The sequence below is a fragment of the Panthera onca genome, chromosome C1 (assembly GCF_046562875.1).
Source record: "Panthera onca isolate mPanOnc1 chromosome C1, mPanOnc1 haplotype 2, whole genome shotgun sequence".
NCBI classification, from domain to species: domain Eukaryota; kingdom Metazoa; phylum Chordata; class Mammalia; order Carnivora; family Felidae; genus Panthera; species Panthera onca.
The window spans coordinates 16,897,075-17,041,253 of record NC_138346.1 but is presented as its reverse complement, the minus strand read 5'-3'; positions in this window follow the sequence as shown (position 1 = coordinate 17,041,253).

Sequence of the window (144,179 nt, the reverse complement as noted above, 5' to 3'; positions counted from 1 at the left end):
TTCTTTTATTCATTGCAGACGCTGTAGGTTCATGGGTCTATAATCCAAGAAAAATTAGTTCATTCATCTTTAACCATATACATAGATGTGCCTCTCATATTTTTACCTGCCTACACTAATTCATAACTGTCAATCAACTTTTAAAACCTTGATTGTGTTTAATGATGTTGGTGAGGTTAGCCAGCCACGTTAGAAAATCCTCCTAAAAGTCATCATATTTCCTTCAGTGTCAATGTTGTCCACCTAAATGGAATCTTGTTTCCAAAATTGTATTTCCTTACTTGCTACAGGCAATATGAGGGGCATTGTACTAGTTATGAAAACAACATTCACTTAAATACCACATGAAAGTCTTCAGCCAAAAGAATTGACCGTTTTTAATCTCTAAAGAGTTACGAATTTGTTTAAAGGTTTCTCATCCTTCTTGGCAGTTGTAGTAACTTTGTGTCCTCTTCTAATATGACAGAAAAAATTTGTGCATTTGTAAAATATTCTGAATACTGTTCGAGAGCTCAAACTTGACTACAAGGGACCTACAAATCTACCCCACATGTATGAATTAATGACCACACATTGGAATGGCAACAGATGATCACACATGATCTTTTGTATGTAAATTCATTTTTTTTTTTTGGTTTGAAGTGTTTTAAATTTTGTTTTTTTAGTCCAATAACAAATACAATTGCAAAATTTGAAAATTAAAATGAGTTTTAAAAGTTGTGGAATAAAACATTCTTTTCCTCCTCTTTTTCTAATTTACTTTCCCCACCTTCCAAGTACCCACTGTGACTCATTTCTTGCATATCCCTCCAGACTTTGCTTATGCAAATACAAGCAGATACAAAATAACCATTATGATTTCTGCCTTTTTGACACAAATGGTCCCAAGATCTACACACTCTTGCATGTCCTCCTTCTTATCCTTAGTAAAGAAAATCCTGCCCTGGGGGCACCTGGGTGGCTCAGTTGGTTAGGCATCCTACTTTGGCTCAGGTCATGATCTCGCGGTTTGTGAGCTTGAGTCCCGCATCAGGCTCTGTGCTGACAGCTCAGAGCCTGGAGCCTGCTTTGGATTCTCTCTCTCTCTCTCTCTCAAAAATAAATAAACATTTTTAAAAGTTAAAAAAAATCCTGTGAATATTGCACACACTGCCTGAAAAGGTCCCCTTCCAGATATCTTTAATAAGAATATTATTTAGAAAAGAAGAGAACTGTGAAAGATGAGCACGTAATAAAAGGCAAAGACTGGGGGCACCTTGGTGGCTCAGTCAGTTAAGCATCCGACTTCAGCTCGGGTCATGATCTTAGTTCCCGAGTTCAAGCTCTGCATTGGGCTCTCTGCTGTCAGTGCAGAACCCACCTCAGATCTTCTGTCCCCCTTTTCTCTCTATCCGTCCCCCACTCACGCTCTTTCTGTCTCTCAAAAATAAATACACCTAAAAAAAAATCAGTCACTAAAGTAAAAAAAAAAATCTAATTGCAGGACAGAGGAGAAAAATGGCAACAATGAAGTTTCTCCACCAGCTGCTGACCAGCTTCTGACTAATGCTGAATGAGTCACTGCCCTTAGGTTCATTCATAAAATTAAAGTGGAAACAAGAAGCATAGTTTTAAAAAGTCACTCAACAAATATTGAACAGGCACCTTCCTACTGTGCACCAGCCCATTGCCGAGGAAGACAGCAGTAGACTAGATGGAAAATTCCCTCTCACGGAGCTTCTATTCCAGTGGGAGGAGTTGAGTATTTGAGGTAGGTGGTGAGGGAAGCTTGAATGGAGATGATTCTTTAGCTGGTTCATGAGGAGATAACGTGGGGAGAAAACATACGGTGACAGGAACCGTAAATATTAAGGAAACAAATAAACATGGCAGAAGTGCTTAGGCAACTCTGGGTCTGATAGGGTCTTGTGGTTCATGGCAAGGAGCTGAATTCTTCTTCTTTTTCTTCTTTCTTCTTCTTCTTCTTCTTCTTCTTCTTCTTCTTCTTCTTTCTTCTTCTTTCTTCTTCTTCTTCTTTCTTCTTCTTCTTCTTCTTCTTCTTCTTCTTCTTCTTCTTCCTTCTTCTTCTTCTTTCTTCTTCTTCTTCTTCTTCTTCTTCTTCTTCTTCTTCTTCTTTCTTCTTTCTTCTTCTTCTTCTTCTTCTTCTTCTTCTTCTTCTTCTTCTTCTTTAATGTGACAGAAGGCACATGGAAGTTTTTGAAGAGGGAAACAACATGTGCTTCTTTCCTCTACCATGGTCTTTGTAAGTGAACTCATCATTCTAACACTTTTGGTGATTGATTTCTTGTATGCGGAAGATTTTGAGATAGGAAAAGAAATCTAACCTTCATCCTCTATCTGGTGGGGATCCCTCTGCTTGTTTTATAAAATGCTGTGATCAAATGATATTTGAATCTTGGCATCTGCTATAATCAGTCTTTTTGACTATCAAAGTAACTCTCTTCTTCACACTTTTTATTCAAATTCTAGTTACTTAACCTACAGTGGAATATTAGTTTCAAGAGCAGAATTTAGCGATTCATCACTTACATACAACACCCAGTGCTCATCACAAGTGCCCTCCTTAGTACTCTTCAGTCAGTTAACCCATCCCCTGCCTACCTACCTCCCATCTCCCCTTTAGTTTTTTTAGAGAGGGAAAATTAAGGAGTAAAATTGTGGATAAACATAAATGTTTCATAAGCCCATATCTTATTTCCTACCTTTATCTGTGGTCATAAGAAAGCTCAGTAATATCTCTAAGAATCAAGAGTCTCATTATTGAACAAGATCTCTTTAGAAAGGCTAACTTGTCTTTTTTACTACATATCTCAGCAGAGAAAATATTTCCATGAAATAAAATGTATGTGGTTAAAATTCTTTACTGCTAGGAAAGGATGATTTTCAGTTTGCTGATAAGATATATACCACTGGAACATGCTTATCATGTTGATAACAAAGACTTGCTTTTATCCATATGTCTGGAGTTACAGAGAACATTATAAAATCCAGAGCAAAAGGAACTGGAGGCATAAATTCACCAAGACAGCAAGAGAAAATTCAAGGCATTTCCTAATAATAGGAGGTTTTATGTATCATCTGTAAATTTCTATTAATTCGATAATGATAAAATTCCTTTATGCCGACAGTTTAGTAACTAGAGGCACTAAAATGATTTAGGAATTATATATATGTGCATATATGTTATATATACATATATATGTGTAGATAATATATATTATATATGTATATATTATATGTGTGTATATATATTTATATATAGTCTTATGTGTTGTTCAGAATATAAGATTATATGTTAGGTAGCAGATAAATTGAATATAATGCATCATCCATAGAGCAGCATGATAGTGTAGACAGAGAAGCCAATAATGTTCCTGACATCTGTAAGGCTATATATGTGTTCATTGATTGGAGCCAATATTTACTGAGCATCTCATACGCCTATGCAGAGAGGAGGCACGGGACACAGGGGACAAATAAAGCAACCAAGGTCCCTGACATCACTTCATGTAGGTTACATTCCTGCAAAGCCTTATGCCGTTTATTTTTCATGTGAACTACGCATGCAAATTTGTCCTGTATTTCTTATTCTTCCATCCTTAAAATGAACATATTTTAAAAAACATAGTAGTTATCATTCTTTTTTTTTTAATTTTTTTAACGTTTATTTATTATTGAGAGACAGACACAGAGCGTGAGCAAGGAGGGGTAGAGAGAGAGGGGGAGACACAGAAGCTGAAGCAGGATTCAGGCTCCGAGCTGTCAGCACAGAGCCGGACGCGGGACTTGAACCCGCGAACCGCGAGATCATGACCCGAGCGGAAGTCGGTCGCTTAACCAACTGAGCCACCCAGGCGCCCCTAGTAGTCATCTTTCTATCCAACTCTAGTTAGTGGACATATACATATATATACATATACATATATAAAACACAAGATAATGACTATTTTTATACGAGGGATGAAGAGTGTAAAATTGAATCTCTAAAAACAAGCTCTATGTTCATGGATCTGTTGCAGTTCTAGAATCATATTCAAAAGTTGGGTTGTTATTTATTTATTTTGGTAATATCTTTGCGTTCACTATTCTTTCCTACTGTCACCCTTTACCCAATGGTGGGATAAGAGAGAGGAGATATATAAGCTGTTTTATTTGTTTAAAGAAAAAATACTCATCTCTTCCCATGATGATGAGTTCTCTGGCCTCAGTCTAGATTATCCTATAAACGAGATGGTCAACTGATTCCACCTGCAGAAGATTGATCTCTGGCCTCAATGTCACTTTATCAAAACTTCCCAAACCTTGTTGACTTATAACAGGTGGTAGTCCCAGGTCATCACCGCCCTCAAGCCCATCTCAAGTCCCTGCGAGAAGGGCAGAGTCTCAGAGTCAAATTCCCATGTTCTCTGCTACTTGATGTCATATTGAGGATACATAAAAATATAAGGAAAAAGGCAGGCTGACTTTTCCTCAGAAAAGTTGAAACACCTAAATATATGATACCAACCAGTACTGGCACCATAGACAGTAACCTGACTGGAGGCTTCTCCTACGTGCAAGCTAGAAATGGAATGCATGTCTTAATGCGGAGGCATGTTGTAATTTGAAAACTTTCCCAGATGACCTCCAAATGGGCTGGGGATAATGAAACAGCAATCCTCTGTGGTAATGCGACAAGGTCAGGTATTAACAGGATTGGGAGAACAGGAGAGGAGAAAGCCATTAGAAGCTGCAACTGTGTACTCTATCAAACCATATTCCTGGAATAAAACCGTGAGTATGTAAGTATCGGTAACTATCAACTATGCATATAGAACACTTTTATTCCTCTTCCTGTATCCACACTAGAAAAACACTTCCCTTTCCCATTCATAAAAATATCTCTTAATGCGTTCATATATGTGAGATTTTGCTCTGTAAATCAGAAAAAAGAGGGGAAGTGCCGGCAATGGGGAGTTAGGAGGAGAGAGAAGAGTTTTGGATCTGTCCCTCCTTCTGTCCGGCTGAATCAGTTGGACCCACTACAGTGAAGGAGTGTTAGAGGCCAAAGTTGAGATTTCATGCAAAGCAGGGCATCAGGAAAGCTTCTACAAGGCCTTTGACCAGAGCGAGGAGGGGCATAAACCTCCCCAACCCTACACATATCAGAGTACCTGGAGTTTGGGACGTTTTCTAGGCATCCAGGGACACCGGGGTTACCAGGGGCCATGGCAATAGCCTAAGAGTTGCCTAAGTAGTCTGGACAGAGACGGCCACATGAGAGACTGAGTCAGAGATAGCGCTAAAGCCAAGTTTATGACAACTGCTGCTAACAGACCACCTTGTGGGCTCCTGTGAGGCATTCATTTAAGTGCTCCCCAACATAAGAAAGGCAGCCTTGCATTTGAGGTGTTCTGCAGTCTACTACTAGGGAGATTGACCTGTCAAGCCAGTAGAAATTTGGGGCTAAGAGGTGGCACATAAAGGTGAGTGTCAACTCCCGCAAAGGACTTCGGACCTAATGAACATCTGACTGTCCTTGGAGAATGAACTAAAAACCCACCCAGATCAGATCGTAGGGCAGACCTGAAAAATCACTTGAAAGACTGTAAATAGGTTCTCGGTGAAAATCCCTCTCTTTGCCTCTTCTTCTTTGTTCGGCTCATTGTCCTTTTCCAGCAACAGAATCAATGCATCCTCTCTTACCATTGTCAGATCTCTTCTTCTCTGCTTCCACTACCACATCATCTTCTCTGCTCTGACCCTCTTGCTTCCTCTAATAGGGACCTTCTGAGTATATAACACCCACTTGGATCGTCCGGGGTAATCTCCACGTCTCAAGATTCCTCACTTAATCACATCTGCAAAGTACTCTTTGTCATGTCAGGTGGGATATTCACAGAGCCTAGGGATTAAGACTTCGGTCTTTTTGGTGGCCAATTACTCAGCCTATCGTAAGAGAATGAAAGAAAAGGAAAGAGAAACCCTGGCAGAGCTCCATGAAATCCGATCAACACAACTGGAGGTCCGGTCAGGCCAGTGGTTTGACCCGACCGGAGGAACAAACGCATCAAGCTTCTTTTCCCTCATTGTTAACGTCTTCTAGATCTGATCCGAGCTCACTGGCAATCTCCTATGGATATGAACTTCTCCTACCTGAAGAGAATGCAATGGTCAGGCTGATACCCATATGGGCCACATGTGACAACCACAGTTCTCATTGTGAAACACTGCATTGGCATCTGGGTAGCCACCAGAGCTTCTTAGTTTGGGAATTATTGGTAAATGTAATACCGATCATGCTCATGTATTAAATATCCCTACTCAGGGCCAGGAGCTCTACTAAGCAAGTCCAGTAAAACCGTGGGCTGCAAGTAACGTGTTCTGTGAGTGTTCCACAAGAAGAGCGAACATTTCTAATAAATTTTAACTTGACAAACGAGCGATGTCTTGCAAGACGAGTAGTCATGATGCCAAATGTCACACGATCACAACTGAGCCGAAGGTTCTTGAAATTCACTTTGATATACAAGTGCTTTGGATTACAAGCATGTTTCTGGAACAAATCATGCTTGCAAACCAAGGATTTACCGCATATACCTTTGTTTATTGAATTCTCACAATAACCCTGGAGGTACTCAAATTGTGCTGCAACTATTTTTCTAAAATTCTATTTGCCTACTATCCAAACATTACTCCAGATAATCAAAGTTAAGTCCATTTCCAGCCAGGTCACTGTATGGTCCTTACTGAGATTTCTCCACCTGGAGATACATCTGTTTGGCTCACAAAAGGAGAAAAACCATGCGGTGTTAAAGGTTAAAGGAAACATCACTTCACTAATCAGAAGAGAATTATAGCATGAGAGGGGACTTGGACAGGTTTGTCACTCTAAATAGAGTTAAAACTTAAGACCCCTCGTCTCATTCTTCCTTATTTTAGCATGTTGCCCTCCAACCTGATCTAGATGTAGAATCAGATATCTTCTTTTTCTTGGCAGAACTAAATTTCCCCTAGCTTCAGCATCAAGTTGCCTACCTGTTTGTTTATTTGTTATATGGAAATCTGACTTAGGGTTTCCCACACTGGCTCATGACATTAATTATGGTCACAAGAGTCTGAGACAAACTAGCAAATAAGCAAGTTAAGAGATGAAAAACTGGAGAGAGGTGTGGCGTGACATTTGCCTAAGAGAAAAGAGTTAAGGGAGACATAATATTAGAAAAAAAAAAGTTTGATTAAATTTTGTTAAATTCTCCAATTAATGTTGAAAGCAGTACTGTAAGACAATCCTCAGGGGGAAGAGACCTGAGTAAACTAGACTCGCATTTGACCTCAAACGTTTTTATATTCTCAAAAAAACAGTGTACCAAAAGGTTGTTTTTGTTTTTTTAATGTTGAGAAACATTATCTTGGAAGGATAAAATTATGGAAGGGAAGAGACATGACCTTTGCAGGCAAACAGGCCTGTACCTCATCCTGCCGTTTAAGAGCAAAGTGACTTTTGATGATATTGTAATACGATGCATTGGGACAGAAAGGAGCTACACTCGTCGTGAACACAGCATAGTGTAGAAACTTTTTGAACCACCGTGTCGTGCACCTGAAACTAATGTGCCATTGTATGTCAACTATATGGAAAAAAAAAAAAAAAAAAAAAGGCAACGTGACTTAGAATAAATTTGTTTTTTTATAAAAAGGAGCGAATACTTGCCGGGTCACCCATAGCATAGCTCCAGGGGTCTTCATATTATCTGAGTCAGCGACCTGGGCAGCGCAGAGCCGCATCTGACGTGCAATTCCGATTGTTGATCTCAGCGATGATAGGGTTGAATGTTTTGTACAGAAGAGTTTCTGGTACCAGGTAGATGCTCAGTAAGTTTTAATTGCTTCTCACAACTGTCGAAGAGAAATGAGAAATGCAGGCTTCATGCGGGCAGGAAGCTTTTCCGTTTTGTTCACTCCTTTCGCTCCAGTGTCTACAACATCTATCGGCGTTTGGCATATAGGAAATCAGAACCAGAGATCTTTTTATATTATTGTTTAATGACTTTTTTAAAAGGAGAGCATACATGGTTCTGGAGGAAAATTATCTGCACGTGATGAACAAGATACATTCTGCCTTACTCGATAATACGGTGCATGCCAATATAGGAGAGACAATATATGAAACGTTTCTTGTGATAAATTTGGTCACAGAAGTAATTCTGAAATCACAGGCATGGTTCCTGAGGACTGATTCTTCTCTCTAGACTGGGATCAGCAAACTGTGGTCCACTGCCTGCTTTTTTTACAGCCCAAGAGAGAAGTTTGGTTTGTTTGTTTGTTTGTTGTTTTTTAGTTTTTTTACATTTTGCAATAGTCAAAAAAATCAGAAGAAGAACCATATGTGAAAAATACATGAAATTCAATAATCGGTCGTGATAAGTACGTTTTTATTGGCACACAGCTATACCCACTTGTTTATAAATCATCTGTGTCTGCTTTCATGCCACAGTGGCAAAGTTGAATATTTGGGACAGACACTTTATGGCTCGGAAAGCCTAAAATGTCTATTATTTGGCCTTTTCCACAACAAGTTTGTGGACCCCTGTCCTCGATAACATATTTGCAGTATTAATGAGGGCTTAACAAAAGGACTATGGAGAGCATCTGGACAGCATGTCAGACAGCTGATATCAGTGACAAGAAAGTCAGTATTTCTATCTATAATAGAACTTCTCTAATACCTGCATGATGTTATATACCATATAATATTGGTATCCATAGTAACATAGTAAAATACTATTGAATATAGAACAGACACCAAAAGAAGGAACTGATACTTTGACTCCAAATCGGTGGTCCTTAATATTTTTATTTTCTTACATTTATTTATTTCTGAGAGACAGAGAGAGGCAGAGCACGAGCAGGCAAGGGGCAGAGAGAGAGGGAGACACAGAATCTGAAGCAGCCTCCAGCTCTGATCTGTCAGCACAGAGGCTGAGGCAGGGCTCGAACCCACGAGAACCTTGAGATCATGACCTGAGCTGAAGTCAGACGCTTAACCGACTGAGCCACCCAGGCGCCCCGATGGTTCTTAATATTTTTGTGGTGAGCTCTGTTATGGGCTGAACTGTGTCCTCTAAAATTCATATGTTGGAGCCCTCATATTGCATATCTCAGAATGTTCATGTATTTGCAAATAAGGGCTTTAAAGAAGTAATTAAAAGGGTGTATGTGTGGCTCATTTAGTTGAGCATCCAGACTCGATTTCAGCTCAGGTCATGATCCCAGGGTCACTCAGCATGGAGCCTGCTTGAGATTCTCTGTCTTCCTCATCCCCTCTCCCTTGCTTGTATGGTCTCTCTTTATCTAAAATTAAAAAAAAAAATTAAACATTAAAAAAAAAAATTAGGGGCACCTGCGTGGCTCAGTCAGTTAAGCCTCCAACTTCGGCTCAGGCCATGATCTCCCATCATGGGTTCCAGCCTCACGTTGGGCTCTGTGCTGACATCTCAGAGCCTGGAGACTGCGTCAGATTCTGTGTCTCCCTCTCCCTTTGCTCCTCCTTGACTTGCACTCTCTGCCTCAACTAAAAAATAAATACACATTAATTTTTTTAAATTTTTTAAAAATTAAAGAAAAATAGAGGTAATTAGTTTAAATAGGATCATATGGGTGGATCCTCATCTAACCTGACCGGTTATCCTTATAAGAAGAAATTTGCGGGGTGCCTGGGTGGCTCAGTCGGCTGAGCATCCGACTTCAGCTCAGGTCATGATCTTGCAATTTGTGAGTTTGAGCCCCGCGTCAGGCTCTGTGCTGAAAGCTCGGAGCCTGGAGCCTGCTTCAGATTCTGGGTCTCCCTCTCTCTCTTTGCCCCTGCCCTGCTCACACTGTATCTCTCCCTGTCTCTCAAAAATAAATAAACATAAGAATTTTTTAAAAATTTTAAAAAAGAAGAAGAAATTTGGACATACAAAGATGTCCAAGGTTTCCAAGCACACAGGAAAAAGAGCATGTGAAGAGGCAGCAAGGGACAAACCAAGCAGAGAATGGCAACTGCCAACACCTTGATCTTGGACGTCCAGCCTCCAGCACTGAGACCATATAAATTCCTGTTAAAGCCGCTCAGCCTGTGGTCGTTTTGTCATGGTCCGCGAGGACCATGCATACACTATTATCCCCCACACAAAACGGGGCACGTGACTTTCAGAAGTGGGTTTGCTCTTGAAAACCACATTATTCTTGGGCTCGTCTAGGAAGAACTTTTCCTAGAACGATTCTTTGTTTTTATTATTTGACATTTACCTTACTTACCTTGGGGTTGGAAACTATTTCTTGAACAGACGTTTGTAAGTTCTGGCAAAGGAGGACTGTAGCTTATGAAACTTGCTTGAAAAACGAATTTCTGTTATTCTTTCCTTGAGCAGCCTCAAGAAGTCTGTGCCTGAAGAAGCAGGTGAATGGGTCAGGCCAGTCTAATCAACCCTGAGATCAGTGACAGATGTCTCAGCCAGATCACCCTAACCTTGTATGGCGTTCTTATATGGAGAACTTGGTGGGGGGTTCTTTCTGGTGTTAATGATCGGCCCATCCTGTACTTTCAAAGGATCTTGTCTGTTAAGCTTACTTGGCCAACAAAGAAACAAACAGACGCCTCTCCCTTCTCCCACCCCACCAAGGCTGCCAGCTTTTCCTTAACTCCTTACCTCACCCTGGAAAAGCTGGCAGTTGTCTAGGTCACCTACTAGCCTCAAATAAAATCTACCTAGCTTTTCAGCTAGTTCTTGGACATTCTGATTTGTTTGTTTGCCTTAGCTAAGTTTTCTCATTTGTTCATGATAGAGTAGGCAGTTAGTTAGACACGAGCGGGAGGCAAGGATAGTAATAAATAGGTTACGTGTCAGAAGCCTGGGCGCACAACATCCCGACTTTGTGGCTTCCGGTACCCCTCAATAGCCTGGACCTGCGGCTGCTAAGACCCAGGGGCTGGCAGGCTAAGAGCCACAGTTGCAGAACACGCACTCCCCTCTTCCGCCCGCGTCCCAGGGTAACCTCTAGACTCATTACGGTACATCTGCATTGAGGTTTTAACACAGCCCTGTGGCAGCAGGCTGCCATGAGGGTTCCAGTACAAACCATGGAGGGTCAAAAACTCCCCCTCTCAACCTGTGAGAGGAGTCCCCCATATGTTAGAAGTAGCCACCATTGACGACCTCCCTGTCTAAGATCTAACCACCCCCCCCCCCCCCCCAGACACACTCACAGAAAAGAAATGACTCCCATAGCCTCAGGGGAGTTGCTACCTCTGGGCTTTTCCACCTTGAGAGTGTCCTGTCCTTCATAAATTGCTTTGTGCTTGGTACCTTCCTTTTGGCTGGTTTTCTTGGAGGGTGGATCCTCAAATAAATCTTTCGTGGGGAATCCCAGAACTGAGGCCTCCATTCACCCAACACAGACGTGCCCACCGGTAACATTTACTTACCTTGTTTGTTTTGTAAACTCCCCTAAAAAAAGAGCATGGTGCTCAAACGCCTCCTGTGGCCGGAAGACCCTTCTTTGCCTATCGAAATCTAAGCGTCTCTCACTTACGCTTGGAAACAACTGGTGCTTTCTTCCTGTCTTTAGGCGCCACCACCCCGCCCCCCACTCTTCCTTTTTGATCAATGGTAACCTGGGCTCCTTTGCAAATTTCCACTCCTGAATATTTTATCACTAGCTTTGATCGAAGCTCTTTTGATGTACGTTTTTATAATGTAATCTATCCTTGGCTTATTGTATGTTTTTATCATAATTTGAAAGAAGTCTTTTCACGCAGGGCTTGATGGGAGCCACTCTCTCTACTTCACTGTCAAGTTTTACTTCCCATATGAAGTGCTAGAGGAGATGTTGTCTCCATCCTGAAAAGTCTAATGAGAGAGGGGCTGGCAAATCCTTTCACTACACGATATTTCAATTTAAGCTGCCGCAAACTTCGGGGCGTCTCAAGCTTGGCTAAAAATAACTCAGCATCATTTCTGTGCTGAAGACATTCAAATTGAGGAGGAGTAAAGCCTTCTAGTCAGAGACAGGTAACCTGGAAAGCCAACTGTATGGGCTCCTATCTCAGTTCCCTGGGACTTACCTATATAGCCCTGAGTAAGTTCCTTACATACCCAATGCCTCAGTTTCCTCATCTGTATAATGCGGATTATACACGCGTCCGCCTTGTAAAGTTATGCGCATTATATGAATTAACATAAGGACTAGAAGATAGCCTGGCACAGAGCAAGTCCCATGGAAAGCTTTGCTATGACCAAATCTGACCCGTCTTTTTGCTTATACAGAAGTGCGTAATCGCATCCCTACAGTTGAAAACTGGCATTCTTGCCGTGCTTCTCCATTACCGGAGAGATGGCATTAAAGTTGCTCCCATGGTTCTATATATTCCTGAATCTGGTAGAATCCAAGATAAAACTATTCCGAATTTGACTAAAATGAATTATACAAAAAGGCTCCAGTGTATTTGGATGATCCTGCTCTAGAGCATTCGAATTACATTAAAGTTAGAGAAATCTAGGAAATTGTCTTGCCATTTGGCAATTTTGACAAGACGGATGGCTAGGCTCCATTGCCTGTTGGTGTGAATCAGTTGAAAATTCTTATGTTGTAGTCTTGTGCAATTTAAGATGCCTAATCAATAGGTTTATGGATCTCTGAGGGGGGATTATATTCATCAAGCAACGTTTTGAAAAGGTGACAAGAAGGAGTAGTAAACTTTAAATAACATGGTTCCCCAGCTGCATTAATTAGGTGGCTGTGAGCAATGTATTCCTCTTCTTTGTGATTTATTCCTCCTAGAGTGGTGAATATATATATACACACATATATATATGTGTGTATATATATATATATGTATATATATACACACATATATATATGTATATATATATACACACATATATATGTGTGTATATATATACATATATATATATATACACACACACATATATATGTGTGTATATGTATATATATATACACACATACACACACACACACACACACACACACACACACAAGACTGGTTCCTCAGTATTCACAAATATTTTCTAGATAACTCAAAAGGAAAACAAACCCTGAATGAAGCATTCAGAAACAATGAAAAGAACATTTAAAATGAACATTTAAAATGAATGCAGAGGATTTCTGAACTCATAGTGAACTCATCATCTAACTACTTTTAAGGATTTTTAAGACTAGGTCAAATTTCACACTTGAAACAGAAGCCCAAAATATTTCCATTATATTATTAAACTTTTTATATTTTATATTCTTTAAGCTGTCTTCATGGTTCCACCATGCAACTGAAAAGAAAAATTCAATTCTAAGGAGACATACTTGTTTGTTATGACCTTGTTTGAACAATTACGTCATGAAGTGAAGCAATTGTTTGCGTGTTGGTTTGAAACGGGTGAGAAGGAAAAAGTAGAATTGTGGTCAAGTTCAGGTGCATTTGTCAGGAGACAGATTGGGTTTGGATGGCACCTCCACCTACTAATAAAAACCCTTAGGCTAGTTACTCAACCTCTCTTTTAAGACTCAGTTTCCTTATCTATAAAAAAAGAATTACAATACCTCCCTCACAGTGTTTTTGTAATGATAAAATGAGTGATCTATACAGCAAGCATTCTTACCACCACCAGTGGCCCAAGGCAAGTGCTTAGTAAGAATAGTTGGCAAGGACTCAGTCCTCAGCCTGCAACACCCTAGTATCCGATAAGTATCTCCTTAAGAATCCAGTTTATTCCAGAAATCTTTAATCAGATTTTAGTTTTTGTCTCCTTTGGAAGGAGTTTACTTGCTTGAGCAAAACATGAAGCTCTAGGCAGAAACCCTGTAAGTCCCTTTTATGAATCAGTTTGACATCTTGAACTAAAGTGTCAAATGAAAAGGTTGTCACCTAGATATGGTGACATAATTCCTAAACTGATGTCAGGCAATTTTGTATGTTGACTGGGGTTATGGAGATGTAGGCTAGCACTAGGTGGTGGAGAGGGCCTATGAGATCGCTCCTCTGTAAGCTCCCTTGTTCATCCAGCCCTATTCTAGGTACAATCGGAAATCCAAAATAAGGTGACTGTCTTTCTCCAAGAAATTTCAAACAAGATTGAAATTGCAAGATAAACAATTACAAGATAATATGAATGCACATAATCGTGAATAGAATGCTCTACAAAAAAAAGAGGGGGAAAACCAAACTAGAATTCTATTACCATAACTGAATTGAGTCATTATGAACTGCATTGTCTGAGCAGGTGTGGATGAAGAGGGCCGGGTCCCCTGTGATTGTTGGCCTGGAGTGGAAACACATTAGGAGCTAAGGGAGAAGACATAACCATTGTCAGAAAGGACCACGAAAGGAAGGATGGGAAGAAGGCACAGAATTAACCCAAGACCAGAGCATTTGCTTGGAGGGAAGTTAAGAGACAAGAACCAAAACACTACGTGGTATACAGTAGGTGTCAAGGGCAAACTCCAATGTGTCCTTGGAGACACATCGCCCAAGTTCCTTCAGGTATGTGTCCTTCAGTTTATACCCAAATGACCTAAACCTCCCCATGCCTCGGTTCCATAAGACACAAGACAGAGAGGATAGGCATAACACACAGTTAGCACCCAATAATATTGGCCACTACTGACTAGTAATTGTTCTGTGTTTGTACATAGAACAACTATTTGCTACTCAGAACACGGCTATTAGGTACTATATTAGGTACTATTAGGTACACAGCTATTTCGTCCCCATTTTAAGGCTCAGAAAATTGAGGCAAAAGAGATAAAGCAGTTTGCCAAGATGATATAGCTACTAAACACTGGGTTTCAAATATGACCCAACGCCTATCTGATTTTGCAAACCATTTCTTCCCATTATGCCATCCTGCGGAAGCCCATCAAGGTACGTAAACCAGAGCTGGCTTAGAGAAGGTATCAGCAGTTCCAACATGGTCCCAAGCTAGGCTAGTGGATTCACAGCGTCAGCGTCACCCGGGAATTTGCTGGAAATGAAAATTTTCTGGCCCCACCCTGTACCTACTACAGAACCTGAAATTCTGGGGCTGTGACCAGCAGTCCATCAACCTGCGATGTAACAAACTGTCCAGGTGATCCCTGATGCACACTGAATCTGAGAACCAGTGCCCCGGACTAAGTTCTATAGTTTAGAAAAGATCAAGAAGATAATAAGACAGAGGATGTTTTTACACCCCTTTGTGAAGAATTAAACGGAATAAGTTAGCTAAAAAAGAATGACTGTGGCAATGACTATGGACTTTGACCGATGGACTTCATGCTCCCCCCAACCAATCAACCAAACTGGTTAATAGCCACTAAATAAAAATATCATATGAGCTAGAACTTGGGGGACGAAGTTACAGAACCACACAGATCATCTAAAAAAATACGTGGAATAAAACTACAAATACTCATCAAGGAAAAAAAAAAAGCTTTGCACTGACTGTCATGCCCGCTGTCTGTTCCCATCTATCATCTAGTCTCAGCTTCTGCCACTCTCTGGCTTGGTTGTACACTGGGTAATATTTAGCAGTAAATCAATTGCCACCTTCCTGATTGTTTCAAGTGTCACTGTCCTTCCCTGCAATGCCAACTTCCCTTCTTTATCCAGCTGACTGCTGCTATCATGCCAGCCTTCTCTAGGCATCATGACCTGAAGAAATGACAACCCCCGCCCCCAAACACACACACACACACACACACACATACATCTCTCTTCACTCTGACCAACGGGAGAGTCCAATGGTTCTGCCTGAGAGCCCTGAAGTTCAACTTCCTAGGTACAAAGCCTGGCTCCATCAATCACTTGCTTGAGCAGCAGTTTATTTAACTTCTTCTTTTTTCAAAAGTATTCATTTGTTTTATATTTATTTGTTTGTGCATTTTTGCTTCTTTGTGCCACAGTCTCCTCATCTATAAAGCAAAGATGGAAATTGAGATGTATTCAAAATATTCATATGATGCCTATGCTTCTTGTAAAGCCAACGGCAGTATGGTAATTCATGTCTTTGTGCCTGGCACACAGTCTAAAAAAAATAGCACGCATGCACACGCACACACACACATATGCACACACTTATTGAATCTAAACCGGTATAAATGCCCATCTCAACAGTGGACTCCTTCCCGAAAGTATCAAATGTTTTCTTTTGTGCCATGGACCTCTTCAACAGTCTGGTAAACACCATGAGGTCCTTCTCAGAAGAGTGTTTTCAAATGCATGAAATGAAATGTGTTTAGGATTGATGATAAAAATTCCAATTATACTGAAATGCAGTCATCAAAATATGTACAAAATAAATTTGTGACATAATAATATTGTGCATCCTTCTTATTAAATCTCAAAATCCAGCAACAGATCTAACTACTGTGATTTCAGAGAAGTGACAAAATGTACATTGTATGGCAAGGTATCACAACAACTATAATGCAATATGAAAATATGAGTGCCCCTGTAAAAAACCCACAGGCACTGCTGAGACCCTGGTGGCATTTTGCTTTGATTGATCACTGAATAAATGCTAAGTGTCCACTAGGGTAGTGAAATACATATGCAGTGTTTTGTTTTCTAATTTCCCAGATTCTCTTAAACCCAGATTAAAGTCCACAAATTTGAAGTCTGATTTATAAAAAACCCATGAAGTCTACTCAGAGAGACTACAAGAGTAAATATATGAAACTATTGATCAGATCTTTCTTATCCTTAAAGTTTTACAGGCAAAATCAGCCCTCATAGGAGGGATGGGTAAGGGAGGATCAGTAGGTCGAGTTGGCCAAATAGCTTGTGATGCTTCAGAAACAAAATGGCCTCTCCTGGTCTTTCCTAACGCTTTCCTTCAAACACGGTCCAATTTGGAAACCTCCTATTTAATGGCTTAATTATTGTCTTCAGAACACATAAATATGATGCTTTGGTGTTTGTTAGAGAAGAAATATGTCCCAGTTACAATGTTGGCACCCTGTCGAAGTATGAGGCAATTTGCACCGGAGAAAGCTTTTTGGGCTGGGGCCAGGAATCTTGATAATGCTCCCTTTTATCAGAGTGAATCCTGGGCCATCACCCTGCTAATATGTTCAACCTCTTTAATTCAAATTCTGCCTTTTTAATGAAATACAAAAACCAAATAGGATTCCAAAACCTCAATTGCGATCTTTTAGATGTCATTAATGAGCATTATTTTTGTGTTGGAAAAGGACCCGGGCAAGGTGAGAGGGGCATGCAGTAACTATACCAATTTTATGTCTCAAATGCCCATAACTACGTCTTCGACGGAGAATGGACATTCATCTGGATAATTCTAAACTTATATTTTTCTTTAGATGGTTGAAATGAGACTCGTGTGTTTACTTGAACAAACATGGTAACAGGGTGTGAAAAAAGCAGAAGACTTTGATGAGTCCCCTTTTCATGGATGACTTTGAACAAGTTTGTTTGCACACATCTGTAAAACAGGGCGGTGCAACATTCCTCACTGAGATGTTGGGAGGGTGAAATTGGATTTTTGGTAAATACAAAGCACCATGAGAAGAGTAGTTCCTATGACTGGGACAACCATAGTATTTCCTCGTTTTCCCTTAGTTGAAACAAAACTATTTGTATGTGATGGCAAAAAATATGTAACGCATGTAGGGTAAATAGAAATCATTTAGAGGAAATGAAATGAGCACCTTTGAGAAAATTACTATCTCTTTGATGGACTGGGAATCACAACCAGAAAAAGAAGCATTTATATAAGGAGTATTTAAATTGCTAATATCTAAAGTTATTTGTTTAGATGCCAGTATGAAAATGGTGATGATCCCAAGACAATACCACACTCCATGAAGACTGGCATAGATACTCTCAACCATCTACTAAACCAGAACAGATTGTCAAGTGTAAAGTTTTACAAGACGTGTTTTGTGTTTGAGGATTGGTATCATATGCTTGGTGAAAAGAAGGAAAGCTATTCTAACTTAGCTGCTGGGATTTTTTTTTTTTTTTCCCAAACATCTAAAATATCAACCGAATTGGGCCATTGTTTAGAGAGTATTATTAAGGTCAGTTTTCTCAATCTGCCCAGACTGTAAGATCCATGGAGCAGTGCAGAGAAAATGCTCCACCAAGATTGTGTATTTACAAAATATATGGCTCATGAAATCCTGGACTAAAACAGAAAGAAGGGAAAGGAGGTTTTCACCCCCAAAGGGCAAAACGCAGAAACTTGCCCTTAATGATATTAGAAATCATAGCAAAGACATCTCTATTGCAATGTCATTGTACTTTCAACATGCCATTCATTAACTTTGCACCGTACGTAATGTTTCGCCCTCTTACTTCTGACCAATAAGAACAGTTCCGTGATTAGTTTTGCGGTGTCGTTTGTCTCATGGAGTTTTTCCTTTTCTTTTTTTTTTTTTTTTTTTTTTTTTTCCAACGTGTTTTATTTACTTGTGGGACAGAGAGAGACAGAGCACGAATGGGGGAGGGGCAGAGAGAGAGGGAGACACAGAATCGGAAACAGGCTCCAGGCTCCGAGCCGTCAGCCCAGAGCCCGACGCGGGGCTCGAACTCACGGACCGCGAGATCGTGACCTGGCTGAAGTCGGACGCTTAACCGACTGCGCCACCCAGGCGCCCCGAGTTTTTCCTTTTCTTATTCAAAAGAGTGGGGGCATTTACGAATAAACAGTGACAAGCTTAGTAACACTTAGAGACGTGAGAGGTTTATAAGCCGACATAAGAGACCTAAGTGGCATTCGTATCGCCGTACGACTTCAAAAGTCCTCTTTTCCGTCATGTAGTATCACTAAAACTTGGAATAAAAATATGTAATGACAATTCCATACAGATTTTGTCCCAGAAATTACAAATTTGGATTGTACTTATGCACTGTGAATGTCTGAGGTTATGGCACACAATTATTTTTAAGTGAGCAAACTTTCTAGGCTTTAAAAGGGAACTCTGCTGTCTAAAGTTGATGCATTTTTCAAGGAAATGAGGGCTCACTTCAAAAGAAGAGTTTGAGGCAGGCAGGCATTTAAAAAAAAAAAAATTAGGTTGTTTCCCCACTGAAATGTGGTCCGATTTCTCTGAGCTCATCTTCAGGGCCAAGTCACGTGGCCAGAAGCTGGATGTGGGGCTTTTGCTGACCCAGGTGGACCTTATTTTTACAGTCTCACATCCAGTTTTCTGCCTGTCATCACGGGGACTTAATGTCAGGAACGGACAGGTTTCAAATATTGATGGGGAAACGCTGGTGGATTCAGAAACTTGGAACTAGCCCAAAATATTCAAATCTCGCAAATCTGTAAAACCAGCCGGGAAAACAGGCTGTTTTGTGAAGTGTCCGCAGCCTCCTATTTTCACCTGGGATTTAAGGAAAAAAAAAAAAGAAAAAGAGAAAAACCAGCACAGGAGAAAACTGCCCTTTTGATATTTTCACTCTTGAATTCTTTGAAGTCGCAGCACATGGCTTTAGAGCCTAGTTCAGAATAGGTAACGCGCTTCGGCAAGAGACGGTCAGTTTCTTCAAGTGTATTTGGCGCTTAAAAATTTACGTGAGAGTATTTTTTATTCATTTTGTTTTCCTTAATGTTTTTTTCCTGTATTCTTCTACATCCACGCTGTTCAAGAGAGAATATGAAATCCACTCTGTACCTCCCGCACGTTTTTCTCTCCGATGGGTTGAGGGAGGAAAAGAAAAAGTTACAACTGGGCTGGCTCTGGGTATAAATAGTGTGTGTGTGGGCTCTCGCCCAAGGATCTCGCCGAGAAGGGTGATAAAATTTCCTTAATTATTCCATGCTAACCGATTGCCTCCCACCCACCCCCCCCCCCTTTTTTTTTAACTTACGCTGCAGAACAGCTGAATGCACGAGAAAACGAGCATCCCATACCGTGGAAGTTCTACATCGCACGCGTGTGTGTTTAAGATACAGGCCCAGAACCCAGGTGCTGTGTGCCTGCTTGAAATTCTCATGCTGAACGGAAAGCAGATTTCAGGATTTGAATAACTTCATTTAGCCAATAAAAGAATAAATCATTCCGCGACAGCTATTTTTTTTTTTTTTTTTCCTTGACGTGCCTTTGGATTAGAAACGCAGTCCATCTCGGAGAAGCACTTATGCAAATGCTCGCGGGAGCGGTGTGGCTGATCGCATTAGAGCCGCGGGGGAGTCGATCACCTGTGTGGCGGTGATGAAAAGATCAGGGAGTTTTCACGCTGAGATGAAATGATGCATCGCCCCGTATCATGTCATCAGCAAATGTCACTTTAATAGGACTACAAATCATCGTGACATCAACAACCTCAAACAAATCTTCGGGATATTTAAAGACGCTGATGCTTCCCTGGAGGCCAATGAAAGATGTCACAAACAAAAGAAAACAGAAACAAACAAACAAACAAACAAACAAAAAAAACCGAAAAGGATGACCCAGGGGGAAAGTGTCAGCATCTACCTAAGAGAATTGCCCCCCCCCCCCCTCCTTTGAGGCTGTACACGAACTTCTATGGCCAGAGGACAATTGATGCTGTGGCTTTTATGAGATCGTGGATGATTGATTCCCCAACAACTTCACAAACAAATCTTGACCTGTGTGCCAGAGGCACGGAGAGCAGTGGTGCATATTTTTTCTTAATTTTTTAAATGTTTATTTCTTTTTGAGAGACAGAGAGAGAGAGAGAGAGAGAGAGAGAGCATGAATGGAGGAGAGGCAGAGAGAGGGAGACACAGAATCCGAAGCAGGCTTCAGGCTCTGACCTGTCAGCACAGAGCCTGATGCGGGGCTGGAACCCACAAACGGTGAGATCACCACCTGAGCCAAAGCTGGACGCTTAACTGACTGAGCCACCCAGTCACCCCAAGATTTATTTTTAATAGCAGGATAGATAGTCAGGGGAAAAAATTATAGGTCCTGTTCATCCCCCGCTATCCCTGGAATCAGAAAGAAAGAAATAGCTGTAGGCAGTGAAGAATACTGCCGGGAATAGTTATCAGACTACCTAGACTTCTATAATGCTTAAGAATCAAATCTGGCATTTTCTCTTATTGCAATCACTGAAAAATGTCTGTGGTGCCACTCAATCTTTTCTTGGTCACTATATCCCATGATCCTTCCAGGAAAAAAAAAAAAAAAAAGAAACAAGACAGACTTCAGATTTTTTTCTTAACCCAAGTCAACCAACAGACATCAAATGAGAACTCAGGATTGTTCTAGAATGCTATGGTAACTCTATAGCTGTGGGTTCTTTTTTAAAGGTCCACCCCCTATAGTTCTGCATAAAGAAAAAATGAAGACATGCAATAGCGTACATTTAAAACATTACAGTAGTATTTTAGATGTGCTCTTATCACTTTATTTCAAATTACCAGAGACTTAGACGAGAAAGAGGAAAGGAAGTAATAGAGTAGGAAATCAATTTGATGTGTCCTTTGGGTGCCCTTTAGAAAAGTATATTTAGGGCAGCCTTGGAAACACTTATTGCCTGAGGAAGCCATCCTGGTGCCTTATTAAAAGTACAGAAGAGGCAAATATGAAGCTGCGGATGCAGTGATTAGAACAACAGAAAACTTTTCGGAAAGCCGGAAAAAGAGCTCTTGGAAATGTGCTCTGAGATTTAAGCTGAGTTGCCCTGGATGGAAGTTCAGTTGGCAGGATACTAACGATGGCCACGGACATAATCCACCTACGAATATTCTGAGGCTTGCATCTTTGGAGAGTCCCAGGACACAAAAGTGTTTATGATGCATTCTGTCTACAGATGAGGGTCTGTGGTCACACTCTCAGCAGCTCTGAGTGCAGAGTTGTTTCAGATTTTAAAAAGACAACTGCATGTAAAATGGCAGATTACTTTAAGCCAAAATTGGCAGAGGCTTAGGAAGGAATGAAAATAGTTTATTTTTTCTACTGCTGTGGATTCTCCAACTTACCTCACTTGGCAGCCTAAATCATTGGCATTTACACTCCCAAAATAAAATATTTTCCCACAATTACAAGTGGCATATCCATTATACTCTCCCATATATTCTTCATTGAGAAAACACCAAATGCTCCCCTTTACCTATCATTTATTTTAAAATGTACAAGTCTCTAGGGGAAAACCTTTCGGCTTATCTCCTGTCTTCTCTTTCAGAATGACTTAGTTACTTTAGGGACATCTGGGTGGGTCAGTCAGTTACGCGTCAGACTCTTGATTTCAGCTCGGGTCATGAGCTCACGGTTCGTGAGTTCGAACTCCACGTCAGGATCCACGCCGACAGTGCAGAGCCTGCTTGTGATTCTCTTTCCCTCTCTCTCTCTCTCCCTCTTTCTCTCTCTGCCCCTCCCTCGCTCATGCACAAGCTCTCTCTCTCCACCCCCTCGCAAAATAAACTTAAAAAAAGCCAAAATGACTTGGCTAATTTAGTAGCTAAAGTCAGACGCTTTCCCCCATTGATGAAGACCGAGATCATAGGGGGAATAATAGCATAGTTTGATTACCTTTTCTTTTTGGTTTTTTTTTTAATTAATATTTATTTATTTATTTTTGATATATATAGAGTGAGAACGTGCACACAAGAATGGGGGAGGGGCAGAGAGATAGGGGGGTAGAGGGTCTGAAGCGGGCTCTGTGCTGACAGCCCAGAGCCGGATGTGAGGCTCGAACTCACAAATCATTTGATCATGACCTGAGCTGAAGTTGGACGCTTAACCTACTGAACCACCCAGGTGCCCCAAGCTTTATATTAATATATCTGGAGCATTCCCTCCTTAATTCTTCCACTCTAAAATTATTTATTTGAAGTACGTCTACATGCCAGCTCTCGGGCTGGCACTGACAGAGCTTGAGAACAGGCACCATTTCCACCGTAGTTCATGTGCTAGAAGGATACAGTCCTGCCTCCTTTTCAGCCATGTAACCTCATGCTAATTACCGTTTAAAACCTGTGTGCCTGAGTGGATGTCAGGCGGAGAATAAGAGTGTCCCCAGGACAGAACTGAGAGGCTAATCGATACCCAAATGGCATTCAACTGATGAGAGTCACTATCATCAAAGATCATTAAATGCTGAATCGTCTGAACGAGGTGTTTTCTAGGAGGAAAAGGAGATGGAAAAGTGGAAAGTTGTCCCGAAGACATTTTTTTTTTTAATGTTTGTTTATTTTTGAGAGAGAGAGAGGAGGGGTAGAGAGAGGGGGGAACAGAGGATCTGAAGTGGGCTCCGTGCTGACATGAGCGAACCCTGATGCAGGGCTCAAACATATAAATTGGGAGACCATAACCCGAGCTGAAATTGGACACTTAACTAACTGAGCCACCCAGGCACCCCTGTCCTGAAGACATTTTTAGTCTCCCAGAGGGCTCAGGACCCAAAGATAGACGTGGAAGATGTGACGGTGGCACCTGCATAGACAGAAACTTCCCGGTGACAGCAACATCGGATAAGGTGTGCACAAGTCTATTAAACATCTCTGATGAATAATTTTGCCCGTTATTGGGCGGGAAGTGCACAGAGCTGCCTCTTAGAACTAAAGGAAACGGCCCAAAGAATTGAGATATGATCTGAATGCCATCAAAATCAGGCTCTGGAATTACATTCTTGTTAAGGATTGTGCAGCTTAGAAAAATCTAATAAAACATCTGACAAAAGCAATAGATTCGGGCTGACAGCGTGGCCTGGAGGCATGTGTTCCCACTGAGTAGGAAGTTAAGATGTCACAAAGTCCTCGGCCCTTTCCTTCACTTTAGCCTGAAAGAATTGGTCATGAAGTGGAACAAAGGCATCATCGAATTTAAATGTTAAATAGATACATATGGAACGGCAGGGGTTTAAAAAAAAAAATTAGCGGGGGCAGACCGAGGGCAGGGGGGAGGCACCTGGGGTGGCTCAGTGGGTCAAGCACAGGTCATGATCTCACGGTTCATGGGTTCGAGCCTGCGTTAGGCTCTGTGCTGACAGCTCAGAGCCTGGAACCTGCTTCAGATTCTGTGTCTCCCTCTCTCTTTCTGCCCCTCCCCCACTCACACTATGTCTCTCTCACTCTCTCTCAAAAGTAAACATTAAAAAAAAAATCCTTTTAATTTTTTTTGACTCATTTGACATGAAACCCACAATCAAGAAACTAACACTCCACAAAGTGTATTAAGGCACTTGACGCCAGCTGTATTTTTACGTACGTGCAGAGTAAAATCTTGCAGAAGCTTTTATTTAATCCCCACATTAATGAGACTCCAAATGTTTCCCAATGCGATGAGTGAGGGATTCATTTTGCGGTCTCCCTCCCGGGCCCTCCTTTCCGTCTCTATCACAATACTGTCCACAACTTCAGGCCCACAGCACTCTCAAAAACCTGCTCACATGTGTATGAATCTTACTGTCAGAATCTTCATTTTTACTAAAGTAAAATGGTCTTCGTGGGTTCGTTTACTTCGCGCAGGTTCATGCTAAGAAGCCAAGTACCGGGGTAGAAGGCGAGAATCTCATGGACAGGTTAGGGATGAGAAGTTTCTAGAAGTTGCTCAGTAGGCAAAGTTATGGTTGTAGGGTCAACCCAAACTCTTCCTCGGAGATCAACCGCACGTGTGTGCACGGCTGTCCAGACTCTCTCTGCCCCGATGGCCCATCGAGCAGGTCAGAGAAAACATTTCACCTTTGACATTGCAGGAGAAAAGGAAGGAGAAGGCCAATTCTTAACACGTAGGTAGGGGAGGCCCATTTCCTGCCCAGTTGTCGATCTTCTTCTTTCGATAGATTCTATTGACTATAGATAAGGAAACGTTTCAACAAAGAAGGCGAAATGGAGTAGACGACGTCCCGAACCTACCATTTTCCTCTGCTCCACCAACATGTATTTGATTCTGTTTTAGTATAGCCAGATGACGTGTGACCCCAATGCCTCATGCAAGTTCAGAGCACCTTTGTTTCAGTACAGACTGCACTTGTGATACATGCTGTACCCCTCATGACCACACAGTCCTGACCACGCTTCCTCTCCGGCGTCTCCCATACAGGACCTGCTTTTCATTCTCAGCGTGCGACGCTTTACAACTTCACAACTGGGTGGCCTCTACAGGTCCTGACAGTTTCTTGGTCCCCTGCACACATTCACAGCCCCGCACAACCATCCATCTTCTCGGTACCACGCACACGCTTAGGAAGCAGGGAGCACGTTCCTAAATACTGCTTTGTTTTTTTCAATTTTTTAAAATGTGTATTTAGTTTTGAGAGGGGGTGGCGGGGCAGAGAGAGAGGGAGACACAGAACCTGAAGAAGGCTCCAGGCTCCCAGCCGTCAGCACAGAGCCCAGCATGGGGCTGGGACACATGAACCACGAGATCATGACCTAAGCTGAAGTCAGATGCTTAACCGACTGAGCCACCCACATGCCCCCTCAATACTGCTTTTTATCTTCTTACTCCCTTCTCAAAAAACTTCCATGACTCTCACCTATGGATTTAATAAAATCCAAATCTTAGCTAAACAACTGAGATCCATCCTTACCTGTTCCTCTTCTTTATACAAATCTTGTTTTCCTTCCACTTTGGTCAGCTCAGCATTTCTGGACCAGCATCGTGCTCCCCCACCCTGGGTCATTTGAATTGTCACCACTTTCTCTATGTGAAATTCACTCTCTACAACGTGAGTTAACAACATTGACATCCAGTCTACAGCAGACCGAGCAGAGTACTTTGTCGGGGGTATCACTCTTCCTGTAGTTTTCTGAGAGTCACTTTGGATGTGCAAAATGTTCTTCACAAAAGTTATAAAAATACCATTACTATTATTCAGAACCTGATTCAAGGATACTTTGCGGAGTTCCACTCTTCCCTGATTTTTAGACTGGTTGAGGTCTTTGCTTGTTTGTTTTCTATTGTTTTGTTTTTAATGAATGTTAAACATTAGGCTGAAAAAAAAAAACAGAACGTGGTAGAAAAAATACCTAGTAACTCCACTACTCACAAATCGTTACATAGTTACCCTTCGATCACCCGCTAGGAGAGTGGAGAACAATTAAGGGGTGGTCCCCCTGAGTCTTTGCCGATAGACCCAATACCTCTTCTATAGAGAATGGCAGAGGAGGCTTGGAATTATTATGGCCAAGGAGGAATCAAGAAGAAGCCAGGATAGAAAAACAGAAATCCTATCAATGGGAAGGCCATGCTGCAAGATGGTTATGTGGTACTCTTAAAGAGTAGAACTCATGCCACATTTCACAAACCAAAGGGAGCCCATTGTGAGTAATGAGTCAAGTTTATCAGTGAGGCAGATTGGATTCTGATTTGACGGGCAGCCAATGCATGAAAAAGCATTTCTAAACAAGTAGGAGTGGAGAAAGAAGGTAGTACTGAATCCTTCCATTCACGGATTCGTTTCTGAAGACCCTATAATACAATAAAGACTAAAATAGGCACAGTTCCTGCTGTGGATCTTAAGGATCTAGAATGACCTGGGCCCCATTGACAAAAACCTTGCCAACGAGAGAAGAGGTATTTGGTTCTGAGGCATCTTTATTACTACAATGTAATATTTTCTACTAATTGATCCACACTATCCCCTCTATCTATCCCTTAATGTTCGTGTAATACACCCCCAGATGAAATGTGTAGGGTGTTTGTGAAAGGGCGGGCCTACGCCGGCCTACTCCATCTTGTTCTGCGTCCTCCCCCTTGAGTGACTATGTCCCCGACATGACCCCTTTTCCGGGAAAATCGCAGAAACCTCCAACCGCGCCTCCTCCCCTTGCGTAACCTCCCGCTCACCCGTTCAAACTTCCTGATCAAAACACGCCCAGCGACCTGCGTAACAGGACTCCGACCCTTCCCCAGCCAATCGGCCGAGGCCACGACCCTTCCCCAGCCAATCGGCCGAGGCCACGACCCTTCCCCAGCCAATCGGCTGAGGCCACAGCCATTACCTCACCAACTGCCCCTAGACCCCTATAAAACCTTTGTGCTTTTGAAACTCGCTCTCTCTCCCTGGTATCTCACCGCTGCGTCCGTGCAGGTAGGGGATTGAGCTCGAGCTAGCTCGAATAAAGGCTCTTTTGCTTTTGCATCGGACTCGGCTCCCTGGTGGTCTTTGGGGATCACGAATTCCGGGCATAACATTTGGAAAACAAATAAGAGTGAAAAAGTGGTTGGTTTCACATCCAGTTTTTCTCGAGTAAGAGCATATTCAGTGAAGATGCATCTTTATAGTACTGTTTTTTGCACTTTCCATGAAACAGAAATAATTCTAAAAAGCTTTGCAAACTTTGATAGATCATCTTAATAGACTTATTTAAATAAATACATATATATATATAAATACATATGTATGTATATGTGTACACACAGACAGACACAAACACACACGAATCCACACACACATACAAAGGCAGGCATAATGGCTATTACGCACACAGCTGGCATAGTCTTCAAGGGGAAAAAAGAACTATTCAAAATATGTTCATCTTAGGTCGATTTCTGTTCAGATGCACTCTTCTTGTTTCATTACCTTTTGCGACCACTGTATTTAATAAACATTTCGAACAAAGGTAACATTTAATGACAACAAGATAGCGGGACAGTAGGCACTCCCATATACTGCTGGTAGAAAAGTGAAAACTTTGTGGACAACAGCTTGGCAGGGGAAACCAAAAATCTCTAAAACGCCATCTAAGCCATTAATTCCGTGGCTAGATATTTATCAAGAGTTTATCGACATACAAAGATGTATAGGGATACTCATTACAATGTGGTCCACAGTAGAAAAAAATACCTAGACACCATCTACTTACAATAAAGTACACTATCATGGTCATAAAGGCATTTATTTTGTATAGCTACTCAAAGTGAAGGCATAAATGTGTATTTACTGGCATGATAAGATGTGCATGATACATTGTTAAGTGAAAAGGAGATTCTAAGCAAGGTAATCATAGCTAATATTTACAGATGCTTGCTACAGAAAGGCATGTGTCCTCACACCTTATATGTAGCCACTCATTGCAAACTCATTGGTATTACCCCCTGGTTTATCGGTAAGGAACAAAGCCTAGAGACTGAAAGTAATTGCCAACAGCTAAGTGACAGATGTGACTTGTACAACTTAGACACCCCAGCTATAGAGACCACATTCTTAACTTTTCCCACATAATACCTATCTTTGTATGAATATATATAGGATTTTGCTGTATTAATATATGTGTGTGTGTGTATGCAGTAACATATATATGCATATATATATGTATATGCAGAAAATAAAATATAGAATGAGTTCTGTCAAGATTTAACGTGGTTATCCTTAAATGACTGGAATTTTTTGTTTAGCTATGTTTTCTTTAGCAAACCATATATTTCTTGCACACATCTTCAAGAGGGGGAAAATGGCAAGGACTGCAAATATATTCTGCTCAGCTGTAGCGGGGGTGTACCCCATGGGATAGGAGCTGTCTTCCTGACCCCGCTGACAGGCACAGCGAATGGAAAGCTCCCAATGGCCACAAATAGTGCACGGCATGGAAAAGCCGCATGTGGATAATTGAAAGTTGAATAAATTCTATGTTTTCATCTTCTAGAAAAGTGAGGCACCTTGGAATATTGCATTGTTCTTTCTGGCCACCGAATTATTGCTCCTTACAAAATGCTAAGTGGTCCCTGCAAGAGCCAATGTGGCATCCCAGAGTGCCTGACTCATTTTTTTTAATGTTTATTTATTTATTTTTGAGAGACAGGGTAAGGGAGAAAGAGAAGGAAGGGCAGAGAGAGAGGGAGACAGAGAATCCGAAGTAGGCTCTGCACTGTCAGCACAGAGACCCCAACATGGGGCTCAAACTCACCAACTGTGAGACCATGACCTCAGCCGAAACAAAAGGCCAGGTGCTTAACCAACTGAGCCACCTAGGTGCTCCCGAATGTGTCCCACTCATTTAACCAGGGTTCCAGGCAGCTTTAGAAGCTGCTGGTGGTCATGGCGGCTCTTTCCAGGTTCAACCAAAAGTAAGAATATTTATTTGTAATTTACACATTAGAGACTGCAAAACACCTTGTCATGATTTAGATTGTTTTTTTTTTTTTTCCAAATTTAACCAATACAGTTTGTTCGACACCATTTCTTTATCCAATACCTTTAAGGAATGCTCAAGACAAGTGAGAAAAACATAATTTTTACGTTCATCAGCTCTGGATGGAATTAAACCATGCTTACTGCATGTCTCAGCAAGGAACTCTTTCCCATCTCCTGGTAATATACACCAATAGTAACTTCCAGTTTTATTAAAGGAATACAATTTTTTTGCTTTTCTGGTTATCTCCAATAAGTGAAACTTGAAAATCTCTACTATGGCAGAGTGAACATCTAACATAGATTTCCTTCCTTCCCTTCCTTCTTCCCTCCCTTGTTGCCTTCTCCCTCTCCCTGTTCCTTTCCTCCTTCTCCTCCTCCTCCTCCTCCTCCTCCTCTCCCTCTTCCTCCCCCTCCTCTTCCCCTTCCACTTCCCCCTCCTCCTTCCTCTTCTTCCTCCTCCTTCTCCTCCTTCTCTTTCTCCTCCTCCTCCTTCTTCCTCTTCTCTTTCCCTCTCCCTCTCCCTCGTCTTCTTTCCTGTCTTCTTTCATCCTTTCTTATTAACTAACTCTGCTTCAGTTTTCATGCTGTCTTACAAGAACTGTCCTACAAGTAGATTACACAATCTGAGCACAGCTCTCTTTGAGTGAATCTGTAATCCTACACATGCTTTCAGGAAAAGCTACATTTTCAGGGACTGAAACCTTAGCCACCACTACACGCTGCTCTTGTCTGAGCTCTGCGATTGCTTCGTTATTTCTCCCCTGAGGATTCAATGGATTTGGTTCAAGCACCATTGAACGTGATGCTGTATTAATTGCCCTGGAGGGTAGCGAGGCCTTTGAACTGTGGCTGTGAGGGATATTTTGCTGTAAGACATGTGTCAGCACTTGGCTGGTTAACTTTGGGGCTGGACTGTGCAGCATGCTGGGACTAGGGATCTGGAAAACTACTTTGCATCCTAATCTTACATCTGTTTTCCATCATGTGGTGAGATTGACTAGCCATTCTAACAGGGAAGCATCGTTTTGGAATAGCCAGACTCTAAGTACAAATATTGTACTGTCAAAGATTATTAAGAATTTTCCATCATTTTTTCAAGTTCTCCCAAATAGCTGGCACACATAGGTGAATGGGTGATGCAATGGATTAATTGCCTGACCTTCCACCCCAAGAGGAATTGTCTGTGTGTAAGTTATGTTTCAGCATTATGACATTACAATTTACACTGAAGATGATGCCTTGGCTTTCAACGAAAATCAAACCTCCTTTCTCATTGGCCCAAGTTTGAACCCATTCTAAGCTCCACATGCCATTCAGAGCTTATTCGTACTTGGTTTAAATGCAGTTACATCTCAAATGAAATCAACACCTCTCTTTCAAAGGACACAGACTGGCTGATTCACCTGGCACAGTTTCTTCTTCCTTCCAGCCTTCCTGAGTAGTTACTGCCATGTGCATTGCTACGTATGGAGCCGACTAAGAAAGTTAACGATTGCAGAGTGACTCGATGGTTATAATCCCAGGATGTTGTCGTAGAGGTGTAATCACATCCCTAGACTTCTGAATAGCAGATCAGTTTTGTTTCCTCTGGATGCTACAGCCTCTCAAAACAGCGTGGGTCACCCCTGCTTGTCTCATTGGCTCTTAAGTGTCCAGGGGATACACTTCATAAATGCATATCGTGTAGCTAAAAAGAACAGGGCAAATGCTAAAATTCTATGGAAATGTCCATTTTAAGCGTCATTGGTTCTCAAAGTTCCGTGATGAAAGATGAATGTAAAAACAACCAGGGATAGTTTCCCACATGCCTCTTGAGCAGCTGAGCCCCTAAACTGTCTGCCCATCTCCTGCTTTGTGGAGAGTGTAGAAGGTTGCAGATGGCAGGGCCTGCTAAGAATGTTTCCATAGTGCATGCAAGAGAAGAAAAGTGACTGTGTCAGGATACCTCAAGTAGTGTATTGCGCTATGCTTTTTTTTTTTTTTTTTTAATTCTTACGTTTTGTTTTTAACTGATTGGTTAACTGGTTGAGTTGTGGAAATGCCTCCATATTCATGGCTGCAAAAGAGCTGACAGAGTGCGTGGAAAACTGTGCTGCTTTCCCTTATTATTATTATCATTATTATTATTGTTATTCTTTTGATTCCAGGTTTGACTGAGCAAACTTTGCAATCTTGGATCATGTTCTGAAGGGCTGCATATGCTCAAGACGATTCTAGAAGACACAGTGATGGAGAAGAGTCCAGTGGATGGTTTTTAAGACTTTGAGACACCAAGTGGGCCAAGGTCTTCAGAGACTGTGGTCTGTGGCTCATCTTTCTCTGACTTTTGGGAGGTCCTTCTCCTCAATTTTGGGAAAAAGGTCTTATTTGTTTGGTATTAGTAGTTTGCTACTGCCACTGTCATCATGGACACATGCCTCCTTAAAGGGCATGCACTCTTTTACTCAACTATTTATTGAGCTCTTTCTCATACATGTATGTATGGCATAAAATAGCTTAGTTCTATAGATATGATCATCCTATAAAAGGAATGGTGATCGGGGCGCCTGGGTGGCCCAGTCGGTTGAACGGCCGACTTCGGCTCAGGTCTTGATCTCACGTTCCTTGAGTTCGAGCCCGCGTCAGGCTCTGTGCTGACAGCTCAGAGCCTGGAGCCTGTTTCAGATTCTGTGTCTCCCTCTCTCTGACCCTCCCCCGTTCATGCTCTGTCTCTCTCTGTCTCAAAAATTAATAAGCGTTAAAAAAGAATTAAAAAAAAAAAGGAATCGTGATCTAATCATAATACACACTTGTGTCCAATTTGTAAAATGAGACTGAAAATGTTGAGAGAAATTGCAGCGAGTGCAGGTGAAACTATTTTGTAGTTTTAAAGCACTTAATGATGCAAACTATCATTCCAAAGTAGAAAGAATTATTGAAAGAAGAATTGGAAATCTGACAAAGGGCTCAGGTTGACAACGATAGTCAGTAATCACAGGGTAGCCAGTAAATTTCCAATCTGTGTTTTAGGATGTTGCCTTGTAAACACTATCTTGGCTTCATGGGGAAAAAAAAATCATAAATTTGATTTCTGGCTCTACCATGTCCTGGGGCAAGTCATTTAACCCCTCGGAGCCAAAGTGTCTTTGTCTGAATATGTGAACAAGTTTCCCGTGTCCTGTGTATTATTGTAGGCATTACACGATAGCATGTTTATAAAAGGCCCATCAATAATAGACACTCAATAGCCAGTTTCAATCATTCTTATTATAATTCTTGTGATCACTATCACTGTTCCATTGCCATTGTTATATGTTACTGTTATATCCAAACACCATTACTTCTAGCCATAACTTCTTTTTAGAAATAAAGAGCAGAGTCTACATTATGGCTAGATTTATGATGATTAAACTACTCACTTTCTATTTTAAGCAAGTGTGATTTCTTATGGAAACTTAAAAGCTTCTATAAAGGAAAAAAATATGTACATCATGGAATGTCTGACAGATAATTCTGCTTTTACAAAACATTTAAGTGCAAAGTACTAGAAATATTTTAAAATATTTGAAAGACTAACATTTAGCATACTGTTCAGCTTTTCTTACCCCTTCAGATGGTATTTCATTATTTTGTCACATAATATTTGTAGTCTGGAGTTGCAAGTATATAAAGATGGCAATGAATTCAGGGGACAAATTAAATACATGCTAAGTCAAATACAAATTTTCATGTTAAATATATAAAAACACATATTAAATTAAATATATATATGTCATATATATGGAGAGGAGGAAACATATGTATTTAATTTTATGTGTATTTTTAAAAACCATTTTACATAAGGGCGCCTGGGTGGCTCAGTCAGTTCAGCGTCCGACTTTGGCTCAGGTCATGATCTCACAGTTCGTGGGTTCGAGCCCCGCATCAGGCTCTGTGCTGACAGCTCAGAGCCTGGACCCTGCTTCAGATTCTGTGTCTCCCTCTCTCTCTCTGCCCCTCCTCTGCTCACACTTTGTTTCTCTCTGCCTCTCAAAAAATGAATAAATGTTAAAAAATATATTTTTACATGTATTTAGCAGGTAATTTGTAACATAATGTGTTGTGTATATGTATATGTATATGTATATGTATATGTATATGTATATGTATATATACACTTTTGTTCTGGTTGAAGTTTCATATACAGTCATAGAAGGGTACCTATATAATTAAGAGTAAATGAGTTTTCCATCTACTTTTCACTAGAGTGCAACAGTAAGGATAAATCTGTGATAAATAAGGTAAAGTAACAATTTTTAAAAGGTAAGTGTTTTGGAAAGGTAACAATTTTTAAAAATCAGTTTTGTGTACAAAAGAAATAAAAAAAAAACTTTATTAGCAAAAAGAATTGGAAAACTTGAAGGATCAATAATAGAGTCATGTAAGCCAACCATGGTGTAACCTAAAATGCTTATGCATACTTCTCTTTATCATACAAAAAAAACCCATATTTTATTATTGTAATGCACATTTATTTTTCCATGATCAGGTCAGCTGACAGCAGAAGTAACTCTAGAGCCAACCCAGGAGGATCTGTTAACAGAAGTCTGTGGATTGAAAGATGCTTTACGTTAGTAGAGACCAGCGGTCCTGGTCCAAAGCTGCCCCCTGTGACCTGGGAACACATCCCATCATTCATCCTCATTAACAAAGTTTTACTCAATATTTTGATAATTCTTCACTTCATGGAATACTTTTTTATATATTTCCCTATGGATTATTTCATCTAATTCGCACAGCCAATTTACACAGAAGAAACAAGACTCAGAGAAGTTAATGAGTTTCCCAAGACAATGGTGGCAATTTTCAAATTCAAGGATCCTTTCTTTTATACTACACTGCCTCTGAGATGGACCCAGATCAACTTTTATTTACCCTATTCCTTACCCACAAAAAAAAAAAGAAAAGAAAAGAAAGAAAAGAAAAGAAAAGAAAAGAAAAAAGAAAAAGGCACAATAATGGTAAGCTTTTATGGTTGTATTATAAGAATCGTAAGTATTGTAAGAACAGTAACTTACAGTGGGTAGGTGGATTTTTGTTTGTTTGTTTTTTGTTTTTTACTCTTTGTAAAGCATATGCCACTGTGTCTGGTTCATAATAGGTGCTACAAAAGTGTTTTTGAAACAAAAGTGAATAGAGATTTTTTTCTTGAGTAAAAGAATGACACTGTTCATTTCACAATTCAAAATAAATTGATGTAAAATTTAAGACAGTAGTATCCCATAACTTCTTAAAGAAGAACATGGAAAAATGTTTTATATGCCTGACTGCCCACACCCACACTGAGAACCAGATGTTCTTTATGGAAAAAAGGTAGCACCAAATTCCAAGTGGGTAATAATTCTAGAAATTATATGTATCGACTTAGCTGACATCTTACTAGTAAGCTTTACTGGCTCTTCTAGGATGTCTGACTTGGCTCTAGTTTGCCACCTCCTCCACGGTCCAGCCCTGTCTTCACTGTCCCTGACCTTCCCAGGAATACACTAGAACCAGCGTATCTGAAAAGACTTTTGCCAGATCTCCCAGAAAGCAAGGGTCAGTAGACTGTTTTCATTCCACACCTGTCTCAGGTATGGTCACCAAGAGAGTACACATAAATATGGTGATCCAGCCAAATGATGCTTGTGGAAAGTATATGGTGCATTCCTATATCTTTTATCATATCCTCTTGCAGACAGAGAACATCACTATTCTCTTCTTATGTCTCTGAAAAGATATATATCCATATATCCATGGCCACTTATAGCTCATCCAGCTGTCAAACTCTGGGTCAGATCTCATCCCTCCTTAGAACTTTAGCATGGAGTAGCAAAAAGGATCCAGTTTTAATTCTTGGTTCTACCGTTTACTGCCTGTGTGACCTTGGGCAAATCCTTTCTTACTCTAATTGTGAATCTCTTCATCTGTAAAATGGAAAATACTTAGAATTTGTGTAAGGATTACTAAAAGGAGATATAAAACACATGCCAGAAGTTTAATAAATGGCATTTAAAAATTACAATTCAAGGGAAAATTGACCTTTCTAGCTCTTCAGAGTCTATCTAACATTTATTTTTAGCATTCCTTGTTTCACAGTGCAGTGGTTTAAAAAATATGTCCACAAATTCTCTGACCTTCCTTTCATCAAGACATTGAGCTAACCCCTTTCCCCTTGAATGTGGGCTGAGTATGAACTAGCCTTGGTGACTTGTCTCTAGTGAATAGAATGGAGTGGACGTGACACTCTTTGATTTCCAAAGCCAAGTCATAAACCCTGTGGAGCCTCTTCCTGGCTGTCTCTGTCATGATGCTTGTGCTTGGCATGCAGCCACCATGTGGGGGAGGAAACCCACGTGACACGGAAGGGCTCTCGTGGAAGGGAACTAAAACTCCCAACCTTCAGCCCCTTCTGCACTCCTAGCTAACAGTCACCACCAACTCGCCCACGGTTGAGCAGCTCCACTGGATACTGAGTGGAGCAGAGATCAGTCTTCTCTGCCAAATCCTACTCAAATTGTAACTTCATGGGCAAAATCAATGATGTGCATTGTTTAAAACCACTAAGTTTTGAGATGGTTTGTAACGCCACACTAGATAAGAGGAGCCATACTTGTATTCAATGACGCGTTCCATGAGTCCCCATCTTACACTAGATGTGAAAATCTCCTCGGAGAATTTAAACATCTGCATAAAAAACCCCTCAGAGCTTAATAGATACGTTCTTCTTATTAATTAATTGATTTGGGTATACTCACATGACTAAGGGAATGGCTTTTCACTTTGTTTGTTTGAATTGAATAGGTATTTATGGCTAGAAAAATAGGGCATTAGAGCAAAAGCGTTATTTTGCAATTTTCTCCTTTGATATTCTTATTTTAAAGTTGAGGTGATCAAAACAACTCTTAAGAAGCTGTTACTTAAACTGAAAGTTACATTTTACAAGATAGAAATTGCTTGTCAGTCTGAAATATTTGGAAGAAAAAAGTGTACAGTATGGAAGTTTAAATAGGTAGATGTGACATTATCCCTATGACAAGAACTGTCTTTTTCACATACCTACCTTCATTGTTCACCACTGATTATATGACAAATTGGTATCCAGAGGTTTTAAATGAAGAACAAAATATAACCCTTTGAATGGATCAGTTCTGAGATCTGAAATATGAGTACAGTCCCCTGAGTTTGGTTTTTGAGAGTCTCAGAAATCCTACATTCTTCAATAAAGTAGGAGCTGGGAGGAAGTGAGAGCTATTCAACTCTCAGAAATTTCTTAATCACCTCCTTCACCTTCAGGGAAAAAAGTAAAAATAGAAATTCTATTTCTTGTGTAAAATTATAATGAAAATATGAAGTAAGCTGTGTAAGAGGACTCATGTAAGAATATAGTGGCCCAGTGGTTTCCCAAGGGTAGTTGGTAGGAGTAAGAAGGAGCCCAGAATAGAAATGCTGTTTATGCCATTGAGAAAAGTTACTATTCAGCTGTGACAGCCTCACAAGCCTGTCAATGGCTGCAGGGAGAGAAAGATGTTCCAGTGGTCCTAAGAAGCTTTTGTCTCTTCCTAAAACCCTGAGCCAAGTTTTTGAGTCATATTTTGTGGAGTATAACTAATTAAGGCTCATAAGAGGGAGACAGCAATCTAGTTAACTCAGGCAAAAGCAGAACTTGGTCTTGATTTACCCTGGTGACTATTCTTGACTATATAATTCAGTGGGGGTAAAATTGACTCTAGATTATCATTTTTTGTAGAAATGTAGGGGCAAGTTGATATTAATTATACCAAGGCTGTTTCTTTGTATGGACAAAAACATTTCCTTATTGGAGGTCATCTATCAAAATCCTCTCATAGGTCTGTACTTTGGGACCTTGATTCCACTGTTGGTGCGTAGGTCCTTAAATATCTACGACTGTGGGATGGGGGGGGGAATGGAGGGTAGAGAGTACATAAATGTCCATACAAAAATGGACTTGACTGCAAATGTGTTTTGGCATAGAAGATGTTTACTTGTCTTTTCTTGCCACAACCAAAGAAGAGCTATGCTTTTTCCCCCCACAAATATATCTCTTTTTTTAACTTTATCGAAGTATACTTAATCTACAAAAAGTTGAATATATTTAATTACATATCTTGATGAATGTGGACATACGCATATACTATGATACCTTCTTGACAAGCAAAGTTATAAATATATCCATCACCTCCAAGAGATTTTATGTATCTCCTTACTTTTCTTGTTTGTCTGTTATGCTTTGGTTTGTTTCTGCGGTAAGAACACTTAGCATGAGATCAATCTTCTTAACAAGTTCTTGAGTGTACAACATCACGCTATTAACTATAGGCTCTATGTTTTATAACAGATTTCTAGAACTTACCTTGTATAACTGTAACTTTGCCCACATTGACCAACTCCCCACTTCCCCTTCCTCCCATGCCTTGGCAACACCATTCTATTCTCTGCTTCTATGAATTTGACTATTTTAAATACCTCATATAAGTGGAACCATGCAGTATTTGTTCTTCTGTGATGGACTTATTTCACTCAGCATGAGGTCTCCCAAGGCCATCCATTTGTCATGAATGGCAGGATTTCCTCCTTTTTTAAGACTGAGTAATATTCCACTATTCAGCTGTACCATATTTTCTTATCCATTCATTTGTTGATCAACATTTGGGTTGTTTGCAAATCTCGGCTGTTACGAATAAGGTTGCAATCGATGTGAGAGTGCACATAATCTCTTCAAGATGAATATATTTTTATGTTAAATTCTACTCTAGGAAGTTGAAAGAACATATATATAGAGAGATATGCAGACTTAGAAACAAATAATAATAAATTAATTCTACATAACAGCCATGACTATCCACTGACACCATGATTATTCAGTACCCTACAAGAGCTGAAGTTAATGATGGATATTACCAATCCGGAACTCTTTGTGCTTTTTCTTTTTTTTTTTTTTTTTTTTTTTTTTATTTATTTTTGGGACAGAGAGAGACAGAGCATGAACGGGGGAGGGGCAGAGAGAGAGGGAGACACAGAATCGGAAACAGGCTCCAGGCTCCGAGCCATCAGCCCAGAGCCTGACGCGGGGCTCGAACTCACGGACCGCGAGATCGTGACCTGGCTGAAGTCGGACGCTTAACCGACTGCGCCACCCAGGCGCCCCTCTTTGTGCTTTTTCAAGTTAGACAAACTTGTGCTGAAGCTAGTTTTTAAAGAAAAAGAAACTAGTTACACGTGTCCAATCCCGACTGTCAAACAATACATTTATACTAAATTCAGAACTGTACTTTGGCAAACCATTTACAAAGACAGCTTATTGGAGGGACACTTAACACGTCAATTGCAGAATAAATCCGGCAGATGAAATATGAGGCCTCTGCCTAATTCTGTCTTATGAAGTTGCCTTGTTATAGATTTTTTTTTAAGCATTCTTGGGATTTTCAGACCTTGAATTGATTTCCATGTTGATACTTAATCTGATTAAGTTTAAACCATCTGTCTATAAACATTTGGTAATTTTTCTCTCTAGCTTTAGAAAAATCAGATATATGAGAAAAATGTAATAAACCAACTTGTCATGATTTCATTATATTGTGGTATTTTAGGATCATGTATTGCTTATGGGAATTTAACCCATTTTCACAATTTTATATATATCTATATAGAGACATATATATGTGATTTGACCCTTATATAACATATATATATTGTAGGACATATATATGATGTGCGCGCGCACACACACACACACACACACACACACACAAACCATATATAGTATTTTCTGACTCCATGTAATAAAATGAACCCAGTTTGCTATTCCGTTTTGTGGAAACAATATGAACTTTTATTGAAGTTTAGCTCATGAATACTTTAAAAATTTTCCATAAAAGTTTTTCTTTAGGGACAATGCTTATATATTAGAATTCTAGAACCAATGAGGCCAAATTTAATTTTAAGTTACATTTATATTTCCTTTTCCTCACGTGTAAACATGATTTTATTTATTTTGTATAAAATACCATATAGATTGATGAGTATGGATATTAAAAGATTTTAAATGCATTCTCATTATTCAAAAGAAGTAATTCTAAGATAGTGAGCATTTTCAAGTTTTTATTTTAAAATGTGTCCATATCCTTCTCTAAAGAAGACATCCGGATGGCCAACAGGCACATGAAAAGATGTTCAACGTCGCTCCTCATCAGGGAAATACAAATCAAAACCACACTCAGATATCACCTCACGCCAGTCAGAGTGGCCAAAATGAACAAATCAGGATACTATAGATGCTGGAGAGGATGTGGAGAAACGGGAACCCTCTTGCACTGTTGGTGGGAATGCAAATTGGTGCAGCTGCTCTGGAAAGCAGTGTGGAGGTTCCTCAGAAAATTAAAAATAGACCTACCCTATGACCCAGCAATAGCACTGCTAGGAATTTACCCAAGGGATACAGGAGTACTGATGCATAGGGGCACTTGTACCCCAATGTTTATAGCAGCACTCTCCACAATAGCCAAATTATGGAAAGAGCCTAAATGTCCATCAACTGATGAATGGATAAAGAAATTGTGGTTTATATACACAATGGAATACTACGTGGCAATGAGAAAGAATGAAATATGGCCTTTTGTAGCAACGTGGATGGAACTGGAGAGTGTGATGCTAAGTGAAATAAGCCATACAGAGAAAGACAGATACCATATGGTTTCACTCTTATGTGGATCCTGAGAAACTTAACAGAAACCCATGGGGGAGGGGAAGGAAAAAAAAAAAAAAAGAGGTTAGAGTGGGAGAGAGCCAAAGCATAAGAGACTGTTAAAAACTGAGAACAAACTGAGGGTTGATGGGGGGTGGGAGGGAGGGGAGGGTGGGGGATGGGTATTGAGGAGGGCACCTTTTGGGGTGAGCACTGGGTGTTGTATGGAAACCAATTTGACAATAAATTTCATATATTGGAAAAAAAAAGAAAATTAAAAGCACCAACTAAAAAAGAAAAAAATAAAATAAAATAAAATGTGTCCATATTAAAATATGTGTTTTTAAATTTTCTTATAAGTTCGTTTTATTCAATGTTTATATGACTGAGGAAATGATGCCAAAAAGGTTTTAAAAATAGCCAATGATATATTTTTGAGTGTGTTTGTGGACATAGGTGTGCATATAAATAATTATTTCTGTATCTAATTAGAAATATTTCAACTTAAGGCTGAACGTGGGATGAATTATTTTCTTTTCCTTTATAATCTGGCTCCTGCTGAGGTCAGTTTAGTGGGTTATCAAATGCCTTCTGGGTGGATATTGCTAGCTCCTTCTTGGCCTAGAAAAAGTCATGGATTTAAAATTGGGTTTAAACTGGTAGGAGTCTTTGATAATGGATAGGTTTAGTGTTTCCTAGGAAGTATAGAAGGAAAAGAGATTATTCTTAAATACACTTTGAAAAGTAACAACCTGCAGGCTAAAAAGAGTCATAAAATGAAAAACATTGCCACTCAACTGAGTGAAAATTACTTCACTCTTCTCTAACAATGTTATTTGTATTTACCCTCATATTAGAAGGAAAAAATAACTACCACCTTCTGCACCAATAATGCATCTTAAGTAATTCCAGTTTTTAAATGGTATTAACACCCACACAGAATTCATACCTCTATTTGTGAACAAACATTTACAAGGATCATTACTCAGAAGCCATTTGAAATATGAAAGGATAAGTAAAAATAACACCCTCAATTTGTATATTTCAGTAATTGTACATGACTTTTTTTTCATATTCACATTGCTGTGTTTCTTTGCCAACCTACAGTACCAAGCACTGAAAAAAGAAATTATTATTTCCAGTCTATTTGCATAGTTTACTGGTTTGACCTCAAAAGTTGTGCCTAGCTTAACTGATACTTAAAATAAATCTCTTTCTCCAAAGAGAGAGAGAGAGAGAGAGAGAGAGAGAGAGAGAGAGAGAGAATGGAAAATTACTCATAAGAAAAGGAGAATATGACCAAGAGCTTTATTATCTGATTGGGATGTCTATAAATCTCTAACCTCAGCTTTGTGATCTCCTCTACTTAGCTATTATTTTATTTATCTCCTGAAACTTTCCCCTGGGTTTACATTGGAGATTCCATATTTGTTATATTTCCCTGCAATCCGACCCTATATCCCTATCCCTCAACCAGAGCAGGTGGCCTTTCTTCCTGCTTTTCTGGACAGTGCTCAACAGTGGACTGTCTTCTCCACTGGCACACCACGTATGTCCATCCTTGTTTTAAATCTCCAGTCTCTCTGGAAGACTCCTCCTCTTCCTGCCCATTGCTAATCCCTGAACCTGTGTTCTCTTCTCTTGCTGGTCTTGTCTCATTTCCATTTCTTGCTGCTTATTTTGTACATACTCAGATCCACATAATTGTGAAAATAAAACCTTTCCTTCTGTCCTACTCCCTTTTCAATTGGTTATTTTTTTTTTTCCTAACTCCCTGCGCACTGGCTAGCTATTTGACAAATACATCTATCTCTTCTGTCTGCTACCTGCACGTCTTCAAATGTCCACTTGTCTTTTAACGACTGAAATGTGGCTTCAGTCCCTCTCATTCTACCGAAGATCACCAAATGACTTGAAGTCACCAAATGTAGCCACGATATTCCTCAGGCCTGATTTTCTTACCCTTGCTTGGACATCAAACACTGAGGAAGACCAGCCACCCGTCTTCCAAAACGCATCTACTCCTCCCATAGTACAGATTTATATCTAGGAAGAAGCTGCCTGACGCTTGCATTTTACATTTAGCTGCGGCTGGTTCCTACCAATGGAATATAAGCAGAAGGACATAAATCACTTTCAGATCAAGGGCTTTTCCAAGGAACTTCTCTCCCCCTCTCTCTCAGCACAGCAAGGTCCTATGAAAGCTGGTGCCATGAGATAGAAGGAGCCTTGTTCCCTGACTCACCCAGGAACCAAGGCCACCCATCCTGGACTATAATGTGAGCAAGAAACAAGCTATTGTGTTCAGCCACTGAAAGATCTGAGTTTATTTGTAACCAGGCACAGCCTATCATAACTGATGCAGAGGCTGAAGGCCAGTGTCTTCTCTGTCAAGCACTTTCCTCCTGGGATTTTATGACATGCACTTCCGGGCTCTTCCCCTGCTCTCTGATACTCCTTCCGGATCCCCTCTGATTATGCCTCTTCTAATTCCCGCCCCACAAATGAGCGGGTTCTTGCGTCAAGGTTTTTTTCTTTTTATCACTACACTGTCTTCCTCAGCGTTCTCTTTCGTGTCCCCCTGCCGACACCTCTGACGACCACCTCTATGATCGTGACTCCAAAATCCATATTCCTAGGCTGCAGTGTCACATTTTTGTAGCCCTGCCTTATTGGTTATTGGTTATTAGTTTATTAGTTACTTTGGTTGCTTGAACAAGATAGACAGATAGACAGATGGGGTTAAATAATAATCTTGGGAAATGTTGGAATCAGTGGTGGTGAATAAAACTACCAAATTGCATTAAAGCAGCTTTATGCTTTCATTCAACAAATATCTGCTGTGCATTTGCTCTAAGCCAGATACTGTGTTTGCACTAGTCATATAAGGATGTGAGGTTTAGTGACTTTCCTAAAGAAACTTAACCATTGGTAGGAAGGACTAACAAGCACATTCAGAAAGTGCTAAAGACTGTGTTAGAAACATGAAAGGTAGTGAAAGTTGTCAGGAAGATTGCCATGGAAGCTCAGAAAGATACATCTAGGCCAATAATATGGGAATAAACAAAATTCCAAAAGGGCCATGCTGAATTCAATTTCCCTTTCCTAACTGTTGTATGATAAAAAATAAAAGTAATATATAGAATATTTGCAAAATTCAGCAGGTCTAAGAGAAAACGCAAGTCAAATGTAACCTCAACAACCACAGATAATTACTATAAACATTTGATATATTTCCATTGTCTATGATTATACATATAGAGAGTATAAATAAACTTGAGATCCTACTACATACACTGTATTATAACCTTTTTCACTTTGCAATATATCTTAAATATTACCAACACCACTGAATTCTTCGAAAATCTTCTTATTGATGGCTGTATAATATTCCACCATATGGGCTGTATTGGTCAGCCTTGATGATTTTATGTCATAGAAACTAACTCTGGCCAATTTAAGGAGAGAGAAATTTACTAAGAGGACACTGAGCATCTCGTAAAATCACCAAGAAGCCTAGAGATACCGGCTCATAAAATGGCATGAACAATGGAAGAAATAGAACGAGTCTGGGGAGGACATTACTGCTTCTGCCTCTGGATGCTGCAGCTGCCAACCCATCACTATAGCCACTACTTCCCTAGAAACTGGATGTTGCTTATAGCACTTTTACCTCTACCCAGAAAGCATTTTCTACTTTCCCTGTTTCTTTATGTAACTGTTTCTTAACTCAAATTCCAGAGGGAATGAATCTTACTGGCTGAGCCCAAGTCAAAGAGAAGCCGGGTAAATGAGTGTTCTGGGCTCAGTCATGTGCCTCCAAAATTCATATGTTGAAGTTCTAAATGCAGTTATCTCATAGTGTAACTGAATTTGAAGAAAGGGTCTTTAAAGAAGCAAACTAAAACAAGATTGTTACGGTGAGCCCTCATCCGATATGACCTATAAACAAGGGAAATTTGGGGTGCGTAAGTGGCTTAGTCGGTTGAGTCTCTGACTCTTGATTTTGGCTGAGGTCATGATCTCAGGGTCGTGGGATCAAGCTTTGCATTGGGCTCCATGCTGAGCATGGAGACTGCTTAAGATTCTCTCTCTCTCTCTCTCTCTCTCTCTCTCTCTGCCCCTCTCCCCTGATCATGCTCTCTCTCTAAAATACAAAGGAAATAAGATAATAAAATGAAATAAAGGAAATTTGGACACAAATAGGTACCGATGAAAGACAATGTGAACACTCAGGGAGAAGACCATCTACAAGCTAAGGAAAGATACCTTAGAAGAAACCAACCCTATTCACACTTTGATGTCAGATTTCTAGCCTCCAGAATGCTGAGAACATAAATTGCTGTTGCTTAAGCCACACTGGGAGATTCTCCAAACATAGGATGGCAATTCAAATACTGGAAAACTGAAAGGAATATAATAACAACACTGCATGGATACGCCATGTTATACTTTACTAATGTCTTGTTAACATATGTTTAGACTATTTTTCCATTTTTAATGAATTCCAAGAAGGAGAAGATTTTGATACACAAATTGTCTGAAGAAAGTTATATCTACTTACAGTCTCATGACTTGTGTTTAAAAGTTGTCTGTTACCCAAATACCCTTATTAGCACAGAATATTATCATAGATGACACATACCTTATATGCACGTCTTTGATGTGCTGATATTGACCAGTGGGGATATCTACCTGTCACTGATTACGAATAGCCCTTCTGTCCACTCACATACTGTGCACATTTTGGATTGTTCATCAGCTTTATACTGATATGAAAATGACATCTGTATGTTAAACTTATTTTTTTTTGTTTTTCATATTAATATAAAATAAAATGTCTTTTCATGTAAAAAGAAGTGTGCCCTTAGTTCTAGTTCTAGCCCAAGGTATCAGGAGTTTCCTTTAGGGAAACTTTATCAAAGTTCCTGCACTTTTATATTTGACAAAGACTATACTTAAATAATCTACACTTTCCTTCACTTCTGAAATGCCACCTACAGTACATTCCTCCACGACAACTTTGGAAAGTAATGGAGGCACTAACTCACTGCCATAGGCAGAATGGATTTAGGTTTGAAAACAGAGAAGCCACTTGTCTCTACGTTAACCAGTGGCAGCTTCTGTCCCTGTAGGAGTTTCTCTTTCATCTCTTCCACGTAAGAGTTCATTAAGATCGCACAAAACATCTGGCGTTAGTGAATACAAACAGATAATTTACTAATTAGAATTACTTTTTAAGAGTAGTTATCTCTTCACACTGCAAAAGAGAATCACCATGCACAGCTTTTAAAAATACCAAGGTCAAGGGCACCTGGGTGGCTCAGTTGGCTAAGTGTCCGACTTCAGCTTGGGCCATGATCTCATGGTCCATGAGTTTGAGCCCCATGTTGGGCTCTGTGCTGACAGCTCGGAGCCTGGAGCCTGCTTCGGATTCTGTGTCTCCCTCTCTCTCTCTGCCCCTCCCCCATTCACGCTCTGTCTCTCTCTGTCTCACAAAGAATGAATAAATGTCAAAAGAAAAATTTTTTTTAAAACCAATGTCAGAGCCCTACCTCCAAAGATAGGGATTTAATTGTTGGAGGTGGGGCTCAAGCATCATTTTTTTTTAACCTTCTCAAGTAATTTTTATATTTGGTCAACATTGAGAATCATTGTTATAAAACAATTTGAGGGGATAAAAAATAAAGAGTTAACTTTAGAAATAATGAAAAATTGTAATCATATCTCTTCTAAATAAGTAGAGACATAGACTATGTTCATGGATAAAAATATCATTCTCAAATGATATTAATTCTCCCCAAACTGACATATAGACTCAATGTCATCCTAATCAAAAGCTGAGCAGAATTGTTGATAAAACTTGACAAGCACATCCTGAGAGTTTTATGGGAGAGAAAAGGGTTCAAAATAGCCACAGTGCTCATTAGCCTGGGAAATTCCTCTCCTCCTTCAAATATCCACACTAACGATCAACTGTAATAATGAATATGGTATAGCAAATCATCACACTGAATATCTTAAACTTATAAATAAATGTTACATATCAATAATATCTCAATAAAGCTGGAGAAAATAAAATGATATAGTGTTGGGCAGGGGAAGACAATTGGCAAATAAAATAAAGAATACAGAAAGGAAACAACGCATAAATAAAACAATGATATATAAATAGAAGTGTCATGATAGATTGCTAGGGATAAAACCCTAAAATCTTATATCTATATGAAAAAGTTGAAAAAAAGATTAATAAAACATATCCATATCATATAATAAACAAAAATTAATTCCAGATGATGAAAGACATAAAAATCAGACAAATTTTAACAGTGTTAGAAGAAAATGCAGGTGACTATTTTATAAGGCTACATTAAGAAACCATTTCTTAAATAAGACTTTAAAAAGTGCTAAACTGAGGCACCTGGTAGCTCAGTAGGTTGGGCATCTGACTTCCGCTCAGGTCACGATCTCCAGGTTCACGAGTTGGAGCCTCACCTCAGGCTCTGTGCTGACAGGTCAGAGCCTGGAGCCTGCTTCGGATTCTGTGTCTCCCTCTCTCTCTCTGCCCCTCCCCTGCTCATGCTCTCTCTTTCTCTCTCTCTCTCAGAAATAAACATTAATAAATTTTTTAAATAAATAAAATAAATAAAAAGTGCTAATCATAAAAGCAAAGTTAATAAGTTGATCATTTTCTAAAGTAGACAGCATACTTAAAAAATTGACAAAAAGCATGAACAAGTATTTCCAGAAAGGGGAATTCATATAGTGAGAAATGTGAAAAGATGTTTAATCTTATTAGTAATCTGGAAAATGTGTACCAAGATTAAAATCAGAAGTCATGTTTGATTAGCACATATCAAGATATCTAAAGATTCCAAGTTTTGGATGTCTTATACTTGTTGATGAAAGTGTAAATTTGTTAACCCCTTGGATGGCAGTATAGCATGATATATATATTTTTCTTATCTTATGACTGCAATTTTATTCCTTGATATAGACCAAAGAGAAATCTTTCTACATGCGCTTTGGGAAACATATACAAGATTATTTATTTAAAAAGGGTTTATAGTATAAGAATCCTGGAAACACTTCAAAATTGCCTGTTAATGGTAAAATATACAAAGAAATTGTGACATAGTCACACAACAGAGTGACATATTCACAGAACAGTGTACCTTAAAAAGTAGTTACTTGCTACAACGTGCATAAATTGCAGTGATTACGTTGGCTAAAAAGCACAAGTCCCATGAGGCTACAGAAAGCATGATCTTTTTAATAAAGCTCAAAACAGACAACATAAACAATATGCTGTTAGGCACACGAATCTAGATCATCAGACTACATATAAAAAAGAAGGGAATGACCGAACACAACTGTGAGGTTCGTAGTTACTTCCCCTGAGGAAGTAGAGAGACAATATTTGGGTTGATGTAAGATATTGGTTATCTTTTAGTTTGGGGAGGGGGGGGGTTAGGGTGCCCATTGCTATCGAAACAAATTACATAAACCGATAAGAAAGCTATGCAATGATGATTAATTATGCACCAACGATTATGATTAACCCAATACTGTGGACCTACCTAAATTAAGAAAAACATTTGCCAATGGATTAATTAAGATGTTAATGACAACTGAGAGGATCTTCAAACCTTTGGCAGTTTTCTTTGTCTACTTGCTGAGATTAAGAATGGCAGTCAGTGTCGATGCAAGTGTATTTGTTGAAAGGAGAATGTATTTACATATTGCTTGAAGCATCATTTAAGATGGTTTTGGTTGAAAGTAACGGAATATGCAAGTACGATGTGTTGACAAACACGAGGGATGTGGAACTTTTGTGGCAATTTTAAGACTCAGGCTCTGTTTAGCAGGATTTTTCCTCCATGTCTCTGCAATTCTTTCAGCATTATCTTTCTCCTTTTGTTTAGCTAGCGGCATGTAAGGAAAAAATGTTTTGTTGCCACAATGTCCCTTCCCTGACACTTCTTTTGAACCTTTACTCAGTTTTCCTGAATCTGCCCCCCACCCACTCATTTCAACATTTACAATCAAGCCATAAGCCTCATGGTGGCATCCTCCCCCCACCATGATCGTTCACCCCTTCCGGTTAACCTAGTTGCATTCAAATGAACCAACAAGTGTGTTTTCCACATGCCCAAAACCATACCACCCTTAACTCCCAGGAAAGACTGCAGTCCACAGGTTTTTTGGTTCTCTCTGCCTGCATTCAGCAGGAGAAACCCCAGTTCAAGGTTTTAGGAACCCTCTGTTTGGCTCTCTGAGTGTCCTGTGCCTCCTTTTTCTAGAACTTATGAGTATAAATCAATCTCTTTCACTTCCATATTCCTTCCCACACTGATGTTCCATGTCCGTGCCAGATCGATCATAAAATAATTAAATGACCTAATTACTCCTTACAAAATGGCTGGTTTTATGTTCAGATACGCTTTTTTCAGTTTCAAGGCTGGCCTCCACCCCCAAAGCCACCCAAAAGAAAGAGTCCCCAAGCCATAAACCAAAGTCCCCAGTGGAAAATGCCCTACGCAAACTCTGCTGTATATGACCATGCTTGTGCAAATCCCTACGGTCGATGGAAGGGAATCATACTGATTTGCTTAGATTAATCCTTTGAGTCAAGGGTTGGATGAAAGATATCATGCCCATGCACTATAAACAGCTGGGGATATATTAAGAAGGAGGGAAGGAGAAATATATGCCAGGAGAGAAACCAAAGTATCTGTTGCACTTCATTAGAAATCCCTTGGAAATGAACTATTTTTAAATGTGCCAAATAAAGGGGTGCCTGGTTGGCTCAGTCAGTAGAGTATGTGACTCTTGATCTCAAGGTTTTAAGTTCAAGCTTTACATTGGGTGTAGAGATTGCTCAAAAAAAAAAAAGGATATGTATATACGTAGTATATGTATATGTATACATATAAAAGTATACATATATATGTCCATACATATGTACATATATATATATATATATATATATATATATATATATACATAAAAGCAAGTAAAAACATTTATAACACAAATTCCTCATATGTGGTATCATACTCTTCATTCTTTAGGGATCCTTTCCTTAGCAATTTCTTGTAATCCTGATTATTGGCTCTCTTTTTTTTATTTAATATTCTGAGGCAATGAACTTGAGTATCAGAACCAGCATTTCAAGCCAGCAAAGTAATAATTATGCAATTTACTTTCACTAGCCAAATGTGATGGAATTCAAAGAGCCTCTCTTACTTAAGATGCTTTAATAACACTAATTTTTTAAACCATAAAACTAAGTACACGGTGTTTAAAGAGACAATTCATTAGCCTTACAGATGAGTTAGTAATAAAAAGCTGCTCGGCAAATGGGAAAGGAAACAAATCTAATATACTCACATTCCAGATTTCAGTGGAATTTTTCCCATCACAAATTATTTCCCGTTAGTCGATCCTCGCAAATTAATGTTTTCTAACCGCTTTATACTTGGACAAATTATTTCTTTGTACTTAAATAACCACACTTACAAATGCCATCTTCATGAAGCATGATGGTCTAACATCAGGTAATTAATGCAGCAATCTGCGGGTACCATTTTGTCGTAAGTGGTCGTTGTTCAGGGTTAACTCTTGCTGCTTTGACATCGCAAAATGATAGTGTACCACTTTTCAAAGTGTGTTTTTATGAAAATACACAGGCAATGGTAGTAGAAATGAAATGTCAGCAGACTCAAAAAGCTCTGTGCAAACATTTCAGTGCTATTATTCTGTATTATCACACCACATTTCATAGCCAGTATGGGAGGCAGAATAATAGCCCCCAAAGATGCCCATGACTTAATCTCCGGAACCTATGAACGTGTTAACCTTACATGGCAAAAGGGATTTTAGGTATAATTTAAGGACCTTGACATGAGAAGGTTATCTGGATTATCAAGAAGGGCCCAATGTAATCTCATGGATCCTTAAAAACAGAGAATCTTGGGGCACCTGGGTGGCTCAGTTGGTTAACCGTCCGACGTCAACTCAGGTCATGATCCTGCGGTTCGTGAGTTCGAGCCCCGTATCGGGCTCTGTGCTGACAGCTCAAAGCCTGGAGCCTGCTTTGGATTCTGTGTCTCCCTCTTGCTCTGCTCCTCCCCCACTCATGCTCTGTCTCTCTCTCTCTCTCTCAAAAATAAACATCTAAAAAAATTAAAAAAAACAAAACCTAACAGAGAATCTTGCCTGACTGATTGGGATCAGAAGGTGGGATCTCTCCAGAAGAAAGATGAAAGGGATAAACCTTGCTGGCTTCGAAGGTGGAGGAAGGGGTCCTTCAGACAAGCAATGTGGGCAGCTTCTAGAAGCTGGCAAAGGAAAGGAAACCGATTTTTCTCTAGAGCTTCCAGAAGGAACGCAGCACTGCCAACAGCTTGATTTTACCCAGGGAGACCCATGCCAGACTTCTGACCCCCAAAACTGTAAGATGATAAATATGTGTCCTTTTAAGCCACTCATTTTGTGGTGATCTGTTTCTGTGGCAATGCAAAATGAATACAGCCAACCAATACCACAGTATCTGAAGTATATTCAAACTTTTTATAAAAAGTTTATTTATTTGAGGAAGAGAGAAAGAGCACATGAACAGGGAAGGGGAAGAGAGAGAGGGAGGATGAGAGACTCCCAAGCAGGCTCCACACTGTCAGCGCGGAGTCCGATGTGGGGCTCGAACTCACAAACCGTGAGATCATGACCCGAGCGGAAACCAAGAGTCAGACGCTTAACCGCCCGAGACTCCCAGGTGCCCCTATTCCAACTTTTAAAATACATTAAAATTACTTCCCATTAAAGTGAAGCTTTACACACTTATCGCGACATATGTTTTGTATTCCTTCTCTCCATTCCTGGTTCTTTAGTTAGAAAAGAGATGGGATCCCCTTTTATGAGATGTACTCTTTTGGAGTATTCTTTATTTCTCAATATAATGAAATTAATCATAATTAAGTAAGTTTGAAACGTTCTTCCTATAGGTCCTCCTGAGGTTGTCTATAGCATGTGATTCAGTTTTATCACGATCCATTTTGGAGTATACGCTCCCCACCCCCCCACCCCCGCCCGAGGTAAAAGAGACTTCTAAGAAGTCCAAGAAACATCAGCCAGCAGGCAAAGGTGAACCGCAGTCCTGGCCCGTACCCTTTACTGATTTTCCATAGGATGGAAAGAACAGCCCTAACATCACAGCTACATTAGTCTGTGGAAGCTGCTCCAACCAGATGATGTAAAGTGACCTTCCGCACGGAGATTTCTGTTGACACGAGGTACTGCCTGAGTTGAGGCTGATGTTGACCACGATACCCGATGTGTGTGCCCTGTTGTCGCCATCCCTTACGGAAGGCTGCACTCCATCACCTCGGCTCCTACTTCATTTCTGCATTGCCCACCTCGCCCGCAAGCTTTCCCCACAGTGATGTCTGTGCCCAGCCTTGCCCTAGTCACACCCTGTTTGTTGTTTCCAAACTGCTGAGATTTCCTTCTAGGGCGCAGGTGTTTTGCACACATCTGTAGCCTAATGTAGCCCAAGGATGTGCATAGCTGTTTTCAGGAGCCCATTTACTGTGGGGTAACGTGCAATTCTAGCACCTTCCAGACGGAAGGCAGCTTTTGTATAGTTCTATTCTGTAAGAACCGGGGCTTCTTTCTTACACAGAATGACACAGTGGTTGACATACAAACGTATGCATATTTAGGTTCATATCCTACCGGACTGCAACCGGAAGCCAAACACACAGAGACCACAAGCAAGTCCTTATAGGTCTTGCTCTGGAGAGAGAGGAAATGCATACTGAGGCTACTCTGGCAGCCTGGCAATCACTTTTATCAGGATAGAAGCAATAGCCCTGCTGAAGTATGATTCCGTTCGGAAACAACTGCAAATTTTCCGCAGTCACAAATAACCTTGCCAGATTTTTCTGGTTACATAAATAATACGGTACCCTTGCAAATAACTAGCGCAACATATAAAGTTAGAAGATAACCTGTTTCGTTTTTGTTTTTGTTTTTAAATCACAGAATCTCATCCCTGAGATCAGCACAGCTTGCTGATTGCATACTGTCTGATGCCCAGGCACGTGCAATTTCACACAAAAGAGTCAATGAGCTATCAGGATCACTGTTTTTGTTATGGAGACCTTTTAATTTTTAAACTCAGTCTTTTGTTATTGTTTTGGCTTCCTACTTCCTCTCCCCTTCTGATTTTTACCAGTCTCCATTAAGAGGTAGTCCTATACATGTATGTCTGTATGTTTGCATATCTACGTGTGTGTACGTGTGTGCCTATGTGTGTGTTTCTTCATTTTTTTTTTCCTGCTAAAAGTGGGGATTTAGAAAAGGTAGGGCATTTACTTTAGAGACTACTTCCATAAGTTTTCAAAATGCAAAGTTCAGCCAGATATCTAGTATTGAGGGAGGGGAGTTTTCCTGCCTAGAGAAAGGTGATTTGGAAAAGAGTGGCTTTCAACGAGTGAGGAAACAGGTGTCCTCAGGCCTGAAAATGTCATGGTATCCCAAGTCCCAGCAGGATTGCATGACAAGGAAGCTAAGGCCAATGAGCACTTCCTCATGACAGGGACAGCTGGAGGACTAGGACGGCTCTTGGCTTGTATTTTACACTGTCACCCATATTGAGTTGTGCTGTGAGCCCCCTTTACCGCCTGCAATCCTCAGTGAAAATTCAGTACACTGTGAGTGGCCATGTGATGTCAGGGGAAAGAAGGACCAAGGATCCTACATAATAGGGAAAGTTGGAAAAACAAGCGAGGGAGGACCAAGGCGGGACCGCATCCAAAAATGCCATGGAGGCAGGAAATCTGAGCAAACGGTGACTAACAGAAACAGCCTCAGAGAATCCTTAGCCGTTTTGGAAAAGGAGAGGCACTGATGAACAGGAGACGAGTATGGAATTTGAAAACTAAGCGAAAAAGGCCCCGTCTCCAAGCACAGTCACATGGGGGTTCCAGCTTCAATGTATCAATTTTGGAGGGAAGACATTCGGTCTGTCACACTAGAGCTCAAGTTTTACTTTTATGCCCTGTCCTGTAATATTTGGGCTATGATTTATAGCAGCATATTGTTCAAAGAGATACAAAGCGGGGTTCTAATGATCTCACTTACAGTGTGGACGTTGCATTCCTGTTTCTCGATGGGAAATAGATAATTTCATAATGACGCAGAAATCAAGCAGATAAATAACATAATTCCAGTTTGGGCCATATAGTATTGGAATAAATAGGTGTATGGGTGATACATGAAAGGCCGTATGCGAGTTCTTAGGCAAAATCATAATTACTATTAAAAGCCTCACCTCTGGGGGCACTTGGGTAGCCCAGTCGGTTGAGTGTCCAACTCTTGATTTCAGCTCAGGTCACGATCTCACTCTTTGTGAGCTCAAGCCCCACATGGGGCTCTATATATTATGGTGTGGAGCCAGCTTGGGATTCGCTCTCCGACCCTCCCCCACGTGCTCGTGCTCTCTCTCAAAATAAATAAATACACTTACAAGAAAACAAAACAACAAAACAAAACAAAACAAATGTCACCTCTATATCCCAAACCAAGCATTTCAATATTAAAACTGTACCTGAAAAATGGTTTAAAAGATTGAGCCTATGTTAATCTACTGGTGTAGCAAAGAAACCAACCATCCGCAAACACTACACCGGGGAGTTTTCACTTTTGGTTCTGCTGACATTAATAGAAGTCTCCTCCTCCTGCTTTTTTTTTTTTTTTTTAAATGAATGAAGGCCCCTCCAGCTCCAGGGCAGCTTTGAAGTTACATTTCCTCTTAGAAGTACAGACTTCATCCAGAGATTTCTCCCTAAATCCTCTTAGACGATATGGTGCTCAGAGCTTTTGTTCTACATAGTCATTCCCTGATGGGATGAGGGAACTCAGGCCCCGGCAACTTGGCTGGGTGGTTAAAGCCCCTCCTGGTGCAATTAGACACCACCAGGGGTTGCAGGAAAATGAGGAGAAAAGAGTCCCCCTCCTCTGAGAAGGAGTCATTTTTACCAGCCGTATCCTCCTTTGAAAGCGTCACAACAACATACACTAGTGTGTGTTATGTATACAGCTTTATTTTTCCCCTTTGAGTAGCACTGGCCACCTCAAAGGACTCTTCTAGAATAATAAACATTGCAAATTGTTCTCATCATCTCTGAGCTTCTTTAAATATTGAGTGCGCCTTTTATTTCACTATTTAAAATAAGAATTGATTTGGTATTTCAAAGCCTTATGAGCACTTTCTACAAAGGTCTTGCCTGTTATATTTTTGTTTTATGAACTTTTAAGATCTCTAGACAATTCCAGAGTCTTCGAGTTACGTTCTTCAGCGTGACTTTGGCTATTGCCCAAAGAAAGACTAAATCATTAAATATCGGCCTGAGAGGGCCAAATGTTACAGACAGGCAGTTTCAAGGAGTATTTCTAATCTGATACAAAATAGTGGCATCGATCCTTGTATAATTTGTTCTCCGAGGGTAAAGCAAAACTCTACGTGCCTTTTCGATACCCTTAAAGAAATAAATAAAATACCTTATAATCCTAATTGGGAATGCCAAGGATTTGATGACGTTTCTAACTCCAGATGCTGTTTTCTCCTGTTAATAATGTGTGGTCCTACCACGACTAGGGTAGAGAAGTGACCAAACTTAAAGATATCCTGAGACCATAAGATGTAGAATGGAAATGAGCCAGAGCCTGGAACCCCGCCGTCTGCCAGAAACTCCATGGCTGCTCTTTGGAGAACCAGCCTTTGCCCTATAAAGTGGAGAATCATTCCCCAGAATGAGTTCTGCTTTGACTGAACCTCCTTTTGAGCATTTCAGCAATTATCGCACCTCATGTAATAAGTTTTTGGCTTAAAGTCATTCCAGGTCACCTTGGGTCTGCTGCATACTTGGAAAGACAAGTCATACCAAAAGAATCTTTAGATCACCGCGAAGGTTTTTTGAGGTAGGGTACGTCATCCCTGGGGATGGACCAAATATTTATTGGGCACTCCTGAAAGCTGCTTTTCTTCCATTTAGGATACATGAGAGGTCCAAACGGGTTCTGCTGTGCTTGACCATCATGTAGCCGAAAAGACAGTATTGAAAAGCAGGTAAATAACGAAGGGACAGATCACAGGGGATTTTTAGAGCAATGAAAGTATCTGTATTATGCCCACAATAGTGGATCTAGATTGTAGGAGAGGAGATTCATTTTCCTCTGTACTCCTGGTTTCTACCTGAGGCCCTGCAAATTAGACTGGCAAAAGACAAATTAAAAGGGGAAACAACAAACAGAAGTTGATTAACGCATACATCGTGCGTACACATAGGAGAACTCAGTCTTGAGTAACTAACTCAAAGTTAGAACTTGGGGAGAAGAGGCAAAGAAAGTTTTTAAGGCTTCAAAGGACAGCAAACTGTGGGAAGGTGAATATGTGAGGAAACTAACAGAGATAAAGGCTGGTTAGTAAGATTCCTTCCGTAGATCCGTGGGGTGTCCAATGAGGGTCTAGAATTATCTTCTGTAATTGAGATCAGGCTGCACTTCCTGGTTCCTGTGGTTCCATCTGCTCTGTCTGTGTTCCCAACACAGACCTCCCCAAACCTTTGAAATTTCCTACAAGATAGAAATGTCTTTTGATAGTGATAATGAGGCCTGTCTTGAGTACACTTGAGTTCATTCTAATGTGATCACTTAGGGTAGGACCCCCTAGATAGCTTCAAAAATGGGACTGGAAACCAGAAAGAGCCAATTATAACAGGGTTGGAACTTTTAACAGCTCCCCTCCCAAGTCTCTGGGGAAAGGAGTGGGGCTAGACATTGAGTTATACAAACTCTTGAACAATGAGACTGAGAGAGCTTTCAGGTCGGTGAGCACATCAAAATGCCAGGACGGGGGCGCACTCAGAGGGCCTCGACACCCTGTGCCACACCACACCCCTCTATCTTGCCCTATGCACCTTTTCCATTTGGCTCTTCCAGAGCTGCACCCTTGTCACAAGCCAGTAAATGTCAATTAAGGGTTTTCCTGAGTTCTGCGTGCTATTCTGGCAAACTATCAAATCTGAGGAGGAAATAGTGGGAGCATGTGACTCATCGCAGTGATACAAGCGGCCCTGATCTCATGACTGGCATCTGCAGTGTAGGCAGCCTTGTGGAACTGAGCCCTTTCACGTGCGGGACTGAGGCGAACTCCAAGCATATAGTGTCAGGATAGCCCTGAGCTGTAGGACACCCATTTGGTGTCAGAAGATTTGAGATTCTCACAGCAGGCTCGATAAAGTCAAACTTCACATATGCATTAAATGCAACGCTGATCTCACTCTATTTAGTTTTACAGCGTCAAAGATGTACAGATGAGAAAGGCTTCTCCTGTCCTATGAACTCCCCTAAATCAAGATGAAGAGTAAACTACAAACCAATGTGGTCACACCCATGTGTGTAAGAGGCAATCAGACAAGTATTCTGTCTTTACTGAATCCAGCCTAGCTTTTCTCAAACGATTCTCTTTCAAAGACTATAGATAGATTGCCCAGTTGTCTTACTGGTAACTAAAAGGACACTCAGGCCACGGTCTCAACATCTCTGCAGGTTTGTTTTGTTTTCTTTTCTTTTCTTTTGCAGTAGTCGGCTCCTAAGAATAGCTTATATGCAAAGTAGTCTTCCTTCATAAGCACTTTCGTGTCCATTATTTCGTGTGATCTCACTTAATTACTACCAGTCTGGCTCCTGCATTTTGAATGTCATCAGTCAAATGCAGACCTCTAGGTGGAACGCAAAAAGGAATTCATTTCTCTTTCCAGTGTTACATTGTCTGGGTAGCACAGATATTCACACGAACCAGATGGGTGGTCCCATTCATTCCTCCGATCTTCTGCTGTACCCTTGCAAAATTGTAATTTAAGAGGCACACTGCACAACTGCACAGCTTCAGAACAGCGCCACAGAACATATTTCAAGCTCTATTTCTTCCTAGATTTTTTTTGCCCAAAGCAGAATGCAAATTTTCCTTAGTACTTCCTCTATTTATGACTCAAAAATATATTCAGAAAGATCTCTGCAGATGACCAATGATGAAAGCCATTATTACCATAGATGGTTGAGGTAAAGAAGAAAGGAAATGTTCTTGATGATTCTAAAAACTTCAAAAGGGAGGAAAGAAAGGGACAGTCATTTTTAGACTATTGGAGAATAAAACAGCATGCTTCTAGGACTAATTCAGCAAAAATGAAATTTAAATAAAGCGAGACCTTAAAAACCTTCACATACAAAGGAAATCATTGCTAAATGTCTCCCTCATACTGAGAACCACTAATAATAGAGGTTTCCTGAGATGAGGAAAACATTAGTGAGAGGTATCATCAAGCTGTAGAATCTATTCCATCAGATAAACAAAGCAAAGTGCTATAAACTGGGTCTGGGATCTCTGAAATCCTTATTCTTCTTCAAGTGAGCAAACCTCACCCCGCCAGCCTCAGGGGTCTCGCTACCAAATCCTTTGTGTCTTGGGGCTCCCACAAATTTATTTATCTGACAACAAATCAGGCAAAGTAGCAAACAAGCTACATACACAGCAGAACCTCAGATTGCGAGGAGCTTTTTCTGCAAGCATTCCGCAGACGAGCACACGTTTATGATAAATTTTAACTTGATAAACAAGCGATGTCTTGAAATGCGAGTAGTACGTGGCCCCGAACGTCACATGATCCCAACTGAGCCAAGAGTTCTTGAAATTTGCTTCGATATACAAGTGCTTTGGATTATCAGCATGTTTCAGCTTGTAACGAATTACGTTCACAAACCAAGGTTTTACTGAAGTATCAGTGGAAATTTGCCGAAATCATTCAGAATGTATGTATTAGGAAAAAAAAACAAAAAAACAAAACTTAAATTTTGTGAATCAAATTCATTAATATTCCTCTGCATTGAAACAAATTCTCCAGCTCAACAGCCATGAAAAGGCTGTAGAAGCTTAAAGAAAAGAAGCCACTTGGGCCTCAGAGATCTGAATAGACTTCTCTTCTGAATGACGGTGGAAAAGTCCTGTTCTTGGAGTCCTTCAGGGTTCAAATCCCAGCTCTGTCACTCGTAGTCTAAAACACCTGATAACTGAATTCCATGTAGGAAATGAAATGAGATAACACTAGTTTATAAAGTACTAATCAATTGAACAGTATTAATACCAAGGGAAGGGAAAAGAATAGGGGTTCATCCAGCCATGTACAGAAACTGGCCACCTGTCGAAGACAGTTTGGGCTGCTGAAAGAGAACGCCATAGGCAAAGCAGCTTCTAAACAACAGAAATTTATTTCTCACTGTTCTGGAGGCTTGGAAGACCAAGGTCAAGGTGCCACAGACCCCGTGCCTGGTGAGAGCCTACTTCTTGGCTTATAGGCAGCTATCTCCTGGAGCCCTCCTCACTGATAAGAGGGGATGAGATAACCCTCTCAGGTCTCCATTACAAGGGCACTAATCCCATTCATGAGAGCTCCACCCACGTGACCTCATCACCTCCCCAAAGCCCCTTCTCCTACAACCATCGCGTCGAGACTGAGAATTTCAACATATGAATGTGGGGGGACCCAAACACTCAGTTCGTATGATGTTGAACATCCATTCATTCACACATGCACCAAACATCTACCGAGTGCCTACTATATGTCAGGTACGGTGCTAGGGAGCAGGATGTACAAAAATAAACACAGCAGAATCCTTGTCTGCAAGGCACTCACTCTCTAATAGAGCATTAATGTCATAAGGCAAGTTTTTTTCAGAATTTCTTCTATGGGGTGTTAAGGGGTACTCTGCCTAAAAGTTTGGAAAATATTACATTACAAATCGTAGCTGGTTGATGTGCCAGGCTCTATTCTATGTTTTGTATGTATTAATTGTTTTAATCTTCAGGCCATTTAAGGAATGAACATAGCTGTTATTATTATCCTGGTTTTATAAACAAGCAGACAGGGGCACCTGGGTGGCCCAGTCAGTTGGGTGTCCGACTTTGGCTCAGGTCATGATCTCACAGCTTGTGAGTTCAAGCCCTGCCTCGGGCTCTGTGCTGACAGCTCAGAGTCTGGAGCCTGCTTTGGATTCTGTGTCTCCTTCTCGCTGCCCCTTCCCCGTTCACGCTCTGTCCCTCTCTGTCTCTCAAGAATAAGTAATAATAAAAAAAAATTAAAAAAAAAAAATATATATATACACAAACAAGGACCAATGATTTGAAGGAAGTATCTGGAGAAAATAAATGGAACCAATGAAAAATGAAGAATGAAATGTTATTTCTAATTCTACTTCACTGTATTTAAGAGCCACGCTGAACCCATAGCTTATTTCATTCATTTTGAGAAAGTTTAAATCTCAAGACACTCCCTAAACCATCCAGGCTCTGTGCCCAAGTAGGATACTGTCACTTCTAACAGGTTTGGGACCAGAGATGGTAAACAGGACCCTGCGAAACAGAAGCTCCAGGCAGGATTGTCACCATCACAGAGATCTGGGTCATTATTGAGCCATAACTTAGAGGAGGCAAAGAAATCTGACAAGGCTTTTTCCTAACAAGATCAAAGAGATTATGACAGATTGTGAAAATACAGCCTTATTTTCCAAGTTGTTAATTTGTCTTCTCGCTGCTTCCCAGACAAGCAGCTTATGAAGGGCCCTTTCATAGAGGAAGTTTAACAAGTGGTTGACGACGTCCCCTCTGCTGAATGGTTTAACCTCAAGGAGCAAACGAGGCTTTATGGATTTGCAAGTGACATGGTGCAAAGGGGAAAAGGAAGGTTCTGTATTTATTTGGAACCTGAGTTTTTAGCACCACAGTCATAGCTGTGGGCTTCTTACGTGTAAGGTAGAATAGAACACGGGGAATTGGGTGTCACATACACTCAGCATGCAGCCCAGTGAATAATGCCTCGATCTGAGCATACTTTATCCTCCCAAATATAATGTCCTTAAAAATATTCAATGACAAAATGGTCAGATTGTTTATTACCTGGAACAGACTTAAGCAGCTCCTTTTGTGCCTTATACATTCTTACTACGCCTCTTAATAATTCTACATTTCACAATAGTGCACTGTATTAACATAGTCTTTTTTCTGTGCATCAGTTTAACAGAGGGCAAGTTTGAGAAGTTTTGTTTTGTTTTGTTTTCCAGAAAATATTCTAAATGCATTAGCTAGCTCCAACCAAGAATCATAGATCCACAATAGTAATTAATATTCATAGGTTCTGGTACTGTTTACAAAATAGAGATGTGAGGAGGTTAATGATGTTGATGGCAGGCAGATGAGAGGCCTCCTGCCTGATGAGTCTATTCTCTCAAAGGAATATGAGGCAAGGTCATTAACAGGTAGAACAGGGACAGATGAGGTGCCCATCTGAGAAATGCGACCAGAAGTGTAAAGTAAAAGGAAAAAAAAAAAAAAAATCAGCAAGGGTGCTTGTGTGTTTTTCTGTGAACATTCGGCTCAGATAACAAGCATAAAGTAAGCAGGAATTTTTTAACCAGAGGAGGGGCTTTTCCACATGCATATGCAGGAGGAAGGTAAGTGGGAGAAAGTTAGGTATTTGCAGGGGAGTGGTGTTGTGTAGACGATAGAATCTGGTTTGGTTAAAAAGACGGAGACATGGGATCAGATGGCGAGAGTGAGGCATTGGTGGGTTTCATGGACAGGGGGTCTTACAAGGTCAAGGGTATGACCATGAGAGTCCATGGCTTAAGCTGATGGAGTACTGAACCTTTGACCTTTCACATAAATTACCTCCACTTCTCACGAGGCCAAAGGAAAATTATTAGTCCCATACTACAGATGAAGAAGATGAAACTCAGAGAATTTCAATGTTGTGTACAAGATCACAGGGTAAACAACCGCAGAAGCCAGGACTGGAACCCCCGACTTCCAGCTGCAAAGTCTGAACTCTTAACCCAGTGGCAACGATTTTTTTTCTAAGAAGGTATTTCATGGCATCCCTACTATCCATTTCACTGGTCTCAAAAAGAATGCCTTCCTTGAGAGGAGTCATAAAAAGCAAAAGCAAAAGAATAATGGATGAATAAAAGTTTGGGTGGCAGGGCAGCACAAGACCAAAATTGTATCTCTTTGTACATATGGGGAAAGAAAAGTTAGAGACCCCAAGACTTAAAAAATATTTTCAGTGAACCATCAGAGGGAGTCTAGGGTTCAAGGGTATAGTCTCCTACAAATTAGCAGTAAAGCAGAACAAAGCCAGGGTACAGATGCTTATTAATAGAGCACAGTTCTTGCCACATGGAACTCTCAGTTTAGGGGCCTGAGTTTCAAACGGCTTCTGTTCCTTAAGGTTATCAGGCATCCTTGAGAATGCACAGGGCGAGGGGTGCCTGGGTGGCTCAGTCGTCGTGGCTCTTGACTCAAGACTCAGATCTTGATCTCAGGGTCGTGAGTTTCAAGCACAGCATTTGGTTCCATGTAGGGCTTGGAGCCTACTTAAAAAAAAAAAAAAGAAAAAAAAAACGCACATGACAGGCATATGACCAGAAGCATGGTCGTTCCTGCCTGTCGAAAGAGATAATAGCTATGCTGAAGAAGGGATTTCACTGAAGGAAAACAAGGTCTATTTCCATTTAATGTCTCCTGGGAAGCAAGAAAATTTCAGGTAAACAATTTCTATGTAGATTGTGAATCTTGCCCAACTAGACAGATCCTGGCAAATAAATACAACAACAGATAGAGCACACAAATAAACCAGCAAAGCTTTACAATCCATTCGATGCGGTTTTTTTATGGATGCAAAGTTTTATTTATTTATCCCCTGCCTTCTTTTTCAGTGGGTGTCGCGAGGTATAAGAACTCTTACTGTAAATATGAAAAAATATATATAAATAAGGCTGCAAAACCAGAACGACGGAAAGTGTACGTATGAGTAGAAAATAAAGATAAGTGGGAAAAAAGGAAGGACAAATATACAGGCTAAGGGGTCTCCTTCATTGAGGTAACTGATCTGAAGAAGTGTTTTAACTTCAACTTCCTGGCAGTCAGTGTTGGGGGTGGTGATGGCCAACTAGGCAATGCCTTTAGTAACTAATATTTATTCTTTAAAACAGAGTTTTCTCATCTCTGAGCTCAAAGTTCTCCCCTTTGGGGTTCTTTCTTTAATTCCTCGTAACACAGGTGCAAACCCCAGATCAGCCCTCAGCTGGCACCTAGACTGACCTTACCAGAGGGCCAATGCCAGACCCGAAAGGAAATCTGGGACGGTAAAGTGCCCTTGCTCAACAGCTGCCCTGGGAGTGGTTCTGTCTGGTTGATCCCATAATTATCTCTGTTTTGTTTTTGTTGTTTATCAGTGTGGTTGGTGGTTACTCAGTTTGTGCGCCACCTTTCCCAATACCTGGATCATCTGGTTTTGGGGTCACCATCCTGATATGTACATGGCCCTGGATTATACACAGATGCCGGGGTTAGAGCCCTACATGTATCCACAGGTACTCCCTTCCGTCTCCTTGTAAGTCCTTCTTATACAGTGCCCCCAGTACAGCCCTGATGAAGGTTCAATGTCTTCTCCTCTGACCCGTACGATTAAAACTGAGCGGATTTCAAACATACCCTCTCTCCCACGCTGAATCTAAAAACCAGTGACAGACCTCCAGATTAACAACATCAAAAGAGGCTTGGCAAAGGACCAAGGTCCTCAACAGAAATAAGTGAAACATGATAAAAGACGTAGGCAATGCCCCTGCCTTTCTTTCCTCCTAAATCAGAGGCCATGCATTGTTGCTGTGTTATTAAATATATTGATCTTATTTGTGTTGTCTATGACACGGGCAGGTAGAAGACATTCGCAGTCAAATCTGGCATACTGCCCAGCAGAACATTTAGTCCACAGGCACAATGTGTATTACGGATGATGAAAATGTAAGAAGGGTGAAAATAATTTGGAAACTCTTCAGAGGAAATCAACAAAGATGGCTATTAAACAGTTGAAAAGTGATCTACACTTAAGGAAACGTTCATAGAACTAGGCTATTTAGCCCGCAGAAGAGGCAGTTAAGTGCAGCATAATAATAAATCCACACTTGCGTGCTATCTGTTATACACAAGATCACGAACAGCTATTTTCCCACCTCAACCGATTACAGAACAAGGAGGAAAGCACCTAAGTGGCAAATCAGAAGTTTCAGCTCTAGGCAAGCAGACATTTCCTTTGAAAATCAAAGTTTTAATAACCAGATTTGGTTTTCATGGAAGAAAAATTGCAATTTCTCTTCTAGATTTTTTTAATAGGACAGCAGCCACCCATCTCCCAAACAGCTCCTTTCTAAAACAAAAATGCTCATTGTTCACCAGCTGTGATATCCTTTCACATTTTTTTAATGCTTATTCGCCCTTGAGAGACAGAGCAAGAGCAGGGTAGGGGCAGAGAGAGAGAGAGAGAGGGAGACACAGAATCCGAGACAGGCTTCAAGCCCTGAGCTGTCAGCACAGAGCCCGACCCAGGGCTCAAACTCACAGACCATAGATCATGACCTGAGCCCAAGTTGGACGCTTAACCAACGGAGACACCCAGGCACCCCATTTCATCCTTTTTTCTATTTTACACATATAAGCATTTAATTTTTTATAATTTTTTTTTTTTTTTTACTTTTTTTAAGAGAGAGAGAAAGAGAGAGAGGGGAGGGGAGGGGCAGAGAGAGAGGGAGACAGAAGATCGGAAGCAGGCTCTGCACAGCACGCCCTGATGTGGGGCTCGAACTCACGAACCATGAGATCATGACCCGAGCCATCACCAAGAGCTGGTGCTTAACCAACTGAACCACCCAGGTGCCTCTGAATTTAATTTTCTATCAGGCACCTGACCGGAACAGCAGGAGCTCTGTGTATTTGATTTTGTGCCTGAAAACCGTTGTCCAGGCCAACTCCAGGACTTCACAGAAGTGACAGTGTCCAGGAGGAGTACCTCATATCTAGTCTTTTCAGCAGCCTGCTTAAAATTTCCAAATTATCTATTTCCAAGTCGTAAATGTGCTAGCACCCGGAAACTGAACCTCCCCTGAACCCATGTGATTTCTTACGGTTGTTACAGATAGATTTGGTTACTAATTTTTAATGGAGCAGGGACACATTGTGTCACAGAATATAAACAATTTCTCGTCCTGCATAAATCACTCTTCCTCTGTTCCTCAGAGTAGCCCTTGCAATAGCTGGTAACTGAGGACGGCTGTTTACTTTAGACTTTGCTCTCAAGTAGATAAGAATTGTCAAGCCGAGGAAATATACATGTACGTGTACATATGTATGTATGCGTATCTGTGTGTGTGTGTCTCTTATAAGGGGACATCTCAGACATAAGGCATAAAATCTCCATGATTTAGGCTTCATTTCAGTACTTGAGGATATAAACAGGTCCATTTGGTTGGATTTAGCTTTGCTCAATTAAAGCTGAATTTATGTAATACCATTAAGCATCGGTATTGACATTTGGTGGCATTCAAGATGTTATTTACACTCGGTGTGCTGAACGTCCGTGAAAATGTTTGCATTAGGTTCAAGCCTCCGGCTTCCTGTTTGTTGAGGTTCACCTAACATAGTTTAGCCCCATAAAGATTCCTGAAAGAGGCTCTTCATGCTAAAGCAACTCCATAGAAAGCCATGCATGTGCAGCACAGAATATATCAGCCATCTGTCCAGAATATGTATCCATATGCTTCCTAGCACATTTGTCCAATCAGACTTGAGCACAAATATTCATACTCATGTTGGAGAAAGCAATTCCCACCTCTGCCCCCATCAGATATATTAACCTTAGGCAGCTTTCTCTTTTAGTGTTTCCCCATATATTATTTTATTTAATGTTCTCTATGACCTCAGAGATAAGTATGGTTAGCCCCATTTTGTAAGGAAATTGAGGCTAAGGGTGACTGAGACTTGCCCCAGTAAATGGTAAAGCTTCTGAACTCCCAGTAAAGGAAACAATATGCCATAGTTACCTAATGTGGGGTGGGAGGAATATATGTATATGTGTGTATGTACCTAGATGTATGTGTGTATGTATGTGTCTATCTATAGCTATATGTCTCTATATCTATCTATCCATCTATCTATCTATCTATCTATCATCTACCTACCTACAAACCATAAGGTTAGCAAATATCTCTCTTTGCCTGAATAGTTTAGAATTTAAAAAATACATTTACTAAAAACACCAGGGTCTAATTACATGATACTTTGAAGTCTTTAGAAAAAAGACAAATAAATCGCAAATATTATTAGACTCAACTTTACAGATGTCAGAGGGGCTTGCTCTGTAACTTTACTGGCACAAAAAAAAAAAAAAAAAAAAAAAAAGAAAAGAAAAGAAAAGAAAGAAAAAGAAACACAAAGAGAGAGAAAGAGAGTTGATTTTCTTTACCCCAAACTTCACACATCATTGTCACATTCTAAATATTTATTGAATTAGATCTGCACATCTTGTCCTCTACTGTTATGCTGCTCAGGTACTGGCCAGGGAAAACTGGAAAACTCCTGTGTTGGTCCTTTCTTTGGCTTCAGACACTGAAGGCTTCTGCTCTAGAATGCCAATGTATTATCTGACAGTGATTAAACAGTTAGTGCGGATTAACATCTTAGCACAAGCCAACTTAAAATGTAACTAGCCAAACACAGGGCGGGGATTCAAGAAACAGCAAGGTCAGATAGATACATTTTTGCATGATAACTGGAAAGGTCGCCCGCAAGGGGGTCCAAAGCTTTTTCAAGACTTGTCCACAAGGCCTGGAGCCAAAATGGTTACCAGACAATAAAATTGCAGTGACACCGATCAGGAGTCAAGAGGGTCCATAATAAACAGATGTCATTCAAACATGAATCAAAGGGCTAAAGAGGAGAGTATTACATTTAGATTTTTAACAGTCATGTTGCTAAATACCCAAGTTTTATTATGCAATTTTTAAAGAATTGAACCTGAACTACTCCACTTATATAATTAGTCGCATCCGGCTCCTTTCACTTATGCAGCATGATTTAAATCAGTTTGCCAGCATGATTCCTAGAAGGAACTCATGAAAGAATCCCAGTGAGGGCACGTGCTTGCCTATACCTACCTGCCATGTCTACTGATTCAAATGGACTAGATAAATATGTAAAAATGCTCCCCAGATTATAACTTCCAGGAGTCCAGGGTTTGGGTGAGATGAGGGACACTGGAATCCGGAATTGTACCGTTCATTATGGCGGCCGCTAGGCACATGGAGCTATTTAATGTAAATTTAAGTTAAATTAGATACTGGTTCCTCAGCCTCGCCAGCCACTTCTCAGCTGCCTGGTAGCCAAATGTAGTTGTGGGCTACCTTATTGGAAAGCACAGATCTAGACCATTTCTTCATTATAGGTTGCTCCACTGGACAGCGCTGGATCTAGAGAGAAAGGCGTGATATTTCTCTAAAGTTGGGCTCTAAGATTGTTATCTTAGGAGGCAGAGGGCAACTTGGATAAGACAGACAGATAAAGGGTGGAATTGGACACTATTTACCCACGAAAAATGAAGGAAATCCTAGCAACTACAGCGGCATGGATGGACCCGGAGGGTATTACGCATAGTTAAATAATCAGACGAAGACAAATACTGTATGTTCTTACTTACATGGGTAATCAAAAAAAAAAAAGTCGTAGAAACAGAAAAAAGATTACTGGTTGCCATAGGCAAAGGGTAGAGAGGGGGCGAATTGGGTGAAGACGGTCAGAGAGCTACAAACTTACAAGTGAAATAAGTTTACAGACACGCCACAGAGCATGATGACTACGGTTTTGTAGATTTGGAAGTTGCTACGAGAATAGCTCTTACAAACCCTCACCAAAAGGAAAGCAAAAAGGTAACTGTGTGAGACACACATGTCTCAGATACACATGCTCGCCCGGTTTCAAAGAGTGTTTAAGGAAACTGACCAGGTCCAAGGCAGACTGGACAGAAACCTGAGCATCGTCAGTAACAAATTGCTTTGTCTCTGTTGGCAGGCAGCCACATGAGAACATGCCCTTGCGGCTTCAGCCTGTGGTTCCAGAAACACTTCCCCCTCTGACTGTCTACATCCACGAGGCACCAGAGCCCTCCGAAACGTTTGGTGCTTCTGTACTCTTCTCCAGTCTCATAGCCCTGCCCTCACTCATGTTCTTTTATTTCTTGTGTAAGAGTCTCCTACTCGGTTTCCTTACTCAGTTCTCTCTCAGAGGGACCTCTCATCCTGCTCACAAAATCTCTTTTGAAAACGTACCTCTGATGACAGTTTTCTCCATAGCAAGGAATTATTATCCCTACTGTCCTAAAATTCCAGTGTTCTGGTCTCTTTTCTTTTGATGTCCACATTTCTATAAAAATAAACAAAACACATGTTCTTCTTATATGTCACTGCCTAAAGTTCTGCAACATCCCCAATACCGCTGGGAATTCCCAGATGTGAATACACATCTTGACAGCCACTTGCTATCTGTCCCTTGTTCTCCTCAGTCCCGCAAGTGTCCTCTCTTGCCCCCTTTTGATATCTGCTAAGTGCCTCTCTAGGCCATTGTCCCATTGTCACTTCTAGTACCACCTTGCCTCAAGCAAGAACAAAGTCCTTTACTTAATTCTGAAAACACCATTAATCCAAACTTACAACCAGGTTTAACGCTTTACTGTTCTTTAGAGGCTCTAAGGATCACGCCAGAAAGTAGCAATGCAGGAAAGGCGAATTTAGAGCCCTACTTCAGTTATTACCCTCTTAAAATCCACAACCAGGCCTGGTCTGCAAATGCCCTGCTGGCTCTCTCTAATGTGAGGCCACTCTATGGCAGCTCGGTACTGCTTGGATCCAAATTCCTGTTCCTTTGCTCTTCTCTGCCCAAGTCCCAGAAAGCCCAGGGCCTGCCTCAAACCCCACAAGCAACAGCTCAATTAGTATTCCGATCCCAATAAAACACTTCATTCCTCTATTCTGCAGAACCGCTCAACTCCTTTCTACCTGACCTCTTGGGACTAGATTCTAGGACTGGTTTTAATAGAGATAAAAATTCCCAAATTTGAGGGGCACCTGGGTGGCTCGGTCGGTTAAGCGTCCAACTTCGGCTCAGGTCACTATCTCACTGTCCGTGAGTTCGAGCCCCATGTCCGGCTCTGTGCTGACTGCTCAGAGCCTGGAGCCTATTTCAGATTCTGTGTCTCCCTCTCTCTCTGCCCCTCCCCTGTTCATGCTCTGTCTCTCTCTGTCTCAAAAATAAATAAACGTTAAAAAAAATTTTTTTTTTAAATTCCCAAATTTGAAAATACTTGACTCCCCCCAAAATGAATTGTGTTTCCATTCCTTGAACACACACACACACACACACAAAAATACTCTAAACTGATGCCCATATTTCGTGGTCATAATTACTATTATTATTGTCATTATTCAGGTATCCAAGGCTTACCTTCATCCTTATCTCCCGCAAGGTAACAAATGCCTGCCTAGATAACTCACTTACAAACTGCTCTGTACAGATAACTCATTTTCCCCAACAGAAGAGGTTCTCACCACGAAACCCTTGCCCCAGAGCAAAAGTTTGCAAGCTACAGCCCACGAGCCAAATCTTACCATTGCCTGTTTTGCATGGTCCCAGAAGCTAACAATCCTTTTTGCATTTTTAAATGGTCAAGGGGAGAAAATGTCAAAAGATAACTGATATTATGGGGCATGTAAAATTATATGCAATCAAATTTCAGTGTCCATAAATGAAGCATTGTTGGAACACAGCCATGCTTATTCCCTTATGTATTATCCATGGTGCTTTGGAGCCACAATGGCAGTGTTGAGAAGTTGCTACAGGGACCAGATGATCCACAAAGTGAAAAGTATTTCCTATCTGGCTCTTTCTGGAAAACATTCGCTGACTCCGCGCTAAAAATTTCCTTCTTAGAATACCATTCTTCATGTTTCCTTTGCCCGTGATGAGGTTTATAATTAGCAAGACCCAGCTGTAATACACCTTCATGGGTTTTTTCCCTGTTACTCAAGCCTAGACTAGGAAGTCCTCTCAAAGTTAAGAGCACTCGAGAGCACATAATAATTCCTCAATAAACATTCATGAAATGAATAAATTAGTCTTTCATTTCCCGTAACAACTATACTATTCTGAGGGGTATTGGCAGTATTATATGCAGCTTTGATGACAGTGTCTAAACAAAGTTTTTTCCTTGGGGCGCCTGGGTGGCTCAGTCGGTTAAGCGTCCGACTTCAGCTCGGGTCACGATCTCGCGGTCCATGAGTTCAGGCCCCGCGTCGGGCTCTGGGCTGATGGCTCGGAGCCTGGAGCCTGCTTCGGATTCTGTGTCTCCCTCTCTCTCTGCCCCTTCCCCGTTCATGCTCTGTCTCTCTCTGTCTCAAAAATAAATAAAATGTTAAAAAAAAATTAAAAAAAAATGTTTTCTCCACTGAAAGCATTTAAGACTAATATCTATTAAATGAAATGTAACTACCAAAACAGTAATAATAGTAACATTTTACTGAGGGTTTACAATGTGTCTGGCACGATGCTGAGTGGTTTTAGTCTAAGTCACATAACAACCCCATGAGTGCGGTGAGTATATGCCCATTATATAGATAGGGGGATTCGATCACTTGCCCAAGTTACGGAGCCAGTAAACAACAAGAGAGAAATTTGAATGCAGTCACATTAGGGGGACTGTAAGCCAAAATCGTGGAAGTCTTTCCAACAGAAAGCAGAAAGTTCATACTTGCACCTGTAGACCAGGGTTCTCAAAGTTGGGTCCAGGAACCCCTCTTGTCACCGACCTTTGTTCACGAGGTCAAAATTACTTTCAGAACAATATTAAAATTTTATTTACCTTTTCCATTTGCACACCCTCACAAGTTCACAGTGGAGTTTTCCAGAGGCTACCTGACACATGACATCACAGCAGATGGAAGATATGAGATCCCAGCTGTCTTCTGTTAAACCAGACATTAAAGAAGTTTGCAAAAACGTAAATCACCACCACTCTTCTTGCTAATGGTTTGTTTGTTTGCTCGTTTTGAAAAATATAGTCATTTTTCATTATTTCTGTCAATATGTCAAAGTTTAATTTTTAAACCAATCAATCAATGTTTTTAAATTTCTGTTTCAACTTCAAACATGATAAATATTTATGAATATAACCCACAAAAACAAAAGATCTTTGAGGCTCCCAAGGGTTTTTATTTTTATTTATTTTAGAGAGAAAGAGGGAGCGCATGTGCCCTAGTGAGAGTGGGGGAGGGGCAGCGAGCGAGAACGTAAAGCAGGTTCCACACTCAGTGTGAAGCCTGACTCAAGGCTCAATCTCACGATGGTGAAATCATGACCTGAGCGGAAACCAAGAGTCAGATCCTTAACAGACTGAGCCACCCAGGCCCCCCTAGGTCCTCCATGATTTCTAAGAAAGTGAAGTGGTCTTAAGTCCAAACAGATTTGAGCATTCCTAAGGAGGTAATAGGGAGCCTTTGAAATCCTTTGAGTAGAGTTGTGACATGGCCGAGATCAGCAGAACCATATACGCAATGGCAATCGACCACAGATGCATGAGTGAGTCCAGCTGGACCGAGAAGAACCATTTAACCAGCCTGTAGGCTCATGGACAGTAGTGAATGATCAATTTCAAGCCACTGCATTTTTATATGGATTGTGATATATCAATAGTTAATGATACAAAGGGTAACCATGAGAGTCAATGAAGAGTCAATGAGAGTCAATGAAGACACAGGAACCACTGTATCCTTGGGTCTTCGTAAGGTGTTTTCTCCATCCCTGGTCTTTGTCTGGTCTCCTTGCCATTCAAGCACTGCCTTGGGCACAGTTACTGCACTGGGAACCTCCAGCCTCGCCTGGGCACTCTCTTCCCCGTGCCAGTCCCTGGGGATCTTTTCTCCAGAATCACAAAGCCACTACTAATAAACTGGATCAGAGATCGTCTGTTTTCTCTGCCAGAGTTTAGTTGGGTGAGGTGGGTTCTAGGATCCCAAAGCGGACTCTTGTATCCATGTTCCCTCCGAAGCAACATAAATTATGATGTGTAAACCCATAGTGGTGTCAGAATGTGTCTTTGATGCAGTGTGGGTTGGCCGAGCTCTCGTGAGCTGATCAAAGAACCAGAGTGATACAGACCCTTCTCATTTTGATCAGCCCACCAGCCCTGCTACCCTGAAGTACAGGGAAGTCATTCGGGGACTGCCTATAGTGACTTCCTAAGTTTCTGAAACCAAAAGCCATGAAATCTGACCTAACAGGAAGCAGTGAACATCCACGTCTATAAAAATGACTTCTAAAGAACGCAGACTGGGTTTGAAATCGTTTCCTGGAGGATACAGGTTTTAACACTTATTTTCTGAGCTCTGTGCTCAAACTGAAGCTCCTTCTCGTACTCTCGAAATGAGCCCATCCAGCTAGATGCCTTTTGAAGATCTACCTTCGCAGAGCAAGAGACATACTGCTGTCCTGACATCACTCTTATAAAGAAGAACAGACTTATAATAGGTTGTAATTGAAATGGGAAGGCTTAGTTTTGCAGACGCTCAAATATTTGACTTACCAGTGTTCCAAGATGTATAATTCAGAACTGAGTTGAGTCTGCAGTTTGAAATTCTCTTAATTCTGTGAATGAAGTATTGTTGTTTTGTTTTATTTTAACCATTACAGAAGTGTGTTCTCATTTACTAAAACCAGACTCATAATCTCAAGTTAGTGCCTCAGATTCACGCAACGTTTAGTTTACATACAGGGAAAAAGTGAGTGTAATTCATTGAATGTCTGGTTGTTGTCGTTGTTGTTGTTTTGTTGTTTCTCTCCCCTGTCATTTAGAAGAAGGCCTACTCCTTTTCCCAAAAATCTGAAACAACCCAATATATCCCCACTTAAAAATATCTTAGGTCTTCAAAGGCAGAGTTGGGCACAACATTTGTTAAGGTTAATTTGCAGTCAAGTTTTCCTCTTCCTCAGAAAAGAGACAGACAGAGAGATAAATCAACAACTTTCTAGGCGTTCGGTTGTTGGTACAGAGCAGAGTCTGAGCTGGTGGCCTATCCTGTTTGCAACAGGGTAGATAAACTATGGCTAAACGCACAAACTTCTGTATTTGATAATTAGGTTCCAAAAATAAATCGTTTCAAAGGAGTACATTTGTCTTAGCTTTGAGAACCCTTGTTGGAGAGAATAACCAGGTCCTTAATTACACCACACATACAGGAAATTTGTTAAATTGAGGTTATGGCCATAAATTCCCATTCTGTGTGTGCTTGTGTGGTCTTTCACATGCACTCATAGAAAAGAGGTTCAGAGCTTTCCTAGAAGTTTGTTCTTGGCTAAGTCCAAAACCAAGAAGAAAGTCTGTCAGGAAAGTATGAAAGAGCCTTGACTACTTTTTCCGTTGCTGTCATTATCAGCTTATTTGGTATATTTGTTCCTGACTTTTGCCATCATGAACAAAGAACATTGAGCCTATCCCTACAGAGTGGTGGGAAACATATGCTTTCTCCCCAGTATTCTTCAACACTCATTTCATTGAATTCTGGTGGTTGAGGATGAGGTAAAGATACACCTAGAAGGAAAAAGAAACAGGGAGCATGTTCAGTTTTAATAGCCACTGGTGGCATACCTGGACCCAGTGAAAGCAGTGCATTCTGATAGAGCCAAAAACACGCCTGTCAAAATGCAAAATTAGTTTTCTGTTTCCTTGTGTTTTGTTTTTGCTCGTTTGGTTTTTGCTTTAAGTAGGTTTCATGCTCAGCGCAGAGCCCAATGTGGGGCTTGAACTCACAACCCTTAGATCAAGACCTGAGCTGAGATCAAGAATTGGACGCTTAACCAACTGAGCCATTTAGTTGGCCCAGTTTTTATGTGTGTTTGTTTGTTTGTTTGTTTGTTAAATAATGTGCCACGCTGATAATATGCCTCTTATTCTACTGCTAATTCCACTCTGAGATGGTCAACTTCTACTTTATAATATATTATTTGTATTTTTATGAGTAGTTATTACTTTTACTCATTTTAATCCCAGCCGAGAAAGGTACAACTCAGGACAGATAAGTGTTGATGTCACAGACACTTAGGGGTAGAAGGGAAAGATCTCAAAAGGCCAACAGGTTTACATGTTTTGTTGGATTCATGCGTTATTTGTTCACATTAATTGTTTTTTAACATTTATTTATTTTTGAGAGACAGAGAGAGACAGAGCACTAGCCGAGGAGGGATAGAGAGAGAGGGAGACACAGAATCCGAAGCAGGCTCCAGGCTCCGAGCTGTCAGCACAGAGCCTGATGTGGGGCTCGAACTCACAAACCATGAAATCATGACCTGAGCCGAAGCCGGACGCTTAACCGACTGAGCCACCCAGGCGCCCCTGTTCACATTAATTTTTAACTGAATCTAAATAACAGGCTTCTCTTAAAAAATACTCAGATCTGGAATAATGGTTTGGCAATAATATATTGGAATGGAATAACGGCTACCCAGTTTGGATAGGGTACCCAGTCTCTAGTTCACCATAATCCCAACTATTTCCACCCTGGGGTTTCACTCATTCCCTTTAACTACTTCCTTCCTGTGGACATTTGAGTTTGGGACTCCTAGTCTAGAGTGCGCAGTGAGGCCTTAGAGGCAAGCCTACAAAAGAACCACTCAGGTGGCCTTGAACATGAACTGTCTCAGGAAAGGGGACAGGTTGAGGCTGAAGAAAAACCTCCCATTCAGCCAGATTTTGCCTGGGGATTGCCTACATGGCTGCTACACAACAGAAAGTCATGTGCAAAATAATTGCTTAAATGAAATTTCCTTCCTTGGAAAACATGTGAAAGTGAGTTTTAATTTTCATCATAAATATAAAGTTCAAAGGATGCAGAGACTCAAGAAGAATGAAAATTGTATAGAGCTCAAATAGAAATTATTGGCTAAAAAGCAGGGAAGTAATGATCCCCAGTTGAGAAGTTGTGACTTTGAAATGAAAATAGCTCTGGCAAAGGAGAAAAAGGGACTATTTAAGAAAAGTTCATTGCAAAGAAAGAAAAATATAATTTAACTAGGATAGATGATTATGGTTGTGAGAAAAGAGAAATCTAGACCTAGAAATATATACAATCTCTATTTAAGTCATTTATGAAGCAATTTTATACGTTTACCGTCACTAAAGTGCCAAGCACTGGGTAAACAACAAGCACAAAGCCATCATCTTACAGTTCTGAAATGTTATATTAAAGTATTCACACACCTTTTAGGGGGCTGCAAGTGTGAAAATTTGGAATGATTCTGCTCACGAGGACGTTTCAAATGATAGGAAACAATTTGCTCTTGGGGTTTGAAAAATGACCCAACTCCAAGGTCATTATTAGGTGCTCCCTGTGGCCTAGGAGAATCCAGGGGGATTGGTTGCACTTGACCTCCACCCTCCCCCCAGCCCCAACAAGATACTATCTCAACTTTTACTTTATCAGAACAGATAAAGTTTGGGCAACTGGAGTCACCCTCTCGCTGTCAGTGAGGGGGTTTGGGGGTGGGGGGGGGTGGGCAAAGGCAAAGGATTGCAAAGCGCCTGAGTTAAATCTACGATAGAAATAGCTGGGAGAGGGGCACCTGGGTAGCTTAGTCAGGTAAGTATCTGACTCTAGATTTTGGCTCAGGTCATGATCTCACGGTTCAAGGGATCAAGCCCCATGTCAGGTTCTGCACCGACAGCACGGACCCTGCTTGGGATTCTCTCTCGCGCTGCCTCTCTCCCTCCTCTCTCTCTCTCTCAAAATAAATAAATAAAAACTTTTTTTTTTTTTTTTAAGAAAGAAATAGCTGGGGCAAAACTGGGAGAGATAGATGAGAACCCCAGGGTAAGGTCTACAAGGCACTGATTAGTAAGCCTGAGTCTGGGTCCCAGAGAACAACGTCAAATGGTGGGTCCTGAAGAGAAGAGCTAAGCAATACATTGGAAGCAAATAGGCGAGCAAAGGTCAGACTTTCCAAAGCGAATGCTAATGGCTAACACTTGATTCAGTATTCACCTTATGCCGGCTACCCTTCTACACTCTTTGCATGTATTAATTCATTTAAGTCCCAACATCAACCCGCTCCGTTCTCAGGAACCTGGGGCCCAGTTCATTGAACAAGTGATTGAAAATCTGCCAGCAACAAGACAAGCGGAACAGCCACCCTAAGAAATCTCTGGAGAACCGAAGTACTTCTTGACTTGTATACTGACTCCTGGACCAATCCTAAGGAGATTGAAGGTCACAGAAAAACATATGGTTGGGAGAATCAGCAGCTTCTGACAGACATTGTCTGATGTTTCTTTTATACATCATTTCATATTTAGATAGCACCTTCCTGATATTATCTTTCTAATCTTTCCATTAGGGAAGTGAGAAGAGAAGAGTGAAAATGAATTTTTCAAGGTTATGGGAGGCACAGCAGTAACAGAAAATACTTTAACACTTTCTAACTAATCCCCGGCCCTACGTGCACAGGATTTAGGATGTGCTACATGAGCACTGAAAAAACAACTTTCTAGAAAATAATTATGACTTGGCTCTGTGCCTCGGCTCTGTACCTGGGACACCCAACGGGACGGCGCCCTCCTGCTGGCTTTGTGAAGATAAGTGTACAATAGAATTTAACAACGGGACGATGAGGAAACAGGGATGGGAGATGGGGAGGGAGGTGTGAATTCCGAGAGACCATCAACACCACAACGGGGAGAGCAAACGTCTAATGCCACAGGGCAGGGCAAGGGTAGTGTTAACAAAGACCTGGAAAGAAAATAAGAAAATCAGCAAAACTTGTAGAGTAAGCAGTAAAATAGATACTAAAAATAAAATGACAACAAGTTCCTTAGTACTTATTATATTAAGTGTGTTTCACATGAGTTATTTTTTATTTTCATTTGAATTCTCAAAGCAAGTATTATTGTGCCCATTTTCCGAACGTGAAAACTGAGGCGCAGAAAAGCTAAGTCAGTTCAGTTTAGCCAACCATGAGATGACAGGGCCTGATGCTAAACCCAGATGCTCCTGTTCGTGGTGTCGTCTGTGCCTGAATGTGGGGAGACAGTCGGCTAGTTTGGGTTGTTCACGTCCCCCTCCCCTCTACGGGCCCCGTTGCAACTAAGACAAGTATTCCCTTTTCGGTGACAACTGACACTCATTGGCACTGCCCTCGCTCCCCTCCTTGTAGAACTAGTCCCGCCCATGAAGACATGTCAACAAATCTGTTTTGTGTATCTCAGGAATCAAGAATGTCCCAATTGACTGTGCTGCTGGCTCCCACCCCACTGTTTTCTGCTGTCTCTGGAGTTTTTCTTGTCCAAGGGGAATTTTTAAGATATGGTGCCACGAGAGAAAATGTATTCCTTGACAGTCTACATAAAGCTTTGCCTAAAATATACCTTATTGTGTCTTTAATTAAAAATAGCAAGGGACTCCAAAAAAAAAAAAGGGTGAAACTGTTGTTTCCACAGTAAAACGCTTTTGCCCACGGCCATATGCACCCACTTATTCCCCAGCAGGGGAAGTATGTGTTTGCTTCTGGAAAGACACAGGCCTGTGGGAACAGGTGCCTGTCTCAGTAACAATAGAGACAAAACAACCGCACAGTTTACTGCAGATCTTCCTGGCGTCCAAAATTTGTATTCACTTCCAGTCCCAAATTGCATTCATTGATTTCAGGAACAAAGAGCAAAAAGGAGTGAATGGGGTAGAATGTTTTACAGAGTACATCCACACATATTGTCTCATTTACAATCATATATATATATATATATATATATATATATATATTTTTTTTTTTTTTTAGTCCCCATGAATAGATCAGAAGACTGAGCCCCAGAGAAGAACACACCCAAAATGGGAATTTATGATGATCCCTCAATTTAAAAACGTGTCCTGTCCGTGTGGTGTAATTAAAGCCTGGTGATTCTCTCCAAAAAGGGTTCTCAAAGTTAACAAAGAGATAGTGAGTAGAAGAGAAAAAACCCATCTTCGGGTCTTTCCCCGGTCTCAGAGAGCAAAATGGGCGAATGAAATAGAAGATCCAGAAAGAAGAGAGTGGCTAAATTATGGAATTATGGAATATTCCATAATTTAGAGCCAGGGATTAAGTTCGATTCCAGTATGGGACAAGTTTTGCCTCTGTTTCTCCTCTCCTTGGCAAAACTGGGAAAGAACAAATCGAGAGGCTTGTGCTAGCCTCTGTATTCCGCCCCGTTCTCTCTTCCCAGCCTTCGCGTACACACGCAGAAAACCTTGCTTCCCGATCCCATCATCCAGTCCCCCGCTCCTCAAAAGTACGGTCCACAAACCTGCAACACTGGCGTGGTCTGGGGGCCTGGGAGACGTCCAGAAGCTGAATCAGATTTCCTGAATTCAGTAAAATTGCCATGTATACATGTTGAACAGCAAAGAATCAATCCAGACTTTTCCTAATCTCTGTCTTTAACACAGACACTTAAAGGAGACTAGTTTTTCATCCTGCTTCTTGACGCCCTGGATGCTGTCAGCGAAATGGCTAAATATAGTATTCTCCCCAGCCATGTCAGGCTGCAGTACAATCAAATAAATGCCCTTGGCCCCTAAGAGTAAAATAAAACGCTTGACATTTTAGGAGGTCAGTGGAGGAATATTAGGAATCTTCTTTCTATCTGTAATGTAAAACCATGGCGACCACCATGGCTGTCACTCATCCTTGCTTTATGGCACCGTGCAAAGAACTCTGGGTTGGAGACGTGAAGCCCTGAGCTCCAGGACCAATTCAGCCGCTGCATGGTTCAATGGCTATGGCCCAGACCCTCAAACTGCTTTGACCCCCAGTTTCTAACCTAATGAGACAGGAGCATTAAGTAATATAATTTTTTAAATCTTTCCCATGGAACATCAATTCACAGATACACACACACACACACACACACACACACACCTGCTCATACTTAAGATGTCTGCACGTACTCTATGTATACTTGTGCACACTAAATTCAGGGGAACTCTCTTACTTGGAGAAGCAAAATGCACTTCTTAAGTGCACTTATATTAAAGGGTCTGAAAAGTCTTGCAAAAAAAAAAAAAAAAAAACAAAGCTTATAAGTTTGAGCAAAGCTTTCAAAAAAATAATTTGCCCAGAAATGACCCCCATCTTCTGCAATATCTTTCCTGCGCGTTCTTCAATTAACAGTCTGTGTCCGCAGACCACACTTTAAGAAATGCTTGGCTAGCAAACTTCAAAGCATGCTTCCAGCTTTTACGTCTTATCGTTTTATCCTTTCATCATGGAAGGATTCTGTTTGCAGTGATCACAATGTTTATAATCATTATTTGAACCAAATTTTACAGTACAGCCCAACAGGTTTCATACAAGACACCTTTGTGAACCCAGAGCAATTGGCTGGCGTGCAACAAATAACATTTGTTAGTCTTTGTGACTCCAATTGTCATTCAAATGTGAACTTGCATTTGGAAACCGCTTTCAGTTCATTTTCAAATCCACACTAAAGGGGATGAGGCTGCAGTTGTTCGGCTGTAGATATTATTTTGAAATGAATGCAGGACAAAACGGATCTTTGTCTTGCCACGAAGATTCCGTATCAATGCACAGTCAGCCTCTGTGAAATAATGCTTTTTCCAAAATATCTAGGAAAAGGGTCTTTCCTCTTTAGATTCTCCGATCCACCCCCACCATTTTGTTTTATAAATAAATATGTTTTTCCCAAAGAGATGTATCTGTATTCACTGGACTACACTGTTTGCAACATGGCTTTTGATTCTCTATTCTAATTATGCCTTTCATGACAATCACTATGACAGAGCAACAAATGATAAGACACTCTTAGCCACGTTCTGTACATCACTCACTATATCCCTGTTTTTTGTGGAGCGATTTGTTGTTGAATTTCTTCCTGTGCTCTTTCCTTTCCTTTCCTTTCCTTTCCTTTCCTTTCCTTTTGTCTTTCCTTTCCTTTCCTTTTGTCTTTCCTTTCCTTCCCCTTCCCCTTCTCCTTTCCTTTCCTTTCCTTTCCTTTCCTTTCCTTTCCTTTCCTTTCCTTCCCCTTCCCCTTCCCCTTCCCCTTTCCTTTCCTTTCGTCTTTCCTTTCCCTTCCCCTTTCCTTTCCTTTCCTTTCCTTTCCTTTCCTTTCCTTTCATCTTTCCTTTCCTTCCCCTTCCCCTTCCCCTTCCCTTTCCTTTCCTTTCCTTTCCTTTCCTTTCCTTTCGTCTTTCCTTTCCTTCCCCTTCCCCTTCCCCTTCCCCTTTCCTTTCCTTCCCTTTCCTTTCTTTTCCTTTCCTTTCCTTTCTTTCCCTTTCCCTTTTTCTTTTTTTTTTCTTTTCTTTTCTTTCTCCTTCCTTCCTTCCTTTCTTCCTTTTTCTTTCAATAATTTAAAGTCTGTCTCTTCCTTTCTTGTTTTCTTGCTTTCTCCCTTTCCTTTCTCCCTTCCTTTCTCTTTCCCTTTCTTTGTTTCTTCTTTCTTTTTCTTTCTTTCTTTCTTTCTTTCTTCCTTCTTTTTTTTTCCTTTTGTTTTGACAGACATACAAAAAAAAAAAAACTTTCAATACTTCTGTAGCAATCAACAATTAATCAAAGTGTAGTTTCCCATTACAACAGGAAAGCTGGGTAATAAAAGGTCCACAGAGCTTTAGGAGCACCAATAACATCTGAATTAGTCAGGGCCAAATGGTGATAAGGCTAATCAGATCGCTTACTTCCACATATAAACAAGTTTCCTGAGAGGATCAAGAGTCCTGTCCTCCTGGATCCTGAGTGGACCGCGGAAGGGAAGCAGGCAGGTGAGGAGAGAAGGGAGGTACAAGAGTGCTTTCGTTTACTGTTCCTTTTGTGGGGAAAAAATGGAATGATAACAGGATGGGGTTCCTAGGCCTTCCGCATTTTCAAACACCTATCATCTAGCTACCCGGAAGCCTTTCCTACAATTCAGCTGTACCTCCCTCATACCTTGGGCCCCACACAGGCCCGGGGGTGTGTTTTGATTTGCGAGGGGCAGCATGGGTAGCAAGCCTTGTCTGTGCCTGCCTGCACGCTCTTGCTCTGCTCTCACTGTGTGTGGCCGGATCCACTTTTCCTCAAAAGAGCCCTTGTCACAAATCTCGGTGATTTCAGTCGTGAGGTGACTTTTCCTTATTTTAAATACAAGCGTAAACACACGTTGAAAGGGTTCTTTCAGCCTTTGGGAAGTGGCACGAGGGTGCGAGAGATGCGAACAAGATTTGGGTGCAAAATGCCAATTGCAAATTTTCAAGGCGGGGCCTCTCGTTCCAAAAGGCTGTTGCAACCGGGGGTAGTTTTATTCCAAGAACTCGTGTAGTTATCGCTTTCCCTTGATGTGTCACGCTAGCCTGTCCCTTGGTAACAGTCGACAAGAGCCTGACAAGCCGTATTTGGGGAAAATGTCTGATTACTACCCATAGACGTGTTTTGCTAAAACTTGACTTAATTCATCTCCCCACGATGTTTTTCCCCCCCATACACCACACAGGTCTATAATTTACAAGGTGTATGAACTCACCTTACCAGTGTTACCACTTGAGTCAAGTCGTATAGGAGGGTAGCTCCAGGTGCTAGAATCATTAGCTAAGGATATTAAGCCCGTAAACAAGATCTTCCTGTATGTGTTTTACCAATGAAGAGTGTTTCCTACTGCCACCAATTAAGGCTAAGGAAATTAAACATCATTTACAAACAAGATTAAAGATATTTTTCCTTCCACAACCAATTAGGAAAATCAGAGGGAAAATGTTTTGATTCATGCTCATCATATATATGTAAATATATCACATGATGGCTCATATTTAGCAAATACGAAATACCAAAACACAAATGAAAAATATTTTGGCATCTGTCCGGTCGTTGAGCTGGCTAGTGCAAAGTGTGATTTGAAAGTGTTTTTAGTCCTGCTGTTAAACATTTACCGATACGAATAAATTAATTACACATTATTTTTATCAGAATCGCGGTGAACTTTTAAAACACAGTGAGGGAGGGACCTGTTCCGGTCACGCGACAAACAGAAATGAGAGGCAAGTTACCACTGAATAGTGGATCCAATCGAAGACATGACTCCTGGGGCTTCTAAGCAAAAGGGCATCACGCGTTCCTATCTCGAGGGAACCCCTCCTCCTTATGAACACGACAGTAACTGATAAAATTTTACAAATTAAAATTAACAAAAGCAGAAGGAGTCGCCTCCTTGGATTGTAGCAGGACAATGAGACCCACTCACAGTTATGAGCAGACAGAAAGGAGCCTTGCACCTGCTGGCAACGGGGTGCAGAATCTGTGGGTGACGGGGATCAAAAGCAGCCCACGTGTTCGGATGAATCTGCACCAGGCTCACGGTGCTAACCTGGGGGCGGCCCAAGAACAAAAGTAACCTGTACATTCTCCCAGGACTACAGCGCGTGTGAAGGCGCCCACCTACAGAAACAGTACAGGAGGAAGCAAACCCGGGGCAGTAACTGGATCTTCTGTATCAACAAAAACAACATGGCACGGGAGCCCCAAGCCGCGGGGAGGAGGTTCGTACTGGCGTGAGAATGAATGAGACCGGGTGGAGGTAACTATACCATGACTAGCCAGGAATCATCAGGCAGAGAGAGAGAAACAACTCCCACTCAAGATGAGCAGACGAATAAAAATTCCAAAGCAAATGGTGGAATTAACATTGAGAAAGACGATAATGAGGAGTTGAGTCAGTATACTCATCCTCCCCTATAAGAAAGCTGTCAGTTCCCACCTATGTAAGCCGAGCAGGTGCACACACCTTGCTAAGGGCTATGTTAATAATTTCAGGGTGTGTGTGTAAGTGTTGTGCGTAAATGAAAGGTATGAAACTATGGTAACAAACAGAAGCACATGCCACGCTGAACTATCATGATATGAAAACACACACTGCTGGCTTCGGTCACTGAAGTTATGATTTGATATGCCGTTTCCCAGAATTTCAAGATACTGTAAGCTCAGGTCTTTACAGCTTGCCAGTTGGGTGAACTTGGGTAAGTCATGTAGCCATCTGTGAATCTCAATTTTTCCCCTGTATGAAGTTATCTGATCGTGTTATCTGACCACCTCAAAGATGAGAACGTAACAAGAGAATGGATTAAAAGCATCTCTCCTCTGCCTCAAATCTCGCAAGATGGAAAAAAAAAAAAAAAGTTGGTAGACCTTTCTATCAAGTCTTGAAAACAGGGGAAAATGTCATTGGCATAACAGAGATTTTGAAGAATTTGAGACGAGAGGCTGGCAGGCTCATACTAATGGATAAGCAGGCGCAGAGAAATCACAAACACAAACGCACTCGAGAGAAAAGAGCTCTTCCAGAAATTCCAAGGATAACCCAAGCTCAGGAAAATGAATGTTCAGAGCAGGGCAAAGGCACCGGGCAATTATCAGAGGAAGTAATTAAAGAGCAGCATTTAACAGAGTTGGATAGTCTTGTCCCTTCTCTGCCTACCATGAAATGACAATGTTTTCTCTCCATTAAAACACAAGAGAAATATTTGCTTTAAAAAAGGGAGGCGGGTGATAAGAGCCCCACGGAGCAGGCCCTGGTAGAAGAGAAAGGGAGCTCCACATCAAGAAGAGAATCTGGTCTTAATCTGCCTCTTCTCTTGTGGAACAACGTAAGCCCCAATTGCAAAGGCAAGGTTTTAAAAATAAAACCTCCAGGGGCTCCTGGGTGACTCAGTTGGTTGAGCGTTCGACTCTCGGTTTCAGCTCAGGTCACGATCTCACGGTTCTTGAGTTCAAGCCCCACCTGGAGCTCTAAGCTGATAGCACGGAGCCTGCTTGGGTTTCTCTCTCCCTCGCTCTCTGCCCCTCCCCCTCTTGTGCTGTCTCTGTCTCTCTCAAAATAATAAACTTGGGGCGCCTGGGTGGCGCAGTCGGTTAAGCGTCCGACTTCAGCCAGGTCACGATCTCGCGGTCCGTGAGTTCGAGCCCCGCGTCAGGCTCTGGGCTGATGGCTCGGAGCCTGGAGCCTGTTTCCGATTCTGTGTCTCCCTCTCTCTCTGCCCCTCCCCCGTTCATGCTCTGTCTCTCTCTGTCCCAAAAATAAATAAAAAACGTTGAAAAAAAAAATTTAAAAAAAAAAAAATAAAAAATAATAAACTTAAAAAATATATAAAAATAAAACCTACAGCCACTAACGGTGATCACGATGAACCAAATGCAAAGAAAAAGTTTTAACCCAAAGTAACTAGACATGAAAGGAAACTAACTACATGAGCGAAAGACCCAAAACTCAGTAAAGAGAAAGTCTATCTCTTATGGGAAAGGATAGTCTAAATGCAGAGAGATCCAAGAGGTATCATCCACATGAAATAAAAAGTAAAATCAAATGCATTTCTTTTATATTGCCGAGTGACAAATTACCACACATTTAGGAGTTTGAAAACAACACGCATTTATTGTCTCACATTCTTAATGGGTCAGGAGTCCAGATATGACTTGGCTTGACCTTTTGCTCCCGATCTCACGAGGCTGAATTCAAGGTGTCTACTGGGGTTAGCATCTTAACTGAAGCTCAGGGTTTTTGACTTCTCAACCCACTTTCAAAGGATGCATCTGATTAGGTCAAGTTCACCCAGGAACATCTTTTTAGATTAACTTAAAATCAATTAATTAGGAATCTTCATGGCTTCTATAAAATCCCTATATCTTTGCTCTGAAATGTAATGTTATCACAGGACCATTTCAAATCACCTTTGCCATAATCTACTGGTTACAAGCAAGTTACAGGTCCTGCCCGCACTCAAGGAAAGGAGATTATACCAAAGCATGAGTCATTAGGGTTTGGGGAATTTTTCCCACCATTAAGGAATATGAAAAATTTAAGTATAATCATCAGAATAAAAAGCAAAAACTCAAAAACTGAATGGCTTAAGGGAATAGACATATCTGAGCACTAAATTTGCAATCATTGAAATATAACTTACATACATATCAAAATGCACAGGTTATAATGAACACATCTAAGGAACCCATACCCCTATCAGTTTTCTGGTGCCTCTTTTTAGTCAATTCTAACCATTTCTCAGTCATACACTTCTCCGATTTCTACCATAGATTAGTTTTGCCAGCTCTAGAGTAAAAATTTTGAGGGATGCCGGCCTGGCTCAGTTGGTAAACATGTGACTCTTAATCCCAGGGTTAGGAATTCAAGCCCCACTTTGGGTGTGGAGCCTGCTAACTAACTAAGTAGCTAACTAACTAGAATAAAACCTTTGAAAGTGAACAACCTTGCCTTGTTTCTGATCTCATGATACAGGCTTCAGTCTTTCAACGTTAAGTATAGAGCTTTCTATGTATAGGTTTCCTACAGATACCCTTTATCAGGAATTCCTAGTTTGTTGGGTTTTTTTTTTTAATTTTAAATCAAAAATGAGAAAAGATAGTCAAATGATTTTTTGACATCTATTAAGCTAAAAGTATCTTTTTTAATTTTATTTTTTTCATAAAGCAAATTGTACTCATTGATTTTGAAATGTTAAACCAACCTTTCATTTCTGCGATAAATCCCACTTTGCATTACCATTTATTCTTATCATATATTGATGCACTTAGTTTGTGTTCTAAGGGATGTTAGGCTCCAGATTTTCTTTATTTGTAACATCTTTGTCTGGCTTTGTGTATTCGAGTTTTGTTGCCCTAATACTATTAAATAAGAAGGGGAGCCTACGTGGCTCAGTCATTTAAGTGTCTGACTTCGGCTTAGGTCATGATCTCATGGTTCATTGAATTTGAGCCCCACATCGGGATCAGTGCTGACAGCTCAGCCTGCTTCAAATTCTGGGTGTCCTCTCTCTCTGTCCCTGGCCATTCTCACTCTGTCTCTCTCTCTCTCTCTCAAAAATAAATAAACATTAGGGGCGCCTGGGTGGCTCAGTCGGTTGAGCGTCCGACTTCAGCTCAGGTCACGATCTCACGGTCCGTGAGTTCGAGCCCCACGTCGGGCTCTGGGCTGATGGCTCGGAGCCTGGAGCATGCTTCCAATTCTGTGTCTCCCTCTCTCTCTGCCCCTCCTCTGTTCATGTTCTGTCTCTCTCTGTCTCAAAAATAAATAAATGTTAAAAATATAATAAAAATAAATAAATAAATAAAAATTAAAAAAAAACATTAAATAAGATTTTCTTTCTCTATTTTCTGAAAAACTTAAAAATAAAAGTTTACGTAGTACAGTATTTTTCCTTACTTAAAAGTTTCAGTTCACCACTGAATCATAGGGATTTAATTGCAGGAAGGATTCAAATTATTAACTACATTTCCTTGAGAGGTATAAGGCTAGCCTACTTTTCTATTTCTTCTAGTGTCAGTACTGTTAATTGGTGTCTTTCAAGACATGTGCGCATTTTGTCTACACAGACAAATTACACTGCATGACATTGTTCACCATATTCCCTTGTTATCTTTTATTACCTTGAGAATTTGCACTCCTGCCTCCTCTTTCACTTTCAATATTGAGAAGCCTATCTCAGTGTTTATCAATTTTATTACGGTGCTCAAAGATTGGTTTTGTTGACTTTTCCCTATCGCCTGCCCATTTCCTGTTTTATTGATCTCTGTGCTGTCCTTCATTTTTTTTCATCTGTTTCCTTTGAGTTAATTTGCTTCAGGGCGGGGATTCATCAGCAAGGAGCAAGGTGATGGAAAAGTTCTATACCTTTGGAAGAGTGTGGATAAATGAGGATCTGTCAAAACTTATCAAACTGTACCATTAAGACTTTTGTACTCTACTCTATGCAAATTGTATCTCAAAAACCTGCAAACAAATATGAACTCTAACTGGAGGCTTTGTGTTTTACAGTAATATGATTAACAATTCCGAAACTGCCTTTCATGTATTCTACCCTTGAACAAATGAGCAATTTATATGAAGGATAATAGGAGCCAAGTTTCTTACTCTTGGAGAATGGAATCCCAAATATGGAAAATGGCAAGATGCTGTGGTGTTAATTTGGAACTGGAAGCACAGTGTTACACTCAAACGTTTCCAAAAAAATAATATAATATGCACATGAGTGTGTGTGTGTGTGTGTGTGTGCATGTGTGTGTGTGCATGTGAAGCGAGACAAGAGGAGACAGAGTGAAAATGACAAAGCAAAAGAGCAAAATGTAAATAATTGGTAAGTAACATGTAAGAATGCCTTGTCCTTTGCTTGCATTTTTTCTGGAATTTTGATTCCATATAAAAATGAGAAATTATAAACAATAAACTTTGCTATACAAATGGATGTCGATCTGTGTTATCATTTCACAACTGGGAAGTGCTCCCCTTGCTGGAGAAAGAATGGCGAGGAGGCTTTGATTTGTGCCCCAGGTAAGCGCGACACATTTCCATGACGGAAAGGTAGAGAACAGAAACACGGGGAACATTCTCTGGGAAGGAAATTGTCGATATATGATTGTTCCTGAGAAACCCACAGTAGAAAACCTTCTTCTCTTTAAGAACACTTGCTGAGGGAGAAGCAAACAGAGAACCAATGCTGGCATAATGGTCCCTGAAGCCACCTCAGGAATAACTTCTATAATAACCTCTCTAGTAATTTTCCACACTCCGGACAAAAGAAAAAAAATTGTCTGAATTTTCAGTCCTGAAACCAAATTGTCCTTTTTCTAAAAACTATGCGACATGCTCATTTCCACCTTCTTCCGTTCCTAATTTTGGAACAAAGCAAGCTGTTATTAGGTTGTCTCTTTGCATTTATCAAATGAAAACCCCTGCCGAGGCCTTTCTTGAAAATTGAAATGAAAGAAATTTTGTATATTGTACATTGTTGTTTTTTTTTTTTTTTTACATCGCCCCCTCCCTTATTTGGTGTGTGCATGTGAAAGCAAACATTGCAAATTGGCATGAGATAATTTAATCCCTTTCAAGGTCTGACAATGTCTTAATAACAGCACAGTAAAGGACTTGTTTAAGGTTCTTACCTCAATTTAACTTTGTATCCAAGTACTTATCTATGTACTTTAACCCAAATGCTATCGTGCTGAAAAATACACATTCCCGTGGTTCTGATCTGATAGAAAGATGCTGATATAACATCAGAGAAGGGGATTTTCTGTTTTCACCTCATGTCTGACACTCAGGACTCCTCAGAAACCTTTTTTGTCTGAATGCCATTTCTGCAAGTTTGAACGCAGCCTAAAAGCCTAGCATTCCCTATTTCTTTAATTATACATATTTTTAAAATTATACAGATCTATTGGGGGAATAGACTTCTTGTTTCTAAAAAAAAAATAGCAAGTGTGAATATTGCTTTAGAGATTAGTCTGTTCCATTTCTAATAGGCCATGTTTTGGGTACTACCAGATGTTAGCATATTCTTAATTCAAATCATCAGGTTCAATTACATCACCAGGAAGGGCTGTTGTGTTCTTCCTGTATTTGAGCTATTAATAAAATATGTTTTTAATTTTCAAAATTGCTTGGCTTTGGAATGGGCCATTACTCTGGGGAGTTGGAAATACAGGAAGGCAAGCAGCATATTTGGACCACTGAGGTTTTCCAAGACGCACACCAAAATAAATTTTTATAATCGTTTCCCCTTTGATACTTTACCTTATGTTGTCTATGATATAACACTGACTTAAATTCACTCATTAGCACTGATGATGGCATTTTCATTAGAGCATGTATGTCTAGATAATGAACCCAAAGTTATTTTAAATCACTGCAAGACAATGAGAATGCATGCATGCATGTGTGTTTGTGTGTGTGTGTGTGTGTGTGTGTGTGTGTGTACATATTGCAAAGGCAATCAAATTCTTTTCTACAGTTCGAAGCCTTTCTATTCATGACTTGAAACCAAGAGAACGCACCCTATAGGAAGCATTTGCCCAACCTGTGCACAAATGTTTTGGCTGTGAAATAGTGGGGACATATGGAAATCATTTTCCTTACACAAAACACGGCTGAGATAAGTCACACCTAGACAAAGGTTTCCACGATTCTCAAGAGCCAGAGTAGTTCAGAGAGAAGGTATAGCCCTCCTACTCTACTTCTCAAATGTCAAGGATCTTATGGGCCACAGGGAACAAGAAATGTATTTTCTCAGTCTTAAAAAAAAAAAGGATACATTCTGGAAGATTATTATTTATTTAAATTATTTTTAAATGTACATATTGTTGCTATTATAGTACCATTTTATTTTACTGTTTTTAATGGATATAAAGGTTGTATTTCACATTAAGGAAACCAGAAAGCAATTTTACTGGAGTTATACATGAGTGGCAATACATTTTAGAAACTTCATGGAAAAAAAAAAACCTCTCACACAAAAATGGCGGATAGATTTTGGGTGCCAGTTTCAATATCGGTTGGCAGTGATTCCACGAAGCATGGGTTGAGAAAGAATCTGAAGTGGTGTCCAGCCTTTATTGACTGATGATTTGTTCTGTGAATGCCAGACTCGCAAAATGCCACGTTTCTCCTGTGTATTTACCAACCCTACGCATGGTCAAATTTTGTCAGCTTTTCTCAAGTTCCTCCACATCTTAAGGACACACTCAAAAATGTGCCCTACGAAAATACAGTAGAGATGTTATAACAAATTTATGAATGAATGAATTTATGAATGAATAAAAATCAGCATGGCTCAAAGTGAGACAGGGACGTGAGCTAAAGACACAGGTGGGATGCATACTGCAGCAACATCATGGATTGGCCCCAGGATTTTTATTTGCCCATTGAAAAGGGGGAAGCTTCAATACCTAATACACAGTGTCCCAAAGACAACAAAAGAACATGTTCTCAGGTGACTTACACAGGTTCCTGATATGAATATTGGCTAAAGATTTTACTAGAAGGTCGCAAAAATGAAAGAATGCATATAGTCAAGAACACTCTTGACAAAGATGCCATGAAGAGGGGGTACCTGGGTGGCTCACTCGAGCATCAGTCGAGCGTCAGACTCTAGATTTTAGCTCAGGTCATGATCTCACAGTTGGGGGGCTGAGCCCCACATTGGGCTCTCCACGGAAAGTGCAGAACCTGCTTGGGATTCTGTCTCCCCCTCTGCTCCTCCCTTCTTTCTCTCTCTCTCTCTCTCTCAAAATAAATATTTTTTTTTAATTCCACAATTCAGACACCTGGGTGGCTCAGTCGGTTGAGCGACTGATTTCAACTCAGGTCATGATCTCAGAGTTCATGGGTTCAAGCCCCACGTCAGGCTTTCACTGACAGTGCAGAGCATGCTTCAGATTCTCTGTCTCCCTCTGTCTCTGTCCCTCCTCCCTCATGTTTCCTCTCTCTCCCTCTCTCCCAAAATAAATAAATAATTTTTGAAATGCCACGATGAACTTAATAGGTCTGTTTTGATCATGAATCTCCACATGTGACAGCATGCTGCAAAAATAGAATTCAAGAACAATGATTATAAGGCGGTCCAAAGGTGTAATCTTCCAGTTATAAGATAAATAAATACTAGGGGTAATTATAGTTAATATTGCTGTGTGGTAGATATGAAAGTTAAGAGAACAGATTCTGAGAGTTCTCATCACGAGGAAAATAGGATTTTTTTTCTATTTCTTTGTGGGGTTTTTTTTTTTTTTTTTTTGTATCTACATGAGATGATAGATGCTAACTAAGCTTAATGTGGTAATAATTTCACAATATATGTTAGTGAAACCATCTTAAACTTATACAGTGTTGTATGTCAATTAAACCTTGATAAAACTATTTTCAAAGAGAACAGTTGTGTTGCAGACCAACACAATGTGTTCTCTATTGATCTCATTAAGTTTTACCTTTAATAAAGAAATTATTTGAATATTGAATTTCCCCCAAGACTTAGACACTTAGTGGCTTCAAGCTTAAGACTGTGTTTACCAATGAATATCTAGAATGTGTCTATTTTCCATTGCCAGATACGGATAGATCTGCACGGATCGGCAGACAATCTGATTGAAGCAAGGGTTAATCTCGGCATGGCTGTTGAAGAACCAAGCACAGGTAAGTGTCTGAATGGAAGACCAGTCTGTTTCCACATCCAGGGGTGCTACTAATGAGAGCCCAGTGACCCTCCCTTTATCCAACAGGAATGAAGCATATTCAACCTCTACTTTCTTTGTAAAACACCGAAGTGCGTAACGTGTGAATTCTGCACACAATTCCAAATTTTCTATTATGTGTTTTCAGCCTACTCATAAATCCAATGGCAATTCAGTTCTAAAAACAATAGAACACAATCATTTGGCAGTACAAAAATGTGTTATTTAGAAGCCAAGTCATACCGGGAAAGGGTCATCTAATTAAAGAATCTAACAAAAGCATACATGAATCTCGGTAGCTTCTCTTCCCACCCTACGGTTTTTGAACTTGAGTTTATGAATCTTAATAGGAAAATCAGCTTAGCTGTTTAGAGCATGGTGTTAATGATGCTGAGGTCAGGGAGTTGGTCCCCTAAGAGTCGCTGAGTTTTGAATAGAAATAAAATAAAATAAAATAAAATAAAATAAAATAAAATAAAATAAAATAAAAGTAAAATAAAATAAAATTTCCATAGCCATAGCTTGGACCTTAAACCACAATCGTCTATGTCTCAGAGGCCCATCCTTACTCCTAACTGAGACTGGGTAGAAGCATATGGATGGCTCAAAGCCACCTTTCACTACCATAGGGTTAGAAAAGCACACGTGACTCATAGATGGTGGGCCACTCCTAGACAGAAGAAATTCCTATGGCTTTTGCCTTTTAGTCAAATTAGGCATGCTACTCCCATGCTGAATGTACACAGATTTTTCAAAATCAATTTCAACTCCATTCAACAAGGATCATGAAATCCAGATGTAAGAGGGCAAAGATGAACTTTTTCACTAAAGAGCTGTTACATCAGGCATTTTTAGATATCTTATGCATTATATTATTTAATTATCACATCAGCCCTTCCGGAGAATGCTTGTATATGTGAAAATGTATACTTGTAACTGCAAAACTGATTTTGATGTATTAGGATCAGACACACTTGAGTCCCTAATCCCTTAATTGTTCACTGGTTACCTTATGTGAGCTATGCAGCTTCTCAAAACCTGATTTCCTTTTAACTAAAAGATAATACTAATAGTACCTTCTTCAGAGAAGGAATGTTAAAATTGAATGGAATAATAGATATGAATATATATGTATATATGTATATATATATATATATATATATATATATACACATATATATGTATGGTTTATTCATTTTTCAGAGACAGAGTGTGAGTGGGTGAGCAGGGGACGGGCAGAGAGAGTGGGAGACACAGAATCCGAATTAGGCGTCCTGGCTCCGAGCTGTTAACACAGAGCCCCACGCAGGGACGGAACTCGCGGTCGGTGAGATCATGACCTGAGCTGAAATCGGACGCTCAACCCAGTGAGCCACCCAGGCACCCCTCAGAGACCATTTTAGTAAAGAATGGTCATGTCTAAGACAGGTGTTGGCAAAGTATTTTCTGTAAAGGATAAGATAGTAAATATTCGGGCCCTTGCAGGCCACCTGGTCTCTTTCCCAACTACTCAGCTCTGCCATTGCAGTGAGAAAGTAGACAATTCATAAACAGATAGGTGTGGCTGTGCTCCCATAAAACTTCACTTACCAAAAGAGGCAGCTGGCCAGACTCGTCCCACAGGTCATAATTTGCCAAACCCTGCTCTAACAGTTTTTGTGCTATTTAGTTACATATTAATAACCTATTAAATTTAGCTTTCCAAAGCGAGACTTTTAAATCCTGAATAATTTCTACGTTTGCATTACTGTTAGCAATGTTCCATTGCTGTCTTTCAAAGCCTCTTTGTTTAACAAAAGTAAAGATCAGCTAAGTTTGGCCCGGATACAATGTTGTGGGTAATGAACAAGAAAGTAGAGAACAATAGATAAGTTTAAAAGCATTTACCAGGGTGTAAGAATCTCAGCATGCATTCCCTTTCCCATTTCCAAGATTATTAGGAATTAATAAATCAACGTGACGGACGTGTTAGGTTTTATAGTCAGGCACTCCAGAGTGCAGTCAGGGTTCATCTTATCCCTGGAAAAACTGAATGCTTGTTTACAAGTTACAGAAATCTCTGGACCCTCGCCAGCCTCCTGGATCTTATGAGGTCCAGGCCCCCCTCATATCTGTCCTGTGCAGAAGATTCTCAGTACTGTTGGCAAGATTATAAGTGACTTTTAAATTATGTCTTAGGTAATGGGACATAGACAATAATAAAGGCGAAAAGATATACAAAAATATTTTATGTATTACCTTAACTCTGGTGCATAGCAACTAGCAGCCTGATCATGTGTAAAATTTCTTACAGAAGATTATTTTTCTAACACTTTTTTTAGAAGCCTTGATAAAAAGGGTTCCCACTAAAGATAACAAGGAGTCACTCATCGGATACTATATTCGAAGTTCAATAAATTGCAACATTGTTTAACTTGGCATGTGCAAGCCAGCCGTACATCAATTAGTAACATTCAGGATGGTTTACCAAAGGAGGGAAGATTGAGAAGGAAGAGGAAGAGGAGGAAAGTAGCCAGCCTTTTGTCACTGCTTTTGTAAAACACATCCAAATAGAATCCTTGGATTTGGTTTCATTGTTTCAATCTGCTGTGCCTCTTAGGCCAAAAACACTTGACTCCTACCAGCTTGCCGACTGACAATTCAGCCATCTTGACTGTGTTGTTATTTTCTGTGGCTGTATAAATCTAGAATACTCATAGGCTAGAAACACTTTGAAGAGTGATGGAAAGGCCGATCTATAGAAGCAGAGTTTTGGCTTCTTCCTCATTTAGTCTGTTGGAATAGACCCGCCAGTGTCATGAAAGGAAAGGCTTTGTCATTTTGCTCTCAAGATCGCATTGCCGACATCTCTCCCAAACTCAGGTGCAGATTTCATCGACCTATCTGTTCAGAATAGAGCCACGTGGGCATGGCTGAGATGTGAACTCCTAGATGGAGATGATTCAAAATCCAGTAAAGCCTTGGATCGCAAGTAACTCGTTCTGCGAGTGTTGCGCAAGATGTGCAAACATTTCTAATAAATTTTAACTTGATAACCGAGTGAGGTCTTGCAATACGAGTAGTACATGACACCGGATGTCACATGATCACAACCGAGCCAATGGTCCCTGAAATTCGCATTGATATACAAGTGCTTTGGATAACAAGCGTGTTTCCAGAACGCATTATGCTCACAAACCGATGCGGGATATTGGTATGTGGGGTAGCTTCGCCATATGATTTCGTAACTACCTGCTGAGGACCATCTGCTTTCTCCTGCACCTCTAAGGCTCTCCCCCTTACATGTGTTTGAGAAATGTTCTGTTGCTTCTCCTTACTCATGATAACTTGAATTCCTTAGCCTCGCTGCAAAATACTCGTTTTAAATAATACAATACCAGTTGTAGAGAAAGAATGGCTTAGAAAATGAAACATATATGACAGGAGCAATTTCTGGCAAGGCTATTCATCCATTGTATTTACATCCACATATCGTTGCTTCCCCCAACGCAGAGGATATTAAGGACATTGCATTCAGCAGACTCTGTACTGAAGTCCAAGAGGAGTCCAGTAAATTAGTTCCCAGCTCCAAAGTGCCAGCACGATCCAGCTGCACTGATAATCTGGTAAGTGTGACACGTAAGAAATCTTATCATTACGTGCGCATTGTAAATACTTGTGGCATGTAAATGCTTTGGCAAATTTGCTCATAGATTATTTTATTTAAATGGTTACATTTGTTTGGCATTGTTAACATATACCAAAGAAATATAAATGTTCAAAGGAATTGGACTGTTTGCCTCTCACTTCCAGCTCAAAGGCAGAAATACAACTTGGGTCAGTGGACATTTACAGGAAGGTGTCTCCACCCCAACTTGGCTGAGAGGGACGTGCTAGTATTGTTGCAAATGTTCAGCAATGTGGGTGGCAACTAATACAGGTCTAAAACTGAAAGAAATTTGACTGCGCCCAATGGAAATTAGACCCCAAGCCACAAAAAATCCTGACAATTAGCACGGACGCTATACTTATTTGAAGCCATTGCATTTAGTTGCTCTTACCAGGGTATTCATATAAGTCAGAAGCATCATTGCAAGTCAGTGTAATTATACAATGTGCCTAAGCCAATAAGGTCGTATTGTTTTTATTATGAGCATACCAAAACATGGTGATTGACATTCCTATTGTTTTCTTTTCAAAACCCACCTTCTGTTCAATATCTTAGTTTGTCCAAACCTTGGCAACCTGGTAGGTTGAATATTGGTATTTCTACTTCCTCCATAAAAAAAAAAATATTGCCCAAGATGGTTCATACCAACTTTGTTCAGAGAAGTGGATAATAGCAGAATTCATACTTGAAACACTAGATCTGCTAAATTCAATTTGGTATTTTCAATAGAAGAGAAAAACTGGCTTACCTTTTTTTAACAGAACCTAAAAGAGAGTGAGTCCTAGTATTTTCCTGCCTAGTTTCGTCCCTCAAGTAGTCTTTAATATTCAACTAATATTATCACTGCACAGGCAAAGACAATATGCACAACCACACATTCCTTTTCAAAATTCAATCCTCAACGTGAGCAAAGTTATTTGTTCATATTTTGGATTTTTCTGTGTCACTTTTAAACTCTATGGCCACCATGAATTCTATGGAAACATACAAACAAGGGAAACCAAACAGGAAACCCTCTATTTTTTTTTTTATTATCAGCAGGAAATTTAGTTCAGGAAGTACAATAAAACCTTGGCCATTCAGAATCCTTAGGGATTGAATCCTTCCAGAAAGCCAAGCTTTGGAAATCCCTGAGGGCAAATTCCCTTAAGTTCTGGAACTAGGTTATTTAATTTCTCTGAATTGAAACATTCTGAAAATGTACTAGGCGTCCCCTGCATGTTAAACTGAGTTGGTTATTTCTTAATTAGTCAAAAGCATTTTAACACAAATCATTTACTTTAATACTACTTAAATGTCCTTAGATTCAACCAAAGAGTGTAGAACACTTCAGCAATTAATTAAATCACTACTGTGTGTGTGTGTGTGTGTGTGTGTGTTTTAAATTGTGCTTGCCTTGGGAAGATTTTCTGTCACCTTCTTTGCAATCATCTCTTTTGAATTCTTTAATAAACTGTCTCTACCCTTTTAATTTGCAAAGTCGAGCATAGATAACCAAGCTTGTTAAAACTATAGTAAAGTAAGTATAAATAAGCAGAAGGTGAAAACCTGAGGAGTTCTTCTATGGGTATCTAGAACATGGCTTTACCTCGTGATATCTCAACAAAACAAAACAAAAGTCAAGTGAATGCACTTTCACAGTCTGGGTCTAATGAGTGTTCTTCACTGTACAGACACAGTATAAGAGAGAAGGGTTTGGACAAATTTAAGCCTAAAAGTGCAATGGGCATGCATCTGAATTCAATAATTTAGATCCTTGGAGTTTTGAAGGATATATGCCCATATACAAATTTCTCTGGGAGTCAAACCTATCACAATGTGTTACTTTGAAACTACCACGTTGCATTTCATCAATTAAATCACTGATTCGAGAAATATCTACTAAACGGTAGCCTGTGCAGGCACTGTCTCATGTTGAGTGTAAAACAAATTAGGCCACACGGACGTGCTTACTTCTTATCAAATTTTAACTACTTCGCTGTTATTTATTTGGCTATTTATTCATGTCAGTCTTTATCAGGTAAGTGCCGTTTATTTCCAGAGACCATGTTAGGTCTTGAGGAATTAATAGTGAACCAAAACAAACAAAATAGTGAATCCCAGATCGTATGTTGCCAGTGAACTCTTGGGGAGTCAGACAATCAAACAATCCACAAATATGTAAATTCACACTGCGGTCAAAACAATGTGCAGAGAGTACAGGGCCCGGGGAGAGCTGGGAGGCCAGCAGAGCTTCTGCAAGGAAGTAAGGTCTGAAATGAAAGTGGATGAGTTAACCAGGTAACGGAGAAGAGGTGCCAGCTCGGTTGCAGGGCACGCCAGGCTGATGGAACGGTCCATGCAAACAAAGGCCAGAGGTGGGGGCCCATGGGAGACACCTGCAGAAAGCCATATTGCTGAATCTATGGGACCTAACAAGAGACTGGAGTAATATGACCCACGAAGCTGGCCAGATGAAAGAGGGTCTTTAGAAACTTAGCAGAGACACTTGGAGATTCCGTTGTTAACTTAAGAGAATGGGGAGCCTATTGAGTAATAGCTTGTTTCCAAAGAACAATGTCGATGTGCAATAGAATAGAATAGTTTCATGTAGAAATCTAAATGGATTTCACATTTTACATGAAATATGAAAGGATAGCAAAACTTCTTTAAATGCTTTCCATGGCCCCTGTAGCCATCCCTCTATGCTGCATGGATGTGCCCTGACATGAACTCTTAATGGCTATTTCAGTCCAAACCATGCAACTCCATTGCTGTTTTCATGGTTTCTGTGTTGTTTCCTATCTGGGACAGCCACACGTGATTTCCAAACAGCAGTCAGTACCAGGTCAAAAGAGGCCCCCTCCAGATCAAAGCAGGAAGATAACAAAGATGTTCCAGTCCAGCTAGAGGAGAAAGACGCCAAAAGAGCATTTCACATTGGAGAAAGAAATGAAGGTCTCCACAAAGGAGGATCCCAGAAGAAAGCTGGACTGATGGATTATCAGGTGAATTAAATACTTGGAAAATATTAGAGACAAGCACGATAGATTTAATAGATTTGTTTTTAATAGACATGTCAGAGCCCTCGGGGAAAAATTGCAGTAGGTACACAGAGAACTAAACAAAATTTGAAAAATGAGGTGTTTATTAGCTTTGGGAGAATTAAAGAATTGTATGAAATGGGAAACATCTTCATAGGATGCTTCTTGGTTCAGCAGAGGCCACTTCATATAAATATGTATAATCAGATAAAAGGAGAGCAGGAAAGTAGGGAGATTGTGAGTATAAGATCATTAAATCTTGGCTTTTATCTTCATAAATAGCTTACATGTACTCAAAAGCTTATATATAATGCTGATAAAATTCATTACAAGAATATTATTTAAGAAGAGGGATTTAAGGGGCAGCTGTGTGGCTCAGTCAGTTAAGCATCTGACTTCGGTTCAGGTCATGATCTCATGGCTGTGAGTTCAAGCCCCACATCGGGCTCCGTGCTGACATATCAGAGCCTGGAGCCTGCTTTGGACTCTGTGTCTCCCTCTCTTTCTGCCCCTTCCCTACTCATGCTCTGTCTGTCTGTCTGTCTCTCTCTCTCAAAAATAAATAAACATTGGAAAACATTTTTAAGAAAAGACTAGGGATTTAATTTCCAGAAGAGACTAAAAGAGCTCAAAATGATAATCTCAAAAAAATGGGGCAATAATATTTAGAAGAGAGAACAAGGGAACTACTGTTTTTGTTTATAAACTTTATGGGAAACTCAGACATCTACACTAAAATTAACTCTAAAACAAGTATATACATATATTTCTCATATTATCTGAATTTATCTGATCAGTGTAAACCAAAATTTGGGCTACCATTCAGACAAAATTTAGAACAAGTTAATAGAAGTCAATATGGGAAGAATTTTCTAACATTTACTGATATTTTCACAGATCTTTTCCTTCCAAATCAAAAAACAAATCTCTCTTTTTCTCTTTCCCTTTCTTTCTTTTTCTTTCTTTCTTTCTTTCTCTCTTTCTTTCTTTCTTTCTTTCTTTCTTCTTTCTTTCTTTCTTTTTCTTCTTTCTTTCTTCTTTCTTCTTTCTTTCTTTCTTTCTTTTTCTTCTTTCTTTCTTTCTTTCTTTCTTTCTTTCTTTCTTTCTTTTTTCCTAGAGCAGCTCAGGAATTGCCAATGCCACTCTCATGGAGATTTTTTGAGGTGTGAACTTAAATGCAAAATATTTATCTTGAAATTCTGCCAAGAGATAACGAGTATGGAAAGAAATAACATGGGCCCCACTATTCTGAACCCAATACACAAAGGTACAATGTGGCTAGTTGAGTTCAGTTTTATGATTCAACCTAAAATAGTCACAAACTACCAACTCCTTTTTTGCTTAGGAAACATATTATTTTCAGCACCTGAATGATCTGACCTCCCTCACACTTCAGAGACTGTTAACAGGGGCGCCTGAGTGGCTCTGTCAGTTAAGCATCCAACTTCAGCTCAGGTCATGATCTCGTGGTTCGTGAGCTCAAGCCCCGCATCGGGCTCTGTGCTGACGGCTCAGAGCCTGGAGCCTGCTTCAGCTTCCGTGCTTCTGTCTCTCTCTGCCCCTCCCCTGCTCGTTCTCTGTCTCTCTCTCTCTCTGTCAAAAATAATAATAAATAAATAAATAAATAAATAAATAAATAAATAAAACCTTAAAAAAAAAAGAAGCTATCAATATCCCGGCTTATAGATGTTTAAAGATCAGAAAATAAATGGAAAATATCAGAAAAATACTAATTGTTCCCAAATCATCATAAAAGGTCCATGAGCGCAAGAAGCTGTTTGAAAGGCTCTTTAATTTAAGATCCTGATTTCAAATTCATGAAAACCCTGGAGAAAGGGGCAGTAGTCAAATCCTCATGACATGTGGCTCTGAGGAACCATGAACCCACGAAACTGGCTTTCAGGAGAAGCAGAGTGCAACAAAATACACGATAAGCAGTCACTTTTTAAATATATATTTTTTAAAAAGTTTATTCATTTTTGGGAGGTGGAGGGAAGGGCAGGGAGAGAGGGAGAGAGAATCCCAAGCAGGCCCCACGCTGTCATCCCATAATCCTAAAATCATGACCTGAGCCACTATCAAAGTCCCACGCTTAACCGACTGAGGCACCCAGGCGCCCCAATAAGCAGTCACTTTAAATCCTTTTTTTTCTAATCATTTTTTTCTATAAAAATCCATTCTCTTAACCAGGATAATTGGGAAATGCTGATAATAAAAAATCAGGAAATTCCAAACATAAATTGTACTAAATACCATCAGCAACAAATTATGTACCTAATTTTTTTGTTGTTGTTCCCTATGTAAGGCCATGCATTGGCACTAGTCAAAAACATTGTATAAGAGGGAGGCGCCTGGGTGTCTCAGTCGGTTAAGTGTCCGACTCTGGCTCAGGTCGTGATCTCACGGTTTGTGAGTTCGAGCCCCGCGTCCGGCTCTGTGCTGACAGCTCAGAGCCTGGAGCCTGTTTCGGATTCTGTGCCTCCCTTTCTCTCTCTCTCTCTCTACCCCCTCCCCCCTCCCCCGCCCTGCTCATGCTCTGCCTCTCTCTCTCTTTCTCTCTCATAATTAAATAAATATTAAATTTAAAAAATGCATATTGTAAAAGAAAAATATTCGTCCTGACATGACCATCTTCTCAGAGCTGGCTTAGGAAGGATGAGCGACAGACTGGTAGGAACTCATTGTGTGAGTCAGCAATCTAGATGCAGACAATATCCATTCTGCTTGGTTCAACCAAAAAAAAAAAGAATTCTTGCAAGTTGTTACGTGCTTACAAAGTCTACTAGAAGCCAGGGACCCAGGTGTGGATAGTGTGCAGGAAAAAGTCAGCTGGAAGTTTGGGCGACATGAGCCAATACAGATTATGACTAGAAAAACCTCATCACATTCTGGAGCTTTTCCAGAGAAAGCATTGTTATTTCCTCCTTCAAGCCCCTACCACAGTTTACACACAGACGCTGCGAAAGGGCTGGACGCCAGAAACTTTGCCAGTGCAGCCACCTAAACCTCAGACAACTCGACCACTCAACTCGTCAGAAGACAGAGTTCAGTTAACAAGCATTTCACATCACTGTGTTCATTTCTGAATTGAAGTCCCGTGTGGATCATTGGATGGGTGGAGCCCCAGCCTTGAAGGAGGCTAGGAAGTGAAACTCACTAGCGCTGGGGGGGATGGGCTTTATGACACAGGAAAATCTCCAGATTGGAGAAGAGAGAGAAACAGGTGCCGGGCAGCCAGAAAATATGACAGGTGTCCACTATTCAAATGTCAGAATGAATATAATTAGTCCAATACCCCCCCCCCCCCATTAGTGGCAATCAATGCCTAAGGAGTTACAAATAATTTGTACTACAAAAACTGGGGCTCCTGGGTGGCTCAGTCGGTTAAGTGTCCGACTTCTGCTCAGGTCATGATCTCGGGGTTTGTGGGTTCGAGCCCCACGTCGGGCTCTGTGCTAACAGGTCAGAGCTTGGAGACTGCTTCCGATTTTGTGTGTCCTCCTCTCTCCGCCCCTCCCATGCTCATGTCCTGTCTCTGTCTTTCGATAATAAATAAACGTCAAAAAAAATTTAAGTATTCCAAACAACTCTACAGCATAAAGTTCAGTCCTCTATTTACGTAAGACATGGTAATGATAGTGAGATGGCCCAGGGCAATAGCATGTCACAAGATACAGTACAGATTCTACAGTGAATGTTTTTCCAAAGAGTTACCATGGTATAGTGATGGTGATGATAACAGGTGGCGTTTACCGAATGTTTTCCGTCTCTTGGGCACAGTGTTATGTGGTTTAAATAAATCAACAGCTCATTTATTGCATACAACAAAAACACGAGGGTGGTATTAGAATTTTCCCATTTTACTGATGAGGAAACCAGGGCTTAGAGAAGTCAAAACATTTACCCAGAGGTGGGTGGATCCAAAATCTGGACACAGGCAATCTAAATAGTCCTGGAATTCTGGACTTAGAGCACCTGAGATCTCAGTCCCAGGTCTGTCACTAACATATAATTTCATCCTCTGGGATTTAGTTTCTTTTTCAGTAAAATGGGGATTAGAACTCCTGCCTTAACTTTCCTACATGGGTATTTTGGCAGTCAAAGATGCTGAAGTACTTCATAAACTGCAAGGTGCCATTAACATGTAAGGTATTATTACAGCCGCTAATTGATAAATACTTCTCAAGGTGTTGGGTACTGTTATTGATGTAATATTGAGTCATAAGCATTTATTATGTTTGTCCTCAAACTTCCATGTCCCCTCCTTCAGATAATGATTTCCCCCTGGAGACCATCATCCTATCCCATCGGCACCATGGCTGGAAAGGTCCTCCCCCTCAGCTCCAGGAACAAGTTCTGATTGGCTTCAGTTAAAATTCATATCTGATTCCATTGAGCTCAGGGATTGGCTCAGAGAGGAGTGTGTTACCCAATCAGAGCTCACAAGATGACAGATGTTTTCAGCTACTGGGAAGGAGAAGGGCCCTTTCCCTTTACAAAAGTTACCAGAAGAAATCTCTTTTTCTAGATAGCATAGAATGAATCTCCGGGGTCTGGAATTTTCAGTTTCTATGAGAAGGGAGCTGGAGATGGCAGGGAGCCATCTTGTAGAGCCCGAGGAAAGGGCCAATCCAAGGACAGCAGAGCAGGGATGGAGGAGGCTAGAACCCTAGTGACATTGTCCAGGTCATGAACCGAGCCCAGCTGGAAGGCAGACCTTCCACTGATCGTTTCAGTCACACGGACCAGTACATCTCTTTGTTGTTTTAACTAGCTTTAATTGGGTTCTATGTGGCTTACCACATCATACTGCATGGCTTTTTTAAATGATTTTTGTCCTATAAAAAAAATAATAACAATTATCCTTGAACTCCTTTTTACTTTCTCCCATTTAAAGGATCCCAAACACATCTCTAAACTACACAACAGTAACAATAACAAGAAATGTTCAAGGTTCTCACCAATTTGAGTGATTCCACGTGCATAAACAATGCATTTCCCACATTTTTCTACTGGATTCAAATCAAAAGAGTAGAGCTGGAAGGAATCAGCTAGCCCAAATCCCTCATTATATGAATGGAGAAGTTAAGATTCATAGTAAAGTGACTTGCCTCAGCCCAGCTAATTATTTGCAAAGCTAGGGCTAGAATCCAGGTATCCTGATTTTTTTTTTCTTATTAATTCATAACAAAGAGAATGCCGGGTCCTCTTTCTACTGCCTACAGATCAGAGCCCATGCATAATCTTTTGAATCCCTTCAATGTTAAGAAATCTCTATCCTTTGAAGATGGATTTGATTTTTGGAAATAATCAAAAGTCATTTAGAGCCAAGTGCAGTAAACAAGGTGGGTAATCAAACCAAGTAATTCATGTTTTGGTCCAAGAAGGGTGTAACACTGAGGTAATGAGGCTGATTTTTTTTTTCATGTAATTCATAAGCCAGCTTTGATGTCATTATATGAAAATTGAAATTCCTTTGACATTCATTTTGGAATTATATTACTCACAATTTGATTCTGTCGTGTTCCCTGGATTTTAAAGGAGGCCCTGCTAGGATTTCTGTATAATTAAAGTAACAGGAATGATATGAAAATTTTTCACTTCAGTAGATAGAACCGAAAGAGAAAGAAAATAATGCGATTTAATTTAACATTAATTTGTTGAGTGCTTACTATATACCAAGCACTACCGCAGGCCTTGATAAAAAAGAAAGGAATATATTGACTCTTAACTCCCTACTTTAATGATGAGAAATTGAGGCTCACAGAGATTAAGGGAATTTAGTAAAGATTCCTGATTCCCAGACTGGTGACCTTGGTAAAGAACCAACATGTATTAACATTCCACCCCTGATATAATTAAATGCAAAATAAAAGCAGTCTCTAGCCAAAATAGAGAGTGAATTGGCAGCAAGAAGTAACCATGCACACTTAGGAGCGTGACCCAGAATGTGTAAAGTTATAGTTCTTATTTGATTTCAGCGAATTAAATAGGAATGCTAATACAGAACCTGAAAGATTGGGAATGTGACATAATCTAAAAATCAAGAAGCACAATGGGAATTGGAAAGGAATTGGCATCATGGAAAGTTGAGTGGGAGGTCAGTATTAGAACAATATGGCACCGAAGGGGAAGATTGTTCATGAAGAGTACCAGTGTTTCTCTTCCTGGAAAACAGTGTACTCCAAAAAGTGAGAAAAGGTTTCTCAATAGCTCATGATTCTGAGCCCTTGTTTACGATTCCACGTTCACTATGCAATTCGGTCCTTCGTTTGGTTTCGCGGATAGGTTTCCACTATAAATTTCTCCAAGGGTGGTCTCTGAAGCAAGGGCAACTCTGTTTCTTGTGCAATCTCTCTGGATCCCGTGAGAGCTCTGCTGCCTTAGGCACTGAAGACTGGTTTCCTAGGGAGAAGGCTTGCTGTCGATGGAGGAATTGGCATTCCGTCCCAGCTTAATCAAATCTGTTCATGTTGGGTTGCGGAGTAGAATTGGACGTGTTCGGACCCAGGGACAGAAGGAAGTGTTCTGAAGCAGAAGATATGTTGAAGTTTCCTCAGTCATTGTAGACAAAATTATCATCAACCAAAATTATGATCTTTGTGTAGAGTGAGAACACAGTTTGTTTCCCCTAGCTTTGGACATCTTGCAAGAAAGGTAGGAATGAGTAGCTCCAGTGAAGAGGAAGGAAGAGATGACTGCTGTGTGTATGTACCATGGAAATGTGCATGGTTACTGATATTAACAAGTGCACATCTGGGGGATGACAGGTGTTTGATGGTCAGATGTCTGTGTCTCCCCCCTAACTTGCCTTTCTTCCTTCCTCTCGATATATGTCAGAATACTCTCAAATGTACCGTGACTGGAAAAATCTCATGGACTATTAAATTAAATGATCTAGACTCTTAATACATACCCCACAGGAGAAAGGGATGAGTTTGAACACAAGATTGATATTCAGTAGTTATACACTCTTTAACTATGGGTGTAGGGTAGTGAGACAAAGAGGTAGCTAGCTATTTTCGTACCAGCCCTGGCCATCAGTATACTCTGAAAAATTCCCTACTGTGACTCTGATGTGCTCCTTTACCTATGAGAGAATCCTAAAATACAGGCTTTCTATGGAAACAGCAAACTATGGTCAATAGGTAGTGTGGACCCTACTGGGTGGTACTCCATTTAAGTCAGGCAAGTTGGTTTTAAAATATGAACTGGGCACTTACTGACTCTATGAATTTGGGGGCAACTTAATCATCATGAGCCTCAGTTTCCTCATCTGTTTAATAATACATATCACGGGATTCTTTGAGCATTAGATGAGAAAGTATGTAGAAGGACTAAAATAGTGCTATACCTAATAAATATTAAGGCAAAACATCATCCTCAACCTCCCCAGTGATTAAAAAAATACATATAGGATCAACAGAAATATTTGAAAGTCAAGATGGCCGAGAGTGGGAATAACATACAAATAATCCTTTACCTACTTACACATTGAACTACCAGTATCCAATTATTCTATCAGCAGGTTTTATTTCTCTTGTGTGGCACGCTTAGAATGACAAAGCTTAAAATGTCTCAGTGACTTCCTTTTCTTCAGTGTGGGAAGGGGGTGTTGGAATCCTGGGTGGAGTTATATGAAATCATCATCCACTGACTAAAAGAAAATTATTCTTCTAAAATAACAAAAACAAAATGAATGACACCTTGCAGGTACTTGAGCATCTTTTATGTCAGAGTTCTTACCTTTCAGGTACATGTAGCACTAAAGTCTTCTCCCTGACTTTAGCAGCAGTTCAGAAACAGGATTGAAATCAAATAAGATTGCCAAAGTCAAAGTCAAATAAAGAATTTGCTGATGAGACGACGTGCTTCATGTGGAGAAACCGCCTCTTTAAGGACAATGGTTATGGGATTTTTAGAGACACATGGGAGTAAATCCAACCTCGGTTGTCTTTTAGAACATAATCTGAAAAAGCAAAATAATAAAATTTTTATTTGTCCTTAAGGCAGCTTAGTTTACCTGCCATCATAAAAGATTTTCAATGGCAGTTTCTATCTTCTACAAAGTGCGCCCAAGAAAAGAAAGTGAGAACTTCTGGTTTCATTTTATGAGGATGTGCTGTGATATAAAATGGGAAGAGAAGGGTACATAAACATAACTTTGTAGGATGTCCCCGTCAGGATCTCATTAGGAAAATCCAAACAACTCCAGATGCTTTAAGCACAGAGAATTCAATACAGATCAGTGGTAACATAGGTGATTAAAACAAACAAACAAACACGTTTTGAAAAGACCAAAGAGGAGATGGTGAAGTCACTGGAGACCGGCCATAGTGGGATGCCAATATCAGCTCCAGGGCACCCAAATTTCAAAGACAAAGGGGAGCCCAGAATTAGGGGCCACCCAGCAGAGGCAAGGAATGGGAGGAGAAGGTACCAGACAAGAGAAGCAGGCACCACCCGACCCTCTGGCCAGAAGTTGGAGTGCTAAGAGTCTTGCCGTCTCCCTTCGCCCACCCGTCAATCGACAGCCAGAACTTCTCATTCGCCAAATATGCTCAGTAGCCCGAGGTCATTGGAGAATGGGAAGTGTTTTCTCCAATACACAGAGCAGAAGCAGGAGGGACAGATCGAACAGCAAACGGGTGCCAAACTGAAGTTCACTTATGAACACAGACACAAAAATCCCCCAAATAAAAAAGTATAATTAATCTAGCCGTATATTTTAAAACGTACTCAAGTGACTTGATTCAGGAGTGCTACAGCTGTTTAATATCGCAAAACCGATTTAAAACAAAATAAAAGTGAAAAACCACAAATGACAAAACTCATCTGATAAAAACTAACAAACTAATAGGAAAGAATGTTCTTAATCTGAAAAAGAACACCAGCTAAACACCCACAACAAGCATAATAAATAATTAATGTTGTAATTTTCCGAAGAATTCCCATTAAGTCAGGAGTACAATGAAGATGTCCTCTGCCTGTCATTAACTCAGCATTATAATGGAGACTCTAAGCACTTTTTAAAAAATAAGGAAGTATGGGATTAGAAAAGGAAAACAAAAGGCATTATTATTTACAGATAACTTGATTACTTCTACAGAAAAACCTGATCTACAAGTAAACTATTAGAACTAGCAAGAAAGGTTAGCACATTTGCAAAATACAAGATAAATACCAAAATTCAATAGCAATCTTATGCATGAGAAATAACTAATTCACAAACAGAATTGCATAAGGAAATATTCATGATAACCATGAAAACTAATGAAATACTTAGGAATAAGTTAACAAAGCGATACAAGAATTCAATATAGGAAATTTTAAAAGTTGTCATAAAATTAAGTCTTAATAAATGTTTGTGTACATCATTTTTAAGGAAGGAAAAACTCAAAGTGTTAACTTCCACCAAACTCAGTGTGATTTCAAAAAAAAAATTCCAATATGATTCTTCATGGGATTAACAAAGTTTCTTTGAAGATATAAATGAACAAGAACACCCGAGACAATTTGAAAGAAGGTGGGAGGAATTTTCCCTATAAAATACCAAAGCTTACTATGTTTTACTAGTTAAGACTGCATGGCATTGGCATCAGTGGGACAGAATAGAAGGTTCTCAAATAAACACACATTATCATATATAATTGGGAAGAAATTACTAAATTAGGGGGGAAAAGGAATGGCCTCGTCAATAAATGTTGTTGGGACAACTGTCTTTCCATATGGAAGGAAATATAATTATATCCCTACTTCACACCATGCATGAAATTAAACTCCAGGTGGATTTAGAAGCAAACAATGGAAAAGTAAACTTTAAATTGTTAAAAGAAACTACAGAATAATATCTTAAGTTTTTTTACATCTTGAACATAAAGGACTTCCCCAGTTCATTTCACTTAGATCCCCGTTCAAATGTTACCACCTCCTTGGTCAAGTTTTTCATGAGGAGTCTATAACATGCTGCTGTGCCCTCTCTATTGTCTGGTCTTCGCTTATTGTATTTTGTTTTATTTAGCAAACACTTATATAGTGTTTAGTATATGCTAAGCACTTTATATACCATGTAGATAGGCTTATTCTTTAAAACAACCCTGTCTATTTGGGGTTACTATCGTTGCCATTAGCTAAGCGGAGGATGCGAGGCACACAGAGGTTAGCAAGTGGCAGAACCCAAGATGCAAACCCGGTCAGTCTAGCTCCAAAGACCGTGCCCTTACCTAAGTTGCAATGATGTCTTTTGTACTGTTTTACGTTTCTCTGCAGCAGCTATCATTACCTGGTATTTCATTTGCTATTCATCAGGTTATAAGCTTATTGCCTATCTTTCCTACTGCTTTTGTGACTACCACCTTCTCCAGTGCTAGGAAGAGTACCTGGAATATAATAGGTGTTCAAAAAATATTTTTGAATGTATAATGTATAAAAAGAGATCTCTCAAAAAAGTTATCAAAGCTAGAACTTATAAAATATGATAAACCTGACACCATCAAAATAAAAAAACTTTTGTACAGAAAATATACCATGAATAAAGGTAAACAGCAGGCAGCAGAATGAGAGAAGATATGCAATACAAAAAATTAGAGATCAGGAAGCATATGAAGCATTCCTATAAATCGGTGAGAAGAAGACAAACACCTAATAGAAAAACAGGGGGAAAAATATGAACAGGCAATTCGCAAGAGAGGTAAAACGAATAGTCAATAAGTATGAAAACTTGCTCAAACTCACTAGGAATGGGGGAATTGCAAACAAAAAACAACAATCAGACAATGCTGCCTATATTAGAATTCTAAAAATTAAAATGACTGAGGATGTCAGATATTGGTTAGGATGTGGGAAAATGAGAAGTTGCAAAACGGCTGATAGAGATATAACTGCTGCAAGTATATTGATAAATAACTGATTAATATCTAGTAAAGTTAAAGATGTGCATGTCAATAACCCCAAATTTCTACTTCTAGGTATACACTTTCCACTGCAAATGTATAAGGACACATATGTAATTAAAATTTACTGAATGTTATTTGTATAGTTAAAAACTGAAGAAAGAAAAAAAACCAAAGATGGGTCAATAGATGAGGGAGGAAGGAAGGAAGGAAGGAAGGAAGGAAGGAAGGAAGGAAGGAAGAAGGAAGGAGGCAGGAAGGAAATGAGAATGAAAGAAAGAAAGAAAGAAAGAAAGAAAGAAAGAAAGAAAGAATAAAAGAAAGAAAGGAAGAAAGAAGGAAAGAAACAGAGAAGGGAAGGGAAGGGAAAGGAAGAGAAAGGAAGGAAGGAAGGAAGAAGGAAGCAGGCAGGAAGGAAATGAGAAAGAAAGAAAGAAAGAAAGAAAGAAAGAAAGAAAGAAAGAATAAAAGAAAGAAAGGAAGAAAGAAGGAAAGAAACAGAGAAGGGAAGGGAAGGGAAAGGAAGAGAAAGGAAGGAAGGAAGGAAGGAAGGAAGGAAGGAAGGAAGGAAGAAGGAAGCAGGCAGGAAGGAAATGAGAAAGAAAGAAAGAAAGAAAGAAAGAAAGAAAGAAAGAAAGAAACAGAAAAGGGAAGGGAAGGGAAAGGAAGAGAAAGGAAGGAAGGAAGGAAGAAGGAAGGAGGCAGGAAGGAAATGAGAATGAAAGAAAGAAAGAAAGAAAGAAAGAAAGAAAGAAAGAAAGAAAAGAAAGAAAGAATAAAAGAAAGGAAGAAAGAAGGAAAGAAACAGAGAAGGGAAGGGAAGGGAAAGGAAGAGGAAGGAAGGGAGGAAGGAAGGAAGGAAGGAAAACATGGTCAGTCAATAAAATACTGTACAGAAATCAAAATGAATGAGTGAGCCTATGAATGAGTAAGCAAACTGGTTTTCCCATAGATGACAGCTATAAACTCTGAAAGAAAAGAAAAAAAAACACAAGAACAACTACCTGAGCACTCTGGAGATTTAGCTAAAGCAGGAGAATTTGGAGGTGAGTCAAAACTTGGAGAAAATGACTACCATAGAATGAGTTCTTCTTTGTCTTTTGGGGGCTCTATCCTGAAATCGGCCGGTCATGATGGCAGCCGCAGTGGTATGGGAAGCTAACATTCTGGATGGAGCAAGCATGAAAGGATCTAGTTAAAACCAGGGTTTCCAGAGAGCAAGAAGAACCCCCAGAAATGAAAGTGCTCGGAAGGGGGGTCCCCTGACTGGATATAAGCTCAAGCCAATTTCTGGCTGACCCCTGGACTACACAGGCACAGGCAAAATGAAGGCACTAGAAATCAACCGAGTGCATTGCCTCCCAAAACAGAAGCATCAGTGCTTCTTTTGGAGCAATATAACAGAACCCAGAGTTCGTAATAATTGGGAACAACGTAACATTTTCAATATCCCGGAAGTAGTCCAAAATATGCACATGCCAAAAGCCAAGAAAATGTGAATTATTCTCAGGGGAAAAGACAATCGCCAGATGCAATACCATGATGACCCAGATACTGGAGTTACCAGACTTCAGTGCAGTGACTATGATGATGATAGGTAAAGGAAAGAAAACCTAAAACGGGTAAACACGTAGGAATTCTCAGCGGAGGAACAGAATATTTGGAAAAGTATCAAAAAGTAAAATATCAAAAGTTAAAAAAGATATTGAATGGGCATAATAAGAAAATGGAGATGACGGAAGAATGTGTCAGCCAATTTGAAACAGAGCAATAGAAAACACGCAGTCTGAAGAAGATAAAGAAAAATCATTGAATAGAATGAACAGTCTCGGGGACCTGTGGGGCAACTTCAAGAAGTTTAATACATAAGTAAATAGAGTCACAGTAGGGAAGGAGAGAGAAGGGAGCAGAAAAAAAAAATAATTTGGCATTTTTATTTCAAGTTAAATGTACAGGGGCACCTGGGTGGCTCAGACAGTTAAGCGTCTGGCTCTTGATTTTGGCGCAGGTCATGATCTCACAGTTCATGAGTTCAAGTCCCGCGTCAGGCTCCGTGCTGGGGGCATGGAGCCTGCTTAAAATTGTCCTTCTCTCCCCCTCTCTGCCCCTCCCCTGCTCATGTTATCTCTCTTAAAAAAAAAAAAAAAACTTTAAAAAGTTAAACCTATATCTACCATATAACCATTGGCATTTCCTTAAGTGAAAATTTTTAAAAAATGTCCACACAATGGCATATACATTCAGAGCAGCTTAGTTCACGATAACCAAAAAACTGGGGAAAAAACCTAGATGTCCATTAACAGGTGAATGGATAAATAAAACATGGTATGTCCATGTGATGCAATGCTACTCATCAATAAAGAGCGGGGAGAAAGCTACTCAAAAACACAATACGAAGGAGTCTCAATCAATTTGCTGAGGGGAAAAAAGCCAGACACAGAGAAATGCAAACTAATCTATAGTGACAAAACGCAACTCAGTGGTTGCCTTGGTCCAGGATCAAAGGAAAAGTACGGGCGCCTGGGTGGCTCAGTCGGTGGGGCTTCCAACTTCGGCTCAGGTCATGATCTCAGTTTGTGAGTTCGAGCCCCGCGTCGGGCTCTGTGCCGACAGCTCAGCTCGGAGCCTGGGGCCTGCTTCGGATTCTGTGTCTCCCTCTCTCTCTCTGCCTCCCCACCCCACCCCCTCTCTCTCAAAAATAAATAAACATTAAAAAAATTAAAAAAAGATTTTTAAATAATAATTCTTAACCTGAAGTATTTTACAAAGGGTAAATATTTGTGCATTTTGAGTGGTAAATAGATGGGTGTTATAGTTGGTCCTTTGCTGTGTTCTATATTTTTAACATACAATCAAATGTGATGGAAATGCATTAAATCTAAGCAGCTGAGAAATTAAATTATGGATCTAGACTTAGCACTGGTTGATGGTTAAACAAAATTAAATACACACCTCCATTAAAGCTTCATTATTTCTTTGACTTTTTAGAGATAGAGATGGAAAGGCCAAATAATCAGAGAAATATTAGGAAAAATGTGTCTCTCGTTATTTGAAAAGGACATAAGCATCTGGGGAAAATCCAGAACAGATACCAAAATATTAAGAGGATATTTCTGTGTATTGGAATTTGTAGAATTCTTACTTTCCTTTTTACTAATTTGTTTATTTGGATTTTCTTAATTTTTAAAATCATGTAAATATCTATTATTTAAAAAATAAAACATTTAATGGGGCACCTGGGTGGCTCAGTTAGTTAAGCGTCTGACCTGATTTTGGCTCAGGTCATGATCTCAGGGTTCCTGAGTTCGAGCCCCATGTTGGGTTCCATGCTGACAGTGCGGAGCCTGCTTGGGGTTCTCTCTCTTTCTCAAAATAAAGACGTTTAAAAAAGAAAAGGTTTTAAAAATACTGCCAGTGATATTGGTTAAGAATACTGATTAATTGCTACCTGAAGAGGCATAATATATTTACATATTGTGTATAAACAATCTTGCTTCCACTTAGATATAAAACTATAAAACAGTCATCAAACAATACAAGATAAATAATTATTGTCGATCTTAAAGTGTATGCCAATGTGAGGAGTTATTTATTATGTGTATCTATGCGTGTATATGCCTACTGTTGCACCTATATTATTCAGATACGTAAATAACTAGCCAGAGAATTTTTAGCTCAAAGAGCTGTCAGGTCTTTACTATTTCATTGTTTGGTTTTGTGTGTATTATTTAGTTTAGATCACTTAACGAAAATCACTGGGTCAAAAGACAGGATGTTTTCCCTATCTATCTATCTATCTATCTATCATCTATCCATCTATCATTTTCTTGATCCTATTGCCAAATTGTCTCTCATGAGTAGTATATGAAAGTGCCCATCTCATGAGGGCTTGGATAAATGAGAATGTTTTCAATCTTTTTAAATTTGATAAGACAAAAAAACGTATCTTTTTTACTGAATGGTTGGGGTTAAGTCTATACCAGAGTCATGGAGAAGCTCACACACAATCACTCCCTAGATTTCACTGGCTCAGAGCTAACCCCCCGGCATACTCCCATCTTATTCATATTATCCACTGAAGTCAGGTTACATTGGCCCTAAAAGGGAGCTTCAAGGCCACCGGAGTTCAGCCTTTGGAGAGCTGTCAATGCAGGGAGGGGCATTCTCGATACAGGTCCTTGGTGCCTTAGATTGCCTGGAGGCCTGTCACCCTGTGAAGTTCAGGGAAGCTTAGGAACAGGTGACCAGCACCCTCCTATTTATTCCTTCCAACGCCTACCTGGGTCATTGCTCAATGTTAGGTATAGGATCTTCCAGACCAGGGAGTCCAAATTATCTATTTTACCCCAGTAATGGCTAAAACTATAGTGCCTTTATAATTTAATTCCTTTTCTCCCTTTGTAAAAAATGTTGTATTCTCTTTCCTTTCTTACTTCTAGCCTCTTTTACTACTAAGACACACTGACCCATCTTTCTCTAAGTCAAGTTCACTTAGACTCAGGAATGTGTTCCTCCTAGAATTGGAAAAAATCTACTGATCAATGTGAGAAAGAGGTCTTCACAGAAGAGTACCTATGGAATTGCATTTTCAACATTTAGTACTTATTATTGACATGCAATTAACATAGAATAAAAGGTTTACTAGATCGTGTCTTCTATCTCTTGCATTTTTTAAAACTGTTCTAATAGTGGCTTTTGATTGATACGAGGCAATGGTTCTTCATGGTTTTTATTACCCCCAGAGAGCAATTTAGACATTTGGAAGGGCAGCTTGAGGCTGACATAATAATTGGGGGACACCTCTGACATTTATTGAGGCAAGTACCAATGTTACTTTGGGCAGCAATGAACAGGACAGTCTCAAATAAGTAATAATCTGTTGGCAATTAATTAGGCCAAAATTCTCACGTTGACATACAGATACAGTATTACTTGTTCCAAACACACACTGAATTTTCCAATAATGAAATTTATTAGATAGAAGGAAGATTGGACCTCATCGTATTCAGAATATTAGTATGTTGTTCACCATTTTGGAAAACCCCAACACTCGTGTTCACATCAAAAGAACCCATAGAGGGCCCCCCGGGTGGCTCAGTCGGTTAAGCGTCTGACTTGAGCTCAGGTCACGATCTCGCGGTTCGTGAGTTCGAGCCCCGTGTGGGGCTCTGTGCTGACAGTTCAGAGCCTGGAGCCTGCTTCGGATTCTGTGTCTCCCTCTCTCTCTGCCCCTCCCCCGCTCGTGCTCTGTCTCTCTCTGTCTCAAAAATAAATAAAAACATCAAAAGAACCCACAGATCTACGTGTAGACATCAGCTCTTTTTTCTCTTCTACTGTGGCTGTGCCCTACTAGGTACATACTGAAATACGTGTGGGATTTTGTTATAAAATACCTATCTCTCATTTCTTCATTTTATTGCAGTTAGACTCTTGTAGCAATTTTTTTTAAATTTTTTTTAATGTTTATTTTTTGAGAGAGAGATAGAGTGCGAGTGGGGGAGGGGCAGAGAGAGAGGGAGACCCAGAATCTGAAGCAGGCTCCAGGCTCCGAGCTGTCAGCACAGACCCCGACGCGGGGCTCGAACTCACAAACCGCGAGATCGTGACCTGAGCCCAAGTCGGACGCTTAACCGACTGAGTCACCCAGGTGCCCCGATGATTTTTTTAATTGTATGTGTGGAGGGCAGTTTATAGAATCTATTTTATTTCAGGATAGCAAGACAGGGAACTCCAAACTATGTTATAACAGAGCACCTTTGGGCGCGACAAAGTTGAGAACCACTCGTCCACAGGATGGCGCTCAGCCAACTGACCAGCTCCCGTGACTAACGAACGTGAAGGCAAGTGTGCACCTTAACCCGCAACCTGGCTCTTCAGCCAGTAAACTAAGCTTAGCATTTGTTCATCCTTTGGAAAGCAAACCAACGATTTGCCCAGCATCATAAAACCATCCCCGGCAAAGGGTGCTAAGAACATTGTCTCTGTTTCTCTGTATCTCTGTCTCTGATAGGGAAACAAAAGACACCGATGAATAAAAACTGCCTGGTCTGAGAAAAGAGACCAGGTGCTCCCAGGCCGCGGTTCTCTCCCTGGTTTCCCTCTGCCTCGGATGCTGCTATTGTCTCCCTTGTTGGCAGGATTCCTACTTACTGTGCGTGATTGTGTTGAAGACCTGCTCACCACAAAGCCCTTCTTGGGAAGCCGGGGCCACTGCAAAATCCCTGGTTCCTTTGAACTCCGCTCCCCCTCTCCCTTCAAAGCTTCTCAGCTCACTCCTAAGTTGTTCCAAAGCAAGAAATGTGCCTCCTGTCCCCTTGTAGTTTTAAATATGTCTACCAAGTGGTGGCCTTTAAGAATTATCTGCCGAGGAGGAGATGGCAGTTCTAATATTTCCCCCATCAATCCCTTCCTTATAAACAGATTCCTAATTCCTATTCCCGAACGCACCTGGCAGTGTTTCAGATATCCTAACTCCTAGGAGCACAGGGCAGCTTCAGAGAAGGCAGCCGGCCCTCCTGAGGCCTGGGAGGAGCAGGGAAGGAGAGTGATTGCTAGAGGTGAGCTGTGTGGGAGCTGAGACAGAGCAGGAACACACAGGGGACCCCGGTGTGAAACGGCGTTCCCGTACTCGGATGTCTGTAGCATGAAAAGTAAGTTCCAGTTTGTCTGGAACAGACCTGGGTTTTGTCTCTCAGGTCAGCATGATAAGGATTTGCAAAGACTTTCACCCGCAAAAGTGTCCAGGTGTGGGTGTGGCTGGCATGTCGTTCTCAGAGGAGGGCATCTAGGCAGGTGTCCTGCATGAGTGAGGGCAGCAGGTGAGGGCCAAGATGCTGGGGAGAGGACAGGACAGATCTAAAGGAATTCCACACGTGACCGTTGGTCCTCCCGTGGGGAGATCTTCGCATCTTCCAGGACAAGTCAAAAATTGCATTTTCAAACGCGGGGCACGAACTGTGTTTAAGGACTTTGGCTTAATTTTTGAAAAACACTGTGTGGGTCAGATTTGGTCTGAAGCTGCCGGTTTACAAGCTCTTATCTAAAAGGGACTAGCTAGATCAAATCTCCTAGCCCTGAAGGTGTCCCTCTTTGAAGTGCCCATTTTATTGGGGAAAAAATACAAGGAATTGGGGGAAGAGTGAGGGGAGGGTCTAATCTTGGCTTTCTCGTGTATTAGCCCTGCAAACTTGGGAAAATTCTCCCCAAGCTTATGTTGCCTCTTCTATAAAATAAGAACCATGGTTTAGGTGCCTCCTAGATGTCCCCTGAGATCTAAGCTTCTGCAATTCTCTAAATCTGTCGCTAGCCAGTGCTTTTGTTATTTCTAATGCCTTTGCTATCCATCTTGAGTATCCTAAAAGAGGGTCACTTATTTCCATTTTCCATTTCTTAAACATGAAATTCACTCGCCTATCTCTTTCTTAGATCTCTGGTGCCTAGTTAGATGTACTGCTAAAATCACCAAGGGGCGCCTGGGTGGCGCAGTCGGTTAAGCGTCCGACTTCAGCCAGGGCACGATCTCGCAGTCCGTGAGTTCGAGCCCCGTGTCAGGCTCTGGGCTGATGGCTCGGAGCGTGGAGCCTGTTTCCGATTCTGTGTCTCCCTCTCTCTCTGCCCCTCCCCCGTTCATGCTCTGTCTCTCTCTGTCCCAAAAATAAATAAAAAAAAAAAAGTTGAAAAAAAAATTAAAAAAATAAAATAAAATCACCAAGCAGTGCTTATCACTTCCAAACAGAATACACAGTCATATTAAGTTTTGACCCAAGCATTGAATACCTCTCCCTTTTTTAAAAAAATTAACGTTCATTTATTTTTCAGAGAGAAAGAGAATGAGCGGGAGAGGGCAGAGAGCGAGGGAGACACAGAATCCCAGGCAGGCTCCAGACTCTGAGCTGTCAGCACAGAGCTGGATGTGAAGCACCTACAAACCGCGAGATCATGACCTGAGCTGAAGTCGGACGCCTAACCAACTGAGTTTCCCAGGCGCCCCGATACCTCTCCTTTTCTATGTATTATTGTTTTTTTTTTAAATTATGCATAGACAAAAATTTGAAGACAAGTGTAGCAAATTGTCTACTGAATTTGCGTTGGGTCCTGAGATTATGGGTATATCTTTACTTCTGTGCATTGTTTCAATAGTAGAACATATAAAAATGATCATATAGATAAGTGAATAGGAAAAGAGCCAGAAAAGATACACAGGAAACCATGAGTGACGGCTACCTTTATTCAGGGAAATGAGATGGTGGAGGAAGAGGCATTTGATATTTTCCTTCTCTACGCACTTTTGTGTTATTTGAAATTTTTATACCGAACGTTTAGTCATGCATTATGTATGTACTTAAAATGAATTAATTAAATTTTAAAATGAATTATTTACTTTGTATTTAGGAAGACTCAGTCTTCCTTGATTGTAGAATGCTTTGTCAATTTCATGCCAAACAGAAGCCTTATGTATCTGCCCTAGTTTCTGCAATTTATTAAAGACAGATCAGATAGAATCTGGGACTTGTCCACAGTAGCAACCAACGTGGGAGGCAAGGTTTGGGCGAAAGCTCAGTTCTGCCTAAGCCGAGCCTGGAACATTTCTATTTGGCTTTTCAAGTTTTCTTGTGTGAATGACTATGCATTTGCACTTAAAAATCTTTGATTTCTTTCTGTCATGAAGCCCGCAAATATTCTTCTCCGGATAGGAGTTTGAGGGTAGAGAGAAACGTCCATTTTATAACATCTTGGCTGAGAACATATCTGGTTAAACAGATTCGGATTTTCTCCTTTTTGTGGGGAGGTGGCCTAGAGAGCCAGTTGGATTGTTCTTTGAATAGTTTTCTTAATTTTTCTCCTTTCAGGTAAACAGCTACGCGTGAAGCCAAGACAAGAGGTTGATAGCTTGCCATTTGTGGCCCTTTGCATCCAAAAGGAGCATAGCAGGAACTGAGAGCCCAAGAGCCAACAGCATTGGTAGTTTCTTGCATAGATCACCTCCCAAAAGGGTCTATTCTTTCTCGTTTTAAAAGTTACCCAAGCATCTTGTTTAATCTCCATATGTCTTATCATCAGTGTGAAGCCAAAGACATCGTCCTTGGGCTACTTTTTCTTGAAGAATATCCACTGGCCCTTTACTTTGGGCCATTTGGCATTATCATAAGTGAAAAGATTAGGAGAGTAGCAGAGATCTCTACATCTGTTCCAGAAAGAAAGAAAGAAAGAAAGAAAGAAAGAAAGAAAGAAAGAAAGAGAAAGAAAGAAAGAAGAAGGAAGGAAAGAAAGAAAGAAAGAAAGAAAGAAAGAAAGAAAGAAAGAAATCAACTTTGCATTTCACTAACTTCCATCTCAGACATTGGGATTTTTGTATCCATTCTTTATGGTACTGGTTACTCCTCTGTGTATAAATACAGTTTGGGCTTTGGCTCTTGCTTGAGTCAAATGATTAATATTAAATTATATATGCATCATATGTAAATGTATTATTATACAAAAATAAATTACACATATACACACATTCATACCTGCTTATAGGACGTTCACAGTGTGTCTCCATTGATTTCCCTTAGAACACATCCCTCAACCTTCCCCTTTTTGCAATCGGCCTCTCCTAGCCCAATCCCACCTGCGCCCACCCACGCGTCTGCCTGCTGAAGGGCTCCCCTGCCAACTTCCTGTGGCTACCTCTCTCCTTCCTCTCTTCGTTCCTTTCTTCTCTTCCTGGTTCCTTCTGCAGCTGCCACTTCTCCACCCTTCCCTTCTTTCCCCCTGTCCTTTCATGAGCGGCTTCATTATCTGGTTCTCGTAGATTCTCTACCTGCTCTGTTTAAACTCGTTTTGGGTCTGGGACAGGTGAGTGCTCGCCTCCCCCTCCTTAGCCCTTTGTTGCTGTCTCCTGCTGCAGGGCAAATGCTTCTCTCCTTTGCAAAGGTCGTCATCCCCTTTCCCCACAATGACGACCTTTGCGTTGGGGGAATCCCAGTACCAGAAACAGCCCAGCAGGCTGCATACCACTCGAATTTTGCCTGCCTGCATTACAGTTTTAGAATGAGCCCCCAGCCTTGCCCTGAGACCTCCACACTCAAGGCTCTGCTCTGAAGCCTAACATGCCCTAGTATCAGGAAAGCTTTGCTCGGGAACAGGACACCAGAGGAATCTGTACCCTTTCTTTCGGGAGCTCTGCAATGTCTGATTCGCATCTGAACCCTTAGGGAGGACCACATAGCTACCCCTTAGGTGCCTACACAACCCAGAGTTTCTACTCCCTAATTTCAATGCAGGCTGGAGTCGGCTTATGCCAGAACCAGTGGGTAAATTTTCGGGAATTTTATGAATCAGTTGACATCAGATCGGTAGCTTGAAGTTGGTCAGGGAGGTATTTACACCACCGAAAAACGGCCATCACCTCTGATCAGGGCTTCCCCGCCCCCCTGGAGATCCAGTTGTTAAACCTCCAGCATTGCCAAGGGCAGAGTCCTGAGAAAAACTTGAGTGGGGGAAAAATGGTATGAAATGCCACAATTCAGTGGCATGAGAATTCTTTGAATCTTAGCTCCAAAAATCCTCAAGGCCCCTTTTTTGGAAAGGTTTTTTCTTGGCTTCTCTTCGATATCTGGTCTCGTTTGCTTTTGACACTTTAGCAACGACAAGCATTCCCAGCAAAAATGCAATTACTAGTAACCGACACGGCATGCCTCTTTTTTTGTTTCCAGAGTTTATTTCCTGTTTTGCTTTTTCATTCCAGGCTTTCCACGACAGCCAGTGGCTGAGGTTAGCGGAGCTACTGTCTGGTATCATGGAAAATGATTCCATTGTCTGTAACTTGCTTATAATGCTCTGTCTGCAGTTTCTTTCTGCCCCATCACATCTCCTTTCTGCCATTCCAATATCGGTGGACTCTTTTCTCTCCTGGCCATTTTCCAAAATTTCCCCAGAAGCCTCTTCACTGCAATTTCATTGCTAATGGAAGGCATTTTGTGAGGCTGGGGGTGGATGAGAAAGAATTCAAGGCGTCATGACACCAAGAGATAATGTCCCCAGAGAACCTTAATCCGGGAGACAATCAGGACTGGAATCCAGATCCCTGGACCCAGTATTCTCCCCTGTAGACAGCCTTGTTTATTTTGATGCTGAAGCGCTTATAATGGATTCCGCTTTAACTTTCTAGAACTAGGGACAGAGGATGAGTACAATTATATTCCGAAAGTTCAAGCAAAAAGAGGAAACACGAATTTGCTGGTTCACATCTGGAATTCAGGTTATCAAGGAACATCCTCGGGAAATCTTTCTCTCCATCTCCAGAATCTGTTTTCTTTCGTGTGTCCTGTCCTTCAGAGGCCAGCTCTTCCCTGTGTGATAGGAAAGCCAGTAGCACTCGTCTTACTCTACCAAGTGAGAAAGCCCAGTGGAAAGAAACAAAAGCCTCCGAAAAGTTCTACATGGTCCGGCACAGGCCAACCGCTTCACTCTGAGAGCTGCAGGTCAGGGCTAACTCCTTCCCTGCCACCAAGGCAAATCTCGGTGCTGTTATGGAAGACTGGAGAAGGAATGGTGGAAAGGCCAACTGAACGGATTCCCAGGAGAACCCCTAACAGAGAACTGGAAAAGGCGACACCTGCCGATTGCACAGCTGCACCTGTGCCTAGAGACGATGCCAATAGGAGAAGTGCTACCACGTCGTCCAGCTTCCGGCCGCTTGAGAAGCCAGAAGAGACATTTCAGAGATAGGTCAACGAGCACGATGAGGGCGTGAGTATTGCCGGCAGACAGAAAACATACTCTCCCGCTTTCTCAGTGGCCGAGAAATCGACAAACAGTAGCTTTCTTAACTCTTGACATTTTGGCTGAGAAAATACCCCCTTCCAAGTATTCTCTTTCTCTGACTTTCTTGCTTCCTCATTTTTTCACAATAAAGTAATTTCTGGGGAAAGGGACGAACCAGCAGAGAATGCCTCTAGCCTGACAGGATAACGAAATGGAAGACAGTATGGGTTTTGCCCATTCCTAATTTCCATGGCTTTTTTTTTTTTAACGTTTATTTATTTTTGAGACAGAGAGAGACAGAGCATGAATGGGGGAGGGGCAGAGAGAGAGGGAGACACAGAATCTGAAACAGGCTCCAGGTTCTGAGCTGTCAGCACAAAGCCTGACGCGGGGCTCGAGCTCACGGATGGTGAGATCATGACCTGAGCCAAACTTGGCTGCTCAACCGTCTGAGCCACCCAGGCTCCCCAATCCATGACTTTTAAGAGCAAAGACTGCAGGCACAAAATGAGACAAGTAGGGAAATTGTTTGGAATCCAGAAGCGACATGTGTCCAAATGCTGACAGCCTTCCCCCCCTCCACCCACCCCCCCCCGCCCCCGCCCCCGCCACCATCAACCTGCCCTGATGGGGCACATTTTCTACAATCCGATCTTTCGTTGGGCCTCCCTTCCCGGGAAAGGGCTGCCCGACTCCTATGTAGTTTACGCATCAAGTATGTGTCGTGACCCGCCCTGAAGCCCAGCGTTTTCACACGGCAAAATAATATTTAAAAAAAAAAAAGTGTTTTAAGGAAAATACGTTGTTAAATAAAAGGATACCAAAGTGTGGCATATATATGTGGAGAGGTAATGTCTTCCTCCAGGGTCAAACAGCAGTATTTTCCCTAAAGTGCCTCAAAAATATACTGAAGCAGAAACTCTGGGGGTGGAGCCCAGCCCTGTGTTTTAACAAGCCCTCCAGGTGCTGCAAGCTAAGCTTACAGAATTATTGGGTTTATCTTTTAATTTCACTAAGCCTCATCTCGTCCTCTGAAATGTGTGCATGGTGCCTACCTAGCCCCGCCTTCATGGGGACTAAATTTAACCACAATCATTATTGTTATTACTAATGTTAATAATAAAATAAGAATGTATGTGAAAGTTCATATATGAATACATATAAATATACATTCATGAACATGCATATATATATATATATATATATATATATATATACACACACATATCTGGTGGTATAAAATAAAATATCCTATTTTCATCAAAGGGGCAGGTAGAGGGAATCAACATTGAATGACAGCATAAAATAATCTAATTCCCAATGAAATATGGCAATCGAGTGATTAGCTCAGTGCCTAACCCCTGGGCAATTGCTTAATAAATACTACCTACAACTCCTATTACTAAATTACTTTATCAAATTTACCTAGATAAAATAAAATCCTATATTTCAGTCCCAGAGACCTTTTTGTCAGAATAAGACCCAGCTTGATTTAAGTATTATTGTGCTCAGAGGAATACAAATATTTCACGAATACCTTTTCCCAAGTAGACATAATCATACTTCCTTTCAATCTTAGGATTCTTTTTTTGACTCTATGAATTAGTTTCCAATCCTCTGTTATCTCCCAATATAATCCTATAAAATAGATGGAAATCTTTTCGCCATGATCAACTTTCATTTCATCCCACAACGTAGTAGGGAAACTTCTTCCCTTCTAAATTCTGGCTAAATTTATTTTGAGTTTTATAGCTCCAGATAAAAGCATGTGAGAAGGAAGGCTCCAGATTGGGGACAAGATCCACATTAGGTTCCTATTAACTACCTGGAGATTTATCTTCCACAGATTCAGCCTTCTTCCCACGCCAACCACTCACAAGGGAATCCCTCTCTCTCTTTTTTTTTTTTCTTTTTGTCCTCAGGGAAGAGAGAGAATTTTTACTTGCTCAGTGATTTCTAGACTCCTGAAAAATTGTAGTGAAAACTGAAGAGAATTCAGCTCAAGTGACCCCAGCTCAAGGAGCAATGAATTGGGGGTTATTTTTTCTATTCCTTTCATCTCGGACAACTGTGTTTACTTGAAGCACGAAATCTCTAAGTCACTGAAACAGATGATGTGGAGTGGAGGGCAATATACAAAAGAGGTTCAGAAAACCTGGGGACCTCGTGACCAACCCCCACCCCCAGTCATTCTCCTTCAGCTTTGCAAATCTCATTTTGAGACTCTGCTGGTAGAGGGAGAAAAGATAACAGTGTTTCGAAGGCAAAAAGTGCGGATTCAAAGTTCAGCTCTGCCATTTGCTAGCCGGTGCAACCTGGATAATTTGTTTACTTCTCTGAGGTTTAATTTCCAGGTCTATAAAACGGCATTAATAATGACACCTAGTTCAGTCATTGTTCTGACAACTATAGGAGGCAATTAATATATGCCACATGCTTAGCCACATGAGTTCAATAAACATGTGTCCCTTTTCAAGTGATCACAGGAATACAACTTTAAGCTATCTGCAGAGATGCAAGAATGCACCTACACACACACACACACACACACACACACACCACAAATCACCTTTCGGTGATTTTGTCAAGTCACAATGAAAATTGATATTCACAAATACACCACTCCTTACATTTACTTTGTGCCCTACTGTCCTGTACTGTTGTTTAAGGTTAACATGTGGATTCCTATATCTGTGAGCACAAGTGGTTCTTTTCTGGACAACCAGCTTACAACCTTTAGTGAAGCAAGGACTCTTCACTCCTGTATCAGAAATACCCAACACAGTTTCCATGACCGTGTTGTGCACGTCAAAGTTGTTCAATCAATCAATATATGTATATTAATGCGTTTGTTGCAATGAATAGTTTCAAATCACCAAATTCGGCACCTCTCCTCCACTCTGACTAAATAAAAACAAAGGGATCAAATAATCCTGCCCTGAGCCGTAGTGTCATATGAATTTAAACAACGTTACTGTGCTTTTTATTTTTGAGAACATTCATAATAATAAAAAAGAATTAATAATACCTTGGGTTTCATATAGTTCTTAACAGTTTTCAGTTGCCTTTCACAAAACATATATTATGTTCACCATCTGAAGGGCTAGTTACCTGAGAATTTAAGGAAATTCTAACATTAAAGTTGGGAGATTATCAGTTCAGAACATTCTTTGGATAGCACAGGCACCTCCCAGTAATAGGGAAACACACCTTGTCATATTCCAAGCAAACTAAGCAAAAGGAAATGCATTTTTAAAACTGTAGTTGTGCTACCTTTTTTTTTTTTTTTTGGCAGGTTATAATAAAGTGAACAAACATTACAAATTATCTATGGTAGCAACTTCATTCTCATTCTTTGCAACCTAGGCTCTTTATACATCTCATGATGGTTCTGCTCTATCCTTAGCAAACAAATATCCAAAAGCTCATTCACCATCTCTATTCAGACCTCTGCGATTGTTCCGCCTGCCTGGGTCAGAAGTTGATATATATAAACAGTCTTTCTGTGCTTGAACTTGAAAGAAAAATCAGTCATCTGTACATGATCTGTGTTAGAGCAAAATGTAATTTTTCCCTCTGACAATGTGTTTATGGTTGTTAAGTTATCTTGATTGCCAAGAGAAATCTGTTTTGTGTGGCAGGCTTTTCTGACTTAAAATGTCAGATACCTCACCCCTGCACCCACCCACCCACCCCCCCACCCCCCGATCCAGCCATCTTTTCAACTAATTCACAAATTGACTTGACTCTCAGCTAGGTTAAAAAAATAATTTCCTGAAAATTAAAAGTCTGGCACGACACTGCACTAAAAGTCCATTTATCTTGTCTATTTTTATAAAGCTTCACTGCAGCATCTGGCAAAACGCCCACCTCCAGTAACAAAGGTCCCCAAGGACACTGGGCAAGAGAGACTTTTCTCCCAAGATGCTAAAAATGATCCTGAGCTTCCTAACGCATGATTTAAAGCTCACAATTAGGATTTGTAACACTATCTTATATGTTATTTTTTTGTAAGTTTGAAGCAAGTGAAAATACTGTAGAGGTGGGGTGACAGCCGCCACGGTTTGTCTTTGAGCTCTACGTCTTTATTGGCTAGATCAGTCAGGGCTCACTGAAAGCTTGGGGTTTCTCTGTTATTATGAAAGATAATGGCCAAAGATTATCTAGATGGGGCAGCGCAATGATTCACTCTTGTTTAATCAACTACAACCTGAGTTAAGCTCTATTCTCATCTCAATATAAACCAGACTAATCTTTCCACTTTCCTGCAGGAAACTGCAATGGCACTTGTTTATTCGGCTCCCCTGGTCTTGAGTAAATCCTTCCCTTCTCTTCCCTCCTCCCCCCACCAATCACTTGGGGAGAAAGTTTCCAGCACTTCCAATCTAAGACTGATTGGGCTTTCCTGTTGATGTCAAGTTGAAGCATTCCATTGAGAAAGCAACCTCAAGATTGTTGACTTTTCTTGTGGCTCGGAGCTAACCAAATGATTATACCAAGCGTACCCCCTCTTTCATTCTAGGAAAGAGAAATAGTCTGGGTAGAATGTTGGCTTGGCATACTTTTTGAAGAACTGAACACTTGTGTCGAAGAAACTGCAGACAGGCTTCCCCAATAGGACGTGAGGTTTCCCCTTTTTCTGACCACAGTTCTGCTTCCCAGATCCTTCCTTTAGCGGGGGATAAGCTAATGCAAAGCCATTTTGTCAGTTCAGTGACATTGAAATCAATAGCCATTTTGCCTCAGTGATTTACCTTCAATGTGCTCCTCGTAAACCCGAATGTGATTTCATCAGTGAATTCCTGACATTAAAACTATTGATACCAAATTCCAATGTGATTATAGAATTAGGCAGGGTTTTTTTTTCCTTTATTGCATTTGGACTATTGAAAGTTTTTTTTTTCTTTATTAAATTAAGTGGTTTAGAAGAGTTTGAAAGTCTTCTGAGGCATGACTAAAGACACCATTCCATCTGTTTTGTTTTTCTTATTCATGACATAGATGATTTTATTTTAAACAGTGCATGTATTTTACCTCACTTCTTCTCCATGTCTGTCAGAGCACATCATCTGTGATGTGTGGATAGTTAACCGTAGCACTTTGCAAGAAGATTTAGGCAGAAAGTGAAAACAGCTTTGCAAAAAATGTCAGCAGCTAAAAGTGGAAGCTGAATGCTCGTGGGGCTGCTGTGTGTTCCTTCTGTACTGAGCAAAAATTTAAGGACAACCTGTGGGTACCTGAAACTTTGTTGGACATCGTTCTCATCCACTGAGTGAATGTTGGACCCCCTTCTCCCGGACAGGTGTCGAATGTCCCCATGGCTGCATTCCCTGTCTCCTGTGTTTTGTGGCTGATGGAAGCCAGCGAGCGAGTAGCCATATAAATGGAGTCCTTCTCTGGGCATGTTCGTTGGCCTCCCTCATTAGAATTGAGTTGTACCAGTGCAGAAGTTTCTATCTCTGATTACCTTGGTCTGCCCTATTCATCACGCTTCTCAAACTGGGTATTCACACACCTTCCTCACCTCCGTTTCCACAAAGAGTAAGTGAGTGCTGGCTTCCATGGGATCAATGAGTTGTTTCTTCCTAGAACATCAATTCTGTTCAATGGTAAGAAATTTAGACTACATCTCATACAAAAACTAGCACAAAAATACCATAGAATGAAATATAAAATTCCCCAATTTTCAATAACAGGTTTTTGGGTTTTTTTTTTTAAGTTTATTTTGAGAGAGACAGACACAGCGTGAGCAGGGGAGGGGCAGAGAGAGTAGGAGAGAGAATCCCAAGCGGGCTCTGCTCTGCCAGCTCAGAGCCCGATGCGGGGCTCAAACTCACAAACTTGAGATCATGACCTGAGCTGAAACCAAGAGTCAGATGCCCAACCGACTGAGCTACCCAGGATCCCCACTAACAGAAGTTTTAAGAAAATCTCTCTGGTTGTCTGCTCCTTAGATGGACTATGCCGTTGGAGCAGGTATGGACTTCTCCCTACTCTACTACAATAGAAAGATTCATGAAGTTCTGCTGAGCGCTCTAAATCATCTTCCAGAACAGCATCTTCTATTATGTTTGCAGACTCCCAGGTACTAACAAGAGTATGATCAGCATCGCCAAGATGCTGCCTAGCTGAAATGCATATTCGGTTATTTTAGTTGAAACCTCCAGAACCTTCTAGCCCTTAAATCTCTTTCATGCATTCCTTAAACCTCCATCCCAATAAAAAGTGATCTTGTGGAACAGTTTCAAACCATTATGGGTTCAAGTTCACATGAGATGTGTCTACAGGTTATAATATTTACTCAATACTCAGAGAACACAAATTGTACACCCTAGAAATTTATGATTTATGATAGTTTTATGATGCCGTGACTAGTAAGATTCACTAACTTCAAATATTTTGAAAAATATGATTATGGAATTAGGGTTTGGGTTTTTTTTTTTTTTTGTCTTTTTGTTTCATTTTGTTTTTTTCTTTTCTGCATTAGGAATATTGAAGATTTTTTTTCTTTATTAGATTAAGCACCTTAGAAGAGTTTCAAACTTTTCTGAGGCATGACCAAAGCCATGACTCCATCTGTTTTGTTCATGTGAGGTATAGAGACAGGTTACGAAATGTATTCCGTACTCATAAAACACAAATTATGCATCCTGGAAATAGCCTGGGGTCAGTTTTATGATGTGGTACCCAGGAAGGGTTACTAACCCTCAAACATTTTGCAAAAACTTCCCAGTTGCTGACTATGTCACGATTAAACACTGCCATAAATGCTTTAAGATTGTTCCCATCCATACTCTTGCAACGTAATTGTGCTTTTTTCCATTTCTGCTTCCAGAGGGCGATGCTCATGGGATTCAAAGGCTCCACTGCTCTTAGGGGCCTGGCAAAATGCACAAATGAACATAGTTGCTGGGTAAGATATTAGGTGCTAAGCTAGTTAACGTGTTGATCAACCATAATATCTCCCTAGCTACGTAAACTTTTCTGCAGGCCAAATCAAATACGCACAGTAGCCAAATTCTCCAGGTGTAGGCCTCCAGCACCTGGAATGCCTTCTTCTGGGTGTTTGTGAGGTGGCTTCCTCTTCTTCCAATGCTTTTTCTTTTTCTTTTTTTTTTCCCTCCCCCAAATCGGCAGCCTCCGTGAATGGCTCCCAGGTCACTTCCCCCAGTGCCTAGCACAGCATCCGTGGTAGACTCCCATCCAGAGCACTGTCAAGAATAACTGGCAGGAGTATTGGCTTCCCTAACAGGAGATGCCACCGGTCAGGACAAGCCATGTGAGGCATTCCGTATAAATCCGCGGACCTGGTGTAACCACCCTGACTCCTGAATCACGATCGCGATGATCGCGGGGAGGCCTTGCGGCTCAAGTACGTTCTCTCATCATTCTTGTAGATACGCTGCGTCATAGGTCACAGAGACAATAATAGGCATCCCTGAGAATGAGAACCCACACTGTGGATGTGAACCGCAACCAGTTTGCTAAATAATTACCGGAAGCATAGTCATCAGTGTCTATCAAATGAGTCGCTGATGAAAAGCAGGTGTAGCCTCCAAATGTCTACTTGCCATTTCTCTTCGCCAGAGAATTCCTTGGGCCTTTCCTGGGTGTGGTTAAAGGAAATGATGTGCTCTTAGCCCTACTTATGCTGTCTTTGGGTTTGGGTTTTTGGTTTTGTTTTGTTTTTTTTTTTTTTTTTTGGCCCTTTGATGTTTTTTGTGTCCTGTGCTATCAAGGCATCCTTGAATTTGAGATTTGCAGGTAATTCTTTGTCTCTCTGCTAATTACGTATTTCAAGTTCACATCTTGGGGCGCCTGGATGGCTCAGTTGATTAAGTGTCTGACTCTTGATTTCCACTCAGGTCATGATCTCACGGTTTGTGAGCTCGAGTCCCGCACTGGGCTCTGCGCTGATAGCATGGCGCTTGCTTGGGATTCTTTCTCTCCCTCTCTCTCTCTCTGTCCCTCCCTCCCTCCCTCTCTCCCTCTCTTAAATTAAATTAAATTAAATTAAATTAAATTAAATTAAATAAAGTTCGCATCTTAAGGACGACATCCCACCGCAGGCACCCTGGCAGGGTAGGCAAAAGCCTACTAACCAGGCAGACACAGTACTGAAGGCCGTAAGGTTTGGTGAGAAAAACCCTGGCTGGCCTCACTTGGTCTGGAGTCCTTGTGCAGTATGCAAACTGCCCAACCATACACGCCAGTCCGGCACATTGGATTTCGCTTTACCTGCTTCACAGTTGCTTTTGGACTTCGTATGTGCTATTCCTCTGTGTGCTTTCTTTTCTTTTTTAGCTGTAATACTTGATTGAGATCATACCACAACAGTATGCCTGGAGGGAATTTGGAATCTAATGAGGCAAATAGACTTGTCCATTAACAATCGATGAGAGTAAGGGTCTGTTAGGACAAGTAGAGTGGGGCTTGATGTAGACGAAGGCAATTTCATGGTACAGAAATGGCCCAGGCTTTACTTTCAATTTGTGACCAGCAGTGAGATTGATGATCACCTTGAGCATTGGTCCAATCCCAGGATTAGTCTGGAAGCTTCTTAGTGGCAGAGACCAAGGCCCCTTCCTCTGTCCTTGCCTGGTCCCAGCAGAGCCCTTGGCATACACTTGGTATGAAGGAGTCATCAGCCTGCTGGTCTTGCCCCACAACTAAAATATTCATGGAGAGTTTGTGTCTGTCTTGCATTCTGTGTTCTTACTTACTCTTCTGTGACACCTTTTATTCGAATGAACATACATCCGTGTAAAAATCTAGAAAGCTAGCCTATAGTTTTCCCTTTTAAAATTAGAAAACATTGGGGCACCTGGGTGGCTCAGTCGGTTGAGCATCCGACTTCGGTTCAGGTCATGATCTCACAGTCTGTGAGTTTGAGCCCCGCGTCGGGCTCTGTGCTGACAGCTCAGAGCCTGGAGCCTGCTTCCGATTCTGTGTCTCGCTCTCTCTCTCTGCCCCTCCCCTGCTCATGCTCTGTCTCTCTCTGTCTCAAAAATAAATAAAAAACCATTAAAAAATAAAATAAACTAGGAAAACATACAATTTTCCCCTCTAACGGGAAAGTTTTCATTAATTCACAGTCGGACATCTTGAAAAATACGTGGAAATTGTTATGCATCTCATCTATCCCATCTTCTTTATGTTCTCCTCCTTCCAGTTTGAAGTTTCAACATTCTCTTCTGCCTTAGAATACTCTGAACAGTATCACATCTCATTAAGGAGATGGGAGCCTTTTGCCAACACGGCATTTTCATCTGTTCCCAACATGAGCGGGTCACGTCCACCACTGTTGCGTCAAAGTCTTCCCAAGTAATAAATTAATTGAATTACTGCTTTGTGGCGCATGAAGAACAAACGGCAGAAGCCTCACTGCCATGGCCGCTCCTTTCAAGTGAATACGTAAATTCCCTGGGCATGGAAAGGAATTCCCTATAAACTAGACAAATGATCCATCTCTGTGTCATACATCTATTTTTATTATACCTGCAGGTAGACATTGATGTACCCGTTCTTTTTACCTTAAAGCAGAGACATTAATGAACAAGATGAAGTTATAGCTCTCAAAATGGGGTGATTTCTTACCTGAGCGACTGTCAGATTGTTCGCCAAGTCCAGGAAAAGAGGAGAGGGAAACAAAGAGACAAGTGGCATAGACATGTTCCAGAAAGCTCTTTTGAAAGCCCCGAGTTTCTGTTTTGTTTTGTTCCTGGAAATCTTCTTCCCTGAACTCTATGGATTTTGGTGCAATGCATTAAAAAAATGCTAATGGTTCTTGTCTTCCTGAAAAGAAAAGTTAACAGCTAGCCTGGATTTTGAACTGAGGTTACAGTCAGGCTCTGTATTGTAATTTCAGCAAGATTTTGATACTACAAACAATATATATATATTGGAAAATCATTAACTAACATGAAATAGTAAACACTTGGATAAGAAAACCAGCGTGGCATTGACAACAATACGTCTAGCCTGACCAGGCTGATAATCCTTGTGGGAGTTCTGGTCGACCAAAGGAAGCCAGAGATACAATCAATCTTAAGTTTTAGCAGGGTCTTTGATTTTGCCCCACACAACACACACATCAATTAAGTGGAAAAACAAGGTCTGAACTACTCAGTTATGAGGTGAGTGGAAAAGCAGCTGGAAAGCCAGACCCAGAGAGAGGTTATCAATGGATCAGTGTCAACCTAGGGACACACAACAAATGGTGCTGCGGTTCCTCCAGGGTCAGCTCAGAACCTGTGGTCATTTAACATTTCTATCAGTGACCTGAAGGACTTAACGGAGAGAAGGTTCTTGTTCAGCTCTGAAGGGGGAAGGCGGAAGGCCAGATTCCTGGCAAGGGGGCAGCGAAATCCCAGACAACGGAATGGATTGTCAAAACAATCGGCTACAACTAAAATAAAGTTTAATGGGGAGAACTGTGGGTTATGGAGGAACACACTTTGCTAATAAAGACGAGGAAAAGTTAGGTAGATGTAAGTCTGGTGGTAAAAGAGTTGTTTGGAATTTTCATCACATTTTGTATTCTTCCTCCTTCCTCAAAAATTGTATTGCGGAATCCAGTGAGTTTCTATCTCTTAAATCTCTGGGAAGAAGAGGTAGATGAGTATGGGGGCGGGGGGAGATTAGTATCAGGCTGCTTTTTATTTTTTAAACCGTATTGCTGTTAAGTATCTCACGACAAAGGGTCCCATGTCACAGGATGAGGATTAGTGTTACTCTGAAAGCTCGACATACGTATGCGAAGTAGCCGCAGAACATTTATTTGCTGGGCTCCACCCACACATGTGCACGGAAATACACACGCACACCACGTCCATGCACATGTGTGCACGTATATACACACTCATGCCCCTTTCACTTAGCTTACAAAGCCCCCCCCCCCGCCCCCCCGCACACGTCCAACCAGGACCTTTCTCCTCAAGGAGGCCATGATGAATCATCCTTCCCCCTGACGTTAACAACAACAACAACAACAAATCAAGTACAATATTAAGATGCAAAAACCAGAAGCCCTAAGAGCAGATCCCTCCTCCAGGACCAAACTGTTTGGGAAATCGGAGGAAAACTGATCTTGGAACCATGAAAATGAGAGAGTTAAAAAATGAAAAAGTAAAAGCTTCTGTGGTTAATCAACCTACGACGGAGCCTCGAGGAAGATTTAACCTTAAAATATGAGGAAACTGTAATGTAATTATCTGTTCTTTAAGCACACTTGAAAATGTAGATGGGGGAGGAGACAGCACCTCAACTGTGAAATGAAAGAGTACAGTTGAGTTTAAATAACAATTCCCAAAATATAGATATATACACATTCCAGGGCGAGGCAAGTTAGGTACTCGCCTTGGGCACAAAAGGTAAGGGGACACCAAAATCTCAGTAAACAGGATACATATTATTTTAATACAATATCTTAAAAAATCAACATCAATGCCAGAAGTCTATCATAAATGAAATATATCAAAAATTTTAAATAAAGAAAAGATCAGCATTACTAACTTCTTCCTTCCGCCTCAGTCTCCAAAATGGCGAGGCAACAAAATGCTTGTCCAACTGCTTTTGCTACCACCTCCAAGTTAAAAAAATCTGGCCTTGGAAGACTTCATAAACAGTATGAATTTCCATCCAAGTAGCTGGATGTTGTAAATAGAGGCAGATTCTAAAGAGGCAGATGTATCTATTTTTTACTTTTTTAATGTTTATTTATTTTTGAGACACAGAGAAAAAGAGCTTGAGCGGGGGAGGGGCAGAGAGAGAGAGAGGGAGACCCAGAATCCGAAACAGGATCCAGGTTCTGAGCTGTCAGCATGGAGCCTTCGTGGGGCTCGAACTCAGACCGTTAGAGATCATGACCTGAGCTGAAGTGGGACGCTTAACCGACTGAGCCACCCAGGCGTCCCTAAAGAGGTAGATTTATTAAAGCAGAGGGACATTATTGGTTTCCTGGATAGACTTTGTCTTTATCTCTTCTAGGAAATTTAGCTAAATGCCTGGTCTGTTGGTTAGAACATTCCTAAAGCAAGGATGACAAATCACGGATTATCATATGATCTCCTAATGTGCTGCTGAACAAAAAGAAAACAAAGAGAGAGAGAGAGAGAGAATGAGAGAGAAAGAGAGAGAGAAAAAATGCTGCCTCTGTTCCCAAATCACTCTTTATACCCTAGTCCTTTTTTTTTTAACCTTTTTTTCCCTTTTATTTAATGTTAAATTCCATCTGTTTTGTTTGGATTATTTAATCTTATAAATGTCAACTTCTTCACATTACTGCCAGGAAGGACAGGTGAATTTCTTTACAGTTCCTGTTCCATTATTTCTTCCTGTAATGCTATAAATAAGTGAGCATTTCCCTGGAATCACTCTTGTCAAAAGCAGTAAGTAAAATAAGATCTCAGATGAATATGAAAATCGAGTCTTCCATAAAATGTGATACTATGCTGTAAGTATCTGTCTCTTAGACCTCTGATCATTCATAAAACATCAAATGATCTGCCTTAGATGTGAAATCTCAAGTGATTCGGGCATGTAAACTTGCTTAACTGCCATAAATTGAAGGATTTTAACGGGGTTTTCACAAGTGTTAATAAATTTCAGTTTCAGCCCACTGTATTTCTCTCTACTTCCTTTTCTCCCTTCCTCCTTTCTCTCTCCCTGCCTCTCCCTCCCACTCCTCTTTCTCCCTCTCCCTCCCCTCTCCCCCTCTCTCTCTCTTTCCCTCTCTTCCTCTCCCCCTCCCTCTCTCTCCCTAGCTCCCTCTCCCTTTCACTCCCTCTCACCACCTTTCTCTCTCTCTCTGTCTCTCTCTCTCTCTCTCTCTCAATTTAGGTATTAGCCTTCACATTAAGCACATCTTCTCATGATGAAAATCATTTATACTTGCTTGATTCAGACATTCTTTAGCAGTGGAATAATTAGATATCATGTTTCTTTCATTCCGTTTTTTGATTATTAAGTAGCCCCAGGGGGCAATAAAAGCAGAGTGCAAGGGTAACACCAAGATGAGAATAGGTGAGGTATATTTCAGTGTGCTTGCAAGTAAATGCTTTGTCAAATATGCTTGATAGAATTTTCATGACTAGAGAAGGTGTTCAACTGTAAGTGGCCGAGGAAAATATTGAATATACGATTAGGGGAAACAGCTAGAGCACAGTTTTTCCATCACACAAACTCATTTATACATCCATGTACACATTTATACAAGAAAAGTTTTTGCACGGATAAATGTCTGTGTTCGTGCCTACCTGCTGCAGAAGTACAGTGGCCTGGGAAGAGCACAATTAATTAGGAAGACAGTTTGCTTACTCCCGATGTCAAATCAAACCATTCAGGCACTGGGATTTTATTTATTTGAGTTTTGCAGGGTGAATGTGCTAAATCATCAGGACTGACCAGGAGAACCACTTAGGTTCTCAGGATAATATACAACCATCATTTCTCGTGGGTGCATGAAATAAAATCTAAACTCAAGTCTGAATGCATTATCTTTTCTAGAATTCTAATTTAGGCAGAATCCAAGACGTATTGATTCAAATAGGTAGTGGGCAAAAGGAATGACCAAAGTGTCTGTAATTCTCATTCTTATCCTATCATCTGGGTTTCAAGTTCAAAAGAATTGAGTTGAAATTCCTTCCTTCCTCTTGTGGTCTAGAAGATTACCTTCCCTATTCTCAGAAGAACTCCCAGGTGACAATAAAGTACACATCTCTTAGTAACAAAAAATCCAAAGGCTCTATGGGACAAGGGCTTGGGGTGGGGGGACTCCAGAAGTACAGATTAAAATGGTAGGAAGCTAACAAGATCATAATTAGGGAATGATGTGATATGTCTGCCTCAGAACTTAATGCTCTCTTGGGTTGAATTAATGGTGGTCTAGTTTCTAGACAAGGGAGGTGATGGTTCTTATCTATGCTGCTACTCTCTAACCACTCCTGATAAATTTGCCTCATTCAGTCCACAATGATTAACTTAAAAAAAAAAAAGCCATGGGAGCATTAGCAACCATGCTATATAAGACTTTATGTTAAGACTGAAGAAAAGACACGTATGTTTATGGCATTTAATTCTTGTAAGACTGCCATGGAAAAGAGAGAACAGATTTGTTCTTTTTAACTCCAGGAGTGATCAGTTGCACTCTGACACTAAGTTAACTTTCAGTGTTCTTTCCATGTCTGGGATTCTGAGACTATTTCTGGGATTATGGGACTTCAACTGATGAGGTCTTTTGCTTTCAAACTGATAATTAAGCCTCTCTAGGTATATGAGAATCCTCTTTACTTTAAAAGGTCTCCATAGAACAACATTTACTTATATACATTGATTACTTATTTATTTAAAAGTCTATATCCTTTGCTGAGTTGGAAAAAAGCTATGGGCTACTCTTCAGGGAAAATCAGAATACACTGACATTCAGTATTAAACTTTAGGTAAGAGACACCATTAAAAAAAAAAAAGTGTTCATAAATAGAAAGAGCTAAGGACTTTTTAGAAAGTGTAGGAAAAACATAGCACAAATAATTTTAAGAAAGCCTGTTTCAGAAGCCTTAAAAAACTGGACTCTCCAAAGGGAAAATGACGAGAAAGAAGTCGAGAAAAATAGCCTTTGTGGAAATTATATTTGCCGCACAAATGCAACGCTTTTGGACACATGTAGTCACACACATAGAGTAGGAGGCACAGAAAACCTTCGTTGGCTAAACAACAGAAGCTAAAAAACAAGTCGAAGTCTTGAAGGATCTTGAAAGATCCTGATATTTGCCATGTATTGATTAAAAAGAAAATATGGGGCGCCTGGGTGGCTCAGTCGGTTGAGCGTCCGACTTCAGCTCAGGTCACAATCTCACGGTCCGTGAGTTCGAGCCCCGCGTCGGGCTCTGGGCTGATGGCTCAGAGCCTGGAGCCTGCTTCTGATTCTGTGTCTCCCTCTCTCTCTGCCCCTCCCCCATTCATGCTCTGTCTCTCTCTGTCTCAAAAATAAATAAAAATGTTAAAAAATAAAAATAAAAAAAAATAAATGAAAATATAAGTTTTAAAAACCAGAAATAGAAATCTTAAAATGTAGTAGAAATAGAGTTAATATAAAGGAAAGTCTATCTTTATGTGAGAATGGAAACCTTTACTGAGTAACACTGACACAAGGTACAATAACACAAAAAATTCAATAGAATGGCTGTGAAATTAGCATATTTCGCACCTCACGTGGGGTTGTACATGAATTGCTAAGTCACCGTGCAAAGTTAGGGTCAAAAATCATCTTTGGAAGCATGAGCTTTCACCTTGGATGGCCTCAAGGTTATTTCAAGGGATAGTTATTCATATATGTCTTAAGATTATATATAGAATATCTAGATAAATAGTATTTCATATCAATCCATACTTATGCACTATTTGTATATGTTATATATAATTTCATATAAATACACATATATAGTTACACAAATATATAGGTACCATAAATGTGTGTATATATACCCTATGTGTATATATCGTATTTATAACTCTTTATATCATACGTAAACATACAGGGGCATCTGGGTGGCTCAGTTGGTTAAGCATCCGACTTCGGCTCAGGTCATGATCTCATGGTTCGTGAGCTGAGCCCCACGTCAGGCTCTGTGCTGACAACTCAGAGCCTGGAGCCTGCTTCAGATTCTGTGTCTCCCTCTCTCTCTGCCCCTCCCCTCTTTGTGCTTCGTCTCTCTCTGTCTCTCAAGAATGAATAAATGTAAAAAAAATTTTTTTTAATAAAAAAATTAAACAACCTTTTAAAAACGTATATTATATATACATATACATATGTATATTTTTTAATTTGTATAGATGCTGTTGTAATTATACAACATAAATTCATAGCTTTTTGCTATGCTATTTTATGACTCTGCCCATAATAAAATATGAATACTGAAGAGTCATCATTTTTTTTTTCCAGAAAAAGGCTCTTTGTACTTAAATATATTGGAAATGACACTCTCTGAAGTTTCCTCTCCTTCCTATAGAGGCCATTTCTAAGCTCTTGAAGACACATTGGGAGAAACGTTCTTGGTACATGGTAAATTCCTGGTAAGTATTCGTTACAATTTCTTATTATTTACTGGAATATACTTTTTCCCCTCCCGCTGCCACTCCCTGACTCTCAGGCCATTGATAATGCCACAAGGAGTGAGAACCATTTCACTGTTTGGTGAGGCAGATTCAAAGCCAACCTTACTTTTTAGCGATAAAAAAAAAAAAAAAAAAAAAAAATTATCAATGGCAGTTAGGCCATACCTAACTCTCATAGTTCAATCTATGAGAAGGAACTGTCATACCTCAATCTGTGAAGACATTTAAAGCCCCCTTTGTTTCTTGGCTGAATGTGTATGGAACCTGTGTCTAATTAATTATGATGGGAGAGCACTTGAATTCTTGGTTTATAACCTAATGTATCCGTGCCTAGGACCAAAGGAATGATATTTGTTTATTGAGGACTTATAATTAGGGATCATTCTGAGTTGAGGTCACCCATAAAAAAACTGGCAAATGAGGATGCTTTCCCAAAGTGACCATAAGGCCATCTTATATCTTTTTCACTCAATTTCAATTCTTGATATACGTGTCTGTGCGTGTTTTTCTAAAAATAAAATATTTTTATAACTTAGAGATTTTTCAGGTCATACAGGAAGCACATTTTATTGACACTAATTTTTAATGCCTAGAGCATTCTTATGTATACAGAATTAAATGAGAAGTTCAGCTCATACCTGCTGAGCTGTATGTAGTGTTCCAGTCATTACTGTTGATAAAAATGCTTTTCTCCTATATGAAACAGCTATACACGTGATTTAAAAAATATATCACATATAATCATTTTATTTGAAATATGATGTATAATGCCTTTCTCCAAATGTTTAATGTCCATTAAAATTCCCCTACCTATATAGTATTACAGACAGAGAATGACTTTGGAAAAGTAAATCCTTTTGAAACTAATATGTGTAACTAAATGATACGGTTCACTGAAAGGTCAAGGAGTCTAACTTATTTTATGTTGACTGAACATAAGTTGGCAAAGCAGACAACTTCGAAAAAAAACGTACATGTGGTCTATTTTAAAATAATTGCTAGTACAGCAGCCCATGCCTTATACTTATTACATGGATCTGGATACATAGTAAGATAAATTGTGTACTCAAAAAAAAGTCCCTGTTAAATATAACCGGAATATAGATGACAATTCTGCCCCAGAGTTCAAAGGTTCTTTATAAAGGCATGGTATTTTCATTGCTAATTTTAACAAGTAGATCTCAAATCTTTAATATTAAATATAATCTGTGGATATAGAAGGAGTTGTCTGTTGTTTGACCAGAACTTTCAAAGGCATAAGATCGAACTCAGTTCTTACCTGCACCAGTAATACAGGGGCACAAATATGCCACCTGCCTATATTTAATTTGCACATTGCCTCGTTAGAGGCTATCACATCGGTGGGTTAATTTGAAAAGTAAAATGTATTAAGGCGATGTCCACATTTAAAATAATGTCGAAAAACTAGGCATCAAAAGATATGACTTTGAATCGAAGCTCCACTTGTTCTCAAATAGACGTGGTGGTAAAAGATTTCATCTTATACTCACTCTGTGTATTGTTGAAACTCAACAGCTCAAGTTTTTCTGAAGAACATTCCGTTCAGAGGTTAAATGGGGAAAATCATACTCATATTAAAGATAATGAAAAATAAATGAGACATATTTGAAAATACTTAGGAAAATATTTTTGAAAGTGTCCACCATTTGATAATTGCCCTTCTTCCCACTGACTGGTAGAATGATGATGAAAAAGTCACTTCGCTGCAATGAGTCTCAATTTTCTTATCTGGAAAATAAAGCAATTGGACTCTGTGATGTCTAATAGTCTATGATGCTTCTGGGAGATAAAATTCTCCAAACGCAAAGAATATAAATATGCACAGAATTTCTGTAGAGCCAATTGAACTAGTATCTGTTATTTTTTAACATTGGAAGATGGTGACCTTCTTCTAATCTCTGTTCATCTGGAGTCCTATTTATCTTCACCCTTTTAAGATTAATTTACAATTAAGACCAGATGGCTCGAGGCCACCCATTTTCATATCCAGAGCTGATTATCTATCAACATCTTCAACACAAATATCTTGGTTGGGTTTGCAGAAGCCATGATTATGCATGTGAAATATAAAGAACATACAAAAAAATATGTATGAGTTTAAGATGTAAAGACGGAGCATTGCTATTTAAATTTTTTTTTTTTAACGTTTATTTATTTTTGAGACAGAGAGAGACAGAGCATGAATGGGGGAGGGTCAGAGAGAGAGGGAGACACAGAATCGGAAGCAGGCTCCAGGCTCTGAGCTGTCAGCACAGAGCCCGATGCGGGGCTCAAACTCACGGACCGTGAGATCATGACCTGAGCCGAAGTCGGACGCTTAACCGACCAAGCCACCCAGGCTCCCCGGAGCATTGCTATTTAAACATCACCTAGTATAACAAGATGGTGTATGGCATAATGGAAATGCATTAGCTAATGCTAGTTTTGTCACTTAATCTCTTTGACCTTGGTCAAAGGACTTTACCTCTTGGAGTCTTCATTTCCTCATCTCTAAAATGGAGATCTTGGATTAAATGAGTTCCAGGGACTCATTCAGCCACAATGCTGATGAACATGAGTGTGCAGATCATGAAATCATACTCAAATATGGAAAAAACTGCTTGTAATTTTCAGCTAAGGATCTTCGTAGACTACCCAGTTGTATGAAGTCCCAGAAGATATAACATCTACTTTCGGGGCGCCTGGGTGGCTCAGTCGGTGGGGCGTCCGACTTCGGCTCAGGTCACGATATCGCGGTCCGTGAGTTCGAGCCCCGCGCCGGGCTCTGGGCTGATGGCTCAGAGCCTGGAGCCTGCTTCCGATTCTGTGTCTCCCTCTCTCTCTGCCCCTCCCCCGTTCATGCTCTGTCTCTCTCTGTCTCAAAAATAAATAAAACGTTAAAAAAAAATTTTTTTTTTTTAAATAAAAAAAAAATAACATCTACTTTCAAAGAAATTGAATTTTGTAGTTACATTCAGAGCATGGGTACTGGTCAGGAGATCCATAAGGTAAATTTCTAGAACTTGATGTCTGGTTTCTTCCTGCCAGACATGGTAACAAGTTCTCATCTTTTGTCCTGTACCTTCTTCCTCTTTCCCATTTCAAGAGTATGTGATAAAAGTTTAGCTTGCAATTAAGAGTAGTATTTGTATTGGAAAACACTCCTTGGTCTAAAGATGACAAAGAATGAGCATAAGCTAGCATTGGTGAGTTCTTGCTGGTCCCAGGCATCATTTGCAATACACGGCATTTAGTATGACATATTGTTTTGGCAAACTAATTATTAAACATTATTAATCATTACGACAACCCTATAGGGAAACCATTTACTAATCCCCCATTATCACAGGAGAGGAAATGACTACTGGAAGTTCATAACTTGCACAAGGCCACATGACTAGTGTTAGAAACAGATTATGAATGCCACGCCACCATTCTGTCTCAGAAGTGAAGTTGCTAGAAACCTCATAAATTAAATGGGTGCTGCAAAAATAAGAGTCATGGGCATTTTGTTAATCACATGGCATTAAATGAAATGCTTTCAATTTCAAGCCAAATTAAAAAGATTACAGAATATGTGTAAAGCACACTGTTGTAAATTATGATATATACGTAACCGTGGATCATTAGATATCCACTACAGATCGTGTTTTCTAAGAGTACTTAGTGATATGAGCTGGTATTAAAGACGAAACATGCGGTATGCACTAATAATAGAAGAACGCTGGAAAAATGCGCCCAAAAAGGCAAAAAATTAATCGGCGAACAAATACCAAATGCCCGTTTTGTTCCAGACACTGGAAATAAAGTGTGAAAGACAAACATTGCTCCTACCCGCGTGGTATCTACAGTATACTAATTAGTCTGTCAATCTCTGGGTAATGGGACGATAAATTATTTTCTTTTGTCTTTTTCTCATTTTCTAAATAACATAATACAAATGTAGTATCGTAATCAGGAAAAATATCATAAAATAACCTTTTGTCTTTTTACAGTTTTGTATAGGACAATTGTTGGTTTCTTCCTACCTTCCCTGGGCTAGGCTACAGGCAGCAGAACCTATGTGTTTTTTCTTTTTACTTATTTTAGAGACCATCTGTATTGCAATATTATATAAATTTGTAGCTATTCTCTTGTGAACAAAAATTACAGAAAAACTATTAGAAATGATTAACATTAAAAAATTTTTAAATGCATGTTTCTAAAAAGAAAAATCCTCATTTTTATGCACCCTGTGTTTTATAGCTGAATCAACTTCATATCCGCTAAGTTCTCAACCTCATTATTTACCCCCAACTTTAACCTTCTATGTCCCTATTTCTCATATTGTTATGCTTTTCCTTAATGGAAATTAAATTTATAGAGCTAGTCATTCTCAAACGTATCCCCAAATATTTCAAAATATTTTCTCAAAATATTTAATTATTCATTCAATCCATCAATTTGTTTATGTCCTACTGATCCATATCCTGTATGTACTTTCCTTTCATCCTTAACATAACGTATGTTAAAAATTTGACTCTTCTCGTTTATTGTGGGATTCCTAAAGTCAGAGTCAAGTCATTTTATTTTTATACAGTTGTTTCTAGAGAAACATGCTTTATTTTGTTTCTAAAAAGCTCAACTTAAAAAAACCATGCATGAACCAACTTATGTTTGTAATGGTAATTTCTTGTCAGTACGAAAATTAGCTGAGGGACACCTGGCTGGCTCGGTCAGTGGAGTACGTGACACTTGATCTCAGGATCATGAAGTTGAGCCCCACGTTGGGTGTAGAGGTTACTTAAAAAAAAAAAAAAAGGAAATTAGCTGAGATTTCAGCATCAAAATTCAATGACATTACTGGGATTTTCTTTCTGGTAACTATAAATAAATATGTAAATGTAAATTTCTAATATTTTATCAGAAAGAAAAATATTTAAAGAAATCGGTAGAATAAATACCTTAATAAATGACCTCTTCAGTTAGTATTAGAATTTATATGATAATTGCTTTAAAAATTAAATGTATTTGCAAGTCACTTCTTAACTACATATTTCTTTTATTTTTTATCAAAAAATGCAAATGTTGTGAAAAGTCAAATAATACTCTCTGGATTACAATGCAAAACAACAGTCGTCAGCTCAAATCTCAAATCTTTCAACAGAGGCAACAAATTCAACTCTCCTAGATAATTTTATTTCTTATACTATTTTCATATTTCATTTTTAAATGTTTACTTATTTATTTTTGAGAGAGAGAGAGAGAGAGAACACGTGCACATGAGCAGGGGAGGGACAGAGAGAGAGGAGAGAGAGAGAATCCCAAACAGGCTTCATGCTGTCAGCACAGAGTTTGATGCGGGGCTTGATCTCATGAAATCAAGAGTCAGCTCAACCAACTGAATCACACAGGCATCCCACTACTTTTATATCTCTTAACGATTCATTTCTATTGCCATTCTTTGATTTGTCAATTTTACATATCATCCATTGACTTCCTATACTAGAAAATGCAGATTTAGCATTCAGCACCCCTAACTCTTCTTTCCGTCTTCCTCATATTTTCTATCATGGCATTTTTGTGAAATCAAAATTATATTAATATTTTTACCACTTTGTAAATACCTGTTCATCGTTGAGCCAGATAGTATAACAGGATTATATTTTCTTTTTCTTATTCTGGGAACTAATAACTAACTGGAATTTAAATAAAAATTTGGAGAAAAAAGAAGAAAGTTTCCTAACTCTGAAATTCTAAAAGGAAAATACAGATGTGAATCTTCATGACCTTGGATCAGGCAATGCTTTCTTAGCTATAACACCAAAAGCATTGACAACAAAAGGAAAAGTAGATCAATTGAACATCAAAATTAAAAACTTTTGTGCTTCAAAAGGCTTATCAAGAAAGTGAAGACAGTCCAAGGAATGGTAGCGTATATGTGCAAATCATATTTCTGATAAATGAATTGCTCTGAATATATTAAAAAGCCTTACAACTCAACAATAAAACAAACAGCCCAATTTTTAAAATGCGTAAATGATTCAAATAGACATTTCTCCAAAGAATATATACAAGTGGCCAAAAAAATGCACAAAATATGCCCAACAGCTCAACATCGTTAATCATTAAAGAAATACAAACCGACCCCACAATTAAAAAGCGCTTCGCACCCATTAAGATGGTTACAATTTTTTAAATGGACAATAACAACTGCACATCTACGTGCAGAAGAACATTGTGGAGATTGTTACAAAAATCCAGTACTGGCGAGGTTGTGGAGAAATTGGACTCCTCCCACATTGCTTGTGGAAATATAAAATGGTACAGCCATTTTAGAAAACAATTTAGCAATTCTTCACAGCATTAAAAAGTAAAGTTACCATGTGACCCCACAATTCTACTCCTACATATATAGCCAACAGAATGGAAATCATATGTTTGCATATAGACGTGCCTGCGAATATTCACAGTAACATTATTCATAGTAACTCAACGTGTAAAACAAAACCCAAATGTCCATCATTGATGAATAAATACATGTGGTATATCTATACAATGGAGTATTATTCGACAACAAAAAGGAATGAAGTGTTGACACCTGCTACAACATGGACGAACCTTGAGAACATGGTGCTAAGGGAAAGAAGTCAGACATAAAAGGCTTCTATGTCCCACATTGTAAGATTCCATGTACATGCAATGTCCAGAATAGGCAAATCCATGGGGACAGTTGTCAGATTGTCATGGGGAAAGGGGATGAGAATGGATATAAAGTTTCTTTTTTTGGAGTGATGAGAACGTTCTGCAACTAGATAATGGCCGCGGTTGTGCAACTCTGTGAATATACTGAAAATCACTTAAGAGTACATTTAAAAACAAAAACAAAAAATGTGTCTTTTAAAAAAATAGGTTTTTTTAACGTACCTGTTACTAATGTTTCCCAAATTTTGTAATTGAATTTTGAAACCTCTCTTAATATCATTTCCCACATGGTCAAATACATCTAGGATTACACAAGTTTTGTTTTGTTCTGTTTTCTGGAGCTTTCCTTCCTGGAAGTCTCTGATATCTGTCTCCAATTTGGAATGATTCTTTTCAATGTTCATGCAAAACTATTAATCTGTATTTCACTGACTATATATATATATATATATATATATTCATTGGAACATATTCTTTAGTCACTATACAAAAACATTTGAGGGGCGTCTGGATGGCTCAGTTGGTTAAGCGTCTGACTCTTGATTTCAGCTCAGGTCATGATCTCAATGTTCATGAGTTCGAGCCCTGTGTCTGGCAATGGACTGACAGCATGGAGCGTGTTTGGAATTTTCTCTCTCCCTCTCTCCCTGCCCCTCCCTCACTCTTTCTCTCTGTCTCAAATAAATATTTAAGATAAACGTTTGAAAAATATTTAAGAGAAAAGTTTTCAAGTATTTAAGGCCTTAAGTATCTTATTTGTTTTCCCTAAAATTACCCTTATTTGGATATTGAAGCCCCTCAATAAAAATTCTAATTTTCTCACCTTTTCTCTTTTTACTTCACTTAAAGTGTTTTCTCCTACTTTCTTTGAGAGACTTATTTAAGTTTGTCTTCCAAGTCTCCTACCATTTTTTCATTGTCTGCTGTCACTTTTTAATTCCTAAGAGTTCTTCCTTCTTTACATGTTCCCTTACCGTAGCATCTATTACTTATTTTATTCACACAGTATCTTCGATTAACTTTCTGACAGTTGTAAATATATTGGGGTTCCTTGTCATAGGAAGTTTCCTTTTGATTCTTGCACTGACTCTGATATGCTCTTTGGTCCTTTTGTCTGTTTTGATCTCTGCCTTTTGTATTGGAGGTTTCTTTCAAGTAGCAGTTGGGATACTGGAAAGTTGAATACAAACTCTGAGAACATAAGGGTTTTCAAGTATCAGGGTCCTGGTTGTTTCATTATGAGATCTCCAAGTGTTAGGATCTATTTCTTTTTCTTCTAGAGCTATTGCAGTTTCTTCAGAGACATGTACCTGGCTTCTTGAAGCTGAGTGGCAGAAAAAGAGTATGGTCTCACTATTTCATGTGTTTTTCAGAACATTGTGCTGTGAGAATCTCTACAAAGCAAAACAATCCTGTTTATGGTCGGGTAAGTGTAGGAGACACAGAATTCCACATTCCCCCCCTCTTGGAGAATAACTGCATGTCTATAAAGGGCTGCCTACTGTCATTTAATTTAATGTATTCAAAAGTTATTTTACCAAAGTATACTTTATCCTTTCTTTTTCTTCCTTTTACTTGTTGAAGAGAAAGAAAAGGACATAAGAGATTGTATACCTTGCAGATATTAAACCCAATATATTAAAAATATTACAATTTCAACATGTAATCTATAGGAAAATTATTAACAAGATAGTAAATTATTTTTGTACTAAGTATATTTTACAATCATAGTGTTTCTTACTTTGGACTAGCCATATTCCATTGTGCTTAATAGCTGCATGCAGCTAATGGGTACCATGTTGCATAGAAAATATCTAAATCAAAGATCTTGACCTTAATGGCTTAACATTGCAAGGTGCTATTTGTTTATTTGGGAGGACTAAATTTGCTTGGTTTTGTAGATACAAATCTTAGACTAGGAGAGTTCCGATGAACAATTCCAGATTTCTATATTTCTACATGTTCTTGAAAATTGGGAGGTTTTGCCAATTCTTGCCAGTATTCCCATTGGGCATTCCATGATTAATCTGACTTCTCCTGTCCTGTTGGTCACACTCACTTACAGGCCATTTCACACGTTGATGTTACCTGCCTGCCCCCATCTGCAACTCCTCATCTATCTTTCTTTCTTTCTTTCTTTCTTTCTTTCTTTCTTTCTTTCTTTACGGTATCTTCTTTTTTGAGAGAAAGAGAGAGCGCTCACACATGTGTGCACAAACAGGGGAGGGGCAAAGAGAGAGGGAGAGAATCCCAAGCAGGCTGTTAGCACAGAGCCTGACACAGAGCCAACCCCTTTTTCTTACAGATGTCAAACAAACCAGAGAAGTTAGGTCATTTGCC